Source organism: Rhyacophila brunnea, unplaced genomic scaffold (genome assembly GCF_057557595.1).
Source record: "Rhyacophila brunnea isolate RB1 unplaced genomic scaffold, BYU_Rbru_1.0 scaffold_19, whole genome shotgun sequence".
Lineage (NCBI taxonomy): Eukaryota > Metazoa > Arthropoda > Insecta > Trichoptera > Rhyacophilidae > Rhyacophila > Rhyacophila brunnea.
The window spans coordinates 31,031,458-31,158,074 of NW_028232848.1; the positions used below are offsets into that span (position 1 = coordinate 31,031,458).

A 126,617-nucleotide genomic window follows, 5' to 3' on the forward strand; every position below is an offset into this window, starting at 1 on the left:
ATAACAAAACTACTTATTCAATCAAATTTTCATGCCATTCATCAGCAAAATGATTCATATTTTTTCAAGTTTTCAATTCTTAGCTATTTAGAATAACAGAAAATTTCTTTTTATATTGTTTCATGCCCCATCTGTCATCGTGTCAATGAGCTCATTTTGAATACGCTAAAGATGTTCATCAATAATAGGGTTGAGTTTTTCCAATTCCATAACTCTACCGCACAAGCCCGTTGCGTTTTAAATGTTTTAAAATCAATAATTGAACCCAATCGGTCCAATCATCCTAAGACCGAGTCTGGCAAACTAATTGTAGAAAATAACGATTGTTGGATATTGAAATAAATGGTAATAGGTAATTGAACGAAATATACGATCGAACATTTTCATTTATAACGAACAGGTTACCTACCACATTGCATTCGAAGATACCTACTGCTAATAATATGAAGATGCTACCATCGTAATTATCACGGCCAGTATATAGTCAGCCTTGACATCAGCTGGATCCATGGCCTCGACACCCTGAAGCGGGCTTCCAGGTCAGAATCTTTGGTAGGCCCCCCTACCTATCACTAAGATTAAAGGCAGTATGGCGCTCTACTGTAACTTTTTCCAAATGGTGTTCGAGGTAAAATTAAGAGTACTTATTATATTTTTTTAGCGATTTTTAGTATTTTTTTTATACATCCACTTGAATTATTGAATATAGACACATCAAATATTGCTTCGCATAACTACATGTTTTAAAAGTATAATCAACATTAATATTTGAAGTAAATTAGCGCCGCAGGCGATTTTTTTACTATTAGTCAGCGCACAAAATGGAATATTTTACGAACCGGAGCGCTCAATATTTTATGAAAATGTTAACATAGTTATCTAATTGCTTAGTTGCATAGTCATCTATTTTTTAAAAAATAACTGTGTTACTGCACATTGGCAACAAGTTGCTGGCAACCTCATTAAATTTCGATTAAAATAATTTTTGGTCAAACAAATTTTGATAATTATCGTGAAATTTAATGAGGTTACCAGTGTGGACAAACTTTTAGATTTTTACGTTAAATGGCAAATCTAGCTCACTGTCGAATTAATATGTTCACGAGACGGAGCGATAATTTTGGTGATTTTACGAACCGGAACGGCGCTCCGGTGCGTTCCGGTCCATTTCGAGCCCTGCTATGAGTCAATTTGTGATGTGCGTTTATCTCACTTATCTGGTTGACCCACCATGCCAGGCCCCTCTTGAGTCCAGGCCCCCAGGTTAGAGCCCTTTCAACCCCCCCTTGTGGGGCCCATGGCTGGATCTCTCATGTGACTTAACAGTAAATGTGAGAAGAATCTATGTGAATCTTAATACATTGGACGCTAAAGACGCGCCCAGCGCGTAACGATTAACGTGGTCATTCGATATAATTAGCATGCTATTTAAATGTGGTAATTAAAAAGTAATTATCTAGTCAGCAGTCAATGTGGCTAGGAGTATGCGGACTGCAACATGGTCAGAATAGATGTAAACAATGTGTTTGTTTATTTGGACCATTGTGTCATTTAAGAGCACTATTCCACCTCTTCATAAGAATAGAGCACAGAACAGATTAATAAGATAGAAAAGCAAAAGCCGGTCGCCAGAAACTAACACTTAGAAGCCAGTTTTGGCTAATGACGTAATGATGGTCAGGCTATATGTGACATAGGTAATAACTATTAAAATTAATATATTATTAATTTATCGGCCAAGGTGCTGTTTGATGCTTGAAAATGATACTAAAAATTATCTTAAATAATTTATGGAATCTGTAGGAAAGACGTATATTTATATTGTAATATTTAATATCTTGTCTTTTCTCATCTTAGAAATTATTATTTCATGACCACATAAAATATAAGACATGCCATAAAAGAATTTTATTGTAAACGTCGTTGTTTTAAAATTGATAATAAAGCCATATTTGGTATATCAGATATCCATAATTATAGCACTTTTTCAAATTATTATTTTGCCAACATGAGCATTAAGTATATTTAAAATTTTTATCTAATTTAGCATTTTAATATGGTAAAATATTATATTCAGTAAATTTTACAATGGAGTTTGTAATTGACTCATAATTTTAGAGAAATCGCAACATTATTTGATGTAGGCGGCTCTCGTGTTACAGTGCGTAAAGCGCTGGCCTTCCACCCGAGTGTTGTGGGTTCGATCCCGGTGAGGACACAATATTTATGTATTTTTCTCAAAGCCTGGGTGTTTGTGATTGTTCAAAATTACTAACTACCTTGTACGAAAAAGCAAGGACATTATTTTGATGTTACATATTTGCCATGATATAATATTATTATATACCTACTTTTTGTCAGTTTATTATATGTATTATTTTCTTTAGATCCATACTTTCCCATTCAAAAAATGCCCATATTTCTCAACACTCAAGAATTCTACCTTCAGACAGCCACACCCAGAAGATAACTGACTTACCTTACCTTATTGTTGTGTCCCCTGCGGATGAATAAAATAGTGGGTATAACATTTTCGGAAAATTATTAAGCACTCGTAAAATTTTTCATTTCAAACGCAGTTTGGTCTCAATTGGAATGTATGGTTCCGACGAACGTGTGGTTCCAAGATGGTGGACAGATGCCATACATCATTCAAACATTGCCAATTTGCAATGAAAGGCCCTATAGTACCATTACTTTATCTACATTATAGATGGGGTCTGTTTAAAATTCTATTGTGTGTCACATAAGCTGATATCAGCAGGGCTGTTCCAAATAGTTAATTCCGTTATTGCTCCAAAATAACACAGATATCACTCGGAGCAATTTTATAAACAAAGCGGTTATCTACAATAATTATTGTTAGCACAGTTCACACCTTACTTGATTCCAAATGTATTTGACGGCTCGTGGTTAACGCGGTGCTGTCATTGGCAGTAATGTTAGAAAATAGTATGCCAGAGATAATTAACTACCTGAATACTACATGAATTTGTAATTAAATGATATGTCAAAATAGCCCTGATTGATTAGGCAGGTCGAATGTGATTATTGTTACAAATGCTATTGTTGAATGTACTTACATGACTTTCTCTTGCTCCGTGCTCCTCTGACAGGTGTTGTTTCTTGTTAAAACTATCAAACCTCACATCAATGGTATATTTATAACTACATATTTAATTGTATTTACGTTTATACAATTTTATTTGGTGGTAGATAACCACAACGTATTACCGTCATTTATGTGCTTTCTGATATTAATACATTGTGTCAGAAGCTAATTGAATCGTTTCTGAAAGCTATTCTTAAAGATAATTATATGGGTGGTTTTAATGTATTATTTTATGTGTTAATGTTTGATAGATAACATATTATGATATATCAATTATTGTCTTAATAAAAGTGAATCTATTTATAAATACTGCGCGCCTTCTATATTATATTGACATCTACGTCATGGCGTTGTATGTGATTACTAAACTGTAATACGCCACTTTAAACCTTTTTGCATGCAATACCCCGCAACGGTTTTAGTTCCAGAAACGACTGCGGTAACATATATGTCTCGTTATAGAAGCCACAGTCTAGTTTGTTTTTAGTATTGTATATTTTTATGCACAGTGAGTTCTGGACTTACGACCACCCTGACTTGCAACCATTCGGACTTTCAGACAGACGAAAATATCATAAAAAATTTGGACTCTGACACCGATAGATCTTCGAAGGTACACCACTTCATTCAGCAAGCACTTGCCTATTATAATGAGATTCGATTTATGACATAGGTGGTGGAACGGAACCTCGTCGTAAGTCGAGAACTCACTGTACAAATATTTTCTATTACTTACTTTTTCCCGACGCACGTAGGTTCACACAGTTAATGATTTAAGACTATTCGTACGAGCTCTACCTACATACAATAAATGGGTCGCAAAAAAAACGACTCAAATGGAATAGTACAAAACTTAAAGCGATTAGAATTTAAATTCAAATTCCATCAAGTACCCTCGATCGATAGTATTAATATTATTATTTTTAAAATGAATAATCCCGTGAAATATGTATCTTGGTTATGTAAACAAAGCAATAGACTTCAAACCAGAACACATGCAATCATTTTGTTCTTAAGACTGCTAATAGAAGAAAATAATGAACTTGTTACCAGAATAACCACACATACAATCGTTCGATTCGAAAATTGAACAGCCAAGGAGGGTAAACTACGTAGGTTCTTTTTTGCAATGCAGAACAAAATTAATGATATTTATTCAGTTTATTGCAATCATATGTACTACTTTTATTTGATGTATGAAGTTTATTTTGTTATTTTGTTTAGTTTATCAATAGTGTTTTCATATTTTCATTTGTTCTGTTTTTTTGTAAAATTGTCATACATAAAATAGGCAGGACTTAATGAATTTAAAAAAACTAACCAACACCACATCTGTCAAATAAGTAGGTATTACTGAAAAAGTGTGCACCATTTTTGTCAGATCGCCCATAGCATCCCTATACCATTATGGTTTGGTTAGGGAGGATTTGAATGAATTTTAAAAACTTACCAGCACCATCTGCAATTTGTATACTTAGTTCAATGAAAACAAATATGGTTGACTGACAAAGTTTAGTATGCACTATTTATATTGAATCTTAACAGCCTACCACACCCCTCGCTGCTGCGGAATAATGGAGTCTCCCAGGATAAGAAGTGCATGAAATAGAAGAGAAAATAAACAAAAAAAACACATTCTTTATTTCATGGTAAATTATTTCGCAAAATATAAATATTTCATTTTGTGTATAATTAAAAATATCAGTAAAACTTCATGAGACAATATGGGTACAGAAATCATTTACGTTAAGGCATAATTCTTGGCTTGTCATTGACAGGATCAGGTTGAATCGGTGGCACAATAGTCGGGTGATTAAACAAATACAATATCATATGTTTAATACTGCCGAACGTATTAGCCCGGGTACCGACACACATATTAAATTGAGCTAATTCTAAATTTTTATCACAGTCAACCGGATGAAAGACATGCACCAGTCCGGTGTCCACAGACCTAAATATCGACACGTTGGACTGTACAAACTTATCGTAGAGATGCACATCTTCCAGCCCCCAGCCTTTGATATCCGTATTAAAACCTCCGACTATCACAAAATCACTTTTGTAAACGCTGGCGATACCGAAACCGAACTGTCTAAAATAACCGCGATCGTCAGAGAGCATCTCAGGCTTTGTATAGTATTTGTCCCCATTGTCACTTTGCGCTTTCATATGTACATGATCCCCTATAACATCACCACTGTCTGACTCTCCCCTGTTCACTAATTTATTTCTAATTTTAATTACGTTGTATTCTTCTCCATTCACTACTCCCGGATCGTATTCGCTAAAAACTATAGGAAAATACGCTTGACGATGTCTAACGGTATTCAATCTTATTCTTTGTAGAGATTCAGCATTGAATAAAATATCTACGTCTATTAAAAATAATAATTCATCTTGATTACAAACTCCTACACCTTTTTCTAGAGCTAACGCTCTCGAAAATTGCGAGTCTGTAATTTTAATAGGCACAATTTTTGTATATGAATATTTCTTACTAAATAAATTTATTAAATTAAGTGTTTTATTAAAATCACTAGGGTTATTAATGTCATTGTATAATGTTATAATAAGCGACGTTCGCTTGTCACTTATTAAACAAATCTCTTCGTAATTCTTCATGAATCTCACAAATATATCAAATCTACCCGATAAAGGCAGTATAAAATTAATGATTTGAACTAATGAACCCGAGTCTGGTTTTTCTGATGCAGATTTGAAAACAGACGGTAACTTTTCACTGATTTTCAGCATTCCCGTTTCGAACGCTTGTCTGATCGGTACGTTGAGCTTCTTGAAGTTGATGAATTGACTGCTCTGCGTGCTGGCTCCCGATTCTCCGCCCGGGTAAAGATTGTCGGTGTCGTAATCTACTTGTTCGCTGTTTTCGTTTTTCGTTGCCGATTTCAAGGAATGGGAATCTCCAAGGGTGACTTCGTGGATCTCGAGACCTGAAGATGATAATGATATAATATAATATAATTCAATTCATTTTATTTATGAATAAAGCTTCAATTCAAGACATTCAACACCGAAAAATTATCACTATCCCACACTTGTTTTGATATGTGCCACGTGATCAGATTATTTAATAGTTACATGATAAGTGCAGACACGTCAAGATAGGTAAAACTATGTAGTTTTTTTTTTTGCAAAACAAAACAAAATGGGTAAATACATTATATTATGCAACACCTTTCTCTCAAATACATCGAGCACAGACTCCTCGACCTTGGTGAGAGTCCAACACTCCGACCTGAAGGTCAGTATTGGTTGGATTAAATTCTTGTATTTATCCACATCAAAAATTTTGTACGACAGGAGAGATACCAAACTTTAGCTGATTTTGTCGACCAAAGTAGCACTTCTGTTGGTTACCAGGGAACCGAGGTACACAAAGCTATGAAAGCGCTCGTTGCAGTACCTTGAGAATGGCCTCTGCAATGAGCGTTTTCGAAACATCAAGGAAAGAAGGAAGAAATACACATGGTGAAAAACCAGAAATCTACAAATACGATAATAAACAATCGTGAAAATCTTAAACATTATAAAATGATGTATGATTTAATGGCATAATTTTAGATATTTTATAGATAGACGAATATTTTTTGAACATTATCTATTATGGCTTGGTTAACTTAGGGTTTAATTGAATTGACCCTATCTGCAATTTGTAGTCTTAGTTCAAAGAAAACAAAATACGTACATATGACTGACAATATTAATTTAGTGTACACCATTTATGTCGGATCTTAACAGCCTATCTCCACCCTTCGCCACTGATGTTATCCATCCGTGTTTTCAATTCAACAATGATATGGACTTTCATCCTGCCTCTCTTATGCGCTTATAATACTGACTTTTCGAAGAGTTACGGTGAGACAGAGCTATCAATATAATATACTCAAATATTTGACTTGACCTTGAAAACTTTGTTTCCATTATATTATTTACTAATAACAATAATTATTATTTAGAACTTTAAAATTAATTATAAAAAAACCTTTACCCGTAAAACTTTGTTGTAGGTAAGCATGTCTCCGTACCGGGACTGTCATCTTTCTCCCTCTATATTTCTTATAGACAAGTAAAATATCGAGAATATAATCAGCACCGTGGATGGGGTCTAATCTCTGGTAACCATATAGAATCTCTCGAAATTCAATCACCCTGCCTCGCTGTTTGGAGAATGCATTGATGTTCTCCATTAACTGGAATTAAAATATATTAAAAATTAAATTCAGCCCTTCAATATTCAGTCAACAGAACTAAGATAAGTAATCCAAGGCCAAATACACAGATGTCGTCGTTATGCTAGCATAATTTTTTCGTTATCCATGTCTGCTCCATGTAGTGCTCGGCCGTAGTGGTTTGGCGGGCGTGGTGCGGCAGCGTCTTGCGAAACTTACACGTATAACCGTGTGTATTATGTCCCAAAAAAGACACTGTCTACGAACATTTCACACACGGTTATACGTTTGAGTTTCGCAAGACGCCGCCGCGCCCCCCAAACCACTACGGCTGAGCACTTAGGTAGAGCATATAAACATCATCCGGCGTCTCCAAGAATCCTTGTTGCTCCCCAGTTTTATCTGCTGGATATAGAATCCAATTGGATTGAAAAAAGACAGACCAAGTTGAGACTTTTGCGGCATACATAGCATGTGACCAAGCCAGGATCAAAGGCGCTTCATCACTTATGAGGCTGCATGGTCCATCTTCTTATTTGCTCATTACTTTTATGTCCCACACCTGACATCCAGTAAGCATCTGTTTTCAAAGCTCAACATACGGTTGTTCTGAACCTCTGTAAGGTGCCATGACTTGCTAATGTAAAGAAGCACTGTCTGAATGCAAGCATTGAATTGTTGAACGTTGGTTTAACGTAATCTAACGACCACGATGGCCGAGCGGCTTAAATGTCAGCTTATAGTGTCTTGAGTCCTAGGTTCGAATCCTGGGTTTCAAACACATATTGTTTATCAATTTGTGTTTGAATCAGAGTATGGACCTAATATGTTGAGCAAGTGGCTCACATCCATTTATCGTAAAAACAAAAATCTGTAAATACAAACCTCCACTCTGTGGAGGCCCATATGATCTTATTAGAATCGGAAATGGTTAAAAAAAAAAAACCTTACTAAAATGTTGTTATTATAACTCGATCGGTAAAGTCAATGTCTAAATAATAAATCACATTTTACGATCCAAATTGGAATTGCTGTCATTTTTTAAATTCATATTGATACCAGATGGAAATCTCCCACAGGAGACTACCTCAAAGGGCGGACCGAACCATCATATTTCCCAAAATACCACAGCCTACGTCCACTCTTCGCGGTGATCGCAACCCTCGGCCGAGCGGAACCCGTCTCCTTGAAATTCAAATTCGTCAAACTCCCGCCAAAACAGACGCGGTCTATCAAAAACGGCCGCTCGCGCCGCCACTAGTCAATCGGTCGGTAAAACAGAGAGGTTCCCGACCGACGGATGAACATGACGCCGCCTGTCAGTTGAACGCGCGCAAAAATCTCTCTCTTACATCAACCGCCGAACCAACAGCATCGACCGCAAAATCTCTTCTCGCCTTCGCTCGCCTCGGACGCGAAGCCATGCCAGCATTCCGGACAGCCCGCCAAAAAGACCACATCTGACATCGGCAGATCGCCACGCCGCAAGCACTGACTCGCCTCTCTCTTACATCAACCGCCGAACCAACAGCATCGACCGCAAAATCTCTTCTCGCCTTCGCTCGCCTCGGACGCGAAGCCAAGCCAGCATTCCGGACAGCCCGCCAAAAAGACCACATCTGACATCGGCAGATCGCCACGCCGCAAGCACTGACTCGCCTCGGATGTCAAGCAATCAATCAGCAGCCCAGCCGCGACACCACGTTGCAGCCCGCCAATTACCAACCGACCGCCAACGACGACAATAACCTGTATCGTATCTGTAACGACTACCCTGCAATATGATGAAATAAACCAGCCTTGACCAAATACCCCGTGCGTTTCTGTCCCCCATCCCCGCTTTGACCTTGACGTTATCACGGCCTGCCATCTCCGCTTAGAGCTCGCAGAAGGCCGGTGATAATATCTTACATTACCAACCAAATATACATACACAGTGACAAATGTATGAAAACTACATCATTATAAATTGAATAATTACAAACAGGCAGTTAATAATATATATAAACTTTAGATAATAATGAATTAAATCCTCTAATCAGTGGTTCAATTGAATTAATGCACACATTGCAGATACAGTGACCCTAGTATCTTATCCAGTGACATTACATACAGCAAGCGTCAGAGACATGAATTTTTGTTATTACTTTTTGTTTATTTCTGAATAACTACGCCCAATTATTTATACCAATGGTCTTTTGTGTTTGCGACGATAATACACAGTCAATAAACTTTCATTTTGTCACAAACAAAATACTAAAATGCGACAATCACTAAATGCCTGATTTTGGCTATCTAAAGTTAGGAACACATGAGGCCACTTTAATACATGAATATAGACTTCGGTCTTGGGGTTTCTTGGGGTACACGTTATTTGAATTTTTGGCACTACAATCCTTAGCGGATTTTGGCCTTCTTCAAAAACTTCCTTTATTTTCTGAAACTCTCCATTTGCTTTGACCGAGCATTTTTAAATCTCCCGTGGCGCGGTCCACCCATCTCAATTTCAGCCGTTTAGGTCTTGTCTTGCGATCGGGGCTTGCATACATAGCTCGCCTCGCCAGTTTATCCTCCGGCATTCTATGCACGTGGTCGAACCAGCGCAGTCTCTGCAATTTCATATGTCACATGATCTTTTCGCCCCCATAAAGTTCCAAATGCCACTTTCTTGAACAGCCCCAAAGATTCTTCTCAAAGATATTCATATTTCTCTCATCCTGTTTGCTGAGTGCTCAGCATTCTGATCCATATGTTAATACCGGACGCAGGAGAGTTTTGTATAACTTTGTTTTATTTTTCCTTGAGAGTGCTTCGGTCTTTAGAAGCTTTTGGAGACCAAAATAGCACCTGTTGGCGAGGGTGATCCTGCATTTTATTTCGTTGCTCGTATTATTAGTGTTTGTGACAAGGGATATTTATTTAAAACTAGGTAACTGAATAGTAAAGAACACTATAAATAGAAAAAATGTGATGACAGCTAAACAAAACAGTGACTGACATGACAATATAAGTGTTCCATTTTTTAAATTATGATTTTGTTTATTTTTAAATTAACATAAAATTGTAAAACTATGACAGATGAAAGCACATAATAAAATGAATAAGTAATTAATTAGTTAATATAAACTTTCAGTAATATGATGGTTACTTTATCTGTGTTTTAATATTGTAAATGCAAGCACCACAGATAAAGTATTCCCAATGCAATTTTAAATTATCAATATTATTCAAAAAAAAAACAAATGCTTGCGATCTATTCATTCCTTTTTACTTGGCCTACTAATCAGTGTCAATTGGTGTCAATCACCCGTTATCATTCTTCAACTTGAACAAACGTATTATATTTGGCTGAAGATACTGAAGAGGCCCGTAAACGAGCATCAAAAATTGCAGATTGCCGGTACAATTGCCAAAAAAATGTTGTAACTATTGCCCAGTTGTTGGGCAATGTATGACCCGTCAACAGTGTCGGGCAAGTGAGGCTGATGTATTTTGTGTGCACACGTGACAACAACGGCCGGCAATGAAGTTTCTGCACCATATCTCGTCCTAAATAATCACATAAACAAATCTAAAATAAAATAAGGATTTGGATTGGGTCCTACTTAAACAAACGTGAAACAATAAGTAATATAAACCAGAAATTAGTTAAGTATTGATAATTATTTATTTAAAAACTTTACCAACTCTTCAATTGCTCACATTGTTCCAGATCCAGACGTTTGTACAGCTTTGATAATTGGCTTTTCATATTTTGATCGTTATATAGTTTGGCTTCCACGTTCCATAGTTCAAGACGTAAATAAACCTCGTTAATAAGCTTCAATACCCTGTGGTTTGTTCATTTATTCATTGTACGTAGTGTGAATTGACGATTAGTAATAACACCATAATAATATTAATAACGACACAGCGAATAATTATAACAATGTATTGTCGAATCGGCTGTCACTACTTTTTATTGTTGCTAGGGGTGAGGTCAAACAGAGATGCATACATGGAGCAGAGCGAGAATAACATAGATTTATCTAGCAATTATTGCCGTATTTTCGATTGCGTTCAATATTACATATATAGACCAACTATGTTGCCAGAGAGCATGGGCAATAGATGTAAAGTTTCGGCAACGTAAACTACTATTGTCATGTTTTGGGGAACTATTAACGGCGACACCTCTGCTTTGAAAACAGTGGCTGAGATCGAACGTCGCTTGATTGATAAAAAGGGTGAGTGCTTCAACTGAGACAGCGATTAGAATATAAATCCAAAGAGGTAAAGCAGTCACTGTTTTGGGTACTCTCGAGGTATCCAGAGAACTGAAAGAGATACTTTATGTACTAGGGGAAAAGTTTAATAAATAATAGTTTATATAATATATAAGTATACTATATTAATTTTACATCTTTTCTCAATGTTATTTTGTTTTACTCATTTATTGTTATCATTGTTTATCTATATATTAATTACCCATGTAATTCTCTATGCAATCTAGAGATGGGAAAACTGGTCGATTTTGCAGACTAAATATACTTACTACCAGTATACAAAAATACTTAGTATATAAACTTGTTCCAAAATACTTACTAGTATTTGGAATACTATACAGATCGTTTGGCGTGCGTATGCGACAAAAGTTTCATACTCAACTGAAACTAAAACCAACTCCATTTTATTAGTATTTTAAAATATGTATCGGCTCAGGGAACTCAGACTGTGTATCGGCTTCAATATAATCGCTAAAAATACGCTGAGCTCCGCTTGTCGAAAAGTCCCATTTATTATAAAATTTTAAATTTATGAGTTGTTTTTCTGTTAGGTTACAATATTATTATTAACAAAAATGCATAACAGTGATTTTTTTAAATTTTAAACATGTTTTGAGCGGTATATAACAAGCCTAAGCCTGTGCGTCATCTCACCACTGTGCTGCGACACAAAATTTATGACCTATTATTATTCATACATTAGAACCAGCGCTCGAAATGGAAAAGTTTACGAACCGGAGCGCTCGACAAATTTTCTGAAGATATTTACATAGTCATCAAATCGCATGTGTATTTTATAAAAATAAATGTGTCAGATTTTCTATTCTATGGCCTATCTATCTCAGACGGTCAACATATTTTTTCCACGAGACGGAGCGATAATTTTACAGACTTCACGAGCCGGAACGGCGCTCCGGTGCGTTCCGTTCCATTTCGAGCCCTGATTAGAACGCAATAGACTTATAAATTAAAATATACCTATATGCAAGTGCTATTTTGTTCGTGCGCATTTAATGTCAATAGTATTGAAAGTCTACCAACTGGCAAGTGCACAGAACAGCGACTCGCGATGATATCATCACAAGTTTTTTGGAATAAGTTTATTGGGCCACAAATACTTGGGTGGGTAGTTTCATCCGAAACTTGAGTACACAAACTGGTGACAGTATTTCCAACTCACCTCTAATGCAATCTATGATTTAAATAAACATCACCATTTGAAATCTAATATGAAATCAGGTGATTAATTATTATTGAGTTATTAACATCATTGAAACTTTTCAAGTAATACAGTAAGAAGATTTCCAAAAAATATTTAATTTCCATTCGACACATTATACAATACAGATAAAAAAAATGTTGTACACCTTGAGACTGACTTTACTTAATTTGTTTGATTTGAATATGTTTACTCGGATAATTTACATGCATTTCTTTGGTATCTACACAGTAAATAACATGTAAAAATGTAAATTTGTTTCTTATATTATAGTCACTGAAGAATTGCTATTACCAGTGACGTCTATAGACAAATTGCTGTTCTTAGGCAGACTCAGAATGCTGCCCCCTATCATTTTTAGTCTCAAATTGTATGCAAATTCGTTGGGTACCTACTGACACCTCCAAAATGTGTCTTCCCTAATTCCTATAGAATCGTAAAGACCCCGTAGCCATTATCAGGCCGGGCCAACTCATAAAAAATATGAACACCGTTGATTACGAAAGAAACATAGCTATTTTTGACACTGACACGTCATATGATGCGGACTCTGCTGATCGGCTTAGTTAGTATTTTTTTTCATTGGGTAGCTCTATGCATTTGTAATTAATCAAACAAGTAGGCTTAATCGCTAGTCAGCGAACTTCTGTATAAATAGTGACTAGTCGCGAGCCTAATACTATAAGGTTCTAAGAGTTTGTCCTTGAGAAAACAAACACAACAATGAAGTACTATTCTTAGCTGCCTCATTGTTACTTTTGTTTCGCCAAGGACAAACACTTAGAACCTTGTAGTTCTCCACTCGCGTAGTGTCTAATAACAAATGGGTTTCACGTGCATATTGGTCCGCACAGTTAGGGATACTGGAAACAAAACACTGAAAAACTGACAGCTATCAAACAATTACATTTAGCATAAATAATATAAATAATTAATTACCGATTATAATTTATGCAATTACCATCTGACAGCTGTCAAATAATTATGTTTTGTTAACTAAAATAGTAAATACAGTTTCGGACAAAGCTATACTGTACTGATTACTGGTTATCTAGCAAACTAACCAAAAGAAAAGAATAATTTGCAATAATTGACAGTAGCCATTAAATAATCTAAAGTTTATAATATTACTTAGCTATTAATAATATATAATTTCCAGTTTTTATGTTAGTTACGGTTTTGGTATCTGTCATTCCGTTTTAATCATTATATAGTTAGATTTACATGATGTCGACATTCTATGGCAGTGCTCGCAACCGACATGTGACAGAGACAATGTGCCGCTGTGCATTGCTTCCAAAAAAATGCAAATAATTTTGTATATTATACAATAATTATTACTTAATAGTCAAAGTTGCGTAAATGGCTGATATATTTAAACACGACATGCAAAAGTAATTTGATCGTTACTTTCATACAATCATACAATACGGAGCAATACGACTGGATTCGAAATCCTTTTGCAATCAATGCTGAAAATTCTAAAAAAGCGATTTCCCTACAAACTCGAAAGGGATTTGTTGAATTGAGGAACAACGGGGTGCTAAAACTGAACTTTGTTGATGTTTCATTGGATGTTTTCTGGATTTCGGTTAACAAAGAATATCCAGTTGTTCGACAAGGCTATCGCAGTTCAGCTCCTATTTTCTATGACGTATCTATGTGAGCAAAGTTTTTCAACTCAAGTTATAATTAAAAATGATAAGCGGTCGTGCTTGAAGGATCTTGACAAGGGTTGCTCTTTAAAATATCAAGCCAAATATAAAACTTTAATGTTCATTGAAATTTGGGGAAAAATGTGTGCCGTGGGTGAGAAAATGTTGCGGAGCACTTTTCTACGGCATCGAGGCCTAAAACTTTTCATAAACAAAAGATCTACGAATTGTGAATTGATAAATTTGTATAGATAAATTCACTTCTACATCGTAATACTAATCCCGTAATACCGGCATATAAAATTGAATCCGGGATTAACTCCAAAAATTCGCAACAACCTTCCCAACCCTCATGTCGAAGTCAAAGGACCCAGATGCATCACCAAGGGCTCGGTCAGGCGGCATGACGACTGTCACGATGGGAAGAAACGCAGAAGCGCGGTCGGTGCGGTGTCGGGAGAGGGTGGCTCGAGACCGAGAGGATGTGAAACGAATTAGCATATGAAATCAATTCTAAAACAACACCCTTGCAGTTGGAGGCATGAACCTCTCACGGTCCTCCTCAAGAACCGTGAAAAACAAAACTAAAATCACATACGTAAATTCATACAAACCTATATTTCAGATAAAAATACAGATAAAGGGGATGCGAGACTAGCCCAGGTGCCCTGAAACCGAGGAATATCAAAAGTCAAGTAACTCTTAATAAAATGCTGTATTTACCTCTCGTATAATGTCATCTAGTGCTTCCTTCATGGAAAACTCCATACGGCGCTTCGGGTTTGAATTATCGGGGGAAAACACCGCTTTCGATATGAAGTCCCACGAAAGAACATTTTTTAACTTGTTCGGATGATATCTGTTGAGATTTGGAGCTACTCCTGTAACAATTACAACAAAACATTAATTTATTATGACTTCATAACCAGTATATAATATTTTATAGTTGAAGGTCTAGGAATAAAACAGTATAAACCAACATAAACTTAGTTTTGAGAGAAATCAGGTATTGCTCATAAATGAATCAAAACTCATCAAATTTGATTCGGTACGGTATGATATTTATTGGTCACCTGTATATTGCGTCAATGACATTGAGCTACTTTACGAGCTGCTTGTTGGCGAATTTACAATCTGCCTGTAAAGTCGCCCAGTGTCATCATCGAACAAGCAGATTGTAAACAATTTACCGAGAAAAGTTGAAAGCCGGTCAACTTTACACGCTACACGCCGGTGTGTGGGCCTACTGCGTCTGCGCAGTAGAGCGTGGTAGCGACCTACCGGTAAAAAACGAACTACGTTCTGTCAAAATAGTCGCTAGCTTGTTGGCTTCTCAGCGAATGGAAAGTTTTGTGTGTCATCATCACAATCGCAGTGGCTGAATCGCCCGCTTTTAAATTCGCCAACAAACAGCTCGTAAAGTAGCTCAATGTAAATGACGCATATCTAGAATTATCTGGTATTTCACCTACCAGCAATATTAATTTGTGGTTGACACTATTTTACCAGAAGCGTTTTATTTAAATGTTTTTGGATAAGAACAAGTCATAGTCCGCTAACATCCTTATCTACTGAATGTCAAATAAGTTTTTTTACAGATAACTTAGAGCCGACTCTGATAGATGGCATGCTTAATTGCATGGTGTTACCTTTCAATAATTTTATAATAAGTATTTTTTGTGCAAATGAAATTTTATTTAAAAACTTGCAGTTCTCTGCAGTTGACAAAGTGTGCTGACAAAATAGTTATAATTTTTATTCACAGATACCACTGTTAATTTATAATACTATTAAACATTGCTACATTAGAAAAGTAATATATATAATATTAAAGAGTTGCCATCATGTATTTATTTAAGGGTTAAGTAAAAAAAGTAAAAGACTACCCGCCAGCTGCGCTGAATAACACTGCAGCTCTGTCCGTAGAAAAAGGAATGCACATATGTGTCAGTACACTTACACGGCAGGCGTATTTATAAAAATATGCATTCATGTAATATTTTATTTTTTTATTAAAGTAAAATATGTAATATGTAATAACACTACAACAGGACATGAGGTTCAATGACTGTAGTGTAGTGAAACAGTAACAGAAGTGAAACGATCACATAAACACCCGGGCTTTAAGAAAACCACATAAATAATAATATATTGTAACCTCATTGGGAAGCGAGCCCGGAGCCCCCAGGAGAGAGCCCAGTGCCTTACGCACTGGACCATGACACATACGTTATTGAATATGTTAAAATAAATTAATTTTAAATTTTTATTGAATTTTGAATATTTATTTCAAATGTAAAATGCGGGAAATATAAAATATAAACTAGGAATTAATGTACTAAAATAAAATGGGACTGCAGAAACTAGAAAATGTGAATTCTGGGTATGTAAAATCGTATATGTTTTTCAGAATGTCGAAGAACTGAAATTTATCCTGGTACCAGGTAAAACAGAAGAGCCAGGCAGAATTGTACCATTCTTCAACTGAATTAAAGTAAGGGCTTGAACAATGGATCCGCACACAAAGGAAAAGAGGCAATATGCAAACGGGTCGCAGTCAAAGCCTCGGTAAAATTTAAAAGAAGAAACTTGCCTAGTATATTTGTGTCACCAAGGTAACCCGAATGTCCTTGTAAATTTGGAAATAGTGGTACACCCTCGGCTACGTTGAACATTGCAAGTTCGTTTGCTTCCATCTTCATTTCTTTAGCAGCTATCAGAATGTCGCGATGGAGAGCAATGATGGTTTCCTTTAACTCCTGGATTCTTAAATTCTGGAAAATAAAAAAATATACAATTAGCCGGCTCGCACATCTAAACTCTCACATCTACAACATGGAACATCAAATGGAGCTCCGCACATTGGTGGAATGCGAAATTTTAGTTTGAAAAATACATGTGGTGTCGCTAGAAACAAATTGTACGCGACTCGCACTGTAAGTCGTTCGCCGTCAGTCACCGTCAGTGTTGCAGTTGCGCCTGTGCAAACCGCTACGAGTCGGCCATTTTAATCAAAACGTCACTTTTCGCCGTATCTCCTACAAATGATAGATGAGTGCACCAATAGTAACTTTGTCCAAGAGATCGAAATACAATATTATAAATGCATATGATTATATAAGGAGTTACCACTTTAGAAAATTTCTGCGCTCAATACATAATAATCGCTGATGCCCTGCATTTTTTGTCGGCTATTGTTGGCCTGCTTCATTCAGTTGTATTAGAAAGCCGATTTCTTGCCCCTCTTTTTATTTAATACCTCTATGGTTTAAACACACTACTATTCACATTAAGGGGGAGTGTAATGCTACCATGGGCAGCTCATAACAGAAATTGTAAAATGCAATTTAATACCATTTATTGATAATTTACATATTAAAGTACTTCAATAATCAATATGTATCTTAAAATCTAAACTTTATTTGTAATTCTTCGTACTGACGCTTCACATCTTCTTACTGACGCTACAACCATATGTGTGTTTTGGCCATGGTACCCCACACCCTGAAGCGGGCCTCCTGGCCAGGATCTTTGGTAGGCCCCCCCACCTATCACTAAGATTAAAGGCAGTATGCGGCTCTATAGTAACTTTTTCCAAATGGTGTTCGAGGTAATATTAAGAATATTTAGTATATTTTTTTAACAATTTTTAGTATTGTTTAATACATCCACTTGAATAATTATTGAATTATTGAATATCGACACACATCAAAAATTGCATTGCATAACTATTAAAACCATAATCAACTTCAACACTTGAAGTAAATTAGTGCCGCAGGTGACTTTTTTACTATTAGGATCAATTTGTGATCTTTGTTTGCATCACTTATCACAATTATCTTTGTAGAGGCCATGGTTTTGGTCTACTCCAGTTTCTACCTCCATCTAGGTCTGTCCAGAGCCGTTTCCTTCCAGTTTAGGACGACCAAAGTCTTCAAATAACACTATCCGTCCATCTTGTACGAGGTCGACCAGGCCTATAATCTCTGTCCACAAGTAGTGCAGTATTCGTCAGAGCCCCACGATGGCCATGCGGCTTAATAAGCGTCGGCCTATAGCGTCGTGGGTCCCAGGTTCGAATCCCGGGTCTGACAAGTACACGTATTGTTTTTCAATATGTGTATGACCTATGTACCTAATAGGTTGAGCAAGTGGCTGACATCCATTTCTCGTAAAAACAAAATATGTTAACACAAACGTCCACCCTATGGAGGCATATATGATTCTATTAGGATCGGACATGGTCGGAAAAATCGTCAGAAATGCGAATATTTGCAAACTTTCTAAGGCGACGGTCTAAATTTATATTTCTGACAGCTTTACCTTCAAATATGCGTGTATTCTGTACATGTGATGGTGGTCTTTGACTGGATGCATGGTGATGGCTTGGTGGACTTCTCTCTTCTTCAGATTTCCTGTATAGGCGAGGCTCCCGCTTGAATTGTGATACAAAATCGACTGCATCTGTGGGACAAAGAAACGAAAGAATTATTAAAAAATATCAAACATAAAATGATGTCAATGGTTACTTGACATGGTTGGGAAATAAGATGTTGTGTATTAAAGTTAAACATTTTAAATGACTTATTCTTATACATACATACTTAATTTGAAACACCTACTAGAAAGTCTGAAAAAATACGACGCTGGGTGGGACTTGAATCCGCATACATTAGATTTTGGCCAATGTGCTTTACCAATTGAGCCACTCAATGTCCAACATAATTACGATGAAATTAACGTGTGAAGTAAATTTACGGGTAAGCATATCAAATTGCGTTAAAGGGGAGAGGCACGCCAGCAGAGAACCTAGCGGAAAAATACGAAGCTTGCAATTTGAGTTTTTTTTTTGATAATTTACAATTTCAACTGTACTAATTAATAAATATGTATCTGAAAACATTAAAAAGCTTTTTTATTTATTTTTTAATTTAAAGATAAACTGGCAATTGTAAAAAAATGTAATAAAATGTGAATTCGTTGCAGGGTCAAATCTTATTATTACATTATATTTTATGGCCATATTTATTATTAAAATTTAGTTTATTAAGTGTTAGATTTTTTGTCGTTTAGATTTTTGACTAATTCATCGTTTTAATATTTTTTTATATTTATTTTAAAAAACATCGATTTTTATAAAAAAATAAATGTGTATAACTTGAAATCCTTATTATTTATATTAAATCGGGCTTCAATATTGGGACCATGCCTAAAATAAAATTTGATATAAATAAAATGGATTTCAAGTTATACACATTTATATTTTTTTTAAATAGTTTATGGCTTATTCTTAGTTTTTAAGGTGAAGTATAATAGGCACTAGATAGACGGAATTATGACACCTGCAATAAAATACAATTATTAACCTAATAAAAAATAATAAAAATGTTTCAAGTATTTATACACACGAGTATATAAAGTAATAGGAAAGATGAGTAATATCTTTTAATTCAAAGATAAATTTTTAAAATCTGGGCATGCTCCGCATCAAAAGTATCTATGAACCGCACGCCACTGGTTGATAGGTACAGAAAACATGGATAACATAATTTATTCTGAGAAAATCAATTTATTATAAATTGATTGAAAGTATTTACAAAATAATCATCAATGATGAACTGGATTGTATACACTATACCTATTTTAGTAACCTATTTAAATATTAATTCATATAATCAATAAACCTGTTATCTGAATTGCTAACATTAATAATAACATAACCATGAAGTACACATAGATAAATGTTAAAATTAAAATAAGTCACATTCCTGAATATAATATATATATTTTTTAAATTTATACTTTGATGCTAATAGTAATAAATTAATATTATTACCTTATTTCATGTTCAATATCAATAGTTTATTACCATCATTCGTAATATCCCAGGAGTTTTAATCTATGATTGCCATGAATGTATGGACAACTATGTATTTCATCAATAATTATTATAATGTCTCTCTAACAAAGACGTTCAATGTTTAAAATATGCATGCAATTACATACTACTTACAAATAGCTAATAAGATTGTAAATATTTTCAAGAAATCCTGATACAATTTTACCTGCAATCTATCAATGTTTAGAGTATTAATTCAGTGGTGATCAAAGTGTGCGTCGCCGACTGTTTTAAAGCGGTAATAATTTCATTCATCGTAATTCAATGCGCTGATAATAGTAATTTTTAAACTAGTCTTTAAACATTGTGCACGGAGTCGAATGAGTACGACTTCGATCTACTGATTGACACCTTATAAAAAAGAAAAAAATGCTGTTGAATATTATTCTGAACGAAAACATTAAATTTGGCAGCTTAGGACAAGCTGAAAAAAGGTCTTTAAATCTGATTTATCCTGAAACGACAAAGTTTCAAGCTCGAGCCCACCCCGGAAACGAAAAAAATATTAGGGTGAATGGAATATTACTTCTTCATCGTCAGGACCTGTTGACTGAGGTTTGTGACATGGATAAATTGGTCTTCGAGCAGTTTTAGTAGCATATTAAGTAAGTATACGATATAAATATTTACCTATATGTGCTTTCAACTACCAAAATTTATTAAAAGTAAGGAGTCGTATTTTCATTCGTTTACTCATTAAATTAACTTTATATACCAAAACCATCGCCCTGTGGTGAGGGGTGGACATGGCCCCCACATCTTGAAGCGGGCCCCCAGGCCAGGATATTTGTTGCCCCCCCTACCTATCGATAAGGTTACAAGCAGTCTGACGCTCTACAGTGTTGTTTTCCAAATGGTGTTCTAGGTCAAATAAAATTCAGTGTATTTTAGCGATTTTTTAACATATCGAATTATAGAGCTGTCGAGTATCACTCAACGTGTCACAACAACCATATATTTTAAAATGGCAATAATCCCGAAGCAAGATAGCGCCGCAGGCGACTTTCTTTACTATTAGAACAAATTTAAGATGTGTGTTTATCTCATTTATCTGGTCGACCCATCACGCCAGCCCCCCCCCCTGACCCCGGGCCCCTAGGCTAGAGCCCTGTCAGCCCCCCCCCCCCCTTGTGGGGGCCATGGAGGTGGAGATAGACTGTTAATATCCGACATAATATATAGTACACAGTAAACTTTGTCAGTCATACTTATTTGTTTTCAATGAACTAAGAATACAATTTGCGGATAGTGCTGCTGGTTAGTTTTTAAAATTCAATTAAACCCTGCCTAAACGAAACTATAATAGTTTAGTTATACTATGGGCGATCTGACAAAAATAGTGCACACTTTTTCAGTCAGACTTATTCGTTTTAGTTGAATTAAAAATACATCTGTGTGATGGTTAGTTTTTTTAAATTCATTAAGCCCTGCCTAGCCAGACCATAACCTATTAAACATATTCTATTATCTATAAAATATCTAAAAGTATGTATTATATTAGGCGGAGTTTAATTGAATTTTAAAAACTAATAAACACTATCTACATTCAACACATTGTAGCTTAGTTCAATGAAAATAAATACGTTTGACTCACAAAGTTTTGTGTGCACTCTTTATGTCGGATCCACCCTTCGCCACTGATGTGTAGAGAATGTTTGTTAGTTTTTAAAATTAAATTAAAACCGGCCTAATCCAAACCATAGTAGATAATAGTCAAAAACGTATAGAATGTTGCAATAATATTATGTAGATGTCCACTGTTACACTCCCAAATGGTCCCTATTTGGGGATGTCTCTGTGAATCTGCAGACCCAAATCAGTACCAAGCGGACAAATAGTAAGGGTTGATTACGAAAATAAATAATAATAAGCCGGCAACGTTGTACATGTTTGGCGCCAAAATTTAATATTGGCAACGCCGCATTGGTACCGCGCGACAGAACGCTGCAGACAGTCAAAGAGTAAACATTATATTAACTCGCGCTACGCATAAATGAAATTATAAAAATGTAACCATTAGTAGATATTAACGCAAATAAAACTCGTCGTTTCTGACCACAATTCCGGTGTGTTATTTGTTCATCTCCAAGTCCGGAATCCAGACGAAAAATCATAAAAAAATAAAAGTGACAGCATCTGTTCACTTTCGCAAATGGCGGGAGATGACACTACCCGCAGTTATAGTTGCATGTCAGATGTTCTACGCTAGACACAACAAGTGGAGTATTTGGGTTTGAATAATATATCCGGAAAAGTGTGAGTCTTCGCGGTTGAAGCAACGATAAGCTATACGTAGTAGACAGGATAAATGCAGAAGTCAGTGGCACCTGCTAGATTTTGTTAACCCTGCCGCCTCCCATCAATATTTTTTCGAAATATGGACCCCTCCCCAAACCATGTTTATGTATGCACACCTGCATGAGGCCAAATGCACTCATTTTTCATGCTCTTGCAATTACAGTGATCAATCATATTTGATTAGATACATATCTTATTTTATGTTCAGATACGAAGTATTTTGAAAAATACTCTCCATAAAACACTATTCAAATTTTATATATTATTGTTACTTACGTAACTAATAATACAGATTTGTATTTTACTACAATTACTTGAAATTATCGGCTTTAGGCTATTGTAGTACCTATGTATTTTTTTACCTATTATGTATATCTTCCAAAGGTTAACACCACATAATAAAAAGAGTACAGAATGACTCCACAGTCGACAGTGTGTATTTTATTTATGAAACTTGTGAAAACACAGACCAGACTAGTAAAAAAGAAATACGAAAGCCAGTCGTCATAGAAGAAGCCAGTTTTGGTCCTGAATGTCCTCAAATAATACTGATATTAAATTCACATTTCGTTTATGTGACAAACATAATATGATGTAAATATTGAAATAAAATATTCTTTATCATGTGTTTAAGTTAATCACATCCCATATGTATCCACACTCTAGAATCATACCTTCTTAAAATGGAGTGCCGGACGAAATCCCGAATGCTGAAATCCCGAATGGCCGAAATCCCGAAGGCCGGAATCCCGAAGGCCGAAATCCCGAAAAATAAAAAAATACAAACGGTAATAATTGCGCAATCTTGAATTGCGCAATTTTTACCAGAGAGACAAAAACCATTTTTTGTAAAACATATGGGGTTTTGTCTCTCCTGCAAAAAATGCGCAATCTTAACACTTATCTTGAATTGCGCAATTATTTATGTTTGTATTTTTTTTATTTGTCGGGATTTCGGCCTTCGGGATTCCGGCCTTCGGGATTTCGACCCAAACCCCTTAAAATGACACATAAGGTGCACTGTGTGAAACCAACTTTAAATGTGGTAAAGCCAAGGCCCACTATAGTCAGGTCGTGACACGAAACTACAAACTTTGATGGTAGTGCTAGTTATTTTTCATACTTTAAATTCAATATGGTAAACCGTTTGTAGCAAATGATGATTGCAGCGCATTCAAATATATGGTACCTACCTAATAATTTGAACGAAATAGAAACGCGTCGGCTTATAATGTTGTGGGTCCCAGGTTCGAATCCTGCGTCTGGCAAGTACATATTGTTTGTCAAATTGTATTTGGAGTCAGAGTATGGACCTTATAGGTTGAGCAAGTGTCTAACATCCATTTCTCGTAAAAACAACAATCTGTTAATACAAAACTTTCACACTGTGGAAGCCCATATGATCGCACTTGGTCAAAAGAACACAGAATAGTGGTTAAATTCCGTAGTAGCAAACAGTATAGCGGCAGTATTTTTCTATAATTGAGCGGCAGCCAAGAATAAAATACGTATTTCCGTCATAAGTAAGTTGCATTGCTAAATGGTAGGGAATTTCAAAAATAATCAACATGCACGTGCAAGGAACGATGCCACGTGCAATACAAAAATATGCCCCCAACATAGATATTGTGAGAATATTATAATGCTTATTTAGGAAAATGAGGATATAGAAATACCTACAAATTCATTGTAATTAGTAATGTACCTACTTGTAATTATAAAAGATACAAGACAATCTGAAGAAATTAATGAAACATTTGGGAAAAGTATTAACTATTAAAGCGGCATGACGAAAAGATACCCATAGATGGCGCTGCCCATTGACTGGACGCTGCAAGCACTATGTAGACGGATTAGGATTTAACTCTATGTTGACTCCGTAATCTATATCTCTCACAGATCTCTCGCATATTTCTCACAGTCTTACAGCCAGTTAGCTTACTCTGACTTTGACCCTCTTGATCATACAGGTCATTGTAGGATTGGTATATTTTTATTTTATAATCAATGATATTTGACACATTTGTTTAGTTTGATTAGTTGCAAAAAATACCACCGGAGCGCGATCATCTATTTTGACCATAGATAATAGATGTACATTTTGACCAATGTATGAGCATTTGATACATTTAGTTTAGTTGCAAAAAATACCACCGTAGCGCTACTATCTAATTTGTCCAATACATGAACTAGGCAGAAAAATTACTGCCGAATTCACGCACTCTTCAGATATTTTGTCTAATTCATGAATAAAGCGACAGGCTTGACTATTACATGAATTAGCTAAAATTTTGCCCATTTCATGTAATAGTTAATTTCGCACATTCGGTGTAACATATATAATAAACTATCGCACACAGGGAACATACTCGTAAAATGAATGGGAACTGGCTTACTCTACCCTCTACCGGGCGTGGCATAATATTATGTGTAATATTATAATGTATTAAAGTTTGTCACGTTAACGAAACGCATATTAAATATTTGAGTACAGTCGGCGCGCTATGGTCTTGGTCTTAAAGTAATAAAACAAACCCTGCTTAACCTAGGTCCACGCTGACTGACTTTTTCATATCTATCTTATTAATCTATTCTGTGCGCGCGCACTTCAATATTTTAGAAAAATTATCGAGCGCTCCGGTTCATAAAATTATCTATTTCGAGCGCTGAATATCGTAAATCAAGATTCTGACATATATAAAATAATATGTAACCATCGTCATTATTTATGTATTTATTCCGTGAACTATCGAGGCATTACTGTTTTTTGATCAATGCGCGATAATCCATGCAATGTTTCCCAATCTATTTCATGTCGCGGTACTCTTTTCAAATATAAAATTTTCACAGCACACTGAATAATACCCATCAATTTTTTCAGCTCCGGTTTGTGAAACCTTCAGAGACCAACGCTCCGTCCGATTGCGTTCCGTTTCGTAAATGCAGAAATAATAAAATGCCGAAGGTAATGAAATTACACGCGTTATTCGGACAGTGGTTTTGGGTAGCCTCCAGGGAAGATAAAGCAGAAGAAGAAAGTCGGCACGCTGGAGCAATCAAGTAAAGGAGCTGGTGATTGGGGACAGCATTCACTCCGTCCTTAGAGAAGTGGAAAGTCTTGGTCGCTCAAAAGATGAAAAAATCCAAGGTGGTCAGGTCTTAAGCCACGAGGGAACGACCAAGAAGAAGATTCGGACAGGAGTTTTTCTAAATTAAAAAAAATTCTCCAAGGGTGCCTTCCGCTAACCAAAAAAGGTTTAAAATCATTGACCTAAGTAAAATATACGTAGTACTCTTACATTGTTCAATTATTTTAAAGCCTCATAATAAATAATTGATGAAGATTATTTCTCTGCTTATGCTTATTACCGGAGGCATCTTGTAGCTGAATAGCCTATGAAAGTGGCTACATAGGGAAATCGGTTCAGATAGAAGAATAATAATATACCTACTTACAATTAATAGTCAATTAACATTTGAAATAATGTTTACAAAAATCTTCGTTAAACTAATAAATTTACCTATGAGTGCAGTTAAATAGGCCAAGGTAAGCTAAAACATTCTAACTAAATTCGTGAGGTATTTCTGTATCATAAAATTAGATCGATCGTTTAAAAATAACAATAGATGATGACTTGGTTTTTTTAACAGAATATCTTTTTAAAAGTTGTCAAGTTGCTCATCACACTCAGTTTTGACAGCACCAGCTAACTTTAGCTAAAGGAATTACGTACCTAAATACTTACAATATTATGTGTATATTGGAAGAAAAATATTATTAACTAAAACAATTTCTATATAATTTTACATTTTTTTAAATAAGCCTGAAATGCACACAGGCTGGTCAGTTCCAGTTTTAAAAACATTAAGGGGGGAAATGCTCAGCGTACGTCAAAATGAAGCTTTTATGCTATTTTCAAAGCATGATCCCGGACATTCCTTAAACGTTGTAGATAATCTATTTACATAATTTTGAAGCCTTATTATCCTTTATATTTATTTTAAACATTTGATGACTGCATATAGTATTTTTATTACATAAAATAGTATTTTTTTAAACCTCTCGCTCTATGTTTTAGAATATAGTCATATTTCAGTACGTTCATGTGAAGTGGTGTTAAGATTTTTTATATTTATTAATTTTTAAAAGCATTTATAAAACCATTAGTAAAATTTACTTTATTATACATTATTAGACATTATTATAGTGAAATATTTACAATAAAAAAATATATTGATAATCTCTGTGATCCCAAATTTGACAAGAATTAGGCATTTTATTATTCAAAAAAGGGGCAATATTTACACATTTAAAGATTCTTTTAAAGATACTGGTTATAAGCTATGTCTTTGACCATTCAAATGTTATAAACATTCTACGAATAATGTTTGCTTTATAATAATTATTGGCGGAAGTGGAATATATCAAAACCCGAAGCAATTTGGCCAAACATAGTTATCGCCCTCCCAATTGGCATTGCCAGTGGCAGGTTGGTTCTGCACCTTGGGAAAATAAACAACCGATGCTCTCCATTTCTAAGATAGTTATCAGGGACACACACACAGAATTACGAAATGAAAAATAGTTATCAATGAAATGATACGTGCATATTATATTATATTGTGGCATGGCCTTACAATAATGGGAAATATTTTTCAAAGCAAATAAAAGACTTATTGAAAAGTTTCGAAAATATTCTGACCATTTGGATGACTTCATTAACGATTAAAAAATAGGTTAGCAAGTAGGTGCTCGTAAGCATCAAGTCGTATCTATCAAATATCTCATAATAACGACAGCATTAATTTCAGATATTATTTGATACCAATCAATAACAAAATAATGTTCTTATTGAATCAACGAACACGAACTATGGGTCATTTTTCAATATCAATGCTATACGGCCATAATATCTTCCCGGTATAATATATTATCATGATAACTGAATTAATATATTATCATGATAACTGATTACTGATCTGTGCTACGGATAAATGTGATGGGAACAATTTACATGAAACCATGTGCATGTCAGTTTAGGAGCGTATCCGGAAACTTGTACGTATGCCGTTTCTCACTTCATCGTGAAATGTTGTATCGGACATATATGGCCGTATATTAAAGCACCCACATATTAAAGTACCCACAGTATATTAAAGACACCCACGGTGGCCGCGCGGCTTAAGCGTTGGACTATCACGCCGTGGGTCCCAGGTTCGAATCCTGGGTCTGGCAAGTACACATATTGTTTTTCAATTTGTGTGTGAGTCAGGGTATGGACCTAATAGGTTGAGCAAGTGGCTGACATCCATTTCCCGTAAAAAACAAAATCTGTTAATACAAACCTCTACTCTGTGGAGGCCCATATGATCCTATTAGGATCGGACATGGTCGTTAATACTTTGGACGCGGAAGACGCACACGGTGCGTAATGACCAGGCGGCCGATCGATGTAATTAACGTGCATTTTAAAGGGGGCAATTAAAATCTCATTATCTCTTCAGCAGCGAAAGCGTTATTAAAAACAAATTAATTAATATTAAAGACCGTCCAACTTTTTAGGATCGTATAGTCCTGACATGAAATTCATGTCTAAATAAAACACGGTTCTTGACGGTTTACAGTTTACAGGAAGCCAGCAGCATATAAATTTTGAAAATAGCTGATATACTGGATTATTTGTTATGTTATCTTGGGTTATGTTTTCATTCTTGAATTCATGCATTCTACCAAAATCAGTTATGAAAGTTATATTATATTATATTATAAAGTTATTAATTAATGTTCATATTCTCATCACGGTCATCTCTTTCCGATAATAAAACTCATGGCGAACTGTGCCACGGTGAATTGTTTTACGTACAATTTACATGTAACCGTTTAGGAGGCCCTTTCATGCAGCATCCGTTGACTTGGATTTAGTTTGGCATTTATTTTACATTTCGTGATCCGTTAAAAAAGAGGTTCTGTAACTCTGATGTAGCCATGTAGGTTTATCATTAATTATTACAAATGACCAATAATAACTACAACATTATTTTATAATATGCAGACAACGCATTAATTATGATTGAAAAACTGGATTATGTTTCAATATAATATATGTAATATTAGATGAATTATGTAAATAGTACACACAATTATGATGAAATATTATAAATATTGAAATAATCATATATTATATTCTACGCATGTGTCAATGCAAGTAAAATAAAATGACGCATATAAAAACACGTGCATTTTTCCTGTATGCGTGTGGGTTTCTTGCGCATTTTAAAAAAACATAAATAAATGTCCATATTTTTTTTTCAAGCATAGACAATTTATTATTCTGTAATTATTGTAGTTTTTTTTTTTTAATTCAATATCACATTACAAACTGATGACAGTCTAAATAATAATTGATACCTGATTCACGGAGTCAGTATAACATAACAGTGGCGCACCCAGGATTTAATATTGGGGGGGCCCAAGGAGGAGAATGTAAATTAGTCCCATAGGATCTTTTTCTTCTTCACAGCCTAATTTCTCGTTTATCAGCCTTTTGTCTGTTGCACTCGTTGTACCTACACCATAGTCCCCACATCCTGAAACGGGCCCTCAGGCTAGGATATTTGGCGGGCCCCCTACCTACCGCCAAGATTAAAGGCAGTGTGAAACACTACATTAACGTTTTTCAAATTGTGTTTTAGTTCAAATTAAGGGTACTCATACAGTGAATTATTGCCGATTTTTAATAGATCCACTTTGATAATGGAGCTGTCGAGTATCGACACATAATAATCAAAAAATATATTGCACAATTATATAATTGAAAATGTTCATGGCCATGAAGTATTTTTTTGCTATTAAAGCTAATTTATGATGTGTGTTTATCTCACTTATATGGTCAACCCGACACGCCGGGCCCCCCACAGCCCGGGCCCCCAGGCTAGAGCCCTGTCAGCCCTCCCCAGCCATGACCTACACCACTCCGGAATTCGGGTGGACACCGAGAATTTTTTGACAGTTCCATTAGGGATTGGGTTTCTAAAAAAAACCTGACATTAGTGTTTCGAAATTTTTGTGTTAGAAATTAAAATCTAAGAAATTTTTCTAAAAAGGGTGCTGGAGAATTATTACAAATCATTTTTTTGCCGTGTTTTTATTTGTCTAAGCCCCAAGGTATAGTTTATTGGCTTTCAATTTCAATGTTTAAAATCATTCTGATAATTTTGGGGGGTGCCAGGGCCCCTTGCCCCCCCCCCCCTGGGTGCGCCACTGTAACATAATGACGGTTCTTGTATATTTAGTGGAAGCTAGCGGCAAAAAAAATATGAAAATAGCTAATATAGGTACTGGATTATTCGTAGGTTATCATTCTTGAATTCATAAATTTGTCCGAAATCGGATATGAAAGTTGTCTCTCTTTCCTTCTGGGTTCCAGTAAACAGATTTGTACTGTACCAAAATGATTTATATCTTTTATAACCAATGTCAATGTTTATAACATATTTAAACGTCAAAAGCAAAGACGTCAACGTTGTGTAAAACTAACTTATTATGAACTAAAATGTATAGTTTTCTCACTCACTGAAGGCCTACCAACTCATACACGGTTGATAGGTGTGTAGTAGATGATAGAGAAAAAATCGCTATGATGGGCCGGGAGATGGGATAGGGGATGACGCGAGAATATATTGTATAGATGGCAATTTAGTAGTTAGACCACGTAACAGATTAATATGTAAATAGAATTCCGATATGCTATAGCCCAAATACACAACATTTTTTACGGAGGGTTTTGAATGTGTGAGTGTCCTACGAAAAGGAACTACTCAATATAGACGTGCAATAGTGTTTGTTGCAATCTTCAAATACACCAATATTGAATGAGCGTCAGTGCATAAGCCGAGAGTAGCTGTCAGAACGAATGACAAGCGTATTCTTGACATGTGTTTAAGTTAATCCTATATTCTTCCACACTCGAGATCGGTTGCCTCTTACTCCACGCCCGTTAGATATTTCAGTTCCTATTATTTCTGAGTTCCCTGAGGTGGACTTAGACAATAAATAACACGGCAGCATCGCTTTTGGAGACCAAATAATATGTACACACACAGGCAGTCGCTGACTAGTACACTTGAATGTATCTCTCTGCACTGGCCGCCTATCGAATTAGTGGTCTTTGTGAGTGATTCATTCATGTCATTTAATTTAAGGATAAATACAAAAAAAAAACAATAATTAGTACCTACCCTAAAAATATCTATATAAAATACATATACTATATCGGTATTACATATCTTCTATTATTTTTGTTAGGTAATAATAGTAAAAAGGGCCTATTAACAAATGGCACGAGATTTTCAAAATATGGTCTTTTGTTTAGGTATATATTATTATTATATAATACACGTAACTATAGAACCTAACCTACCTACAATATTAATTTTGGTGATTTTTCTAGTTTAAAAAAAACCCAACCTTGTAGCGTTATCTGGATAGCATAAATTGATAAGGTGTATTTCTGTAAAAAGATAAGAAAACATAATATCAGTATGTAAACTTAAAAACTGTATAGGTATGCATTTTCGCATTTTTTGGCTAATAAACAAATAGAATTCAGATTTCAATACTTTTTTATTAACTTTAAACGGCTATTAACAATAATATCATTTACCAATGGCTAGAAGGACGTATAATTAGTTTTTAATGAACATCGAACAAGCTTAAACATATTATTGTTTATATTTCAAACAGTTTTGTATACATTGTTGGAGATGATACAAAGTTCGCTGGACAAGTCTCATCATTCAGTGGTAACCAAGAGATATTAAATACTGAAGGTCGTTATATTATGATACTCGTTATATTAAAAGACTATCAAGTTTAGCGGAAGTAGTAACGAAAGTCTAAGGACAGAGAGAATAACAGATACAAAAAGTAGATGCCTTCCATTCAGCTGTAGATCGAGGGATCACTGAGATGACGATGATGATTTTAATTGTATTTAATCAGCTAGAAGAAGAGTTGTGCATTTTTATGTCAAGTAAGCATGGACCGAATCCGTACTATTCATAGCGCGCGAGTCGGTTTTTAAGGTACCTAGTTCAAGCAGAGCGTTGGAGCGGAGCTCGGAGCAGGAGCATGGAGCAGTGGAGCAATGGGGTTTTACCAGGATCACTGAAAATTTGTAGTGCTCCACTGCTCCGGATGTTTTTTTTTATTATTAAATTTTCGTCCTAAAATCCAATGAAAATATTATATTTGACACTTTGCGACATTGCAATTCTTTGAAATGCAGCAACACTGCCGAGTGATAAATAACCTCACTTTTTATGACAGACGAGGCAGATAATGAAAGACGATTGTCATTTTTTTTTTTAAATAGAATTAATAATGAAAAGGACAAATAATAAAACTTATTTGAAAACTACTTTTTTTAAACATTTATATACATATTGGACCCTGGAGCGGACCTGGAGCAAGTATTAGGTCCCGGAGCGGAGCTGGAGTGGAGCAATCCAAAAAAGGGTACGCTCTAACCGTCTGAGTTCAAGCGACTACGCAGTGTAGGCCTGGCCATCCTGGTATCCTCCAGGATAGTATTCTCATAGAAAGTGAAACACTGCATTCCTCTATTTCTAATTGACAAATGTACCCAACAATTCCGTCCATTTCTTATTTTTGAAGCGTAAATATACAAAATCACTGTTTATTATTGTCTAATGTAGAATGACATTTACACGGCTTGAATATTTTGATCGCATCTGTATGCACGGTAGTGAACGCAGTTTTGTAGGCATTTTTGAAGAGATGCGTTCACAGAACAGATTAATAATTATTAATATAAATATATAAAAGCCATCGCCGTGGCTCAATATATATTTTAACAAAGCATGCCGACAGCACTCAATATAGGATGCACGTTAAATTTACGTAATAACTTTAATGCATATTATTATCATACATACGTAACTATTAAAAATAACATATCGGTGTTCTAATGTCAAAACCCCGTATCTGACATCTATGACGAAAATGACTTTTTGATTTAAGTACTAAAAACAACAAAAATACTGCCCATCGACTGCGAAATTACCATAAGTATCTGTAGTTATTTTAACAAAAATGATATAGCCATATCAGTAATTTCCCGTACCTGAACATTGACGCCCACGGTGGCCGCGCGGCTTAAGCGTTGGACGCCGTGGGTCCCAGGTTCGAATCCTGGCTCTGGCAAGTACACGTATTGTTTTTCAATTTGTGTGTGTCAGGGTATGGACCTAATATGTTGAGCAAGTGGCTGACATCCATTTCTCGTAAAAAACAAAATCTGTCAATACAAACCTCTGCTCTGTGGAGGCCCATATGATCCTATTAGGATCGGACACGGTCGAAAGAGGAAGAAAGAAGAACATTGCAGGAATAAACCTGTAATAGCCCGTATCTTGCCTCTGAGATGTCAAGCGTGTTGCATGATGTGTGCTGAATTCAGCTTCAAAATGTCACTTTCGAACTATTTAAAAGGTAAAACAGTAAAGTCTGTTAGTTAGTCTTTTTTGGTTAGGTAGGTATAAAATGTTTAGGACAATAAGTAATTTAAACTCACCGCTCAATTATATGTCGTTAGTGAGTTTTTTAAATGTCATTGTATTAGTATACCTGACAAGTATGTTTTTTTTCTCAGATCTCCACAGCCTACCTCTTTCCAAAAGTCACCCTTCGCCACTGATAATTAGATGGTATGTTATATTAAAACGTTGAGAGTTTTACAAAACTATGCTAATTATTACAAACGTACAGAAAATAAAATCCGCAGGTAGCAGGTAGCATGTAACATAATCTGATTGTAGATAATATTTTGTTTGCGATGCACCAGGATATAGACATGTGATATCTGATTTCAATAAATCAATTATACATATATATTATAATTATAATTATTATCATTTGACATTTCATTAAAACCATAATTAAATAAAATCAGATTTAATCGAATATACCATTTTTGCGACCTACATTAAATAAACTCAGAGATTATTATTTTGTAACACGTTCATGGTAGGTATCAAAGTACACATAAAATTGGAAATTTAAACACAAAAACGTCAATTTGGCCAAGGCAAGGTTAGGTATTATTATTACAATATTCAAGTTGAGATATCAAAGATATCGTATAAAAACCACAATGTCTGTCTGGTTCAGTGATTTTAATTTATTTCATTTCGCGGTTTTATAAGCGTTGATTATGTAAGTACAAAAATTATGACTTTATTGACTGAACTAGAGATGGCGGTTGGATTTATTTTGAGAATAATTTTACCATGGCGAATTAAACATAATAAAATCAGGCAGGGCAATTATTTACAACCCACTCTTTAAAAACATCAAAGTCAAGTAGGTGGATACAGCAGTGGCGAAAGGTGGAGTTAGGCTGTTGAGATTCGACATCAATAGTACAAACTAAACTTTGTCAGTAAAACTTATTTTGTTTTCATTGAACTAAGAAAATATATAGCAGATGGTAATGGTTAGTTTAAAAAAAAAAAACAATTATAAATTAATATAATAATTACAATTATTATAAACAGAGCGTTGGAGCGGAGCTCGGAGCAGGAGCACGGAGTACTGGAGCAATGAGATTTTACCCGGAGCAGGAGCGGAGCCGGAGCACCAAAAATTTGTGGTGCTCCACTGATCCGGTTATTTTTTTGTTATGAAATTTACGTCCTAAAATCTAATGAAAATAGTAAATATATTTTGACACTTTGCTACACTGGAATTATTTGAAATATGGCAACACTGCCGAATGATAAATAACCTAACTTTTTTGACAGAAGAGGCAAATAATGAGAAACGATTTGCTGTCGGATTTTGTTTAATAGAATTAATAATGAAAATGACGATTATTTTAAAACTATTTATATTTTTATTTTTTTAACATTTCTATACATATGATAGGTACTCAAAATTAAAACTTTTTATCCAGAGCGGAGCAGACACTGGAGCGGAGCCGGAGCAAGTATTAGGTCCCGGAGCGGAGCAACTCAAAAAAGGGTCCGCTCCAACGCTCTGATTATAAACAATCATAAATACAATTATATTAAATAAAAAATATTCTTTTGTCTATAAAATATCAAGATTATGCCAATAAATCATGCATAGTTTTAGATATTTTACAGATAGAAGAATATTTTTTATCTATTACGATTTGAATTCTAATGGACTTAAATTCAAATTCCAACAAGTACCTTCGGTCGATAGTATAAATAATACGATTTGGTTAGGCAGGGTTTAATCGAATTATTAAAAAACCATCTGCAATTTGTATTCTTAGTTCAATGAAAACAAATAAATATGACTGATAAAGTTTAGTGTGCATTGTTTATGTCAAATCTCCACAGCCTACCCCCACCCTTGGCCACTGGAATTCAGTTACTAATTGTAGTTGACTAATTTAGTCAAAAAGGAATTTTTAATTCCATCAAAGATGTTGGAGAGATGACCTTATTCTTACCGGCCGTTACGTACCCGGGCAATATTAATTTATTTAAGGGGGGACATGCTCAGCGTAAGTCAAAATGGAGCTTTTATGCTATTTTTAAAGCATGATCCTGGACATTCCTTAAACGTTATAGATAATCTATTTACATAATTTTAAAGCCGTATTATCCTTTATATTTATTTTAAACATTTGATGACTGCATAAAGTGTTTTTATTACATAGAATAGTATTCTTTTAAACCTCTCGCTCTAATGTTTTAGAATACAGTCATATTTCAGTACGTCCATGTGAAGTGGTGTTGAGATTTTCTATATTTATTAATTTTTAAAAGCATTTATAAAAATATTAGTAAAATTTATGTCGACATTATTATAGTGAAATATTTACAATAAAAAATTATATTGATAATCTCTGTGATCCCAAATTTGACAGGAATTAGGCATTTTATTATTCAAAAAATGGGCAAGAATTACACATTTAAAGATACTTTTAAAGATACTGATTATAAGCTATGCCTTTGACCATTCAAATGTGATAAACATTCTACGAATAATGTTTGCTTTATAATAATTATTGACCTAAGAATAAGGTAGTATTTTTTTGAAATACACCATTTCTATTGGCATTTCCCAGTGGCTAAGCTACAACATACGGCCGTAGCCATAAATTGACATACGATAAATGAAGTAGGGAGTAAGATCATGGTAACGCGCGTATATGTGGGCATAACAAATCAAAATTCAGGACGTTCACAATATGAGATTTACATTATAACAAATAATACTCTCACAAGAGAGAAGAAAAAATGAAAAAACAAACAATTTTATACTTACAGTAAAATAAAATTTCAAAAACAAAATGCACAGCACATCATTAAAAATGTCTGTCTTTAGCAGCGCGTTGACTAGTCTTGCACCCCTCGCTAATGGTGCCTGCCTGACACAGGGAAACCGTTCTGACCCAGAATAGGTCACGTACCACGTAGGTAATTGACAGGCGCATATACATTTAAAATATTTAGTACACTAGGATTGGAAACCATCCTTCGTGATAGCAGGCAAAAATGTCTCATGAGCAGAAGTGATCTACGAGATTCAAGAGGGTGAAAAGTGAACATGCCTCTTAGAAAGGCAGTCGGAAAGTAATTTATTGTTTCGACAAATTATTGAAAGGAAAATAGTTATATGTCTGAAAATAAAGACATTTAAGAAATTTCTTCTGGATACGCTCTAAAATAAGCTTGTATGAAACTTCACAAGGACTCCAGACAGTAGATCCTGAATACAATACATCTTCACAATGTGATTATACGATTATTGGTGAAAAGCTTTCATTTAGGTTTATGCAAGACTTCGTATTTTGAATAAAAATAGGAAAGTGGGATAATTCGATAATGAGGAACTCGGGACACGTTTTGGATTGTGGATCAAAGATATTATTTCGAAAAGTTACTTAGGTATTAATACTTCCGCTGACGTAGAAAATTACAAGCATTCTTGTATCAATACAAAATAACAGGAAAATAATGAAATGTTTGCTGTATCAATATGATTTTGCTGATTTTAAACAATATTTATACTATCCAAGGCTACATGTATTATACATTATTAGACGAAGTTCTTTGTTTATTTTTTGTTTCGTTCACGTGATGATTTTCTTATGGACGCTATTCGCTTTGTGGATAATATCCGCGTATCATCAATGTGTATCATCCAATGATATGATACGATGGAACAGTGTCTCATTTTACCCCGTACTATCACTGCGTATCCACCATTTTTTTCTTTTGAACCAGGGAACTGAAATACCTAATGGGTATGGAGAAGCAGGCAACTGATCTCGAGTAAGGAAGAATACGGGACAAATTTAAACATGTGTCAAGAATACGTCATACGTCGAATACTTACAACACTGCTCCCGGTTTATGCATTGACGCTCATTTAATATTGGTGTATTACACACACTATTGCACGTCTATAATGCGTGGCTCATTTTCGTAGGCCACTCACACATTCAAAACCCAGCGTCAAAATTAAATTTACTGTATTGGTACAATATAGCCTATCGGGATTCTATTTATTAATCTGTTCTGTGTTTTTAGTTAGTTACATAGGTAGTGAATAAACAGTAGCAGTGGCTAAGGGTGGAGGTAGGCTGTTAAGATTCGACATAAATAGTGCATACTAAACTTTGTCAGTTAATTTTTTTTGTTTTTATTGGACTAAGAATACAATTTGCAGATGGTTCTGGTTAGTTTTTGAAATTCAATTACCTACTACCTCCACATCTCGCCACTGGTACCTAGTAATAGTAAGCAATCACATAAACACCCAAGCTTCGATAAAATTATATAAATGTATTGAGACCTCACTCATTCTTTCTAGTAAAAGATTCCAAGTTCCAAGCACCAATTTTGAATACGTGTAGACTTAGGATTGGATGTCCAATCTCTCTTCACCCTTTAGGGTTTATAGCAAAATAATAACGGGAATGATAGCAGTTATCAAAACTCTGCAAGGAAGGGCTGACAGGGCTCTAGCCTGGGGGGGCGGGTTTAGGGGGGGGGGGGGGGGGCGTAACAGGTCGACCAATTAAGTGAGATAAACATACCACAAATTTGCTTTAATTGTAAAAAAAATCGGCCACTTAAAAAACCATGTGCGGAATTAAATTTTATTTTATAATTATTTTTAGTGTGTTTCCCGACTAATAAAAATAACTATTTATCCAATATGACGAAGGGTCGCATGTTACTTGGCTATCACGAAATGGGATGGCGATCAGTGCTTCATAATAAATGATGCAGAGAGCAATCAATTCAAGTGGATTTATTTAAAAATACCAAAAAATACACAGAATACTCATTATTTTACACGGAACCCTAGAGTTCCACGGAATACCATTGGGGTCAGATTTACACTATCTACCGTACAACATTAAACTGCCCTTAACTTTAGCGATATGTTCGAGGGCCTGCAAAATATCTTGGCCTGAGGGCCCTCTTCGGGATGTGGGGGCCATGTTCCTACCATCGAATTCGTTCCAACGGGAGATCGCATGTGGACCCTCATTCATGTACATTGTACAGTGTAAATTGCTAGGCCACACTCTGTAATTATTCTATATGTGTGATCCTTGATCGGATGGTTGCGATCATGCGACGTTCCAATACTGCCAAGTAAATAAAGAAGGTTTAAACATGTTGGAAAATAATAATTATTAATAACTGAACCGCGACCAAATGTTTTCCAGACCTGTCCAATATCATGAATGGAAAAAGTCACAAAAGACAGGAAGTATTATAGATTTTGAACCCTTTTATTCCTATTTCAAAGGTCCATTAATATAATTCTGCCATAGTATTTGCAGTTCTTCTTCAATGGTTAGATTGAAAGGATACATCACGACAATTTTTCTCTTTCTCAATTTGTCATAAATTAATATTTCGACAAGACTTAACTATCAGTCATATATAAATACCTATCAGTGGTGAAGGGTGCCTGTTGAAGGTAGGTAGGCTGTGGTAGATAACTGGGAAAAGTCCTATGACAGCCATATACCTATACAGTGCATACATAACTTGAAAACACTTCAGATATATGCCCACTAGAAAAAATCATATTTGGAAAAAACACGAACCTCGACGGGATTTGAACCAGTATAACCATTGGTGTCGCGCCAATCTGTGCATTAACGAATTATGCTACGAGACTCGTATCTAATAACGATAATTTAAACTAGTAGGTTATACATGAAATGCTTATCAAATTGCGTTATTATTAACTATCGGTTTTTGTGTATTAAATTAAGGAATATTAATTACCTTAATAACCTACCGGTTTAAATTATCGTTATTAGATAGGAGTCTCGTAGCATAATTAGTTAATGCACAGATTGGCGTGACACCAATGGTTATACGAGTTAAAATCCCGTTGAGGTTCGTATTTTTTTCAGATATGATTTTTTCTAGTGGGCATATATCTGAAGTGTTGTCAAATGATGTATGTTCAATATTTGGAATGTTACATTCTCAAAATCTTATGAATTATTAATTTGAATAAAATAAATAGTTTATATATATTTTTTTTTCATATTCCGTATTTTACTAAACAAAAAATATTATATGTTACCTTTTTAAAAGAGATATTAAAGAAAAGTAATACCCAACTGCGATTCGAACTCGGGCCAGAAAATTGTGCTATCACGGCGATAAAGACTACGAGACTGTTCGACGGGATCGGCTCGGCATATTTTTATAAAAAAAAAACATCGTTGTATGGACTCGAGGGCCCTTAGGCTTAAATACCCACAGCCTCGGTCGCGTGATAGTATGAAACTAATTTTTAGCATTGCGTGTGTGTTTATTTACAATACGTGTGTAATCGTGCGTATGTGTTGTTTGCATGAAATTTACCAAATTATTTGGAGTCTTAGTTGTATTGTGTTGGTGACGTTGGCGTAATAGTTGCACACGTATTATTGCCAATATGACGTACATGTCCGTCTATAATATAGGGTTTAAATAATCGCCTAGTTTGGAGTTTTCGTCACTGTTACCTAGAAGAATCTGATCGATCCTAAGAAGATCAAATGGGTCTCCAATGAGTGGTTGTATTGATAGATTTTTGGTTTACGATAAATGGATAGGTATTAGCCACTTGCTCAAACTATTATTTCCATACTCTGGGTCCAAACTCGCATTGAAAAACAACATGCGAATTCGCCAGTGAACCCACTACATAATAAGCCTGACGCGTGACCAACTCGGCTAGCGTGGGCGTAACAACATAGTAGAAGTAGTTAAGGCGAATTCTTTGCCTCAATTTACGATCAAATGTGACTTCAACGCCATCTAAAGGCATCTACAGGCATCTACCATGAATTTCTAAAAATGTGTTACTAAAAACTTTCGTCGATCGCAACCAGATGGCAATAAAATATAAAATAAAATATTGTGTGTCGCCACATATTAAAAATCATAAGTTTGATAAAAATGCATTTAAATTTATTAATTTACTTACCTATGTAAAAATATTTACAATTAATATTTCCCCATAAAATATTTACAATTCTAACATGTCGATTTGATTTAAAGTGTTTATGATTTTTACATTTTGTTTACCGTAGTTATTTTTACAGTGGCAATACAAGGGTATCCTGTCCAGTCAATGAACCAGATTTTTTTACGTTGTCAATACGAATTAATATAAATATTTTTCTACAGTAAAATTCATTTATAGTAGTAAATGAACATTTAAGTACAAATGTTTATAAGATTGAGTTTAATCTTGTACAATTGACAATTACATCGAATTTCTACTAGAGGTGGAATAAAAGAATGATATGAAATGAATAGCAAAACAAATGCCATTCGAATTATTATTAAACAAAATAAGGAATATACAGTTGTACTTGGTTATTACTAGGAAGGTTGGACCGGCTGAATTTGCTCGTTATAAGCGGTACTCGTTATATCAGAGAATAGGTATTTTTATTGTCGGCGAAAACAACAATTAGACACTTAACTAGTGTCATAAACGTAATCTGTCCCCGGCGGCATCCTGTCCGATCGGATTTTATTGCTTAGGGTTTAAATGTCTTTAAACGATCAACACATTACCAGTATTTTAGCTCGGTATATCCGATAAGTATCTCGTTATAACAGTGAATAAAAATGTATGGAGAAAATCATATACCAAATGTCAACGACTGTTTCCTCATTACATCCGAGATCTCGCTATGTCCGAGATTGTAATAACCGAGTTCGACTGTAGTTATAATTATGACAATGTCGATATTATATAGACATCCTAATTCATTTCGTTTCAACCATGTCCGATCCTAATGGGTTCATATGGGCCTCCACAGAGTGGACGGTTTGTATTAACTAACTAACTATATCTGAGATAAGAATAAAGTAAGACACGCAACGAATTGAATAAAAAAGAAGTTGGAGGTAAGAAAAAACGTAAATAAACATGCGAACAAATCTTGATAAGCAAACCCAAGAACAAAATAAGTGACAAATTAAAAAAAAAATTGTAAAACGTAAGAAAAAAATTTAGAATTTGAAGTAAGTGCACCACTGATTACATAATATTCTAAGAAAAAGACAGAACGTTATTTCTTTGAAAAAATCTAATGTCGATTTTAAAGAACAGTGCAAGATAAAATAAAAGATAGTTTTATTTATTTTACCTATAAATGTGTAAGTGAAATGGATTTGGAGATATAAAAAGAAACCTTATTGGCCCAGTGATTTCTAGGTAATTCCCTGAAGATCTCGAATAAATAATTAAAAATTATCAACACCTATAACATATTCCTAGGTATCATCTACTATGATTGAAAAGTAGATCTTAATTTTTTGTATTTATGATTGCTTCATAAAAAAACAATATTTACGACTTTATGATGTAGCAGATAAATGAGCAACTAAATAGTGATCCAAATATTATGAAAAGTTGAACTATCAAAGCATCACGGCATAAAATTAGTAATACCACGGTTATACACAATTTATTGTACCTACCTATTGTTATAATTTTCTTAGTTCATTTAATCGTTTTTAATTTAATTTATTTTCAAATTCACCTCTTATGCGTTCATTCACTGAATTGTTTACCCTATATTTTATGGAGAATAATAATAACTTCTATTTTCTACATACTAAATTATCAACCTCCACTTTTTGACAGGACGGCATACAGTTATATAGGCACGTAGATAATAATTTTAAGGCCGTAGACAGGAATGAACGTTTGATGGCCCAAATATAGTACAATAGTATGTATGTAATTAAAGTTAGGGTACAAGTCGGTTATCCTGGATACAGCGGCAAAGACATTTTGAAAATAGCCTATATACTGGATTATTTGTTAGGATTACCTAATCTAACTTAAACTAACCCAAACTAACAAATAATCCAGTATATCGGCTATTTTCAAAATGTGTTTGCCGCTGTATCCAGGATAAACATATAGAACAAAAGTTAGTGAAGTGGAAGTTTGTCGAGGCTGTTTTGATCGGGTTAATTTGTCTTTGAATAATATTGTGACTAGAAATTTTAACAATTCTTACTATTTTTAACATTGTATATTGTTCATAATTTTCGCGACTACCACGTGAATAGACGATTTTTTTTTTACTTATAACATTTTAAACACTTAACATAAATATGGATAAATTGTACAGTTACTAGACAAAGATTAAATTTGATGTGTGTCAGAAGTATCTTAGGCATTTTCGCTCGTATGCTTTCTTTATATTATTATGAAACTATATTTATTTTAAAATCGCTTTATAAAAGGTAGGTACGTCAAAACAGTAATAAATATCTGAAATAATTACACAACACTATTTCAGAAAGTGGAGGTTGATATATGTAGTCCATTGACATATGCTCCAATATCGCAAACAAAAATTATTATTGACAGCAGAATTAACACAGTTTTTGTCTTCGTACCTGGCGAACCTTTATTTTCAATGTATGTGTGTGTGTATGTATTTTTTAATCTATGCAAGTACTGTTTCAAAAATAGTTCGATTTATTTCCGCGTTAGCAGCATATGTCGATAAAGTCTTGTCAAATATTCATTTTATTTACAATCGATTCGTTAATATACAAAAATACAAGATTAAATTTAAATAACTAGCCTAAAAATAAATAAATAATATTTTTAATAGAAACGCTAAGCGTTTTTTGCGATAAATTATGTCTGAACCGAGATGTTTCGGTTTTAATTGCATGCTTTCTAACCTCTAAATCGATGTTTTTTAAATTTGAAAAAAAAGATATAAGGATATAATAAATTCCAATTAACGTTTAGCGTTTCCCTAGGTAATAGATTTACGTACATTTTTATCGTAATTTTGATAATAAATCTTATGTCATTCATTCTTACCACCCGATAGAAATGTACCGAATTTGACACGTATTTTTGGTATATAGAACTCCACGATACATCTTAATTTTTTATTTTATTTTTCTCATTACTTTTGAATATATATTTACCGATTAATAAACTTTTCTAGCTATTTTTCGATAACAACTTTACATAGAGACATCACCTTAAGGTGAATACGCTTCCTACTAGAGGCACCAAGCGGAAAAATGCGAAGCTTGCCATTTCAGTATTTTTTTTGTTGATATTTTATATTTTGAAATGTTTTAATTAATATATACGTACATACCTATCTAAAAACAACAAAATAAAAATGTTTATTAAAGTTATAGATAAACTTTATAAGTTAAAGGTAAATTTACAATTATTAAAAAAAATGTGTATTCGTTACAGGATTCAATCCTGGAAACTGAAATACTTAACGGGTAAGGAGAAGCAGGCAACCGATCTCGAGTAAGGAAGAATACGGGATAAATTTAAAAGAATACATCATACATCGAATACTGACAACAGCTATTGACAACAACTCATTTAATATTGGTGTATTACACACACTATTACACGTCTATAATGCGTGGTTCTTTTAAAAAATTTACTGTATTGGTATATAGCCCATTGGAATTCTATTTATTATCTGTTCCGTGATTCAATCGTATAACATGCAATACATGTATTAGGTATATAAACTATGTATTGCATGTTCAGAGAGACTGACAATATTTTTAAAATAACCATTACACATATCCGGGAATATTCGCACTACTATCAATTTTATTAGCTGATATAACGATATCAATACCTTGTTTGTATTTAAAATTCGGGGAATACTCTATTCTTTCACTGACGGCAGTTTTATGGGTAAACAGTAAACACAGTTTATATTTTAACAGATGTTTTAAATATCATCATCAGCCTGAATCTATCCACTCCTGGATGAAGGCCTTTTCAAGCTGCTTCCACTTCTCTCGGTCCTGTGCGTTGCGTTGCTACGTACTTCCGCAGAACTTTATCATTTCATCGATCCAGCGTCCTCTAGGTCTACCTTAACGTTTTGTACCTCTTGGATGACTAAATTCGTTCAACGATTGTCTCGTCTTCTAGCGCTGTGTCTAGCCCATCTCTATTTGAGGCTTTTAATGAACTCACATCGCAAACCCTTGTTTGCTTCCTTATCCAATCATTCCTCTTTTTGTCCTTTCGCGTTATGCCCAGCATGCACCTCTCCATACCGCGTTGTGCTACTCTAAGTTTCTGGATCTCTCTTTTACTTAGGGTCCATGTTTCACACGCATATGTGATTACGGGAAGCACACACTGGTTGAACACTTTGCGCTTTAGGCACAGTGGAAGGTCACTTTTGAAGACATTATTCAGGCGGCCAAAAGCACTCCAGCCTAGCTTTACTCTACGAACAATTTCATCAAATATACATCCATCTACGGACACTTGTCCCAGATAGATGTAGTTTTTCACCTGTTCGAGCTGAGTGCCATTGATGAGATCTCTTTTTGGCCCGTAAAGCAGTTGAACATGACTTTCATCTTTGTTATACTGATACTTGACATATAGGTTTATTTATATATTTTTTTAATTCTTTGTACACTATCCGATGTGGAACTTGACCACCTCATGAAGAGATTTATTAACAGGTCAGCTCAACCTATTAGCTGATAATATTTATTATCTGGATCGATACACCTGATACGTCCCGTGGGGGCAGGCAGGTTGCACAGGGGCGGCGAATAAAATTCCATAATATAGTATCAACATCTTATTTAAAAAAATGAATGAGACATAAAAAAACTCTGATAATATAAGTAATGTTGCATTGTAATATAACGGAATCCGATAACACAATTTGATTTTGATACTTTTTTTCACGACGTCGCAAACTTTGAATTGTAATATAAACCGTTTTTAATGTGCACGGTGTGCCTGTCCAAATAACCTACTATTCTAAATTCAATGTTCAACCTGAAGAAAGCCCCCCCTCGTATCCGTTACCAAAATATTCCATCCCCTTTCTCACACATTTCCCCATCGTATTCGTCCGGAGACAGAGGGCGGTTTGTTAATATGTACATACCTACATACTGTAATTAATTCTCGCTTACGAACCCGTCCAATAGGCAGTTTTGGTTACATGTAAATTGTAAGTATTACACTTTACCTTAGCACAGTTCATTGTGAACTGTCTTACCGGAAATAGATGGTCGTATAGCACTAAAATAAAAATATATACTTTGTTCGTGGAGAATTGCAGACAGTAATATTCCAATTTTATTAGATTCAAAAAGAATATTTATTTGACATCAATAACGCTGTCATTCCTATCAGATATTCGTCGGTAGGTACGACTTAATACCTACGATCACCTATCAGAATTTTATATTTACTTAGGTACTTGTATTCCGGTGGTTTTTACAACGTACTTTTTAAGTGTTTTACAGTAATATATTTCCTGTACCTACAACATCTCACGGGGAAGTGTGATACGGCATTTTCATACGTACAAAATTTCAGACACGCGTTAGGTACAATACTTATAACCTATAAATTACCTCCATAAGGCATAAAGTCTGGGTGATGGCAATGAAAGGGCGGATGATCTGGCAAAGGAAGCTGGCCATTCAGGGGTACCATATCAGTGGATACCAGAAAACCTGGACTGGAATGAGACTATAAAGAAAACGGGCCAAAGTATGTGGATAGATTTTCACCATAGGGCATCATTAGAAAAGGGGAAATGGAGTAAGTCTATTCTACCATCACCACGAGAGGTGCCCTGGTTTGTAGAGTCTCCTTTGACGAGGAATGAGCTTAACTTAATAATGAGGCTAAGAACAGGGCACACAATGGGCAAAAGATTTGATGTCCTCATGGGAAGAAGCGAATCGCAACTCTGCGATGAATGTCATGTTTTAGAAGACAATGCCCTAAATATGAACTTCACAGAGTACAGTTGCGAATTGCGGATATCTATGAGAATGTCGATGAATTGAAAGGTGTCCTGACGGTGGGTGGGAGTGAGGACCTGATCGAAGGATCCCCTTCTAGAAGAGAAGAGGCGATATGACAGCGAGTCGCAGTCAAAGCCTCGGTAAAACCACAAAAAAAGTCTGGGTGTTTCTGTGACGTATATGAGTACTGTAAATAAAGACCTCGTGGTCTGTTGTGAATCCAAAATGTCCATGTAATTATGTAGGTAATTTACCTATAAGAATTCATGGATATATTTGATACCAGAGACTGATACATCTCAAGCTTGTCGATGTCGATCGTATACCGTTGTAACACGCAATAAAACGGTTGATTTGTTCAGACAAAAACATCCAACGGGAAAATCACCCAAAAAATGACACCGATTGCGATGTTTGGCGACTGAATTGTAAGCGAAATTGACTACTTACATATTGTAATTATTCAAAAGGCAATATAAAAGATAACCAACCAAAAACAATCGAAATCTTTCAATCGTCCATGAACATAATAATATTAAATATACATATTATATTTGAATACCGATCTAATAATACATATTTGTAGAAATACAGTACGATCTGTGACGTCCAAAGGCAAAGTGTCGCTACCAGGGAACTCAGAAATAATGGGAACTGAAATATATGACGGGTAAGGCGATAGCAGGTAACCGACTCGAGTAAGGAAGAATCCGGGTTAAACTTACACACGTGTCAAAAATACGTTTTACGTCGAATACTGAAAACTGCTCTCGGTTTATGCATTTGCGCTCATTTAAAGTTGGTGTGTTACACACACTATTGCAAGTGCATAATTCGTGCTTCATTTTCGTAGGACACTCACACATTCAAACCCCTGCATCAAGATGAGGCGTATTGAATATAGCCTATCGGTATTCTATTTATTATCTGTTCTGTGGCCGCTACAGACTAAATATCTACCCTTTTTATTGCACATTTATTTTCGGCAATCTGAAATTGACAAACGCAACAAAAATCTTGAAAAAATTACATATACATGTCATCTTCTACTGTGGATTAGAGAATTTAGACTTTTAGAGGTTCCCAACCTATGGGTCGCGATCGCAAGTGGGTCGTCAAGGGTTTTCTGTGTGACCGCAGGCTGAAACAGTCAATATATAAAAGTATTTCTCTTATCCTTAAGTAAGTACGAAATGTTTTATTTTCAGAATTATCTGCTGATAATTATTGATTTAATAATTTTACAAGGTTCTAATTCCATTGGTTTATTTTAAAAATTGGTGTTACACATCCAATTCATACACATTAGAACAGTTACAATAAATTCCAACCTTCACTTTTCAGTGTTAACTTAAAATTATATGTAATTATATTATACAGAAAATATATTTTCGGTGGGTTTTATTTACCCGATTAAAAAGGAGTTTTGCGGGTCACTTGACTTCTATAAAATGGGGTCACAACTCGAAAAAGGTTGGGAATTTTAGCAGATGACAGCATCACATATCATATAGATCCACCAGTATAAGTTGTCCGCTGAATGAGGGCGCCACGTGCTAACAGTTGACATATCATTCAATACTTTTATACTGGGATGAGCTTAGTTCTAAATTCGAACACCTGACAATTATTATGATGGAACATCTATAGCAGCCCTGTCCAACTGGCGGCCCACGAGCTGCACAGCAAATTTTTCATCAAACATTGGGGAGAGAATTACCCATCATAAATTAAAATATAAAAACATTTCATTATAATACTGAATATTAAAAATACTTTTTCAAAACAAAGAAATATATTGCTTCATTTTTCCAGCTTGAAAAAAACATAAATTTGTTGATGAGTAATTAGTAAATATGAGTAATTAGTTTTATTCGTCGGGCAACATTTTGCCAAACGTCATCCCTACGAGCGTTCCCACCAAAAGTCTTGTCCAACAGTTGATAACGCACGGCTGTGTTAAAATTTATCGTGGGTTATTTTCCATCAGTGAAGTGTGATATTACAACACAATTGAATTTCATATTATTCGTTTATTTAAACATACCCTGAATATGAGTGTTACTAATAAAAGAAAGATTGAAGTTGAAAATCGAGAATTTCAAGAACGGTGGGAGATTGATTATCTATTTATTCTTAACAAAGGTAAGCCACAGTATTTAGAATGTTTAAAAACTATAGCTGTGTGCAAAGAATACAACTTAAAGCGCCATACCCAATCTATGGATGAACAAAAGTATCATTCGTGCACGGGAAACATCAGAATAAAACTTGTAGAAAGGTTGAAAAATCAACGAAACTGTGAAACTAACTATTTTAACCAAGGAACAAAATCTCAAAAAGCATCAGTATCTGCAAAGATGTAAAAGATGAATATTTTTTTTTACAAAAAATAATTAAATAACTTAATAATATTACTGTTTTTTTTATAAAAAAATAACCTTTGAATTGACATTAACTGGCTTTTCATTTACCTATCCTCTTTGCCCCCGAAATGTTTACTAAAGAAAAAATGGCCCGCGGCCTAAAAAAAGTTGGACAGCGCTGATCTATAGTACTAACGACAGTTTTTAAATAATTGATAAAATATCTCAGCAGTTGTATATTATGTAGATAAATAATGAGAGATCTACATGTTATATTATATTATTTATTTCCGTGGTGTCTGCGGTTTTAAATTTTAATGTGGTGTCGGCGAACTTTGATATTAGTTTCTATGAATTAACACAGAACATGAATCGCATGTCCGAATTAATTTAACAAATTTCCTTATTTTCAATATCATATGAGAATTAATGAATAATCCGAATGTGTGGGTAATATACCTAATAATTATTATATTGAAGTAGGATTTTAAACAGTTAATTTAAACTAGAACACATAAACTTAACTACATATTATTTTATTCAACGAATAATTCACAAGATTTAAGAATGTAACGTTATATTTATTGAACATACATATTGTATAACCAATAGAAAAAATCTTTAAATAAATAAAAAATAAAAAAATCAAACCAAATACAAAAGCCGATTGCCAATAGTACACGTTTTATAACTTTGCAGTTTTTTGCACTCTTTACTATACTGATACGCCTCTTTCCCTGATTACCTCGCGTAAAATTAGATCAAATGATATTTACTTGTATTAATATTAATGTAGTAATAAATAATTAGACAGATAATACATACTTTAAAAAAATCTAACTCAATTTGGAAAGCGCTTCAGAGAGTATTGTAAGAGCCAATAGTTAAATTTATCGCCATTAGATAATATGCCTATATGCCTATAGCATAGTGGTCGATGTGCGTGGGCTCGATTTCTGAGAGACGCAGGTTGGATTTCTGCTGTCTTTTTTTCCCCAAAAAAAGGATTTTTTCCATTGGTTTATTATTTTCTCAGAAGTGTTATTAAATTATGTATACCACATAAAGTTCAATAGTTTTGGCAGAAAAAAATATGACGTAGTGAGCGACGCCGAGTGAGAGAAAACGATGCAATAAGCATACTAACGACACATTAATTAAATTTACCTTATGTACCTAATTCGTGCGCAATAGAAGACATCGCAATCTGCGTAAATTTCAAGGTTAGGTTGTTCATAATAAATGCAAATTTATTCAAAAATTATTACTTATGTACCTAACAGTGGCGAAGACTGATTGACTTGGGATATTCCTATTATGAGGCACCTGGGCTTTGAGCCCTTATCCACTTCTGTAGTGGAGGTTTGTTTGGATTTAATATGTTTTGTACCAAGGTGCACGGTTTTTTTATGTGTGAGAGTTTAGTAGAGTTTGCCTCTTATTGGTAAAAAGTTATGATTTTGAGTTTGAGTTTTTTGTTCACTTTCGAGCCACCCTCTCGACCGACGCGCATCCCTGGTGTTTCTCATCCTTTGTTTGTTCGTTTGGCGAAGACTGGGAGATTATTTAAAACCTACCCATATTAAATAACATAGTGACATTCAAAGGATAAAAAAATACCACCAAAGAGCGGAATGCAGAAACATTTGTCATAACTAAAATTTCCTTAGCAGAAAACCCTATGCAGAAACATTGTCCTTAGTTAAGATCATTTCTATTGAAAATAATACCATATTTAAAAATTCTCGTTAGGTAAATTAGGTAAATTATTTTATAATCGTTAAACGATGACAAAAATATGACAACTGCATTTTATAAATGCAATAACTATAAATACATATTAATATTTAATTATAATACTCTTATGTTTCCGTTATAAGTCATTATACGTGATTCCACAGGCACCACAAGTTTTTTTTTAACATGGTAACACTAGCATCAAGTGTCATTCTTCATCTGGTATTTTGTATTTCTGCGGGCTGGCGTATAAAAATAAAATAATATTCTGCAAGTACATGCCAAACGAATTAACACTATCAATATCCATATTGAGATACATTGTCAAATGAATTTGAGTGTATGGACTGTGTTATAGACATGCGAATTTATTTTGACAGCAGCTGTCAGTGGTAAATGGTAATACAGAAGGGGGCGTGTTCATAACAAAAGTAGTCTATGGTTAAGGATTCCTTAACTCTATACTCAGGATTGTCTATAGTTAAGTCATCCTTTTCGGCGACTTATCCTTAGGAACGAAATCTTAGATTGTGCATTCCGCTCAAAGACCGTAATTATTGAACTTAGGATTCACATACTCGTATATTACATACACTATATTATTTATATACTGTATACACATTTATCCAATCTTAAACATAAAATTGAGCGAGGAGTTTAAATTATGTATTTTCCAAAACATACACATCAAAAATCATTAGATAAAATTTCTTTTTATTTTTAAAAACAATCTGTATTTATTAATATGCGATTAAACGCCTTAGATTTTTTTAAATCAAGTATCTAATTATTAATTATGTTGGACAAAGTGCAGTCATGACAAAAATATTATACGCAAAGTGTTAGGCTCTGCGATAGGAGCCAACCATATTTCATACAATTCGATAGACCGACTGAGGTTACGTGACATAAAGTCCATACGAAAAAATATCACAATTCCTTTAAAGACATTTATTTACGTGAAGACAGATGGCGCGCTGTGGTATAATATTTTTTTAAACCTTTGCAGATTGTTTTGTAATCTGTATAATTCATTCCTACATAATATATGACATCTGTCGGCAAATTAAATTATGTTTATAGAATATGAAATAATCAAAGTGATTATATAAATATTTCAATATGCAATTAAAAATTATTTTTTAAGAAGGTAGGCTTTAAATAATTGCCTAGTATGAAGTCTTCGCCACTGCCATATTATACTTACGTGATTTTTGTAAATACCGCAGTCCACAGTGTACGGCAGTGGCGTATTGGTAGTGTACGTGACTGGTAATCCTAAAAAGAAAGGTACGAGTCATGCTGTTTATTTTTTTAAATTTTTGTTTGTGAAATAGCCGTGGACAAAAAACATGACAACGCTGCGTTACGATAAATGCGGTGAGATGTTTTGATGTTGGTCATACCAATACCTAAACATATGTTACGTCAGCGATTTCCAGACCAGGAGGCGCGCCTCCCTGGGAAGCCGCAGAGTGCAAAAGGAGGCGCGAACAAGAAGATGAATTTTTTATTAACTACTATTGAAACGGAAAAAATGATAGAATTATTATGCGATACTTCATTGAAACAAAGATTTGAGTGAAACTCCAGTTCAATTTTGGGTGAATCGAATAATTAAAGAATATAATATTTTGTCTAGCAAAAAATGCAAGGACTGCTGCCATTCGGAACATCATATTTATGCGAAATGAGATTTTCTGCTTTAAGAGCGAAGCCACAAGGGCGCTGCGTCGCGAGGCGAGTGGAAGTGAGTACGCAACAGCGGTGCGTTCTCACTTCCGCTCGCAGTCGGAATACAGCGGTCTCGACGCAGCGCGTACGCAGCGCCCGTGTGGCTCCGCTCGCAATAAAATCCAAATATGTATCGAACCCGTTTAGTACTAGTACTCTTAGAAACGAGCTATATATGAGTAGCACTCTCCTCAATGACACCTGGATTTGATAAACTTCGTGCTAATAAACAAGCACATCCATCCAATTAATTAATAAGTGAATATTGTTACCTTGTTATTAATCTGTCAATTAAGTTTTTTGTATTAACACATTGACTGCTGACTAGAAAATTACTTTTTAATTACCACATTTAAAATGCACGTTATACATCGATCGGCCGCCTGGTCATTACGCGCCAGGTGCGTCTTCAGCGTCTTAAGTAGTAATAAGTTCATTTTTCCCCATTTTAAAAATTATTTTATGAAATAAAGGGGAGGCGTCAAGATTTGATTTTATCGTCGTTGTTTTGTAAAAAGGGCGAATTAACCAAAATGCTATTTTACAGGAGGAGGATTTTTAACTATTGACATTTATTTGTTTGTGACCTGTGGATGATTATAAATATCCAATAAGTTTATAATAAAGCTTAGAAAGAATACTGTCATTATAATAGGCATTATTATATAATATTTTAAAAGGCCTAATATGTCACATTCGCGTTTTATTCGTAATTTTAATTAATTTAATTTTAGTCGATTATCGTTTTTAAGTACTTTCCTGTGGAGATACATATTCGCCGTTTTTACACAACAAAGCTGGTGGGGTACATATTGTATTTTCATTAAACTCTCGATTTAGCCAAAATGGTTGATTCGCCCTTTTTACAAAACACCGACGTTATGTAAAGGGGGGCGTAGTAACATAAAGTTTGGAAACCACTGTTCTACGTTAATAATAATATAAATTCATGCATAAGATCTTGCTGTCGTTATCGAATTTTGATATCGGTGTTATTGCGTTATTGTGCCGGGTCGAGACTGTTTATTTATTTCGTAATATGGCTGGGATTTGGTCGAAAAAGTCTCGATTGATGTTTACTTTTGGTTACCTGAAATACTTTTTTCGTTCAGGCCAAGGTGAACCGGTTTATTGGTGCGAAGTCGCGTCCCACGTCCAGACAAACTCGCTTCGCGTTCCAGATTACCTGGATATAATTTTTATTTCTCTGTTGAAACTGTATTGGTTACAACTCGTTTGAGTACTACACTCACTTATTCTACATACTCGCTTAAAATTTTGCTTTGGATCATTGACTTATAAATATGAATACTGGGGTTCATACTTACATAAAATATTAGGATTTGGAAAAAAAGTAGCATTGAAGAATATTTGTTTAACTAATCCTAATTTTTAAAATACTGTTATTATTGATAGGCTCATTAGTTGGATCAAGACCGGTTTCGTCCGCTGCAAAGGGGCACTGTCAACTGGGTTCACCAGTTCTTCACCGGTGTATAATGTCCCTTTGAAGCGGACGAAACCGGTCCTAATTATGTTTTAAACTAAGTGAAATTAATACTTACTTCATAATAATATAGTGTTTTATTTTAATAAGCTCAATATTAATGTGGATACGTTAGCAGGGTGGGATAATGACTCTAATGTAACTTCATAATTTGTGGGGATAACTAGGTGTTTTAACGCCCGAGGCAGTAAAAAGAAATGCGCCTTCCTATAGTCTAAGTGCGCCTTATATTCCTAAAACCAATGTTGCCAACGGTTATTCACAAAAATAACGCATAGACAAAAATATTGACAGGTGGCACTGCCACCTGGTATTTATTTCCAGTAGATATAAGGTACAAAAGACCAAAATCTTGTAAACCAGCAAACTTGTATTTATAATAGCATTCAACAGTGCTCAGTTACATACTGTTAACAAATTTAGATAATGAAGAAAGGTCTTCTTAAATATTATGTAAAATATAATAATATACATTCAATTACTGATGATTCCAAATTCCATCATCAACCGGTTGCTGTCTTATATTGAAGTATAATTCGTTTACATCACGAAGACAGGTTCACACTCCGCCGACATCGTGCGCAAAGTAATAATTAGAAATTATTTTTCGTTAGAATTTTGTTACTGTATGTATAGTGTACAACATTATTATTGTACATCCTACTTAACAGAGTAGAGGTGGGCCTGCGTAAAGTAAAAGACCTATACTTGCAAACTTAGGGTCGTATGCATGAGATTCCCAAATACTTTATAGGCTATATACTGCTCATTTGTATGCATGAGTGCAATTAATGTAATCCGTTGTTTAGCGACAAATGTGTCATGGCGTCCAAATAATGGCAAACTTATAAAATTTCATTCCCCGACCATTAATTTAAAATTTTGTAATTGTAAATGTGTCTGAAAGTGTGCTAACGGTACCATATAAATTTAATAATTATTATGTACTTTAAATAATTTATCAGTTATTTTATCACATTTACTTTATAATTCTACTGTACGAAAGGATAGAGTATTGCCAGTAAACATTTCCATTTGGTGGCAATACGTACATATTATGACTAACTTCACTTCAATCACTTCTCTTATATGTCAAAACAGAATAAGAATAAATGACAGAAATGCAAATGGATTTAGATAATAATATGTAATGATCTCTGTATAACATTATCATTTATACCAATCACCGTATGACACTATTGATGTTACCAGTGTATTTGAGAGTTGTGCTTTGTTTATTACAGTTCTCTTACAATAATTAACTAGGTAGGTAGGTACCATAATATTTTTTTAAATGTAGAATGCTTCCAATTGCATAATTTAATGCCAGATACAGCAGTAGGTACCTATCTTTGCGGTCGTTTAGCGGAGGTATTATATCGTAATCTTACGTAAATCCATCTTATCTCTCCATGAGAAATACTGCATTGTGTAAGCGAAATACGAGGAATTGTATCAGTTACCTACTATCTAGATTATAATATAGACTATGGATCAAAATTATACGTATTTTGTAAACAGCACGACTAGGAACTGTTTTTAAAGTTCGCAAATGTTTTACAGAGTCTACAAAATGAACGAGGGCCTCAAGCAAACGTTTGTTGTAATGAATGCATTATTAAAATGACATTTGAAAGTGACAGAAGAATAGCCATTTTGAATGCTTACGTGTCAGATTTCTTACGTCACAAACAGTGCTATACGCTATATGGTGGAAAATCGGTTAAATATCTTATAAAGAATTTGGTAATCTCATACATACGGCCTTTCCTATATGCACATATTTCACAAATTCACTTTTCGCCCTTCTAAAAGTATTCTATTGAAAATATTAATAAACATACACCCGATAAACGCTCTTGTCTCATTGATAATGTAAAGATATATAAGATAATCTAAATTAATTTTAATTTGATAAAACTGCGGTCAGTCGAAGCTTTTTATGTGTCAGAGAAATACTAGATGAAAACCACATCCTCTGGGAATGATTCAAAATATGTACGGAAAGGGAAGAGTTTTGAGTCGGTTTGAGCAGCTGTTGGGAATATCGGACCGCCCGAGTTGATTGCAACAAATCAGCGCCATCTTTAGATTAATAATGCCTGAGCACAAGGCCTGAACAAAAACGATGCATAAGTGCGAGTGAGAAAGTATTCGGCACCCTTATAATCTCTGCGACACGCGCTAGAGAAAGATACAAGGTTTACAGATGTGTGAGATGATTTGCTATGGTGTCGCCGCCAAACCTTAGTTTGTTGCTTAACTAAGCGTCGATAAACTGCGAGCGCGTGTTGCTAAAATTGCTATTTTTGTGTTAAACATGAAGTCAGTGGTAAATATTTTTAGTTAATTAAGTAGAAAAGATGGTTCTGTGTGTTGTATTAAAATGTGGTAGCCGTACTGATAAGCAAGAAGATGGTATTACGTTTCATAGGTAAGTTGATACATGTTCGTGATAATTTATTTGTATATTATTATATATTTTAATATCAAGTGACCTAATGTTTCTTTAAAATAACTTAAATTATGGATATTTTTACCTTATGTTTGCATTAGACCGCTTAAAAATACTATATAACGTAAAAAAATATAAAATCAAATTTTAATTCTGAGCGTCTAGTGCGAGCACTTTGGGCGAACACCAGCGAAATGGTATAGTGTCTCAAACATTTGTATATGAATGCGTTCGCTCGTCCACAAAACAAACGCACGGCACGCAGTTTCATTTAGCAATGTAATGGGTGGCGTCTAGATGTATCTATAGTCTAAGCCTGAGCATATTTTTTTGCACAAGCAACGAGTGGTCCACTGTTCAGATGTCAAAATCAGATCCCAGATTGCTTGACATATTGATTCGCCCTTTCTCGTTTCAAATTGAATTATAAAAAAATCTCAAATCAAATATATTAACTATCAGTGTTATTTATAAATAATATACATTCCTGTTATTCATCAGCTGTCAAAGTCAGACTAGTCCTTCACACAAAAACCGGTGGTAATATCGATTTCCAAAAAATATGTAGCATTGATCTATGTATTACATTTGTAGAAGGTGTGTTAATGCTAGTGTACCTATTATTTATCATGTAACTCATCTATCCAAATCAAACCATTCCCTGTGTCAAGACAGCTGGAAATATCGATTTGTAATAGCATTTTAAAACTTGTATTTTTATTAGCAGTGTATCCGACAGACGCGTCAGTATGAGCACTCTATAGAAGAATGACAGGCAATGACAGGTCATCCATAGACAACAACGGGAGGGGTGGAAAAGATAGGACCAGTCGTTGTGAATGTACCGACTTTCTACTTGAGTCGGCAATGCACAAATGCGAATTGTGTTGCATTTAAAATATTGCGGTGGCCTACTGCTAATGTCGTTCGGCAGGTTTGTATTAAATTTTGTTACTTATTACAATAATTTTTAATATTACCTCTACGTGCTCCTCTCTCCCATGGGCACGTTTAACTTAAATTCAGTCAATTCAGTCAAAGCATATACGCACTGCCAGATAATTAAGGGGGGGGGGGTTAACAAAATCTAGACGATGTCATTGATTTCCGGACACATTTATAATACCCAGACACTAAGCGGCTCTCGTGGTGCAGTGCGTAATGCACTGGCCTTCCACCCGAGAGTTCTGAGTTCGATTTCCGGTGAGGACACAATATGTATGTGTTTTTCTCAAAGCCTGGGTGTTTGTGATTGTTAAAAATTACTAACAACCACTTTGTACGAAAAAGCAAGGGCATGGTTATTATGTTATTAATAATCCAAAAAAAAATACCCAGACACTCCACACTTTGACTCTAGCGATGAATAGCTGGCCTGTAGCTATAACTTGGTGTTTTGTTTTCTTCCTAGGGGGGGGGGCGCACTTGAGGACCTCCCACCCCTCTTCGTGTGCGCGCCTGAGGGTCTTCTCTAATACTGACAATGACACTCATTTTATGCGCATGAGTTTACCTACGTCTGTTTTAAATATTTTGCTTTTTTTAATAGGTATGTGAAATATGTTATTATCCAAATTTTACGTGGCCTGTAGCTACATTAAAATTTGGTTGTCCAAATGTGTTCTGATTAGAATATGTAATTTGCAAAAACGATAACTGACCGAAGCCACCAGCCCGATTCGCAAATAACAGAAAAGCATTCAAGCCGAATACAAATTTTAACGATCAGCTCTTTACCGAAATGGTAATTTGTAAGAATTAAAAAAAATAAGTAGCGTTTATTTGAGATACTACTTTTAGGGTGTATTCGTACAAATTACCGATTGTGACCTGTTCTAAAAAAACTACACATTTGGACATTTTTTTGATGTCCCCTAATGCACGTGGGAATAACATAAGCTTTAAAAAATATGTTGCATGAGTTTCTAATCACACCCGCCCCGTCAAATCCAAGCTAGAGTAAATGACATGGCGGTAAATGATGGTAAGTACAGATGTCGTCTATCTAGCTAGATTCTAGATTATAGTCCGTTGTAATAGATAGATCGTAAATCGTTTACTACTAACTGCATACTTTTAATTTTTCTTTATGCAACACTTACCAATATAAAACTTAATAGGGAAGTTACTCGAAGACAATAATTTAAAAGTTAAATATCCTAAATAGGTTTGCCCTATGTCATACGTCAATTGAATTTTTACTGCATGTAGTAAAAATGTTTTATTAAAAGACTGAATATTCAATCAGGGAAGTAGGGAGAGCAGTTAGTTGTAATAGGCATAAGATTATTATCATGTCTTCTTCTCTTTTATTTTTTTGCCATATCCGCCCCTTAACTGGAGCATATGGACACCACGCAGCGTCTCCAAGAATCCCTGCCGCTCGCCAGTCTTCTTGCCGGCAAGCCAGGTTGAAGTTCTCTTCTGGCATCCGCAGCACGTGGCCGAGCCAGGTCCAACGTCGCCTCTTCACTTTCAGCGTGATGAGAGGCTGCTTGGTGCGTTCTCTTATCTCCTCGTTGCTCCTAAAGTCATACCACCGCACACCCAGTATTCGTCGCAAACATCTGTTTTCGGAGCTCAGTATACGGTTGCTCTGAGCCTTCGTAAGGTGCCATGACTCGCTACCGTAAAGCAGCACCGTCAGAATGCAAGCGTCGTATTATCATGTATGGTACTACAACCCTTGGCGGGTCATGGAATCTATGAAAAACTTCCTCCATCTTGGACCATCCTGCACCGACATTCCCTAGTTGCCCTGGCTATAATATAATTCTTGTAGCGATTTTTAAAAAACGTTTACGTCTACTTCTTCGTAGGTTGATTACTACGGGTAAGTCCATAGGTTGACGAAAATGTTTGGACGCGATGGTTTTCCGAGGTGAGAAGTTCGAATTTAGCATGAATGTAGCCAGTCAGATGCACGCACAGAAAATTTAAGAAAGAGAGCATATTTATCGGAATGCCTCAACACTTTTTTAACGTATACCGTGGCGTAACTAACGAGAATAGCCTATTATGTTAAATTCCCAATACTCCGGTTGTAAATGACGTGTACCGACTAGTATACCTACAAGAGAGAGAGCTGCTACTAATAAATCCATTACCACAGTCCTAGAACACGTTATAAGCCATTTCTTTTCAACACTCCGTCACAATTTATCGATTTCCGAGTAGGTACGTCATCAGACACAGAAAAAATAAACACTGTCTGCATCAGTAACTCTCAAAGTGAGTTACGTAAATTATACCTATTACTTTTCACTGTATCACAGTTTTCTGTGACCTGTCATACCGGAAATAGATGGCCGTATAATATTGAGATCAAAAAAAAATACACGTTGTTCGTGGAGCATTGCAGACATTTTAGATTCAATAATAACTAATTTGATAGGTAAGACTTGATAGCACCTATTTTTGCTAACCAATTTTTGAATCATTCGGAATTCTATATAAATATATACGATATGATTGCATTAATTTTAATTTACTTTCCTACCTAATGTCTTTTCTCTTTCTTTTTCTCTTTTCTTTCCTGTATTACGGTGGTTTTATTAGGTACGTGTTTTTATTTAGACATTAATTAGATCTCAATACTATACCACCACCTACTTCCAATACCTATATCAGCTCACTTTGAACTGTGATATGGCCAACTGCATACGTAAACAATCAGGACACTAATTTATTCACGCTGGAGTATCTTGGTCTGAAATAGGCATAGGAAAACATTTACATTTAGGTACCTAAATTGTACGTAAAACATTTTACCGTAGCACAGTTCGCCGTGAGGTTTCTATCGGAAAGAGATGATCGTATACTATACGGTCTCCAATTTTATTTAGATTCAATATGAACATTAATTAATTTTCATAGTTGATTTTGATAAAATTCATGAATTCAAGAATGAAAACCTAACCGAACCTAACCTATACTAACAAATAATCCAGTATGTCGGCTATTTTTTTTTGCTGCTGGCTTCCTGTTAAGTGTAAACCGACAAGAGCCGTGTTTTATTTTGACATGAATACGAATGACCCATAAAGGTTGGACGGTCTTTAATATACAGCCATATATTTCCGATATAACATTTCACGGTGAAGTGTAATACGGCGAACTGCATACGTACAACTTTCCGGACACGTAAAAAACATGATAATCATAGTAATGTTTTTAAGTGATCGGAAGCACGTGCTGCTTGTATAGGAACAAACATAGCGTTTTAAAAAAGATGTTTGGTTCATGTCTATTTCTTTTATTTTGTTAACTGTCAATTCATGGTGGAACTGCATTGTATTGTTGTTTAATTTAATAAAACGCATTTTTTTGTAGTACTTATTCCACTTTTAATCAATAAATTAGGATCGGTTTCGTCCGCCTCAGAGGGACATTTTCAACTGAATACATTTTTTTTAAAAAACAATATTTATCTCAAACAAAATCTAAAGCGATAGAAATAATATAACAATAGGTACATAAATTATCCGTCCAATAATAATATCTTCCCAATAACATGTCTATTTAGTCACTAATTTTCCACTAAATTTTAGTAGATGCCAGAGGCAAATACATTTTGAAAATAGTCGATATTATACAGGATTATTTGTCAGGTTAGGTTAGGTTACCATTCATGACTGTTCATTCATTCATGGCTGTTCCCGCCTGGCTTCACCAGACTTGTACCAGATGTTTTATTTCCAAATTAATTTTCTATTTGTCATTTATGAGGGTGAGGCTTTGTGATGACTGATGATGTAAAAGTTTGGGAAACTCTCCACACGATGTTTGGATATTTTTCTTTCTCCGTAATTCTTGGATCATTGTTTACTTTTGCAGTAAGCCACAACATCTGGATTATTAAGTCAAGCGTAAGTTGTTAAGTAGACTAGTGTGTGAAAAGAATGTTTCAAGGAAAGAACATAATCTAGGTACCTACTTAAAATTAGATATTTTTTCAGTACGCCGTCGTAACATTATTATTACTGTGCAGATGTCATCAACCACATCGCATGGGGGGTCTGCACCTTAGACTATAGATACATCTAGACGCCACCCGTTGCATTGCTAAATGAAGCCGCTTGCCTTGCGTTTGGTTTGTGAGCGAGCAAACGCATTCGTCTAGAAATGTTCGAGACCATAGACCATTTCGCTAGTGCTCGCCCAAAGTGCTCGCACTAGACGCTCAGAATTAAAATATAATTTTCTATTTTTTTACGTTATATAGTATTTTTAAGCGGTCAAAATGCAACCATTAGATAAAGATATCTATAATTTAAGTTATTTCAAAAAAACACTAGGTCACTGATATTAAAATATATAATAAAATACAAATAAATTATCACGAACATGTATCAACTTACCTATGAAACGTTATACCATCTTCTTGCTTATCAGTACGGCTACCACATTTTAAGACAACACACAGAACCATCTTTTCTACTTAATTAACTAAAAATATTTACCACTGACTTTATGTTTAACACAAAAATATCAATTTTAGCAACACGAGCTCGCAAGTTATCGACGCTGTGTGAAGCGTTTTGCCCCGATTTGATGGCGATATTTTTGGAAACTAGCTTACACAAAATGTAGACCTTTTATCTTACTCTAGCGCGTGTCAAAGAGATCGTAAGGGTGCCGAATACTTTCTCACTCGCACTCATGCATCGTTTTTGTTCAGGCCTTGGTCTGCACATTTTTAATTAGGTATTGGTATTAACATGGCACCGGGGGTGTAATGTTGGTGCAGCATTTTAAAAAGTCTGAGGTGCCACTTTCGGTTCTTGTCTGTTTTGTGGAGACCAGCGGTAAACGAATTTTGAAAATAACAATAATATACTTACATGATTATTTGTTAGGTTAGATTAGGTTCATGAATTTTGCCAATTTTGAGAAAATTGCCGTTGTTTTCGCCTGGATTCCGGTAAACAGACTTTCCCCCCAATTTCTTCTATAAAAGACAGCAAAACGGTACCAAACCTATTATAAGATGAAAAATAATATGAATTTAATAAAAAAAATATCAATACTAATAATAAACTCGAAATGTCTGTATGTCTACGTTTGTTCGCTTGAAACTCAAAAACTAATTTTCGATATCTAAAAAGAAACTTCTCGAAAATAACGCAAATTACAACAATATGATGCGAGGGCGGGTTGAGAAGCGCGCGCCTAGATATCGAACATTGAATGATACGAATCGGTCTATAATTGTTTACTGTATATTATGTGTCTACTTTTTATTTAGGTACTTCACGCGGATCGTAGTGGGCGATCGCAAGACACTATAAAATATAAAAGATAAACACATAAACAGGAAAATAGTACCTACTTACAAAGACAGGTGTTATAGTAAATGGCATAAGAAACAAAAGTGTCTATGCATGGGCAATATCACCGAATCAGCGAGGAAGAGCGGGGTCAACGGTTGAAGAGAAGAGGCGCGGTAAAGCAATAGGTGGAATAAGACGCGGTACTCAATCGCGATGGCTTGCTGTGGACTTTCTAAACTAACGGCACAGGAAAATCAGTCTGCAGCATACTCGATACCATCGAAGGTGTTAGTGGTTGTATCAAGGTTATACTGCACGGAGGGTAATACTTTGCGAATACCGGCTGTTATAACTGAATCACGCCCTCTCTCCCCCTATATTTACTCCTCGATTGACAAATTTTCAGCAAGAAGCGGCACAACCTGAACTTTTTATTGCATATGGCAGACGTGGACATCCGAGACCTTACGAGGACCATGGTAAATGAGCCCGGAAGAGATGCGCTTTTGTATTGATGTAATAAAAAGAATTAAATAAAAGAACAGTGATTGGAGTTATATAAGTTATATTCATCAGAATAACCACCGCATTGCGCTATAAAGAATTTCCCAGGGTTATTGCAATTTGGTTTCATATGGCCTGGCCGAATTCAAATTAGCATTTAATGAGGCGTTGATACGGCTTTTTCCTCATCCGGTACAAATTTCCTTTGACTTAGCATTAAGTAGAGTAATTTACGTGCCAAAGTCATGAAATAAACCTCGATATGAAATTCGAGGTATCTATATAAAGGCATTTAGGAAAAAAGACTCTCTCTCCCACACACACATTGCTACGGTACTACAAGAGTGATCTCGTGTATCGTGGCATTGAATGTGACGCGACCTCGCGTTTGTCCTATGCACCAAGGCATTATAGCGTGTAGGTACAAAGTTCCCCAATACAGTAATAAGTTAAGCATTAATTCACAAAAATACATTTATTAGACGGACGACAGTCAGCTAACTGTAAAACAAGGTTATGGAATATTAGGTCAATTTTCCACTATTTTACTTAGAGGTCAATTCAACCAAATCGAAGTTTCGTTTCTGACCAACCGTCCAGTACTGCGGTCCTATCAACAGCGTTAATAATTGTACCAAACGATGACAGTTTATATATGCATCATAAATTTAATATACTACATTACTTAAGTGATGTATATGGGCCAATCTTGGAGAACGATATTATTTGTTTCAAAACCAATCGCTTGATACAGTTTTATTAAACTGAAGTTTAATTTGTACAATTTTGTATTTGTATTTAAACTGATTGGTAGATAGCTGTAGATACCCATCAAAATAATATTATCGTAAATTCATGTTTTGCCCTGTTACATAATCATAAATTCAAGTAACATAATCAGGCGTGCACACAAGGATGGTTTTCGGGTCCGGACCCCCCTAAAACGGAAAGAATATAAATTATTTAGGTAAATGGGATATTACTTATTTTTATTGTTCGTAAAGATCTCAAGACTGAGGATCGTAACCCGAATGATTTGGTTGTCGAACAGCCTATGAACGGGTTGGCTTCACTCCTCTCACTATTCATTTACGATACACAAGACCCGTGGTATTCATAAATTTGTGCAACTAGGTATTTGAGATATCCAGTGTTTGTTTTACTATTCCAATGCGGCATATCTAAAAGAAGCGCGTATGACACAAACGGACACCTACATACTTACGGTTTTGACCGTACGGCAAAAAATCGAATGGCGACATTCTTTAAGTGGCGTGAAGAAGAGCTTGGCCCTTTTTACATTACACGGCGACGGTTAAAAACCGAAACGGCGCCGTATAGCAGCTGTCCATTCCACTGTATTCACGGCGCCCGGACGCCCACCGATGACTCAGTGGTACACGTGACCTAATGCACGATTTCACATTAGACGGTTTTAAATCGTACAAATAGCACAACACTCAACCATAAACCGAGCTTGTGACGGGAAAAAAACCGTGCATAAAAGGTATGGTGTGAAAAGAGCGTAAACTTATTGCCGGTTCGGATTTTTACCGTTCGATTTTTTCCGTACGGTTAAAACCGTATAGTGTGAAATAAGGGTAACGATCGTAATGACAATGACCATATTTATAATTATCACGCGCTTTATACAGTACCTACCTGTGGCCGAGTTGATAAAGCGGCCGCCTATGACGCCGTGGTAAAGGTAAGATAGATCGCGAGAGTCGAGACTAATCAATTAAAAGTGCATAGCAAAATACTAAAAACTAGACAACATTATAAACTAGTAACCGTAATCATAATGACTGTATTACCAAGTTCTTTTCGGTTACTTATCACCCACTTCCCTGTAGCAGACACATTTATGTGGCATCCCTAATCTAACTGAAGGTTCTATTTTCATACTCACCTTTTCACAACGATTCTAAAAAGTGGTTCTGATCTTTGGTCCAACCAATAGTGCATAATATTATACTACAGTAAAAACATGCGTCCTCGTCCTGGTCATCTTTTTCTATATCTTATCTTATATGTTTAACTGAAATGTTGCATATTAATCTGTCATTTCGCACGATGTGGCCAAAAGATTCGATGATGTCATTTCTAAATAAGAAAAGTAAAAATCTTAATTGATTATAATTGAAACCATTATATGGATACGACGAAAAGAAATTTAATCACATTTTATAGTGAGTAATTAGTATGTTAAAAAACTAAATTAATATGCTCGTTCTCACTCACTCTCTCGAAGTGTTTCCCAACATGGCGTACGCCCCACCGGGGGCAATGTGCAAATCATTAATATTTGTTATATTTTTTTTGTTAAAAACGCATTTTCGAAAATATCTCTTTTATATTCAAACCTGACTTTTTATTAATTAAATAAAAATTCATATACCTACCTATAAATAATACATAAATAAATTCACTTCTATTCAGTAAGATAAAAGAGAATAATTAATAATTATAAGGTAGGAATAGAAAGGCAAAGATTCGCGGAAATACTTCTAAACAACCTGTACGAATTCATTGGTTTAATTAAATAAATACCGTTTCTAAGTACTTAAGAGCATACTTCAGTGAAACGGCAAATAATTTTCAACTAGAGGTGCGTCGAAATTTTGGACTCGCTGGCAATCGGAGAGCGAAAGTCGAGCTGTGAACACGTAAATTTGTTTCGTCATGGCGACGGGGGTATTAATTCTTAAATCGTGTAAAGATGACTAAAAAAAGTTACCATTTACTTGAAAAAGAAAACATGTCAATGAATATATTATTATTGTTACTAATAGAACAATAAACAGAACATTGAATGGACGCATGTTTAATTTTTATGACAAATTATATTTCGTTCGGCACGCGTCATTTACACAATCCGCGCATCGCCTAGTCACGATCTTTTTAGACCGTGCCCCAGCTGAGGTATAGCCTTAAGTATGTATTATTCTTGAATAGTCACACGATGAAGGAGAGAGAAGATCCTATCTCATTCTAATTATAAGTTGTATACTTAAGTTGTTTGTCTTTGTAGTCTTGATAATAGTGTTACAACCGAAATAGTTACCGACCAAAAAAACTACTTTTAGAATTTAATATAACTTATACTATCATTCTGTATTCAAATTCAATTGAATTATTAATCTAATATGTAACGATGTAATTATTGATTTAAATCGTATCTTTCGGTCCTGAAGCTTGTGCACGCCTGAAAGGAAGAATTCTGAAGTCAAATGGCGATAGGGAAAAGGTTTTATTTTATTTTGTTAGCTGAGCCAGTATAGCAGACAGCCGCGTCTCACTGGAATAATTGTTTTTCATGGGAAACGAGACGAGTAACACACACCACCCAGGATAGTGGTGCAGGCCCCAGACAGCAGTAATTAAATCCATCTGTCAGTGGGTCCCGTCAATCATGAACTGTCAAAGTGTGTTTTGCATAAATATCATAGTTGTTACTATTAATAATTATTAAACGTTAAGTATCTATATTATGAGTATCGAGTATTTACACTAAAAATGTTTTTTTTTTAAATATCCGCAGGCATGTGAAGCAACTCGCCACAAAGTTAACTTTATCATTAAAATTAATCAGACGATTGGTTAAAGTATCAAGAACGAAGAGTCACGCAAGGCAAACCAACTGCCAATTACTGAAATCAGATACAAGACCACGTGCAAGATAATATTAACACATATGATCCAAAATTTGCCAAGATTGCTATAGGTTGTTATCCGATAGGTTATTAATTATTAGGGAAAAGTGATAAGATTTGGAAACTACTGTCGAACAACATCTTCTTGGCAACGTGTTAAAACTGTGAGCTCCTCCCATTTTTAACCGCACTTCCATTATAAACGAACGAGCTCCTCCCATTTAGTCGAAGACAGCGCCTTCCGGCTTGTGCCTAAATCTTCTTGTTGGACAGGAGATATAAATTTAGAACCTTCGCGCCTTGTATTGCAAGAAAACTGGCGTCGCAGGTGAAAGTTTCCCTATACACTCGTAGTGTATGTAGGTGCAGTCGTGGGTATACATATCCGCCGTACATGACGCTTAAAACGTGTCCAAAAGAAGAAAAAAGTGTTCGCTCTACTATCCCGATACAGTGCCGCATGGGACTGATGTAACAACCATGCACCGTGGTGCTTGAATAAAGAAGTTAGAGAAAAAAGAAAAAGGCTGGTCTGGGTCAGCTAGTTACAGTGACATTAGGTGTCCTCTGTATCCGAATACTGAATATTAAGATAAGAGGGTATAAACCCGATTAACCTACTATCAACACGACGTTGTAAATTTCTCAAATGCAGTGGCCAATTGGGTTCGTGTGTCGACGGACCTGGCAAACAGCTCCATCCGCTCAGAATTCATAAGCGGGCAATCCCAGATAACGTGTTCAACGTCTTGGTGGTCATGCCTGCATGTGGAATCCGGTCCACAAACCCGTGGAGTTTCGCGCCAAAATGGCCACGGCCGCTAAGGAACTGGCTAGTCCAGTGTGTGGGTCGAAGTCTCTTCTTCTGATGTACATACTGTCAAAAGTAATAGGCAATATTCACAGTTGAATACCGTTGAGTAGAAAGGTGCTATGTGCCAAAACTCAAAAGTGTGGGAAATTAAGAAAAACATTTATTCATTTTTTTTTCAGTAAACTTACAATGCAGCTCCGATATTACACTTAATATGTTACAATACTTAAAAAAGCAATATAATAATAGATATGAAAAAAAATAATGAAAAATTAAATTTTAAATGTTATACAATACTGGGCACTGCCATTTGCTGATCGATCATAAAATGTTTTCTATACTTCTGGAGCCATAGTCCTTTTGAAATTTAACGCATGACCTTTTGGCACCCATTCCACCTAAAATATGTTTTTTTTGTATTTTTGGTACTTTGCATCTTTCTACTCAACGGTATTCAGTTGTCTTTTAATTTTCAGCCGCTATGCAGTGGATTGCCTGCCTAGGGGTTGAAATTCTGGGATACCGCTCAATCAGTCCATAAATCCCATGGTAGAAAATATTTAAATCCTGAAAGGATAGGATTAGTTTTCATATAATTATATATTTAGATGACTATGTATGCACAAAACACGGACATTTGTATCAAATCATTTTTAATGTTTTTATTTTGTTCACGCACAGGTGTATCTTGATCTGCTAGGTATAAAAAGTTGGCTTTACCCACAAAGAATATTCGTCTAATTTTAATTCAACTTAAAACGCTGAAAATAAAATTTCAAACCGTTTGAGAATCTATGCCTCTAAACATCTCGTTTATCTCTAACCAATATATATTTCTTTACAAAAAATACATTTTACTTAACGCATTAATAAAAATATATACGGAAATACCTACAAGCCGCGTTATTATTTTTTTAATGAAAAAACAGTTCACCATTTGGTTTGTCAGACATCTTGACTGGAAGAGTATCTACTTAATAGGGTGTTCATCCAAAATTTTCGAATGCGATTTTACGCCAGATATATAATACGCCCGTATAATTGCGTTCATCCAAATTTAGTACATAAGCATCTCGCCGAACCCGAACACCTAATGCCTCTCTACCATAAGTTTAGCGAAACCGATTGCTAAATTCGGCAGAGTCCATTTTTGACAGATCGCAACTGACAGCCCGCGTTTGTTGATAATTGTCATAGGTTCTTGTTTTCTTCCGTATTTCATTATGATTCAGTGTATTATTTTGATTATTGTCTAATGGTACTATCTATTTTACAATTGATTCTATAATTGGTGCTTCACGCAGATTCATGAAATCAAATAAATACAAGTAATATAATATTTTGAACAACTCAATTCACATGATTATGCTGGAATCGATTTATGCATAATAATTATATGGTAGGTAGGTATACTATCACGATAACCATTTACTTTCATTTGTTTATATTGTAATGATTATTTATTCAATAAAGCCCATATTCCATTGGCAGATTGCGTCTAGCCCGATCGTCTGCCACGACTGTCAAACTCTATTCTCTATGGTTTTCAAGGATCGTGAGCGATCGGGTCGAAAGTGGAAAATTTTCTATTATCCGTCGTGCGATCCTTTCATTATCAAGCGAAGATTGCCGAAAGCGTACGAAAATAGCCGAATATGCGCCTGAGTCATGCAAACGGTCGTTCATTTCATTCTACTGGTCGATTTCAACTGAACAACTACAAGATGGCGAAAACTTAAAAAATATATATGGAGTATCACCGAGGACACAGTCCTCGTCGAATAAATACACGCCAAAGATATAGTGTGGAACGTAAAAAAATCCGCCATATTCAATGGCGATCACGCTGTTCTTCAGTTAGCCAACTTTTGACCAAGTGTTTTCGTTTACGGCGAGTCCTGACCGCCTGAGCCAGTTGAAATATAGCCATACTTGCTACAATAAATTAGTCTTTGGATTATTCGATTTCGATATTCGAATTACTCAATTGGTTTGGAGATTCAAGCTCGCCCAGTTATTCATGATGTAAATTAACAATAAGTATACAAACTTTCTATAAATGTCAAACGGCCGCATAAATTTTAACAGATCTGATGCTCGCTAGGTTTGACAGCTGACAGCTCAGTTCTGTTGACGTAAAATTGCGCGGGAATGCGTTCAGTGTAGCCACCAATCTAAGAAATATCTAGTTTTCACTCAACCTATATTTTTAATAATAGCAACACTAGTATTATTTTAACCAATCAAATCAAGGACCAACGAGATTGAATCGTTGTGTGTAATTGCAAATAGCTAGCGACAACGGTTGGCGTCGATCGTTGGATCGGGTTGGGTCTGTGCGTCTGCCAATGGAATATGGCCTTAACGTTTATTCGGCATTCGGATTATCCGGCCATAATGTAGTATTAATCGAAAAATAAAAGAAATAATATGAAAGTAAATGTAATAGCGAGTTCAAAATATATGGACCACTAGGGATATCTAGCGGCAAAATGTGAGAAATTGTCATTTATTTGACAGTTAAGTGCCCATAGACATCAAAAACTGACCATAGAGAAAAAATATTTTTCTGTTTTAATATAAGGAATACTTGTTTCAAATAGGCGCGCATGTACAAACACCGTTATTTGCATAGAGCATAATGGAACACGGCGGCGCCCGTATATACAAATCCGAAGCTAAGTGGGTGAACACTCGACAAGTTTTATTACGGCAATAAACGGTTTCGGCGTAAGGTGAGACCGTCATAAACCATTCGGTTCGGCTTATTTCCATGGAAACCCTATAAGTATGTGTTTATCTATCTATAATAATATAGGAACGAGGGTGCTAAAAGTCAGTTAAAATATTCTCTCAGAGATATAGTAAGTAGTAAGGCAAGTTCTACAGCTGGTGTCGATAAGCAACGGTTATGCTGCGATTACAATAAATGATCAACTCACGTACTGTCACATGACAAATTTTGTCTATGGTTTCGTCATTCTGCAGAATATCTTGAACATCACTATCTTTATAAATTCAATGATGGAGATTGCCAACTTTAAGGTATTAATATTTTGAATTATTATTCATTATTCAAGCTGATTTCAATTAATTTTAACAGTTTCTACGTGCACGTACGTTAAAATTACTTGCGATATTGCATTCATAGAAAGTATTTTGAACAGAATCCAACCGACAGATAATAGACGTAAACATCAGACATAAATAATAATTTAATAGAAAATCCAAATAAAAAAACGACTAAAAACAAAGAACACGCGATTTTGACGTGAGTCGAAAATGTGTAGGGTTGCAGAAAATAGAAAAAAAACGTTCACTAACTAGTACGGTGTACGATGTAGCGCGATACGCGTGAGGTGACGCCATTATTATTCTGGCGATTTCAGCAGATTTTGCTAATTGACAATGTTCGTTTTTTAAAGGTTCAAAATGTTCTATGGATGGGACCATCAGTCTGATCATTTTAAATACCAAAAAACGAAATCACACACTCTTTCCCGTAGCGGCAGCTTACTGTGACAGCACATGACAGCACGCGGCGTGATGCTAATGTATTTGAGGCATTTATTAGAATCGAAGTCGCTTGTCGAACCTCAACCAACTGACCAGCGACGTCTGAAGGCAAAGTGCCATTACCTATTGATATCTGACATCTGTATCGTATCGGAAGAAAAGTATCGGTCGAAAAGTGATAATATCCGTTAGGGATTTATATCTGAAAAAAAAATCGCAAAATCAATATCGATATCGAATTGATACGCTTTTGATGTCCCTAAACATGAACCATTCGGCGTGTTCCCTGATGTAACTGTAACTTGCATTTATTGAAACCCTTTGATAATTTTCAACGCGACAGGCCGACATATTCATAATAATGACCATTGCCATTAATATACAGACTTTCGCGGAATTGTCTGTTTTAAATTAACGAAGTGAGACTTGTTTGGGGCGGATGTTGTATGTTTATGTATCTAAATTTCTGTAGTCTGAATAATATTAATTTTATTTAACGACCAATAGATGGCTTCCGGAAATGCGATACACCCAACGAAAATGCATAAACATTTTATTCAATACCCATTGCTTGTTTATGAGTAGGTAAGTATCCCAAACTTTTATTAAAATAAAACGTTCACACTATCGATATCTATTATAGTTGACCACGTAATGTTTCCGACTTATACACGGTGTAAATGAGAACTCTGCCATTCTTGACAGTATTTATTTATTTATTTAGAAAAAGAGTATTACGGCATTACAGCGATTGGCCAATGCGCCATAATACATAATAAATACAAAATTATAAAAATATCCTAATTACAAATAACAACTAATATAACAAGAAAGTAGAAAAGACAGCATGTGTATGTGTAAATATTAAAGAAACATGATAATACTTATATACAATTATAAATTTAACCTATTTACCACGTCCACAAAAATCAACCGTTATGGTGCCATCAAACAAGTTAATTGCACGATACACAGCATCATGAAACATAACATCTCGTCAGCTGAATGCAGAACTATTCTAACTCACATTGAAATATTTTGCAGAAGAGTTTTTTGAAACAGCCTACTTCAGTTATTTATAATTTCTATGGACAAGTGTATGCAACCATTTTTTTCATCAATCATTTTACTAAAATATGATAAATCCATTTATCCATAAAGATAATAAATAATTTCAGTAAGTTGTTTCAAAAAACTCTCTCCTCAAAAATTTCAAATGTAAGTTAAAATAGTTCTGCATTCAGCTGACGATCTGTCCTGCGACGAGGTATCTTGAAGACAGTAGAGCTACGAGTATTGACATGTGTGTCCCTGAAAACTGTCTTAGAAATCGGGATCATCAGTTGTTTTTTTCTCCCAATGGCAGAATTAACATGCCATTGGTTATGTCAATTTGGAGGGCAATAACTCTGTTCAACCAACTGAGCCGTGACTTACCGTAAATAGTAGGTACTATTACCAACCATGAACGAGCTCGCCATCAGAGACACGGTTTTTCCCACAGAACAGATAATAAATATAATACCGATAGGATATATTCAATACGCCGCATCTTGATGCAGGGTTTTGAATGTGTGAGTGTCCTACGAAAATGAAGCACGCATTATGCACGTGAAATACACCAACATTAAATGAGCGTACATGCATAAACCGAGAGCAGTTTTCAGTATTCGACGTAAAACGTATTCTTGACAGGTGTGTAAGTTTGACCCGGATTCTTCCTTACTCGAGTCGGTTACCTGCTATCGCCTTACCCGTTTTGTATTTCAGTTCCCATTATTTCTGAGTTCCCTGGTTTTTCCCGACAGATACATCCACAAGTACGTATGGACGTCTCCTGGTGGATGCACTTGGACGCAGAATTACCACTTCTTGTACAGCTTCAAGCATTGAAAGGAATTTCTCGACGTATGCGCTTACGGACGCGTTGATATCCATAGCGACCACGCTATCATATGCCATAATCAAAAAATTCCAAGAAGCAATAGCGAATGCTAATAAAATTTGCATTTAGGGATACGAAGCAAATGAATATCAACATGCTTTCTTAGAACAGAAAAAACCATTTGAAAATAAGACCTCTTACAGAATATTGAAAATAGTTATGTAGAATTAACATTCGAATAATTTACTTTGAAGTCGATTTACTTAACTTGGTTGCTGATGTACGTGGATCAATATTTTACTTGCATACTTGGAATAAAATAATAAATTTATTACAGGAAATTGATTGGATAGGCAGTTAAACAAACGGCACATTTATGTTCCGCCATTTCGTGTCTTGGCACAAGGAATATTTTGCATTTACAGGATGTATTTCTAACATTACAATAATAATAATCAACAAGCATCCGTTAAAACGATAAATTTTCTCAAAGACATAATAATATGTGAGAAATAATAATTCAGACATAAAACTTAGCCTGCTTAAGGGGGGACATGCTCGTCGAAGGTGAAAATTGAGTTTTTATTGTATTTTCAAACCATGATCCTGGACACTCCTTAAACGTTGTAGATATTCTATTTATATAATTTTGAAGCCTTATTATCCTTTATAGTTATTTTAAACATTTGATGACTGCATAAAGTATTTTTGTTACATAAAATAGTATTCTTTTAAACCTCTCGCTCTAATGTTTTAGAATATAGTCATATTTCGGTACATAACTGTGCAGTGGTGTTAAAATTTTTTACATTTATTAATTTTTAGATGCATTTATAAAACCATTAGTATAATTTATTACGAGATAATTTTTGTAAAATATTCACGATAAAAAAATATATTGATAATCTCTGTGATCCCAAATTTGACAAGAATTAGGCATTTTATTATTCAAAAAATCGGCAAGATTAACACATTTGAAGATGATTCTAAAGATATTTATTATAAGCTATGTCTTTGACCATTTAAGTGTGATAAAGATCTTATGAATAATGATTGCTTTATAATAATTATTGACCTAAGAATAAGGTAGTGTTTTTTTGAAATACGCCATTTTTTTTATCATTCCCCAGTGGTTAAGCTACAACATACGGCCGTAGCCATAAATTGACAAACTATAATTAAAGTAGGGAGTAAAATTATGTTAACGCGCGTGTTTGAACATGTACCTAACCGAATTTTTTTTTATTTTTTTTTTAAACGGTACATGTTCAAACACGCACGTCAATATCATTTTACTCCCTATTTCAATTATAGTTTGTCAATTTATGGTTACGGCCGTATGTTGTAGCTTAAACACTGGGGAATGACAAAGGAAATGGCGTATTTCAAAAAAACACTACCTTATTCTTAGGTCAATAATTATTATAAAGCTATCATTATTCGTAAAATATTTATTACATTTAAATGGTGAAAGACATAGCTTATAATAAGTATCTTTAGAATCATCTTCAAATGTGTTAATCTTGCCGATTTTTTTAATAATAAAATGCCTAATTCTTGTCAAATTTGGGATCACAGAGATTATCAATATAATTTTTTATCGTGAATATTTTACAAAAATTATCTCGTAATAAATTATGCTAATGGTTTCATAAATGCGTTTAAAAATTAATAAACGTAAAAAATTATAACACCACTGCACAGTTATGTACCGAAATATGACTATAATCTAAAACATTAGAGCGAGAGGTTTAAAAGAATACTATTTTATGTAACAAAAATACTTTATGCAGTCATCAAATGTTTAAAATAACTATAAAGGATAATAAGGCTTCAAAATTATATAAATAGATTATCTACAACGTTTAAGGAGTCTCCAGGATCATGGTTTGAAAATACAATAAAAACTCAATTTTGACCTTCGACGAGCATGTCCCCCCTTAACAGTAATTGAAGAATTTGACATTTACTTGTTTTAAGTTCAACATAATCGGTATGTAGGTATTTATTTGCTATGCACGTATCGTAGACGAGTGGCGAAGGGTAGAGGTATGCTGTGGACTTGTGGAGATCCGACATAAATAGTGCAAACTAAACTTTAAAACTAAAACTAATACGTATTTGTTCTCATTGAACTAAGAATACAATTATTTGCAGATGATTACTGAATAGTTTTTCAAATTCAATTAAACCCTGCGTAAACCAAGCCATAACAGATAAGTAACGATAGCCGCGCGGCTTAAGCGTCGGACTATAGCGTCGTGGGTCCCAGGTTCGAATCCTGGATTTGGCAAGAACACATATTGTTTTTAAATTTGTGTATGAGTCAGAGTATGGACCTAATAGGTTGAGCAAGTGGCTGACATCCATTTCTCGTAAAAACAAAATATGTATGTTAATAAAAACCTCCACACTGTGGAGGCCCATATGATCTTATTGGGATCGATCTATTATGCTTCGGTTTAGACAAGCCTCAATGAATTAAAAAAAAAACTAACCAACACCATCTGCAATAATATGTATTAGTAATACAAAAAAAACAATTAACTATTATTTGACAAAGTTTAGTGTGCACTATTTATGTCGGATCTTAACAGTCTACCTCCACCCCTCGCCACTGACATATACTTACTTACACAGAATAAGGGATTGCAATCCCGGAAAGAATTTAAAATCCTCTGATTGGTATAAATATTCGATCCCGATATTTCGTGATTGGTAAAAACACGTTAAACTGCTGAGCATGACTCCAGTTACAAAATAACCTTTAAATAAAACAAGGGGAACATAATTACAGAACTTTTTACAGAAAGACAGAACTGAATAGCTGAAATTAGCTATTTTTGTCTTAATTGGGAAAACGCACATGAATACATCTGAAAAAACATAGAACCATTCAAGATTGGCAGCACGTGTTAATGAGTTTGTCATTAGTGAAAGAAATAGGATTTTCAAAAATATGATGAATTGAGTGAATCGTTAACAAAAAATCTTCATAAAAGTCAGTTAAAATAACCTTCACACTGTTTAAATATTATCAACACTAATCTAATCAGATGAAGTTTATAATTAGTGATTTTCAAAACGCTTTTTATGTAAAACAGTATTCTTTTCCAATTCAAGCAATAAATAGTGGAAAAATAAATGTAACTTTGCAATTTTTACTACACTGATACGCCTGTTTGCCTGATTACCTCGCATAATGTTAGATCAAATGTATGTATTAATATATACTATATTAATACATACATACATAAGTAGATAATATATGTAACTAAATATTTTTAGAATATAATTATATCATTTTTCTCCTAGAGCCGGAGTGCAAAGTTATGAAGTGGCAACTCTACAATAGCCTAAGTACTTACTAATATAGTATATTTATTTATTTTCCCTAGTTAGCCACTGTTGGATGGGTGTGTGACACCCACGATATCCGAGCGGTAACATAATGTCGTGGGTCCCGAGTTCAAATCCCGGGTCTGGAAAAAAAAATCGATGTGTATTTAGACCCAGCGTATGGACATAATATGATGACGAAGTGGCTAACAATCATTGCTCGTAAAAACAAAAACTGTTGATTACATTCTCTACTCTGTGCATTTTCATATGACTATTAGGATCGAGCATGGCGATGTAATGTAATGTAAATATATGTGTATGGATCAGTGAAATTAAAAATAATTAAAATGTATTTATAGTGTATAATATCATTATTTTTCAACACGTGCACCCACTGCGGCCCTTCGGTCAAATAGGTTATGCACCACTGGTATAGATAGATATCTTTGATACACTTAGTATGAATATGTCCTGTAGCATTTTATTCAGGAGACTGAATTTAACAAATATCTCAGGTGAAAAGGTATAGGTACAAACAAAAACAGGACGAACCTAACTAGCTATCGAAATCGAGCTACTATAATAAATTATGGAATTAGACGGACGGCAGACGATGTGGGCAGCGGTTGACAACCTTTTTTTAAAGAGCGTATTTACACAAAATACCACTGTCAATATAACTTCATTATTTTGTATGTTAAAATATTACGTTTTGTTAATTCGGAATTATTCAATTTCATATCGTAGGATGTAGGTATGATTTGTGTGTCCCATTTACTAAGACGTATGAAGGTACATTAAAGGACAAATTTTGATATTTGAAGGGTGCCAAACTATAACGTTTCAAGTGCCAAAAAATCAATTAATTGTTCAGGAGAGACTTAAAACTGTTTAAATAAATAAATAATGCATAAATTCATTCTTGCAAGATTTATTATTGAACTTTCATTCTTCTGTAAGGTATTATAATCATTCAATGAGCAATCAATTAATCGTAGATAATAGAAAAATAAATTTAAAAAAAACAAGACGAACAAAACGTTTTAAGTGCCAACGCGTGTGCAAGTCATAACGTTGTATGTACCACTTTACTTGCACAACAGTAATTTTGTCCACTATCTTTAGAATAGATTTCATTAAAAAACACAAATGTTCCAAATATCGACGGAAACGACTAGATCTATTATTAATAAGCTTAACATAATATTATAGATGTCGCTGTTAATTTAAAGCATATACATATAATAACCAAACATTATACATAACCTGGCCTTGGATATATTAACTGCTTGTCAAGGTATTCTATGAATGGTATTCACCATTGCATATACATAGTTCATCTTATGAAGGTATCTTCTGTAAACCATAATACGACACAAATTAAACTAATACTAAAACGTACCAATTTGAAATATATTACAGCATGGACCTAATATACCTCTAAGCTGTCCGCCGACATAACTACTATCTGTTGTGTTTTCCCTTTTTAAATACAATTTTAATAAAAAAAATCTTATTCATTATTCTCAATATTAATTTTTAAAAAATCCTTGCTAGTCCACAGAAAATCATTTCGGAGGCCTACATTATTGATCACTTATCTAGTGGCTTCACGGCAGTGAAATCAAAAATTGTTTTCTAATCTAACAATTGCGAGCTTATCTAAAAAGATTTGAATTGAGGGATGATGACTGTTGTCCATGTGACGGCAACACATCTCAAACTGTGTGGCATGTCATCAACGACTGCCCTATACTCTATACTAGAATGGGAGCGATGGACTCTCAGGACTCGGTGTAGACAGCATAATCATGAAATTGACATCCAAAAGCCTCACAAAATACTAAGCAATAGAACAATACAAGAACACTACACAAAATATTTAATCCTGGCCATAAAGAAAATTAAAGATATAAATGGAGGAACCTAATTAGCCCCACATCAATGCAACTAATCCACCCAACCACCTTGTACGAAAAAGCAAAGGCATAGTTATTAATATTAAAAAAAAATTGCTTTCTAACTTCATGTAGAGTGTATGTTTCATAACTTTCCGTCTCTATGATGAAAACGATGTAATGTATTCTAAAAATATTTTTTTAATTGATGTTATCTATTTGTTCATTTATTAGTTACTTACTACATAATATATTAATACAAGTGAATATCATTTGATCTAATTTTATGCGAGGTAATCAGGCAAAGAGGCATTTCAGTGTAGTAAAAAGTGCAAAAGTTTTAAAACGTATACCTACCTACTCTACATACATACATATTTCACATATTATCTGTTTTTATTAGATCATTGAAAATGTAATGTGTATCAATCCTATTTTATTCGGGGACATTCATAAATTATTAAGGGGGGACATGCTCGTCGAAGGTCAAAAATGAGTTTTTATTGTATTTTCAAACCATGATCCTGGACACTCCTTAAACGTTGTAGATAATCTATTTATATAATTTTGAAGCCTTATTATCCTTTATAGTTATTTTAATCATTTGATGACTGCATAAAGTATTTTTGTTACATAAAATAGTATTCTTTTAAACCTCTCGCTCTAATGTTTTATAATATAGTCATATTTCGGTACATAACTGTGCAGTGGTGCTAAGATTTTTTACATTTATTAATTTTTAAACACATTTATAAAACTATTAGCATAATTTATTACGAGATAATTTTTGTAAAATATTCATGATACAAAATTATATTGATAATCTCTGTGATCCCAAATTTGACAAGAATTAGGCATTTTATTATTCAAAAAATCGGCAAGATTAACACATTTGAAGATGATTTTAAAGATACGTATTATAAGCTATGTCTTTGACCATTCAAGTGTGATAAACATCTTATGAATAATGATTGCTTTATAATAATTATTGACCTAAGAATAAGGTAGTGTTTTTTTGAAATACGCCATTTCTTTTGTCATTCCCTAGTGATTAAGCTACAACATACGGCCGTAGCCATAAATTGACTAACTATAATTAAAGTAGGGAGTAAAATTATGTTAACGCGCGTGTTTGAACATGTACCTAACCGAATTTTTTTAAATTTTTTTTTAAACGGTACATGTTCAAACACGCGCGTCAATATCATTTTACTCCTTACTTCAATTATAGTTTGTCAATTTATGGCTACGGCCGTATGTTGTAGTTTAACCACTGGGGAATGACAAAAGAAATGGCGTATTTCAAAAAAACACTACCTTATTCTTAGGTCAATAATTATTATAAAGCAATCATTATTCATAAGATGTTTATTACACTTGAATGGTCAAAGACATAGATTATATTAAATATCTTTAGAATCATCTTCAAACATGTAAATCTTGCCGATTTTTTGAATAATAATATGCCTAATTCTTGTCAAATTTGGGATCACAGAGATTATCAATATAATTTTTTATCGTGAATATTTTACAAAAATTATCTCATAATAAATTATGCTAATGGTTTTATAAATGCGTTTAAAAATTAATAAATGTAAAAAATCTTAACACCACTGCACAGTTATGTACCGAAATATGACTATATTCTAAAACATTAGAGCGACAGGTTTAAAAGAATACTATTTTATGTAACAAAAATACTTTATGCAGTCATGAAATGTTTAAAATAACTATAAAGGATAATAAGGCTTAAAAATTATATAAATAGATTATCTACAACGTTTAAGGAGTGTCCAGGATCATGGTTTGAAAATACAATAAAAACTCAATTTTGACCTTCGACGAGCATGTCCCCCCTTAAGACGTTTTTATTAGCTCGTTTTCTTGTTTGTCCAGTACAAATCTTGCAATCAATTTTTAACTAACTTCCCGACTAGCTAGACATTTGAAACTTTTAGAGTATATCAGAACACGATGACTATGCATTCTTTTAATACTTTTAGCCACATTTAAGCAGAATTGAATTCGTTTTCAGTTAATTCTGTTTTGTATGGAAAGTTAGTTCGAAAAAAATCCGCAAGGTGGCGCTTCGATCGAATTCAATGCTTGCACTTTTGCGTAACGGCGTTTGACGATTTTGGAAAAAGAATTGACTCGCTTTCTTGTTTGTTTGTTTTTTACTTCATATCAAGTACCTACAAGTTTTAAAAATCTCATATACTTATGTTATTTAATTAATTAATGTTTGAAAATTACTTATAATTGCTCTCTTTATTACGCATTTGATCATTTTCTTTCAAGTTGATGGGATAATTCATCAAAAAAAAATAAAAAAGTATTTATTAATACTTACATAGAATTGTCAAGTTTATATTATGATACAACAGAATTTAAAAACATGGTGTATAAAAAGTTCTTTTTATCTTGTAATTATTTTTCTTTTAGGTTCTGTTCAATTTCCGTGCAGTTTTTTTTTTATCAAATAACGGATTAGCGTAATTTTTAAAGCATTGTAAAAATCGTTTAGCGAACAAAGACTGCCTTTTAATGCGGATTTCACAAAATATTATTACAATGCATAATATTGCTATTTTACACGAATTCATGAACAGTTCTGTGGCGATTTAATACACAACAATTATTTGTCGATTTGATGGGTCAATGCCGTCGTTTCTTCAAAATGAAACATAATATCAGTTAACATTACGGTTAAGTACTTACGCATATGATACTATTTTATATTTAATAGTTGAACTACAATATTACTCTGACCTTATAAAATGGATGGTCACATGTAAACTGTACGTTTTACATTTAACCGTAGCGCAGTTCACCGTGAGTTGTCTTACCGGAAAGAAATGGTCGTATACCTACACAGATTAATAAAATATATGATTCAGATATGCTATACCCCAATATACTGCATTTTGAAGCGGGGTTTGAATGTGTGAGTGTCTTACGAAAATGAAACATACTATACGTGCAATAGTGTGCGTTGCAACCTTCAAATACACCAATATTAAATCAGCGTCACTGCATAAATCGAGAGCAGTTGTCAGGACGAAGGACAAGCTTAGAATGACGTATTCTTGACACGTTGTTAAGTTTATTCCATATTCATCCACACTCGAGATCGGTTGCCTGTTACTCCACATCCGTTAGGTATTATGCCAGCGCTCCATTGGCAAGCCTTAAGTCCGTGGACAATAAATCGTCCGATTTGTCTATGCTCTGCTACTGATCAACGAACGAATAAAAAAGTCGAACTGTAAAAAGTTGCGATTATCGTAATGTCTTCCGATAATCCTATAATTTTGTGTTATTTATATGTAGACGTGCATTAAATAATATAGCAGTGAAAACAACACAAGTTTTAGGTTTTCTTTTGTGAATTTCATAAATACAAATAAAAAATTAATTTATAAATCTCTCATTTTCTAATGTGTAAATTAACATCACACATTAACATCATAACAATTTGTCATCCACGGTGGCTGAAGCGTTGGATTATAACGCCGTGGGTCCCAGGTTCGAATCCTGGGTCTGGCAAGTACACATATTGTTTTTCAATTTGTGTCTGTCAGGGCATGGACCTAATAGGTTGAGCAAGTGGCTGACATCCATTTCTGGTAATAAAACAAAACTGTTAATACAAACCTCTACTCTGTGGAGGCCCATATGATCCTATTAGGATCGGACATGGTCGAAAGAAAAAAGAAATTAACAAAAATAATCAATGAAAATTTAGAAAACAATTACAAATTTTTGTCGGTCCGAATAATCGCGTATTAATGTCAAATCGAATACGCATAGTGATCGACGGACGAAGTCTGGCAACATGTTTGAAATCGGTCGTATAGCTGGAGATATTATATAAGTACACGTTGTTCGTGGAGCGTTGCAACAGTAATGTTCTAATTTTATTAAATCCAATAAGAATATTACATTGATATTGATTGGTATCAAATCATTATAATCTGTCAATATTATAAGATATTTGATAGGTACGACTTGATACTTACGAGTAGCTACCAGGGTTATATATGTTACGCCGAATGTGCGAAATTGAATATTACATGAAATGGGCAAAATTTTGCCTAAATCATGAAAAATGCAAGCCCGTTGCCTTATTCATGATTTAGACAAAATATCTGGAGAGTGCGTGAAATCGGCAGTAATTTTTCTGCCTACTTCATGTCTTGGACAAATTAGATAGTAGCGCTACGGTGGTATTTTTTGCAACTAAACTAAATGTATCAAATGCTCATCCATTGGTCAAAATGTACATTTATATTATCTATGGTCAAAATAGATGATCGCGCTCCGTGGTGTTTTTTGCAACTAAACAAATGTGTCAAATGTCATTGATTTGAATGACGTTCATATCCATTTACTATGCGCAAAAAAAATCTAGAACTATAACATGATAACGGAAGAATTTTATTGAAAAGTATTTTCGCGATTTGATTCGTGCTTGGGTATCAATTGTGCAATGGTCGATTGAATGTTTGTGATAGTTTGTTGACACTTGATAGCTAACCTCAAAATGGACATTCAGTTGAATAATTTAATTCAGAATTACAAAACCTAACCTAACCTAACCTAATAATAATAATATTATATTATGTCCAATTATAACTAATGAAACCATCCGTATTAAATTTACTTTTTCTTCTGTCATGTTGACAGTTCAAGAATTCCATACCGTGGCGAATTCATGTACTCAGCAGAAAAATTACCTAATTCATGAATAAGGCAACAGGCTTGACTATTACATGAATTAGCCAAAATTTTGCTCATTTCATGTAATAGTCAATTTCGCACATTCGGTGTAACATATATATATGGCCAAGCGGTTTGAGCGTCGGCTTATAATGTCGTGGGTACCAGGTTCGAATAATGGGCCTGGCAAATACACACATTATTTTTCAATTTGAGTTTGGAGTCAGATTATGGACATAATAGGTTGAGCAAGACGTGGCTAACATCCATTTCTCGTGAAAACAAAATCTGTTAATACAACCTCTACTCTGTGGAGGTGCATATGTTTATCTAAGGCAGCGATTTCCAAACTGGGAGGCGCGGAGTGTTGCAAAGGGAGGCGCGAAAAGTTTAACACAATTAATATTGCCACAGGTTTGCAGTTTGCAAATGCATAGTTTATAAAACGGCCGTTAGTTATAAACTACTAATATAATAAAATAATATAAAATATATAAAAACAGTCCTATAAAAGGTTGTTTGCAAACCTGTCTGAAAATATGGAGTCTAATTTTATAATACCTCACTGCTATACGCGCACTGACTATCTCGTGAAAAAATGAAATAAAAGGGTCAAATCATCATGTTGAAATTTGAGGCAAATTTGTTTAGGAACGATAATTTTGTAAAAATATTTCTTAAAAGGACCACTAATGCATTCACTGATTTTTTCATCAGACAAAGTGAAAGTGTTTCCACTAGTAGGGCGTAGTAACATAAAGTTTGGAAACCACTGATCTAAGGATTGAACGCGGTGAAGTGGTAATAGTATATTACACTAAAGTATTTCTAATTTACTTATTCAATTATTTTATTCTGTCGTTAGTTTTAGTGAAAGTCTTTTATTTTAAACATGATTTTAATCAAAATACTATACCTTTTTCCGATACAAAAGATTACAGTGAACTGTGACACGGCCAATTTCCCTGGCACGGATTTTTCATTTATTGGTTTCATTGTGCAGATACAAAGGGGAAAGGTACTGAAATATTTAGATCGCGTTGTAATTTTTTGGTGGAAAGTTAACTACTGGTTTCGTTCAAAATACATAATGATATTCTTCTTCGGCCTCACTAAATTTTCGGCCAACTTCATATTACGTACAAAATTCCGTACACGAAGGATGAAAACACATTATAGATAATGTTGTGTTCCTGGATATTCCTTGATTGCTATATGCATATTATATGCAAGTTATAAAACATACACTCTACGGTACTCTACAGTACGGAAAATAAGTTGTGAAAAGTTAGACATGTTTAAGGTCAGTGCCTATCGGTCGATATTTTTTTGGTTTCTGTAGCATCTGCCAATTGTTTATGTTGACTGGAACGCGTTGCATTGTTCAATCCCGCGACGATGCAGGTAGGGAGGTTTTATAGCGTTCACAGAATAGAAGCTCAGTTTATTCAATTTTAAATCCCCTTTATAAATATTTATGGTTGTCCTAGAACCGTTTGTATTCAATCACTTTTTATAAGAGACCATTGAAATCGAAACCGGGCATTCATATTATGTACATGTGTGAGAATGTGCGAGGGACAAAGCTTCGTCGGAATTGGATAAAGAAATTGATACATCCAAAGGATAAAATAAACCTAAATGGTTGGGTCCATCTCTTTAGATTCATCATACTCAAAGATTAGCGAAGGTTGGAGGTAGAATGTTAAGATCCGCCATAAATAGTGCAGATTAAACTTTGTTAGTCATACGTATTTGTTTTTATTGAACCAACCCATAATATAATTAACTATTTCTTTTATTCAACGAATAATTCACAAGATTGAAGAATGTACCATTCTGATTATTGAACATCCTGGGTTTACGCCCCGTCCGTCGCATTTACCTCTATGCTACGCAGTGACATACTAATTGCGACAAATTTTAGCTATATGACTTTTTAATACCTACGGAGATGCAGGGTTCGATCCCTGCCGGGATGGCTTACTTTTTTCAAAAAGATTTTTTCTATTGGTTATAATATATTTTCTCAGAAAGTGTTTTTCAAAATTATGTATGTTCAAACCATAATAGCTTTGGTATATTTTGGGCAATACGACAAAATTATGCACACTTATTTATTTTGTTTTCGTTGGATTAAGAATAAATATTACACATATTGTTGGTTCATTTTTTTTTAAATTCATTAAGCCCTGTCTAACCAAGCTATAATAGATAAAAATATTATTCTTTCTATAAAATTTCCAAAGTTATGTGTAATATAATTGCAAATTTTAGATATTGTATAGACGGATGAGTATTTCTTGACTAAGGGCTTGCGCAGACAGAGAGCGGTCGGAGTTCTGCGTTCAACCGACCGTTGACCGCTAGCGTTCAGGGACAGCAGACAGGTGGCGGTCAACAATAAGCGTTCCATTTGTTTACAAACGTTGTACTGACACAAGCGCTGCATAATGCGAGACTGCGAGTGGAAGTGAGAAAGCACCGCTGTTGCGTACTCACTCCCCCGTGTGGTTTCGCTCTATGTTGTGTGACTGCTCAAATTCCTATGACGGGACTGGACGGGAGGTACGGCGTTCTTTGTAATTCCGGGAATAGAACTCTAGAACGCTAGCGTTCCAATTGACCGGCGCGGTCTGACCGCCGGCTGTGTACCCATACAGTATGAAGTCCATACAGTACAAAGAACGCAGAACTCCGAACGCGGAACGAAGACCGCCTGACCGCTCTCTGTCTGCGCAAGCCCTTATTGTGGCTTAGTTTCGCAGGGTTTAATTAAACTAACCAACACCGTCTGGAAATTGTAGTCCTATGTCAATGAAAACAAATACGAATGACTGACAATGTTAAGTGTACGCTATTTATGGCGGATCTTAACAGCCTACCTCCACCCTTCGCCACTGCTCAAAGAGATTATATATTAAGTATACTGTTTTTTTTAATATTATTCAATGAATATAATACAAAAGATATAAGAATTTAGCATTCGTTACCAATACACCAATCGTGGAAACAATGACCTCTCCAAAGCAACCCGCCCCGTACCACACTCGGTCTTAATCGAGCGTATAACGAGACCCTACGTTTTTATGTGAGGCGTCAGCATTTTTATACGCCTGGTAATGTCTCAAGAGCAGATACCCAAGACTGAGGTCGCCACGCTCTCAAGTGAGCTTTGACTGAGTGTACTGATTGACATAATTAATTAAAAAGTGCCATGGGAGAGAAAAGCACGGAGAGTTAACATAAAATAAATGAATTTAAGGGCCCACATGCTCAGCGTAGGTCGAAATGGAGCTTATATGGTATTTTCAGAGCATAACCCTGGACATTCCTTAAACGTTGTAGATAATCTATTTATATAATTTTGAAGCCTTATTATCCTTTATATTTATTTTAAACATTTGATGACTGCATAGTATTTTTATTATATAAAATGGTATTCTTTTAAACCTCTCGCGCTAATGTTTTAGAATATAATCATATTTCAGTACATCCATGTGCAGTGGTGTTAAGATTTTTTAGGTTTATTAATTTTAAACGTATTTACAAAACCATTACTAAAATTAATGTAAACATTAGATAGAGACATGTTTGCGATAAAAAATATATATTTTATAATCTTTGTGATCCCAAATTTGACGAGAATTAGGCATTTTATTGTTCAAAAATGGGCACAATTAACATATTTGAAGATAATTCTAAAGACACTGATTATAAGCTATGTCTTTGACCATTCAAATGTGATAAACATCCTACGAATAATGATTGCTTTATAATAATTATTGACCTAAAAATAAGGTAGTATTTTTTTAAAATACGCCATTTCTATTTACGCATTTACCAGTGGTTAAGCTACAACATACGGCCGTAGCCATAAATTGAGAAACGATAAATGAAGTAGGGAGTAAGATCATGGTAACGCGCGTGTTTGAACATGTACCGTTTAAAAAAAAATCGGTTAGGTTTCGGTAACGTTTTTTAGTCATCTTTACACGATTTAAGAATTAATTCCCCCGACGCGATCATATGACAAATTGACGTGTTCACAGCTCGACTATCGCTCTCCGATTGGCAGCGAGTCCGAAATTTCGTTGCACCTATAGTTGAAAATTATTTTCCGTTTCACTGAGGTATGCTCTTAAAGAAACCTCGATAGTAAATGCGAGGTATCCATAAAGGCATCCAGAAAAAAATATTATGTAGTAATAAATAAATAAATGGAGATTTTTAGAATTTATTACTTACATCCATGGCTTTTTTGCAATGTAACGCGGTGGAACGGCGTTCCGGCACCTTTTATCACGGTATTTTTAATGTTTCAAAAGCAATTAGATGAAACATTGTTCGCGATTACATAGTAGGTACAAGTTAATTTTCCTGAATCATCCCATATGAAAAGACTTTGAAAATTATCGCGTTTGATATGTGTTTGATATATTTGATCGGTGGTGGCTCAGTGGAAGAAGACATTCGGCCATAGACTCTAACTATTAGAAAAAGAATCGAGACGATTTGTCAGATGAAAATTGGACTGACAGTGCTTTAGCCTGGGAGATCAACCAGATAATTGAAATAACGCACATCACAAATATGCTCTAATCGTAAAAAAAAAAAAATTGCATTTTTTGGTTAATGTTTGTTGATACACTGAATACTCGCTTCAGGATGTGGGTACCATGGAAATCACGATATACTTTTATTCAAATATATGACATTTTTACAATAGGTAAATTGTTTGGCAAAAAGTGAGTTCCGGCACCTCTTTTTTTTCAAAAAAAAGCCCTGCTTACATCATTGTCATCTTACAGCCGGAGTGCAACTCGACTAGGTAGAATACGAATATTGTAGATTAAAATCATGTCAAACATAATATTATTTAATATTTGATATAATCAATATTATTTAATATTGAGATTAAAATCATTATCGGTTAACCTAAACCAGTAGGTACCAGATGCAGATTACAATGTATCTAATAGTAAGCACCTACTAGTATTTACACTAGACACGTCATGGCTTAGAAATACGATAAGACATTGAAGGTAATATCATATTTACTCCGGTAGATTACGATAATATGGATAATACGTAGGTAGCTAATGGTGGCAAAGACTTTCAATTTGGGAATTGATCACAAATTTTCAAGGGATTCATCGTTTTATTGATAGTAATTAATAATATTTTATGAAATTGGGTTATCACTTCGTATTCACCACATAAAGATATTGTTTATTTATACTACATGTCATGTTTTTGTCGGTTACATGTAAATTATAAGTAAAACATTTCACCGTGGCACAGTTCGCCGTGAGATTTCTTAACGGAAAGATATGACCGTATACTATACGGTCTCCAATTTTATTAGATTCAATATGAACATTAATTCAATTTTCATAGCTGATTATGGCAAAATTCATTAATTCTAGAATGAAAACCTAACCTAACAAATAATCCAGTCTATCGGCTATTTTCAAAATTTGCTTGCTGCTGGCTTCCTGTAAAGTGTAAACTGACCAGAACCGTGTTTTATTTAGACATGAATTTTATGTCTACACGACCCAAAGAGGTTGGGCGGTCTTTAATATACGGCCATATATTTCCGGTACAACATTTCACGGTGAAGTGTGTTACGGCGAACTGCATACATACAAGTTTCCGGACACGGTCTTTGTCACATGGTGAGCTTTTTCAGGTGGGTCTATTCTATACACAAGGCGGCTATCGTACTTCAATACATAAATATGATAAACTACCGTCGATAGCCACCGTGTGTATAGAATAGACCCACAGAGCGAAATACGTGTTAAATTAAACTTTGTCAGTCAAACGTATTATTTTGTTTTTATTGTACTAAGACTACAATGTGTAGACTGTCGAGTGTAGTAGATAGTGTTTGTTAGTTTTTAAAAATACAATTAAACCCTGCCTATCCCAAGCCATAGTAGATAAGAGTAAAAAAAATATTCGTTAATCTATAAAATATCTAAAATTATGCCATTAAACCATACATCATTTTAGATATTTTATAGGTATAAGAATATTTTTTATCGATTATGGTTTGGCTAGGCAGATCTCAATGAATCTTAAAAACTAACCAGCACTATCTGCAAATTGTATTCCTAGTTCAATGAAAACAAATAAGTACATATTATGACAGACAAAGTTTAGTGTGCAATATTTATGTCGAATCTTAACAGCCTACCTCCACCCTATGCCGCTGTATTATACATAAACATAATAATATTATATTATGTGGTGATTTTTTTCTTATCGCACGTTTGATTATAAGAAGATCATAATTATGGACCTCCACAAAGTCCAAAGAGTGGAGGTCGTATCAACAGATTTTAGTATTTACGAGAAATTGATGTTAACCACTTGTTTAATCTGTTCACACACTGAAAAACTATATGTGAATTTTGCCAGATCCGGAAGTCGAACCCAGGCCCCTCGACATTATAAGCCGACGCAGTAACCGTTCGGCCATAGTAGACGTCAAATACATTTGGTCTCGTAAAAACAATGTGTATAAAATTTATTATGAAATCGTAGTTTCTAGATTTCTTTAAATTTGTGAAAATCTAGCATTTTTTTTCTGCCAACTACCTTATCTGGCAATACTGCTCAAGAGTACCGATTGATAATCTCCCAGGGACGCCGCATTAACTACCTATGGTCTACACTATTATACGACTATGCTTATAGTCAGTCTACTCCAGTGGTCTCCAACCTTTATGTTACTACGCCTCCCTTTAAAAAAAATCTAATCTTGGCGCCTCCCCCCCCTTTATTTCATTAAATAATACAGACACTTTTTTAACACACAAGTTTTTACTACTTACTTATATCAAATTCATTTTTTAATTAATTTTTTTTTCATGCGACGAATGAGCTTGTTTATTACCACAATCAATTTTAAAAGAAGTCAACCAAATTCATCATCGTTCATTGACAAAAATTAATGGATTCTATCATGAGCTCCACATAGTGAATAGGGCCCACAGGCCAGGATCTTTCACCCATATATTAAAAATATTTAATAGCCCTGAAACAAAGCAGCGCCGCCGGCGACTTTTTTTACTATTAATAAAATTATATGAAAAATGCATTAGCAAACTAACCAAGAACTCAGGAAATAGATTTTTGTTTGCTTCAATATATCTGGCGTAGAAATCATTTAAAAGTGGAGACATGTATTATTGTTATATTATATTAAAGAAATCACGTCAAAAACAATTTAAAAAAAAAATATCACACCCTGCCTACACGCTTCAGTTGACACTTTAGCTACGAGTGACATTTAAATTTGAGGTTATTGTTTTCATGCAACCAGCGGTCGTTTTGTGCATTACCGAAACAGAGCGTTTGCAAAAGCGCCATTTTTAAATTTCTCCGCTCCAAATATTTTTTTAATAGGATTTAAATATATGTATTATATATTAAAATAAACATTCATGCACTGAATTTTCACTGTTACGTTAAGATATGAACTTTTATTTATTTGTAGATATTATGGTATAAAAAATAATTTATTCAAAAATTTTGGCGCCTCCCCTGGCAATAGATCGCGCCTCCCAGGTTGGAAACCGCTGGTCTACTCTACTCTAATGTATTGCATGAATGAATTTAATCGCCTTGACCAATTTCATTCATTCATACAAGCTCACTCGGATTGCCGACCTTCTTACAATTTAACTACATATTTTAATATCCTGCTATTGTATTATTTCTAATATAAACGATTTTATTCAAAGAACACCATGTGTCCTTTACCCATTTGAGTGCAATCTTTTCGTCTATACTACATGCCATATTACTATGAGTAGATACATATTAAACTACAATATTAACAAGAGAACACGTCAGGGGTAAATTTAACAAGAGAACACGTCAGGGGTAAATTTAACAAGAGAACACGTCAGGGGTAAATTTAAACCTGTGTTCAAATACGCTTCGGAAATCTGAACATTAACACTGCGAAATAAAATACGTCTAAATACAATTAAGGTAATACTATCGACCGAAGGTACTTGATGGAATTTGAATTTAAATTCTAATGGATTTAAGTTTTGTGCTATTCCATTTGAGTCGTTTTTTACGACCCGGGTGTCGCCTTTCGGCATCTTCAGGCACTTATGTGCACTCACCAACAGATAAATACACAATGACTACAAATATAATTACAAGTATAATAAATTAATACAATAAACTAGATAAAAACTTATCATCTGCCTATTATATGGGACATTTTCAACTTCAAAAATGTCCCTCTGAGGCGGACGAAACCGGTCCAAATTATTTATTAAAGTGGAATAAGTACTACAAAAAAATGCATTTTTATTAAATCAAACAACAATACAATGCAGTTCCACCATGAATTGGCAGTAAAAAAGTGAAACACAATAAAAGAAAATAGTTGAAGTGTTTGTAAAAAACTCCTATCACTAATAACGTAATAACAACAACACAATCAATAGGTGTATACATCGTTAAACACTAATAATAGATCATTAAAAATATTAATCAACAAATACTACATTCAAGAGGTTTAAAATCGTCAATACTGGGAAACAATGGCAACGTATTGGGAATTTAATGGAGTTAACTAATGAGATATACGTATCAATAATTATTATAGAAAAATCTGTTGCAATCATTATGGTTGCAACCCCTAGCTATAACCGTATAGCGTATAGTGTAAACGGCCCGTTTCAGACGGGACACCGGTGTCGCGCTCTTATATAATAAGGAGGCTGTTGTATTCGAATAAAAGGACCTTTGTATTATGTTTATGAACGCCCCGAGCTAATGAGTCAAAGCGTGTCCGGTACACTTTTCCGTCGGCCGCTACATTCTCAAGCCGCCGATACACATGTTTTTATGACCGCAGCCAGTTTTATGTTCTAATTAATATCGCGAAATTATGCGTTGACTCATTAGCTCTGGGCGTTCATAAAATGTAAAACATAAAATATTGAAGTTATTAAGTATTTATTTTTAAATAGGTACGTTAATAGTAAATTTTAAAATATTTTTATTAAGAAGTAGGCTTTAGTTTAAACAATCGCCTAGAATGGAGTATTTGCCTCATAGGTAGAAACAATAATAAAATTGAGGTTCTGCTGTGCGTAATACGCAAAGAAAACGGATTCATAACATCGGATAATAACATATCTCTTTAGAATTATTGCTCTGAGGCTAATTAGAATAACTAATAAGTAATTAATAATAGTAACGTCTTATAAAATTTTAGCAGTTTTTGTAAGAACGTGACTTTTTGTCTCTTTATGAGATAACGCTAAGTAAATGCATCTGTCGCAAAAATATTTTTTTAAATGCGTGGTATTTGCTAAAAACAAAAAATATTTAATCGCATTTTGAGATAATAATAACACAGACGTTCTCAAAAGAAGATTACACTAAGAGACGAGTACGCATATACATAACTGACTGTTTTACGATATATTATAATATAGATTGACTAAGATTTGAATCAACCAAATTCGATTGTGAGGTCACGCGCACACGATAGCCAGTTGTGAACGCAATGAATCGCAAGTCGCAACGACTCGCAGTGGAGCATCACAGAACAGATTTATAAATAGAATTCCGATATACTATTCCCCAATACACAATACACTACATTTTGATGGAGGGTTTTGAATGTGTGAGTGTCCTACGAAAATGAACTACACATTATAGACGTGCAATAGTGTGTGTTGCATCCTTCAAATACACCAATATTGAATGAGCATCAGTGCATAACACGAGAGCTATTGTCAGAACGAATGACAAGCGTATTCTTTACATGTGTTTAAGTTTATACCATATTCTTCCACACTCGTCATCGGTTGCCTATTTCTCCACACCCGTTAAGTATTTATGTTCCCATTACTTCTGAGTTCCCTGTGGAGCATTGATAGAATAATACATTAAGATAATAGGCGGGGCAAGAGCGCTTATCTGTCGCGACGTGTCGCTGTGAGCATTCTCAACTCCAGGGAACCCATAAATACTTTGAACTGAAATACCTAACGGGTAAGGAGGCAGGTAACCGATCTCGAATAAGGAATAATCCGGGATAAACTTAAACACGTGTCAAGAATACGTCATACGCCGAATACTGACAACTGCTCTCGGTTTATGCATTGACACTAATTTAATATTGGTTTATTGCACACACTATTGCACGTTCATAATGCGTGTTTCATTTTCGTAGGACACTCACACATTCAAAACTCTGCATCAAAATGTAGCGTATTGAATATAGTCTATCGGAATTATGTTTATTATAATATGTTCTGTGGGCGTATCAGTGTAGTTACAGTGTTACCCAAAGTGTGGTACGCGTACCCCCTGGGGTACGGGAAAAGTTTGGTGGGGGTACGCGCTGCATCGGATTTTGGCTGCGCCTGGTGCAACAAGCATTAATATGACATCAGTACAACATCCATGCTAGAAGGTTTTCACATGCGGAAGAAGAGCAATTGTCGGAATTAGCTTCAGACGGTTTCTTGAAAAATAGATATAAGGAGTGTACTTTAACATCATACTGGATGCAAATGCAACATGTGTATCCAGTTTTGACAGAGAACGTTCTGAAATAGGTACATCTTGCCTTTTCCAACTTCATATCTACGTGAAGTTGCTTTTTCAGCATTTGTAGACATTAAATCGAAAAAAAGGAACAGGTTTTGGATGTGGAACCGCATCTCAAATTAAAATTAACAACCAGGGAATCAAATTACGATGATCTGTCTCAACATAAACAATTTCATCCTTCTCGTTGATTAATGAATGTTATTAATTTATAATATGACTTTTATTTATTTTATTTTGCATTTATTATTATTTTGTTTATGTACCTACTAAAAAAGGAAAAAATAAATATATATTGATTGTTATTAAAGTATAATAATATGCAATTTTTTTTTTGACGAGGGGTACTAAGTGTTACGAAAATTATAAAAGGGGTGCGCAGATGTCGAAAGTTTGGAAAACACTGAGTCTGTAGTAAATATAATGTTCGGAAGTATATTATAGACAGTATGGGAAATACAGTACGCAGCGTGTAATTACCTGCCTTACCTGCGTGCACATAGTCATGCATCATGCATCAGTCATAGGTGAAAACTAATGCATCATCATCATTATAGAAATCGCCTTCTTCTCACACCGAAAAAAGAAAATGATGAAAATTCATTTCATATAAATCTTAAATGTGTCTTTATTTTCCTCCAGTCCAGTCGTTTTCCTTGCACACAGGGTGACTTGGTTGGTAAAGCGGCCATCTCTGGACAACCATTCCTTCCAAAAAATGAAGTCCATAAAACCTCCACGCTAACATGCTCCGCTTAGGAGCGAATATATAAATTAATTTTATTAATCTTAGAATCAAGTATCTGCATAGTATGTTGCCCTGATACTTTATCATATTTTATGAATTTTGGTGTCATTCATTTGTGGTGATCTTATGCTAACGCAGCTAAAGAACTTCAAAAAGGTAACAAGAAAACACATCAATAAAAAATGACATTTATGACCACGGATAATAAGAAATGTTGTGTGTGGTTTAATATTTAACTACTGCAGCTACATAATAATATATGTTGTATTGTAAATCGAATTTCATATATTTATATTGACAAGTGAACCAACTTGTTTCTGAGATTTCAAAACGTTTGTGGTTTGAGAGAACGCATAATTTGTATGCTTAGCACCAAAACTTTTTTGTGCATTACTCGTAATCAGGGAACTCAGAAATAATGGGAACTGAAATACACAACGGGTAAGGCGATAGCAGGTAACCGACTCGAGTAAGGATGAACCGGGTTAAACTTACACACGTGTCTAGAATACGTTTAACGTCGCCTACTTAAAACTGCTCTCGGTTTATGCATTTACGCTCCTTTAATGTTGGTGTATTACACACACTATTGCACGTGCATAATGCGTGCTTCATTTTCGTAGGACACTCACACATTCAAAAGCCTGCTTCACCATGCGGAATATTGAATATAGCCTATTGGTATTCTATTTATTATCTGTTCTGTGCTCGTAATGTAATATTAATAAATATATTATATTATATATAACTAGACTCGATCGCAAATTCGATAACAGACTTGTGCTTTGCTGGCGAATTCTCGGTCTACCAGAGGGATCTAGCGGAAAAATACGACGCCAGAAGGGAAGGGCGGTTGTGACGATGGACCGGTGAAGATGGAGCAACCTTGTACTCGTCCTTTACTCAGATTCTGAAGGGCGTAGAAGTTGTAGTATTATTTTAACTTCTCGTATTTATATTATTTTTAAGTAAATTTTTACGTTTACATATTTCCTCAGTATAAAGTCTTCGCGACTGACAATTGAAAATCGTCTCGACTAGGATATGGTCATACATCAAAATCGAGCGCATTGTTCCAAACTATTATCCGTGAGCATGGGCGATAATATACCGGTACAGTGACATCACGTGGCTAGCCAAAACGAATGAAAAAAAAGGTTATGCGACATTTTGGTAGTATACCTGCGCCCTATGACGTGTGAAATTTGTTGCTCGCGACATAAATGTCGCATTCGAGCTGTGTGCGGTACATTATGTTACATGTGTTTTGTGAATACCAACAAAATCACATCGACATATTCGACGTGTTGCAGACGGACGAGAGAGATGTGGGACACGGCTTAGTTTTGTGATGGAAATTTCTCAACTCGAAAATTTTGTATAAACTTGATTCTCAACCAGTTTCCTCATTTTCTCATTTCTTAGTTTCCAACTTATTGTTTTCTAACTAGTAAATTTTCGCCGATTCTTAGAGCTAAAAAATCGATTTTGAGTCTGCGGATCGATTTTTTTGAAGACAAAAAATTTTCAGCTTTCATTTTGAACGAAATTTTTGGAATTCGTGGACGATTTTTTTTTTTCGAAGGAAATTCGCAAAAATTCAATTTTAAAAGTATCCAGAGTAAAATTATCGAATCTTAAGAATCGACAATAGGTTAGAAATTATAAGCTCTACGTGAGTCTGCTAGTCGTTGAAACTGTTAAAATAAGTTGGTAACCAAACATAATTATTGACGTGATATTCTTAGCCGATAACATATATTATAATATCACTGCTGACATTAAATCAACAATAGTATGCAGGTAGGTATCACTTATTTGCGATTTGTCACGTAAGGAAGTACTACTTCAAGATAAGGTAATCCAGGCTATCGAATTTGGTGAGATCCTTCACAGGGCTTCGAACCGTTATTTTTTTTTCGTTACGGTTCAAGTAAAAAAATATATATCGGTTCGGTTCCGGTTTTCGGTTCAGCTCTGAGTTATTAATTTTTAAATGTTTTTATTTGTATTAAAATTAATTCTCTACCATAATTTAGAACATTGTATGGTACTTGTATAACGTGACGTGACCATTTATTTTGTATGTGTATTCAAGAAAACGCATATTTCTTCATAGTTTTTTTTATTTACTAATGAAAATAACAGGAATGAAGACGTGAAAAAAAATTATTTATGTGGTCTTATATTTTTTTAACAAATTATAAAAAATAATTTTTATCGCAAATATGTCACTATATAATGTTAACATTAATTTTACTAATGTTTTTGTAAATGCGTTTAAAAATTAATAAACCTAAAAAATCTTAACACCACTGCACATGGACGTACTGAAATATTGCTATATTCTAAAACATTAGAGCGAGAGATTTAAAAGAATACTATTTTATGTAATAAAAATACTTTATGCAGTCATCAAATGTTTAAAATAAATATAAAGGATAATTATTAGGCTTCAAAATTATATAAATAGATTATCTACAACGTTTAAGGAATGTCCAGGGTGATTCTCTGAAAATACCATAAAAGCTCCATTTTGACCTACGATGAGCATGTGGGCCCTTAAACGTGTACCAAACCGGAAAAAAACCGATTTTTTTTTTCAGTTTCGGTTTTCGTTCCGACAAAAATAAGTTTCCAACCTAAACCAGTTTTCGGTTCAGTTCCGGTTCGAAGCCCTGATCGATCAGAGCCAAGGTGGTCAAAGGTAGACTAGCATATCGTATGCTGACGGATTAACATACATTATCAGCTACACAGTGTCAATAAAAAGTATACATGTACGTTATTGATAGTAATATAGATGCATATCGATCGTAAACTGTCAATACAATCTCTTATATTTTTGTAATTTTATTACAAAATATTCTTGTCGTCAAAATGAGATTCGTGACAGGTGATTTTTATTCTTCGTCGGGTCTTCATGACGAGGATCCTAGCCAGTCAGTCTTCACTACGGCTTGGTTCTATCCATCTCGGCATTTAGCGGCTTGCGGGTTCTCTATCCTTCTCCTTCATTCACTGCCCTTTACAATGTACCGCCTTTAAGCAACGCATGATTTGCCTACCCCCACAGGACGTCACTGGTATTAATCCGAGTGAAATTAGTATAGCAAGAAAGGGAGGTGGGTATATAAGTAGATATATTATATTTATAAAAAAATAGATTCTAATAATGAACAAATTCAGAAACATACATAATATTAGAAATCATAGATAAAAAAGAGTTTTGATTTGAAATCACAATTTTCACTTTCCGGGTGAGTGTTCTAATCTTTAAGCTATCGGTACGTCTATGATTTATGTGAACTATTTATAAATAATAACTATATTTCGTCGACCCCTTGAAAAACCATTGTAAGTCTGAAAATAGCGTTTTAGGTTTTATTCGCTTTTTATATTACCATATTTTTTGTGCATGTCTAGTGAAAATTTCAGGTCTCTAGCATAAAAATTGACAAAGTTAGGTTTTCGACGATTGTGCAATATATCAACATATTGCGTCGACTAAATTTGTGTTCACAGAAATTTCCTAAAAATATTGTCATATCTAAATAAGCAACGTGTCGTGCGCTCTTTCTTTCGAATAAGAAGCTCATAATACTTGCTATTACGCTCTTTCACGGATATCTGAATAGACACCATGGTTTATATTGATGTATCACATAAGACTCGTAATTTGTTTTGGTATATCTTCGAAAAAGATTGATATTTTCAGAATGTATACGCATTATTATTTAAAAACTGGTCAGTAATATTATATCCGAATGTGAAAATATTATATTACTTAATATGAAATAAATTCCTCGTAGAAAACAAATTAATTTGCATTAAAATTTGTGAAACTAGGTATATTATTTCATCACCTATTTCTATTCACTGTGGTAAAGGCCTCCTCACGCTTTCTCCACTCTTTTTGGTTAATTATTTTTCACGGGCACGTGATTTCATCGAACTTAAATATCTTGTCAATATAGCATATTATTATAATTCTAATTATCTTACGTTCCTCTGAAACTACTGGATTATTGCATTCATTCAGCGGTCGTTTCATCTGCGATATATTATGTCCGGCCCATCTCAATTTAAGGGTTGGACATACCTAAATACGCCGCAGACTCTTGATTGCTCATTTATTCATTCGATCCTTTTTCTGTATTTGTGTGTGTTCGTCAACATATACGTCATTATTGTGACAGATTGTAAGAATCTTAATTTTTCGGGTTTTCTGTTAATTAACAAGACATAAAAATTTGAATGCTTACATTGGAGACTGAAAACACACGTTGCCTAAACACCCTGCTATTTAAACTCAACAAAAGGTTCAGTTCAAACCATAGACTATGTTCAAAGGTTTTATGCACTCTGACGATAATTTTGATACGTATTATACCACCATGTATCCTAGTAGGAAAACATAATATACACTAATAAAATAAATTGCTCTTGAAATTATTACAAATTCCTACAAAAATAGTCGGTAATGTTATTTCTAAATTTGACAATTTTTATTATTTAATAGAAAACAAATACCAAGTAAAGATACTTAATTTTATTATTTATGTAATGGAATACATAGTAATTTCGGACTGATATTTATGACACAAACAAGTTAAATAGGTAATCCTTTTTATGACACTTCGAAATAGTGAGTTTTTACAAAAGACCGATAAAATTTCGTGGGAATATTACCTTTTTATAATAATATTATGACTTCGGCTAAGATAAAAATAAATTCAAACATTAAATTATTGAATATAGGCCTAAGTACAGCACATGTACATAATATTTTTGCAAATATGACAATGTAGCCAGTATTGTTATTGTATTATCACTTTAAATATGTCTCGTAGACAAAATCATTAAATTTACTCACTTCTAAGTATCTTGGGAAAATAATTTTATACGGCGGGATGGCCTAAAAGGATTAGGCGGGCTTTCACAGAGACGCATTTATTGGCCGCAATAAAACATTAACAAAAATATACAAAATGCAGTCAAAGAAGCATTTATTGGTTTCTACATAAATACTGAAGAATTTCTTTTAATTTTAAATTTTTGGTATTGGTGCCTTATATTATACCTATATAATATTATAATAGAAATTTGAAAGGGATGAAACAAATAAAACGTCGTGTAGATGGTGAAATGTACACAGAATAATTTCTTTGTTTAACTTTCCCATTGATTAGCGACTGAGAATTTTTATCATTACTTACAAATAAGTATTAAGTACCTACCTATGTAATCTTTGTGTTTATGACTAGTGACCTAATTGGTATTAATTTATATGATTTTATGATCAACGGTTTATAATTATCGTTATTTCCTTTAAAATTTAATTAGTACTTATACCATGTCTGATCGCGCAAAACATATTATATTGCATTTAGCATCGGGTGGACTTCAATATAAATTATCAATTAATTTTGAAAAATCTAGTAGTGGTGAGAGTGGTAAGAACATACATTTACATACTTTTTACTTATTGATTATGATTGTTTTATTATTATGAAAGTTATTAGCTATTTAATCCTAGTAAAATTGGACAGAGTTTACATTTTGTATAATTACCTAAATAAAAAAGAATTAGATATGAATAAAAATTGATATTAAACCCTGTTTCTTTGAAAGTTTATAATGAAACGCTTAGATAATGATATCCACTATTTAAAGAAAATATTATTTGATAACCAATTAGCTTATGTTGATATTACGTTGATTAATTTATAAATTTAATGCATAACGCAATGATTGCTGGTTTGCGCCAACCCTCTAAAATAATTTAATTTTGTGCATTTCTTCATTGTAATTCATACTTATCTGTATTTTTATATACCTAACTACTTTACTATTTAAATGAGATATTTTATGAATATCTACCAAATCATGGTACGTATCTAATATGCTTATGTATTGATTTACAGATTATACTTGTATATTGTATGAAGCAAGTGGCGTAATCTGCAATGTGAAAAACATGGTAAATGAAGTCATAGGTAAGCATAATATGATATAACCACTATAACAACGTAAGACTATTAAAATATTATTCGATTCTTGGTGAAGAGACTGTGTGTGTATTAACCACGTATTAAAATATAATACAATTTATGTAATATTATTTGACATAATTTCACAACAAACAGGACCGTTTTTTTATGCTTCAATAGAAGATTTTATTTTTTTAAAGATTTTGTGTTGGTCTATAAGTTTTATAACATATTACACTTTACACACATAACATATATGTGTGTAAGTGTCTAACTTAATTATATAATATTTATTCGTTTTTTATATCTAAAGTTAATTTTGTATGTTTTAGTGGTATATTATATTTTGTTAATAATTTATCCATACAACACATTTCTTAGATATTGGAGTCATGAAAGGATGATAAAAAATACTGTATAAAAAAAATGAGGCGGCATTTTGGCGCTGCCTAGGGGCGGCATTTTGTCTAGGGACGTCACTGCTTGTATCAGTTAAGTTGAAACACGAAAATTGCAAGTTGCTACACACTCGTTTTCATAACTAACATCACACGAATAAACCAATATATTGTTATGATTATTTCGAAAGATATATAATGTTTTGGTCAATATAAAGTATTTTGTTATACATATATAATATATTGTCTTAATATTCGTTTATTTAACCAATTTGCAGAGGTTTGCTAAGAAAATACCAAAAGTTTGCGTCGAAATATGGAATAAATAAAAACGATAATCGTCTGGAAACTATACCTCAGTGGCGAAGGGTGGAGGTAGGCTTTTAAGATCCGCCATAAATAGTGCACATTAAAGTTTGTCGGTCAGACGTATTTGTTTTAATTGAAATAAGACTATAATATTTACAGCTCGTGTTGGTTAGTTTTGAAAACTCAATTAAACCATGCGAAAACCAAGCAAATAATAGATAATAGTCAAAAATACTCGTCTATCTATAAAATATGTAAAATTATGCAATTAAATCATACATAACTTTGGATATTTTATAGATGGAATAATATTTTTTTATCTATTATAGTTTGGTTAGGCAGGGCTTAATAAATTTAGAAAAATTAACCAACAATATGTGTAATATGTATTCTTAATCTAGCGAAAACAAATAAGTATGAATGAAAAGGTGTGCACAATTTTTTCGTATTCTCCAAAATATACCAAAGCCTACCCCACCCTTCGCTACTGCTATACCTACCATATCGTAATACTATTTAACTATTGATAGGCTATTGTGTTTTTTTGATTTACTTTGAATTAAACGATAGCCAAACATAAATTATTGCATATGACAGGACTATTTACAATTAAATATTACTCCGTGATAAGTCTGCCCAATCGTGTGTCATATAATCAGCCATGAGACATGACGTTGATTCCCTTGGAAAATAAATCGACCCAATGAATAAATATCCCAGCACGGAAATATTATACAATAAACACAATACAAATCTTAAACGACTAAAAATCATGTTTAAGAAATTACAAAACCGTGTATTTTCACACCGCGTACGTTTGCATCGACAGATAACCTCGTGACTAATGTATATTCAGGCCCAGTGGTGAAGTGGTACTAGGCGATTATTTAAAGCCTACCTTCTTAGAGAAAAGTATTTTTAATTGCCAATTAACGTATTTTAAATAATAACTACATTATTTTATATCCCACAAAAATTATATAATTTGCTAACGACATATATATGTAGGTATGTAATATAAATTGATTGCCAGTTTACCATGTAGCTATTACACCAATGACACCAACATAATCCACAAAGGCTTAAACTAATTTGGTGCATTTCACGCAAACAACACATACATACGATTACACGCGTGTTGTAAAACCACACAGAATCTCAAAATTAGTTGCATACTATCACGTAACCTGAGGATGTAGGTATTTAAGCCTAATTAATGGGTCCTCCGGTCCATGCAGACTTAATTATTATTATTACTTACAAGTTTGTGGCATTTTTATTTGGTTCAGAATATTTATTCAAAAGTATTAGTAGGTAGGTCGACAAATCGTTTTCTGTGCGTAACAGGAAACACAAAATTAATGGGAACTGAAATACCTAACGGGTGTGGAGTAACAGGCAACCGATGTCGAGTGTGGAAGAATATGGGATAAACTTTAACACGTGTTAAGAATACGTCATTCTAAACTTGTCCTTCTTTCTGACAACTGCTCTCGGTTTATCCATTGACGATCATTCAATATTGGTGTAGTTGAAGGATGCAACATACACTATTGCACGTAATGTGTGGTTCATTTTCGTAGGACACTCACACATCCATAACCCTGCTTCAAAATGTAGTGTATTGTGGGGTATAGCCTCAGAGTAATGATATATAGAGAGCGCCTATTTTTCGGCAAAATTAAGCCGTTTGATTGCGTATAACGCACTGTAGAACCTCGAATTTATTATTATCAACTTAACTATGAAACGTTATACCACTGTGTTGCTTCTCAGTACGGCGACCAAATTTAAACACAACATAGGTAACAATTATGTTTTACTAAAATAGCTAACTAAAAATAATGACCACTAACTTGATATTTAACACAAACACAATGAATTTCAGCAACACGTTCTCGCAGTTTTTAAATGAATGTAATCAGTCTAATCCATTTTTACTGGCGATGTCTTGAAAAAATATTTAATTCAGCCGTAGAAATTCTATCTTACTCTGACACATCACGATCCCGATCCGCACGGGAGATAGAAGCGTGCCGAATGCTTACTGACTCGCACATATGGTTCGTTTTGTTCAGGCCTTGGGTATAGCCTATCTGAATTCTATTTATTAATCTGTTCAGTGATGCGTATATAGACATCATAATTTGCATGTATATAATATGTGGGGGATCATCGCTGTGGGAGCCATGGATGGTATGGTTGAAGAAGTCGTCAGAAGGAGAAATGAGAGGTCGAGATTTGGTGGTTGCTCCGATGGATGGAGGAGCGAGTTTTATTTGCAGCGTAAACAGTCGGTACAAGAGTATGTTACATTAGTTATGTTATAATACTTATGATACTATTCCGAGGTCCGATCTCGGTAGAATGAGATGTTGTGCGGAGCGATTCCGAGACTGAGATACTAATAGACCGGGAACTTATATTCGAGTGACATGTCCGATGAATTATGATCCGCTATTTATTGACGTACTCGCAATCAAAATAATATCTTGAAAAGAATATTTAGGAAATAATTGATATAATTGAGTCAACTATAGACGTGAGTTGGAAATACTGTCACCAGTTTGTGTACTCAAGTTTAGGATGAAACTACCCACACTCAGTATGTGAGGCCCAATAAACTTATTCCAAAAAACTTGTGATGATATCATCGCGAGTCGCTGTTCTGTGCACTCGCTAGTTGGTAGACTTTCAACACTATTGACATTAAATGCGCGCGAACGAAATAGCACTTGAATATAGGTATATTTTAATTTATTAGTCTATTGCGTTCGAATGTTTGAATAATAGGTCATAAATTTTGTGTCGCAGCACAGTGGTGAGATGACGCACAGGCTTAGGCTTGTTATACGACCGCTCAAAACATGTTTAAAATTTAAAAAAAATCACTGTTATTCATTTTTGTTAATAAGAATATTGTAACATAACAGAAAAACTACTCATAAATTTAAAATTGTTTAAATTTTGTCATAAATTTAAATGTGTTTAAAATTTTATAATAAATGGGACTTTTCGACAAGCGGGGCTCAGCGTATTTCTATTGAAGCCGATTCAGTCTGATTTCCCTGAGCCGATACGTATTTCAAATACTAATATGGAGTTGGTTTTAGTTTCAGTTGAGTATGAAACTTTTGTCGCATACACACGCCAAACGCTCTATAAATAGTATTCCAAATACTAGTAAGTATTTTGGAACAAGTTTCTATACTAAGTATTTTTTATACTGGTAGTAAGTATACTTAGTCTTAAAAATCGACCAGTTTTCCCAACTCTAGTCAGCTACTAGTTTGCGTCATCGGATATCGTTGACAATGTGGAAAAATGGATATCGCGGAAATAATCTACAGTAAGCTATTTACTGAGTTTACAATAATTGGACACTCCGGGAAATGGGTATTTAATATCGCCGATCAATATCGACACGGATTGAGTAGTTTATCACCATACATAAACAGGATTATACTTTCGTGTAAATCCCGTGTTTAATTGAAACTCGTGTCCACACAAGTATCAGGTCAAGGACGTGAGAGATAGACGTCTGACAACAACGACTGAGTTTGGTTGACGTATCACGTTTGACCCCATCCTGATTTTTCGGGGGTCAATTGAAATAAATCAATCCGAGTAGGTACTTATCAAAGTCGACTGGCTAAGCGTAGAAAGGTCCAATAAGTGGGGAATGTTGAATAGCATAATGACCACCTACTTGCAATGGCAGTACAAGAATAATGCTCGAGTGCTTTTTGTCCACACCGTTCAACGGATTTACTAGATCAGTGTGTCTCAAACTTTTTCTTTATCGGACCCACTTTGAACTCTGAACACGGCACACATTCTCAACTATTGTGTTTAATAAAACTCATTATTTAATGTCGCCGTCGTCATCGTCAGCTGGGGTCGATCCTCTGCTCGATGACCCCCCCCCCCCAGGATTGTCTGTAAACTAAAATTATTCAAAAATGAAACACTCAAATCTGTATTTAAAAAAATCTGCTCTCACCAATTTCCAAAAGTGAGTTGAGTTCCAATAGATTTACTAAATTAAAAATTTGTCAAATCGAATATATCCTAACGTTATGGTAAGTATTTCTTGAGCATACGTAATTTGAAAACATCTCATGTATATAATACACACACTTAAAAAAATCCGATTTGCAATTTGATAAGCATTTCATCTAAGAACTACTCGTCAAACTTATCGTAATTAAGTAGGATGCCTGTAGCTTCATTGGCAAAGCACACTGGCGCACATCAAGCTGGGTGATGCAGAGTGTTTTTGAATTTTTTAACAGAATTTTAAATTAACATTTGTTTACAATCCGTATTCGGATGACGAGGACAAATCCATGCACGCAGTCTGGTCGAAGCGTCGTCTCTCAAGGAGAGACGTAAATTATTGTTGATATACTTAAGCAGCCACACACGCCAGGCCTTACTTAACAATAGCTAGACCAGCCGACGGACTCCGACCGTCATTGACTGGTCGCATAAGATAATAGACTTCTTCCTACGGAATATTAGATGGATCGCTGGCTTTTGCGCCGAGTCTATCGTCAACTCAATTTAAATAAGTACAATTTTCTCCGGGAGACCAGATTATGGTTTTCACTTTACCCTTCACATGGCAAGATTTGATGCACCAATTCGGACTTGGACATTTATCTAAGCAGCTTCTTCTTAAGACTATCTTAATGGTGTTACAACCGAAATAGCTATCGACAAACCTTTTTTAAAAACCTGTAGAATTTAATATTAATTATATTTTCATTTCTTGTAAAATGGAATTCTACCAAGTAAATGCTAACTCAATTAATAACAGCTTCTTCTTCTTGTGTCCCAGCTATCTTTTGGGCATCTGCTGGGGTGACGGCCAACAGGTCTTCAGTGCATCAAGACCATGGCCCCCACAAGGGGGGGCTGCCAGGGCTCTAGCCTAGGGGCTCGGGCTCCGGGGGGGGGCGGCGTGGCGGGTCAATCACATATTTAAGATAAACACACATCACAAATTTGCTCTAATAGTAGCTAAAAAAAGTTTAGTGATATACTAGATGCTTTTTGATTGCTTTGTGTTGATACTTGACAACTACATAATTCAAGTAGATGTATTAAAACTACAAAAATCCCGAAAAATAAGCCACTGAAGTTAAAGTCCCTCCACCAAACCCGCCCCGTACCACCCTCGGTCTTAATCGAGAGCATTACGGGACCCATCAATTGGTGATGTGAAGCATCTAAGAATTGGCCTGGGAGTGTCCTGGGAGAAGATGTCCAAGACTTAGATTGCTACGCTCAAAGTGAGCTCTGACTGAGTTTACTCTAATGCAAAGTGCCAGGGAGAGAAAAAGCACATGGAAATTACTAAAAAGAAAATGAAGCTACTTGTTTATTCAATTAAAGAACGAAGCTAGTCATACAGGCAGCAAAATTTATGTGAAGAGATCTTCACGCCCGTAGTAAGACGCCGCAAATAAACCGAAGGCCCTTACTTTGACCTCTAACACAATTTTGAAAACGCTTCTGTTGTGCGTCACACATTAAACTTAGCGATAGGTAGGGGGGCCCGCCAAAGATCCTGGCCGGGGGGGCCGTTTTAGTATGTGGGGGCCATGATCAAGACGTATAGGATCCTAATTGTTTTTTGAATTTGTTCAACCTCAGAGACTGGCCGCGCACTAGGCTGCCAGGCTGCCTAGTAGATTGAGGAAGTGGCTAACATCCATTTCTCGTAAAAACAGAAATCACTGTGAAGGGCCATAATAATGATCATATTAGGATCGGACATGGTCAGTATATGACATGGCCATGGGTTGTTTACACGAGCTTAGTGCCTATAATTTGTAATCACTACTCGTTCTAATAACACAACTTGTAAACAACCCGAATTAGTAATAACTAATAAGCATTAGTGTTATGATTAGTAGTAAACCCGTGTAAACAAGGCCTTACAGTGAGTTACAAGTGGTTCGGTATGTGCTAGTAAGGGTTACATGTAAATTGTACGTAAAACGTTTCACCGTGGCACAGTTCGTCGTGAGCTTTCTATCGGAAAGAGATGACCGTATACTATTGTATTAGATTCAATATGAACATTAATTCAATGTTCATAGCTGATTTTGGATCATGAATTCAAGAATAAAAACCTAACCTAACGAATAATCCAGTACCTATAACGGCTATTTTCAAAATTTGTTTGCTGCCGGCTTTCTGTAAAGTTTAAATCTACAAGAACCGTGTTTTATTTAGACATGAATTTTATGTCAGTACTATACGACCAAAAGAGGTTGGAGAGTCTTTAATATACGGTCATATATTTCCGATCAACATTACATGGTGAATTGTGATACGGCGAACTGCAAACCTACGTATAACCTATTCTAGTAAGTTGGTGAGGAAGTTGAGGTCTATGAAAAAAAGGTGCAATCGATATGGCCGAAAATCAATTGCATTCAGAGCGACATTGTATATTGACAGATAAACATATAAAATTGGGTAAATTGACACTATGGTCTATGAGTATGATCATGGACGTTGAATGGGTTACTGAAGATTGGTTCGAATTGCTCTATTCCAAACGGCCATTCGGTTTACAAACCGGAGGTGGGATAATTCAAAACGAGGCAAACTGTATGCGGCATAAAAGATCCAATCCCAGCTGTCGGTTTAAAATTGGCAGTAGTAACTCAAACGATAAAGTTCTATTTGAATGCCATTCTTGGATTTGCATCGAACGGAACTCTAAATGACAGTAAGGTTAACATTATTTCAAGAAGTCAATTAATTAATTTAAAATAATGGTTAAGAGACAATCTTACCAATAAAATTAAACTAACCAGAATTAAATTTGAAATCTGACACAAAAAAGGCGTGGAATTATGAAAAATCAGTTATCATGTAGGGTTATGGTGGTTATTAATACATTAGTGGCGAAGGGTGGAGGTAGGCAGTTAAGATCTGGTAAAACAATTGAAGGTTTGAATTTAATGCACCCGTCAATTACATGCGTAGTCGAAGCCATGACCTTTTGGATGAAAGCTCAGTTCAGGAAAAGTCAAGCTCACCAGGCACCAGTAGCGAGGGCTGTGCGGCTGGTCCATGCACTCCCTAGAGATGTAGACATTTTTGGCGATGCAATATGTACCTATGTATTTCGTTTTTAAAATTCTATGTTATTGTTTAATTTGTATTTTTCTTAAATTATTGTTTTATTTTTATTTCTTTTGCTATAAAATTATTTTTTGGTTTGTTTTTTTCTCTCTTAAGTTGATTTACCTGTACTTTTTATTCTAAATATCACGTTGAGAACGTCTTAAATTAATAATTTGTTATGTGCTCAATGTATATTTTTTAAATAAATAAATAGTGCACACTAAACATTTTCAGTCATGCGCATTTATTTTCATTGAATTTTGAATTTGAATTGAAATTTCATTAAATTTCAGATAGTATTGTTTTTTTTTTTTTTAGAATAAATACTAATAACCATGTCCTTGCTTTTTCGTACAAGGTGGTTGTTAGTAATTTTGAACAATCACAAACACCCAGGCTTTGAGAAAAACACATAAATGTTGTGTCCTGATCGGGGGAATCGAACCGAGAACTCTCGGGCGGAAGGCAAGCGCCTTACGCACTGTACCACGTATACAATATTGAATAGGCATTCAAGTTAGCGTATGGTAGCAGTTTGAATTAGCAAATATGACCAACAATTAAAATGACTGACGAGTAACTGATGTGATTACCAATTTAAGTTCAATACAATGGCAATGGTGTACATTGGACTTCACGGAATGCAGTTAAACTGTACATTACTTGCTGCAGTCGTAAAAATCACCTTATACGTATGATAACAAAACGGGTCTGAACCTGGGATTAACGTGCAATCCACAACAGCTAAGGAAAAGTTTACCCAAGTATACATTATATAATAATATACCTACAGAGGCATCTGGATTCTCAATGAAGTTGCCACCTTGGATTGCAGTGTCAAGCATTTTATTAATTTTAATGCCGTTTATCAACATGAAGGAACATTACGAAATACAGATAGTTTAAGATGTTGACAGCATGACATGATACATTATAAGTAATACAGATAACAATTTGACCACACATAACGTTTACAATTTAAACCCCCAATCTATGTTTGCGCATAATTGGTTCAAGATCTTTAAATTTTCAGTTCATTTGTTCGTAGAATGAGGAAGATTCCTACAATTTCGAGAATATCGTAATCCATCATTAAGGTTTGAATACATTATCATCACATCACGTGTGCTATCACAGTAAGCTGCCGCTACGGGGAAAAAATATGTAATGTCGTTTTGCTTGGTATTTAAAATGTTATCAGACTGATGCTACCATCCCGTAGCACATTTTGAACCTTTAAACGAACATTGTCAAAATCTGCCGAATTTACCAGAACAATAATGAGGCCACCTCACGCGTATCACGCTACATCGCTAGCAGCATGACTTAATGAACATTTTTTTTATTATGTTCTGCATGTCTACACATTTTCGACTCACGTCAAAACACGTAGGTACTCTTTTCTATTAAATTATTATCTATGTCTGATGTTTAAGTCTATTATCTATCTACTGGTTGGGTTCTGTTTAAAATATAATCTATGGATGCAATATCGCAAGTAATTTAACGTACGCACTCGTAGTGATCATTCAAAACATTCTGCGGAATGACAAAACCATAGACTAAATTTGCCGCCGTGCCGTGATTTGCCACGTGACGTGATCATAATGTAATCGCAGCTTTACTCGATTGTAAAATAGTACAGACCTACAAACTTATCTGTAGAATGGCCAAAAATGGAACTACGAACTACCATAGGACACCATTTTGAAAATGTCATTCGAATGTCAGATTTTGTCCAGTTATGAGTCTTGATTGGGTAGTTTTCGACAGTGGCTCCCCATCCCATTCTTCAGATAAGTTTGTGGGTACCTATCGATGAATTCTAAATTCAAATCGATATTTCGACACCAGTGTCTTCAGACAAGTTTGTTATTCTGTTACCATGGTTATCGATTATTGAAGAAATACAAAATTAGGTAGGTAGATAGGGTACATGAAAAAATTAAAAGTTCCATGAAGTAATTCAATTGCATTGTTTCTTCTTCGGTAAACTATAACGTATGGGAAACTTCAAATTTCAAATGTTCACGTTTCATGAATAAAATCACACATTGATCTCATATTTTTGCATTGATCTAATAGCTAACTAAATATTGGCCAAAAGATAACAATTTCAGAGACAGTGGGACAAAATGCAAAATACGCCACCGTCTGGCAATCGTTATGCCCACAGAAGAGATAATAAGTAAAATACCGATAGGCTATATTCAATACGCCGCATCTTGATGCAGGGTTTTGAATGCGTGAGTGTCCTACGAAAATGAAGCACGCATTAAGCACGTGCAATAGTGTGTGTAACAGCGGCGAAGGGTGACTTTTGGAAACTGGTAGGCTGTGGAGATCAAAGAAAAAGAGCACACTTCAGTGGCGCACCCAGGGGGGGGGGGCAAGGGGCCTTGTCCCCCCCAAAAACATTGAAATTGAAAGCCAATAGATTAGACAAATAAAAACACGGCAAAAAAATGATTTGTAATAATTCTCCAGCACCGTTTTTAGAAAATTTTCTTAGATTTTAATTTCTAACACAAAAATTTCGAAACACTAATGTCAGGTTTTTTTAGAAACCCAATACCTAAGGGAACTGTCAAAAAATTCTCGATGTCCACCTGAATTCCGGAGTGGCGTAGGTCATGGCTGGGGAGGGCTGACAGGGCTCTAGCATGGGGGCCCGGGCTGTGGGGGCCCAGCGTGTCGGGTTGACCAGATAAGTGAGATAAACACACATCATAAATTAGCTTTAATAGTAAAAAAGTCGCCTGCGACGCTATTACACTTCATGGCCATGAACATTTTCAATTACTTATATAATTGTGCGATATATTTTTTGATTATTATGTGTCGATACTCGACAGCACCATTATTAAAGTAGATGTATTAAAAATCGCCAATAATTCACTGTATAAGTACCCTTAATTTGAACTAAAATACAATTTAAAAAACGTTAATGTAGTGTTTCACACAGCATTTAATCTTAGCGGTAGGTAGGGGGGCCGCCAAATATCCTAGCCTGAGGGCCCGTATCAGGATGTGGGGACCATGGTATAGGTACACCGAATGCAATAGACAAAAGACCGATAAACGAGAAATTAAGCTGTGAAGAAGGAAAAGAGTCTATGGGATTAATTTACATTCTCTTCCTTGGGCCCCCCCCAATATTAAATCCTGGGTGCGCCACTGGCACACTTGTCAGGTTTACTAACGAAAAATAAGACGATAATACGATATTACTACTGATGAATAGATACACACTAACTAAATCGATGAAATTTCAATAGCTCACTGACAATATAGAATTGAGCAATGAATATAAATTATGTATTTCCCTATACCTACACGTAACATACGCCTAAAATATATCACCGATAAATAAAGCAGTATCAACAGCTCAAAATGACAAACAACTAAATAAAAAAAGTAATATATATATGTAAGTCTATGACTGAGTTAACCGAATAATAACGAGATAAAATTATTAATTATTCTTAAAAATATTCTATGTTTATATGACGTAATTGAACCCATATATTTTTTTTATTCTCGCATTATTAATTATTATTTGAATAAAGCGGCAGTCCTCGACACTAAATATATCCGGAGATAGGATTTGCCTTATAAGCTTTTAGATTCTGAACAAAACCAGACTACCCCGATGCCCTTGAAAGGCAGTTCACAGAATAAGCTCGCCAAAATCATCTCGAGTGAATCGATTGTTCAATACTTCTAGTAGCGCTGCTTTGTCACTATTTTTTATTCATTCTAAATTATTCTGACGCTAGACGGCTCTCATTTATATTTTTATAGAAGATATATTCAACTGGTTCTCGAACATTTTACAACGTTTTTATTAGCTCGTATTCTTGTTTGTCCGGTGGTTGTTTGTCCAGTACAAATCTTGCAATCGATTTTTAACTAACTTCCCGACTAGCTAGACATTTGAAACTTTTAGAATATATCAGAACACGATGCCAATGCATTCTTTTAATACTTTTAGCCTTCTTCAAGCAGAATTGAATTCATTTTCAGTTAATTCTGTTTTGTATGGAAAGTAATTTCAGAAAAATGCGGAAAAAGTAAAAGACTGTGTGGTCCTAGTCCTAACTAAATTATTAATATATACGTGCGGTACTATGGAAATCAAAATGACATTTCAGTATTCTATATTTGTTTGTTTGTTTGTTTTTCATTTACTTCATATCAAGTACAAGTTTGAGCATATTGAGCATAATAATTCAACAGAAAATTTAAAAACGTTGTATGTAAAAAGTTCTTTTTATCTTGTAATTTTTTTTTATGTATATAATTAAATTTAAATATTTTCCATCTATTTTTCTTAGAAGGTAGGCTTCAAATAATCACCTACTATGGAGCCATCGCCACTGGTGTGTAATACACCAACATTAAATGAGCGTAAATCCATAAGCCGAGAGCAGTTTTCAGTATTCGACGTAAAACGACTCTTGACACGTGTGTAAGTTTAACCCGGATTTTTCCTTACTCGAGTCGGTTACCTGCTATCGCCTTACCCGTTATGTATTTCAGTTCCCATTATTTCTTAGTTCCCTGGTTATGCCCATGAAATACGTAGTAACGACATTTTTTTAGACAGCTATATTATCCATCACAATAATTTTCATCATGGACACACATACCAATTGGCAAATAATTCTTAGAATATTTACTTACTACATGTAAATTACTATTTAATAATAACCGTCAAAGGTTATCGCGTTCGTAACTATGACGTATTCTTACACACTACCAGCATATAGCAACAATTAAATAAAATTACTTAGTAGGTTAGTGAGTAAAATTAGTACCTATTATCATAAATCGTATTAAATACATAGAGCGGAATGCAGAACATTTGTCATAACTAAAATTTCCTTAGCAGAAAACACCATGCAGAAACATTGTCCTTAGTTAAGATCACTTCTATTGAAAATAATACCATATTTAAAAATTCTCTTTCCAATAGTTTAGGTAAATTATTTTATAATTGTTAAACGATGACAAAAATATAACAACTGCATTTTATAAATGCAATAACTATAAATACATATTAATATTTAATTATAATACTCTTATGTTTCCGTTATAAGTCATTATACGTGATAGGCACCGCAAGATATTTTTTTAACATGGTAACACTAGCGTCAAGTGTCATTCTTCACCTGGCATTTTGTATTTCTGCGGGCTGGCGTATAAAAGTAAAATAATATTCTGCAAGTACATGCCAAACGAATTAACACTATCAATATCCATTTTGAGATACATTGTTAAATGAATTTGAGTGTATGGACTGTTTTATAGACATGCGAATTTATTTTGACAGCAGCTGTCAGTGGTAAATGGTAATACAGAAGGGGGCGTGTTCATAACAAAAGTAGCCTATGGTTAAGGATTCCTTAACTCTATACTCAGGATTGTCTATAGTTAAGTCATGCTTTTCGGCGACTTATCCTTAGGATCGAAATCTTAGATTGTGCATTCCGCTCATAATGTCAATTAAAAATATTATAGATTAATGAGTACATTTATATATTTTTATCGAGTCCAATGTATACGTATGAAGTTCGCCGTATCACAGTTCACTGTTGTATCGGAAACCGATAGCTGTGTATCATTGAGATCAAATTCATGTCTAAATAAGACAACAAGAATACTATGCGTAGGGAACAGTAGTGAAGGATGGTGATAGGTTGTTAAGATCCACCATAAATCATACGTATTTGTTTTTATTGAACTAAGACTACAATTTACAGATGGTGTTGGTAAATCAATTAAACCCTGCCTAAACCAAACCATAATAGTTTTGGTATATTTTGGGCGATACGACAAAATTGTGCACACTTTTTCATTCATCCTTTTTTATTTGTTTTCGTTGGATTAAGAATAGGTACATATTACACATATTATTCTTGGTTATTTTTTTTAATTCATTAAGACCTGTCTTAACCAAACTATAATAGATAAAATATATTATTCTTTATTTCTTATACAAGACAGTAAGTTTTGCCGTACTGGCTTCTTTAATTTCTTTTATTTTGTTAACTGTCAATAATTCATGGTGGAACTGCGGTGTATTGTTGTTTTTATTTAATAAAACGCAATGTTTATGTAGTACTTATTCCACTTTTATAAAGAGATTAGGACCGGTTTCGTCCGCCTCAGAGGGACATTTTCAACTTCAACAACAAGAGTTGAAAATGTCCCTCTGAGGCGGACGAAACCGGTCCTAATCTCTTTATAAAAATGGAATATGTACTACATAAAAATTGCGTTTTATTAAATAAAAACAACAATACAATGCAGTTCCACCATGAATTGACAGTTAACAAAATAAAAGAAATATATTATTCTATCTATAAAATATCCAAAGTTATGTATGATTTAATTGTATAAATTTAGATATTTTATAGATAGGCGAATATTTTTGACTATTATCTATTACTTATGACTTGGGTTTCGCAGGGTTTAATTGAATATTAAAAACTAACCAACACCATCTGTAAACTGTAGTGCTGTATCTACAAACAAATACGTATGACTGACAAAGTTTAGTGTGCACTATTTATGGCGGATCTTAACAGCCTACCTCCACCCTTCGCCACTGCTATGAGTTAGTAGGCGGGGTAAATTTAGAAGTCAGTGCCACCTGCTATGTTTATCTCAACCTGCCCGCTTCCTCCGCTGCCTTATAATTTAATAAAAAATATCATGAATATTTTTCAACGTGGCCCCCATCACTTTTTTCTGTGTGCGCGCCTGCGTTTCGCTCAGTGAACGAATTGTCATACAATCAGTAAGTGCATTCGTATAATGCAATGTATAAGTAGGCAAACGATTATTTACCTAGCTCGATAGCATTATGGATACAAAGTTCAGCATAGTGCAAATGTAATAAAATTGAATGATCAAGCAATCAAGGTACAATGATTGAACTAAAACTTTCAAACCATTTATGGTTCTTAATTCCCCGATCAAAGATTATGACCATTAAGGCAGTACCTCTATCTACCAGAGGCACCTAGCGGAAAAATACGAAGCTTGCAATTTGAGACATTTTTTTGATAATTTACAATTTTTACACAGTGCAGTGCGTAACAGACATATAAATCAACACAAATATATAATGTAATTTCCCATTGTATATATATTTTCAGCCGGGGTCGATCCACTGCTGGATGAAGGCCTCCCCCAGCTCCCTCCACTCTTCTCGGTTTCTTGTTTTTCTCTGCCACGTACTTCCACCAAACCTGACAAGTCCGTCAATCCAGCGGGTTTTGGGGCGCCCCTGTGGCCGCTTAGTGCCCCTCGGGTACCACTGAATGACTGCATTCGTCCAGCGACCGTCCGTTCGACGTGCGATGTGTCCGGCCCACCGCCATTTTATCAATTTGGTGACCTCTACCACATCTCTCACTCTTGTTTGCTTTCTTATCAATTTTTTTCTTCTGCGGTCCTTACGCGTTATGGCCAACATGCACCTTTCCATGCCACGTTGCGCAACTCTCAATTTTTTGATCTCTCGTGTGTTGAGAGTCCATGTTTCGCAAGCATACGTTAGCACTGGTAGCACACATTGGCTGAACATTTCCGATTGTATATTAGTTTAGAATGCATGATGTCTCTGCAGAGTTTTAGACTATGAAAATAGTTCTTGGTAACAAAAAGGTTGGACACCAATGTTTTATATAGTACCGCTGATACGTAATTTGAAATCACCTACGTATGTACTATTTTTTGTGTAAATTTTCTACGTTTTCAAACTGAATAAAGAAACAAACCTCTCCTGGCCATTTTCAGGATCCATTAGTCATTGCCATTACTCATTAGTCATGAGTATAGAAAATTTGTGAAGGAACATAATATCGTCACTGTTCTGGCAGAAGACACTAATTCGAAAAAATGATATATTGAGTTAGTTATACCAAAATGTTCCTTATTTCAAACTTTACCGTCTGGAAACCTTCTTAATAAATAAACTTCTTTATTTTAAAGTCATCCTTTTTACGATTACTTAATAAACTCACATGATAGACCATTTCAAACATTTTAACAACTTCAAAGTCAAATTACTCAAAACAAGTATTCTCCAGTTAGTGTGTTCTGCCAGAACAGAGACGATATTATGTATCAGTAATCAGCATCATCGTCAGCTGGTGATGCGTTGCATTCTGAATAGTGTCGTATAACAATTGAAACATTACATACCTTCTACGTCTACTTATCAGCTTCACTAAAAACACATTTCCTCATGACAATAATTCGATGATAACTCATGATGACATATTCATTAAAAATTCCGAAATGTCCAAACCGATGGTTACGAAAAATAAGTTAAAACAGTGGTAAGCACAGAATTGACTGAATTAGCAGAAAGTCAATTATTGGTCGTGAACAGTGAATGCATTCCCATGTATTTTAGTCCCAAATTGTATGCAAGATTATTAGGTGCATATCTACCGGTGGCGAAGGGTGAAGGTAGGCTGTTAAGATCAGCCATACACAGTACACACTAAACTTTGTCAGTCATACGTATTTGTTTTCGTTGAAATAAGACTACATTAATTTACAGACGGTGTTAAGTAGTTAGTTTTTAAAATTAAATTAAACCCTGCGAAACCCAAGTCATAATAGATAATAGTTCAAAAATACTCATCTATCTATAAAATATCTAAATTTATGCAATTAAATCATACCTACATAACTTTGGATATTTATAGATGGAATAATATGTTTTATCTATTATAGTTTGGTCTAGGCAGGGCTTAATGAATTTAAAAAAACGAACCAACAATATGTGTAATATGTATGTTATTCTTAATCCAACGAAAACAAATAAGTATGAATGTAGAAGCGTGCACAATTTTGTCGTATCACCCAAAGTATACCAAAACTTTTATGGTTTGGTTTAGGCAGGGTTTAATTGATTAACCAATACCATCTGTAAATAACTGTAGTCTTGGTTCAATAAAAACAAAAACGTATGACTAACAAAGTTTAATGTGCGCTATTTATGGCGGATTTTAACAGCCTACCTCCACCCTTCGCTACTGATGGTTATACATAGTACATGATCAAATAAGTAGGTTAATAAATACATAATCTTACCTCGTAGCTCCATGTGCAGGGAACTCCGGCAAATTTCTGCACACACCGGCCCAGTTCAACGTCCTCGTGTGTAGTGTACAGGTTCTTCAGACACTCCTTGATGTGTGGAGCAATCCTCTTCAACGTTTCCCTGCTCATGATCACCCCAGGTCCTCCCATACAAAAATTCTCATCATACTCCAAAGACAGTGAACCGAATTCTTCACTATTGCCTCGCCCGGCCTGCCCGATAAACTGAGCTCTGCGACTGTCCACGGATCTCAATAATGTTTCAAGTTTATCAGCTTTGATGAAAACGTCATCGTCTGCTCTCAAAAACCACTCAAACTTGTCTATGAAGTTGTCGTGCATGTACAGAAGCATCATGAACGACTTCTTTTGTGGTGGGTAACTATCATCTACCCCTTTAAGAGCTACCAATGGAAGAACATTGCTGCGTGAATAACTAGAAGAAAAGAATGCTAAACTTCCTGGTAATTCCTTGCCCCATGTTCTATAAACTGCAGTGGCTCTGTTCTTAAGATATTTATCAGCAGTCATTACTCCAACAAATAGAAGACTTTTTTTAGAATTATGGATTGTTTGTTGTTCATCAACGAAACGAATTATTTTGAAAGGATCTGTCTCAGCAGATTCACTCGCTTTTGCTTCCAGCCTCCGGTTACCAGACATGCATTTTAATGGTTTGGAGTCAATTGGTAAACTCTGAAGGTATATCCTTAGAATATGTGCAAGGATTATTCCCAATAATACACCGGCTAAGATATGAAAACCTCTTTTTCTTCTGGCCATCTTATAATTTCCGTTGATTCCTGGGTTATGCGCGTTGTTATTGATCAGTGTTATGTATTGAATTTTATCGTTTCTCGTGTAGTTGTCGCTGAATATTCTGCTGGTGTATTTCTTGACGCAGCTGACCATATTGCCGGCGGTCAAATTTTTACTTCTTCCAACGACCGAGATGACTTTGACCTTCTCCCCGATCGGAAGATGTTCATCAATCTGAATTGATAACAGCGACTCATATTGGATTCGATAGAACACCAAAATCAGCTTGAAACCTTTACTATTAAAATCTCACGGAATGTAGACATTACAAATTACATTCCTAACCTAACCCACACGAAATTTATTTGAAGTTCGCATTAAAGAAACAAGATTAATTAAGTTTGAGATCGGTTACCAAAAAATATAGCGTTGCCAATATACATAATTTAATATTTAACGTAACTCAAAACGCATTAATATTCTATCATGAAATATAACAGTTAACACCTGACGTTTAAACTTGAAATAATTATTCAAAAAAAGTTAAGAGCCCACCGGTAAATAACATGTGATTTGATTTATTTTGGTATTGTGGCGTAAGATTTTTTTCATTACACAATATTAGTACCTACGCATCTTGAAAAACAACATAGCAAGATTCTTTAAAAAAAACTTGTGACGTTTTATATCAATTGTCCTAAATTAAACACACAACACAACTTATTAGGTGGGTAAATAAATAAACAAAACGTCACGGAATCACGTCTTCTTGGCAATGATTGTTTGAAAGCTTTGTATCGCTAATAAAACTGGCACACTTTTGGGAAGCCGTAGAAGTTAGAAAGAACGAACAAATTAATACAGTATCACACGTAATATAGACTTCTTTCATTTAATGTTTGACACAAATCTTAAATAAGAAATAACACGCGTCAATCTGACATTTCGTAAAGAAATAGATGTTTCACTGTCTTCACTCCGACAACTGCTAAGATAGACTAACTTTTTTTCTTGCGAAGTTCTAAATTCATCCTGCGTTGGGAGAATTATTACCAATTTAAACGTACTGACAGTAGAATATTTTAATAGCTTGCTTGTGTTACTACTGGATACACGCTACACAAGCGAGATAGCTATATGTCTCACACCACGCTCTAAGCGGTTGTCTGCGGCGAGGAAGCAATTACCCCGTTACACAAAAATAATAATGTCGAGTATTGTAATGAAAGATTATCAAAAATAAGATGTCAAGCACGATTGATTTGTTAACATTATTTAATTTAAGTAAACCATGTTCCTCACCACCATTGTCATTTCATCCAGCAGTTCCATAATAATTATTGCAGTTCGCATCAATTTACCCTGGATCCAGGGGCGGCTCTACCTTAAGGGTTCACAGGGACCATCCCCACATCGTTATCATATGGACAATGCGTAAAAATCGTCCGATATTTTTATCATTGGCATAATATACCTACTTAATTTAATGATTAATTGACTTATTTAATTTATTTTATCTATCTAAACCCGTCACAATTTTAGAGAGATATTTATTATTATCATACAAATAAATAAAGCAATAATTGTAAATTTTGTAATAACACAATAATGATTACGCGGTATTAAAATAACTTATTAAGGGGGATCATATATGCCAACAGAGAACCTAGCGGAAAAATACGAAGCTTGCAATTTGAGATTTTTATTGATAATTTACAATTTCAACTGTATTAATTAATAAATATGTATCTGAAAACATTAAAAAGATATTTTTTAAGTCAAAGATAATCTTACAATTGTTAAAAAAAATGTGGATTTGTCACATATTTGGTACATACGTTACGTTATTATTACATTATTTTTTATCGTTATATTTATTATTAAAATTTAGTTTATTGAGTTTTCAATTTTTCACTGTATGGATTTTTGACTAATTCATAGTTTTAATATATTTTTTTTTAATTTTAAAAAATATCGATTTTTATAAAAATACAAATGTGTATAAATTGAAATCCTTTTTATTTATATGAAATCTTTTTTAGGTATGGTCCCAATATTTAAGCTCGATTTGATATAAATAAAAAGGATTTCAAGTTATACACATTTATAATATTATAAAATCGATGTTTTTTTTTTTAATATTAAAATTATGAATTACTTAGTCAAAAATCTGTACGAGAAAAAATAGATAACTTAAGGGGGGACATGCTCAGCGTAGGTCAAAATGGAGCTTTTATTCTATTTTCAAAGCATGGTCCTAGACATTCCTTAAACGTTGTAGATAATCTATTTATATAATTTTGAAGCCTTATTATCCTTTATATTTAGTTTAAGCATTTGATGACTGCATAAAGTATTTTTATTATATAAAATAGTATTCTTTTAAACCTCTCGCTCTGATGTTTTAGAATATAGTCATATTTCAGTACATGCATGTGCAGTGGTGTTAAGATTTTTTACATTTATTAATTTTTAAACGCATTTATAAAACCATTAGTATAATTTATGTCGACATTATTATAGTGAAATATTTACGATAAAAAATTATATTGATAATCTCTGTGATCCCAAATTTGACAAAAATTAGTCATTTTATTATTCAAAAAATGGGCAAGATTAACACATTTGAAGAAAATTCTAAAGATACTAATTATAAGCTATGTCTTTGACCATTCAAGTGTGATAAACATCCTACGAATAATGCTTGCTTTATAGTAATTATTGACCAAAGAATAAGGTAGTGTTTTTTTTAATACGCCATTTCTTTTGGCAATTCCCAGTGGTTAAGCTACAACATACGGCCTTAGCCATAAATTGACAAACTATAATTGAAGTAGGGAATAAAATGATGTTAAAGCGCGTATTTGAACATGTACCATTTAAAAAAAAAATCGTTTAGGTACGTACCTTAGGTGCGTACCTAACTAAAAAAACTTGTTGAATTGCACTAAAGAATAGAATAATATACTATTATCTCATATTGTTTTCGGAAAACGGAAGAGAGCAATAAATATAAAGGTGCTTTCGACGGCGGGTCGACATGTACGAACTATTAAAAATCAGTGGTAGTCAGCAAGTAAAATCATTATTAAAGAAAGACATTTTTTTTTAAATATTTTATATGGGATTCTTCTTCTTCTTCGATGACGCTACAGCTCAAGTCGAGCCCTGGCCTCCTCCACCGCTGTCCTCCAGCCGGAACGGTCCTCCGCACGTCTTTTCCAGTTCCTGATTTTTAGTATCTGGTTGGCATCTTTTGTAAAATTATCACCCCATCATGTGCGTGGCTTTCCCACTGGCCTTTTCCCTCCTGGGTTTCCTTCGAGGATCTTCTTCGATATCCGTGACTCAGGCATGCGCTGGACATAGCCTGCCCAGTTAAGCCTCTGGAGTTTTATGAAGTTGGAGAGTTTTGAATCTTGGTATAAGCGGTATAGTTCCGTGTTGTACCTAATTCTCCACTCCCCACCATCATTCATGGGTCCGTATATCCGCCTAAGGATCTTTCTCTCAAAGCAATCCACCATTTCAGCTGCTTTCACATTTAGCGTCCATGACTCGCACCCGTATGCAACGACTGTGCGTATGACGGTTTTATAGAGCCGCGTGAGATTCTACCAATTCATATTCCTCAATTTCATCACATTCTGAACCGGAATGCCATACTTATTAAAATATTCTGATGAGGCTCGAGAATTTACAAGACATCTCGCCATCAGGATTCCACGAGAAGCAACGGTATAATTGTATTCGAGGATTCCACGAACCGGAACAGTATTCTCGAGGACTTCACGAACCAGAACGGTGCTCCGGTGCGTTCTACTCCATTCCGAGCGCTGTACCTACCTAAGTAAACTTGGCCACAACTGAAATGATGGTACGGAGGTGACGAAGATAGAAAACGTATGTAGGGAAAGGATACGTTAATTTTCTAACTGTATTAATACAAAATAAAAATATGTTTTTACGAATGGTTGGTTCGTCAACATTAGTTTCACTTAACTTAACTTTTCAGTCTTGTCAAGTCAAATCAATCTCTTTGAGTCTTATTGAGAAAGTATGTGAATATTAAACAATTTATCATTATTCGCTATTGACTCTGAAGTCCCTTGAGATGTTGACCGTATTTTTGCCTTGTGTTCTTCTGTGCGGGCCCCTTTTTACCCCCTTTTCTTCTCGATTATTTATCTCTCTGGTTGCTCATCTTGTTAGCAGGCTGGCAGGACTGACGCTTTTATCGGAAGGACCCTTTGTCTCTGCTCTTTCAATAGTTGATTGTTTTTCCTTTGTTACAGACACCTTTCGGAGGCAGAGATACACGAGGAGGATATCAGACCAGGTTAAGGGTGGCTTGCTGAGAGGCCCGCGCCCATCCAACCAAGGTTTTCCCAGAGATAACCGAGGTGGTGCGAGGATCACTTACCTTAGAGGCCTAGACTCACTCACCACGTTCACAGGGGGACACCTACAGCATTTCCAGGAAATCTGGCAGGCCAAGGGTGCACCACCACCATTATTAAAAATAATAACGGGAACCCGTATTCTGTTTATAAAGAAACCCCCTCTAATAATGCCTTCCGTACAATTCCAGAAGGATTTCCAAATGCGACAATCGCCGGAGATCACTTCACAAATCGCGGAACTGAAGAAATCGGGAGTATTGTAATCGGCAGAACCATCTCCTAGCTTCCTCTCAACCCTGTTCCTAGTAAGGAAGCAAGACGGCAGTCAACGACCCGTCTTCAACCTAAAATGCCTAAACGGTTTCCTACAACCAAGGTCGTTCAAACTGTTCCACCATTTCAAGGTCCCAACATTCCTGCAAAGGGAAGACTGGTTAGTAAAAATTGACCTAAGCCAAGCGTACCTACATGTACCTATAGCTATACAACATCGCCGATTTCTTCGGCTAGTTTACCAAGGAGAACTCCTTTAATTCACATGCCTCCCGTTCGGACTGTTGGCAGCACCAAGACTGTTTGCCTTATTAACAAACTGGGTGGCTGAACACCTCCGGGGAAAAAGTATGAGAATCGTCACTTACTTAGACGACTTTCTGTTCGAAAATCAGTCCAGAGAGATTCTTCTGTCGTAACTGACTTATATGATAGATTTCATGCAGGCACTAGGCTGGATAATAAACAAGAAAAAATCTTGTCTGATTCCAAGCTAACAGCGGGAGTTCTTGGGTATCACGTGGGATACTCACAACAATCGGAAATATCTATCAACAGAGAAGTGCACATCACTTCGTCACCACCTGCAATTTCAGATCCAAAAAGGCAGTTGGTCACTCAGGCAGGCCCAACGCCTCCTCGGGCGGCTCAACTTTGCAACCTTCGTCACTCCACAGGGGAGGTTGCATTGCCGACGTCTACAACGTAGGAGCGCTCAATTATCAAGGAGCCACCCTCACCAAACAACATCGATTTCACCACAAGCTCGAGAGGACATCATGTGGTGGATTCGAGGGGTGGGACCCCTCAGGAAAGATTCTCAGGGCAACCTACAATCACTTCCTCACCACAGACGCAGCCGATTCAGGGTGGGGAGCGCAGTTAGACGAGTACCACTTATCAAGTACATGGACACAAAGCCAATCCACGGGGCACTCCAACCGAAAAGAGCTGTATGCAGTACTCTCAGCCATACAACTCCGGGAGCAAACGCTCAGGGGATCAGAATTACTCCTGCAAACCGACAGCAAAATAGTGGTGGCCTACATCAACAACGAAGGGGGCACATAGTCCGCAGCCCTACTAAGTCTTTGCCGACAGATTCTGGAAATCCCCTGCCAGGCCAGTATATCATTGACTGCACAATACCTTCTAGGAAAATACAACTGCGTGGCAGACCATCTCTCACGCAGCAAAATTATCCCAGAATGGCACCTAGTTATGCCGGCTACAGCTCCCCTATTTCAAAGATGGGGACTCCCAGACGTAGACCTGTTCGCGTCCAACACAGCCCATGTTAATTGCGGAATGTTCCAAAAAGGGAAACTTGACATGCGTCAACTGCGTACGGAAAAATAGGCGGCTCCATCTGACGGCTCCGACGGGTCACAGTCCTCTATCGCGCGCATGCATATTGCACCGCTAACAAGAAGCCAAGTCTACTTCCGCAACTGACTTCGGAAACCAATAATGGCTATACACCTAAAAGTTGCACATGCGAATCTTGCACGGTGCGAGGTCGCCACATTCTCTTTCATCAGGTATATGGAATCTAATAACGTGGACCTGGCTTTAATCCAGGAACCGTGCACTGGCAACACGGGTCAAATTCGTTCGTCGCTTTTTTCAGGTATCATTTTTCAGAAGCCGAGCAGTCTGTATCCAGTGAAGGCAGCTATTCTTGTGCGTCGAACGTCATCTCTAATCCACTGCATTTTACTTTCCGAATTTAGTTCATACAGTTACGCTGTTGTAGAACTCGACTACTTAGGAGTATTAAACGTATTAAACGAGGGTTCTGTCCCAACGTTTGAAACGATCAGAGGAACTCGTAAGTTGGAAAGCCAAATTGATAATACTGCGTGTTCCAACGCTCTGCTCGCCAGAGTTGAAAATTGGAGAGTATGTCGTGATGCAGCGCTGGGATCCGACCACAATGCGATTGTTTTTTCATTACAGGCCGCAGATAGCTATGCTGCAAACAAAAGTTCAAATGTCAATCAACAGCGACCAGGTTTGTTTAAGACGTCCAAGGCTAACTGGATAGATTTTGGGCTTGCACTTATTTCCCAGATTCAGGAGTCACAAACATACATGAGCTCGAAGACATTGTCAAAGAATGGTCATTGGCGAACGAGTCGGCATGCGAGAGCACGATGGAGCGCTCTTCGGGCGAAGGATTCCAAAGAAAAAGTAATCCATGGTGGAGTCCGAAACTGGATACACTTAAGACGGCTTTTAGAGTAGCAAAGACAAAATTTCGGAATTCAGGCGTGGTTCGACGGCCGTACACTCAACAGATTTTTGAAGCCGCAAAGAATAAGTATGAAACTGCGATTGAGGAAGCGAAATTAGAAAGCTGGAAGAGCCATTGCTCGGCTCAGGGAAAAGAGAATTTATGATCTAGTCTTCAGAGAATGCTCAAAAGTAAGGCGTTCAAACCGTCTGAAACTCTGACAATCAACGGTCGCATGACCTCTTCCGCTCTCGAATCTGCAGAGGCTCTTTTTGCGTATTTTTTTCCAGACGACAATATTGCAAACGAAACTGAGCAACAGACTTTGATCCGAAATGCCGCCTCGATTCCTTCAAAGGAAGATGACGACGAGAACTTCACTCTCGAGGAGGTCGAAAGAACAATGAGGCTGTTCAATCCAGCTAAAGCTCCGGGACACGACAGCTTCACGGCGGATATCTGTCTCAATTCATTCTTAACTGTTCCTAGCATAGTTGTCGCTCTTTATAATGCTTGTTTGCGAATTGGTCATTTTACAAAAATCTGGAAGGTAGCTAGAGTGGTGGTTATTCCCAAACCGGGAAAGGACGACTACGCTAAGTCTCGTCATATCGGCCCATCGGATTGCTGCCGTGTTCGGCAAAGTACTCGAAAAATTATTTATTAATCGAGTTTCCTGGAAACTTCAGACTAAACACCTGCTCAGCGAATACCGGTACGATTTCACCCCTCAAAAGAGTACTGAAGACGCGCTTCATGCAGCAATTGATAGAATCAGGGGGGCTTACCGCGATGGTCAGCTTGTAGTGGCGGTATCTCTTGATATCAAAGGCGCATTTGACAACGCATGGTGGCCGTATCTTCTTCAACAGTTGAAATCTAAAAATTGTCCCGCTAACATTTTCAGGCTCATCAAAAACTATCTATCTGACCGAGAAGTTTTCGTTGAATATGCTGGAGCATCTGCTACCAAAGAGACATCAAAGGGATACATACAAGGTTCGTCTTGCGGCCCTGTCCTGTGGAATATTGTGAATATGTTCTCGACGATCTTCTCTCTATGCCGTTTCCTGAAGGCGTACACGCACAGGCCTTTGCTCATGATGTATTGCTAATTGTGGAAACCAAAGAACTTGGTTCTCTAGAAACCATTACTAACAGCGTGTTGGAGAGCGTCGAGGCCTGGGGAAGGAAGGTCAAACTGTCTTTCTCCGCGGAGAAAACGAAGGCCTTATTCTTTACTAGGAGGCGCGTCTCCCGCCTTCGCTGGTGATGAATGGGCAACCTCTATCTTTTTCTAGGGATTTTAAACTTATAGGGGTAGTAATCGATGACAAACTAAATTGGTCGAAGCACGCGGATAGCATCTGCAAAAGAGCAGCGGTGACTTCACTCAAACTAGCAAGAATGCCCAAACCCACATGGGGTGTATCTGAAGCTCTTAGAATTCTCTACACTTGTGCTATTGAGCCTATGATCACGTATGTGGCCAGCATATGGTATGAAGCTGCCAAACGGAAAAACATAGCAAAAAAACTCAATACGGTTCAGCGTGCACTAGCGATCCTGCGATACGAATATGCAGAGCTTGCCGCACGGCTTAACTAAATTCAACGCAAGCTCTAGGAGGACTTATGCCTCTAGATTTACGTTTAAAACAAATCGCTCTCACTTACAGAGCTAAGAAGGGCGAGGAGGGCCTCGCAGGTATTCTGCAAGACGATAGGCTTTACGAAAAACCGGTGGACTATAGAAGGCTGCCACACCCGGTTAGACTATTTTCTGAAGTAGTTTCGTATCCTGCAACGTTGGAAAGCAACGAATGCAATAACATGTCGATTTTCACGGATGGGAGCAAAATTGATGGCCGAACTGGTGCAGGGTTTGTGGCATACATTAATGGCGGTGAGATAGCGGCTCGTAAGTACCGCCTTGCTAGCTATTGTACGGTAATGCAGGCCGAACTCTATGCCATTCAATGCGCTCTGGAGTGGGCAGGCCCAGATCCAATACAACGAAAGCTCACCGAAAACCATAGTATTTGTATTTATTCGGACTCCAAAAGCTCAATCCAAGCAATTGGAGATCCCTTGTCTACTAATCCGATTGTCGTTTCTATTCACAGCGAGTCCGCAATACTGAGACGGCGCCACCCCGAGGTGCACTTCAAGTGGATAAGGGGACACACCGGGATAGAAGGAAATGAAAGAGCCGACA

At 35.0% G+C, this 126,617-nt stretch overlaps 1 protein-coding gene across 1 annotated transcript; it reads right to left on the bottom strand.

Moving 5' to 3' along the window:
• Window positions 1–4,730: 4,730 nt before the first annotated feature.
• Window positions 4,731–118,488, bottom strand: Chsy (Chondroitin sulfate synthase). Its single transcript, XM_085945874.1, has 6 exons — window positions 116,721–118,488; window positions 18,768–18,908; window positions 17,038–17,218; window positions 15,168–15,325; window positions 7,125–7,326; window positions 4,731–6,066 (listed from the first exon to the last, which is right to left on the bottom strand). Exons 1-6 carry the CDS (start codon window positions 117,639–117,641, stop codon window positions 4,859–4,861), a joined length of 2,811 nt encoding a protein of 936 aa, XP_085802000.1. The 5' UTR covers window positions 117,642–118,488; the 3' UTR covers window positions 4,731–4,858.
• Between the last annotated feature and the right edge of the window lie 8,129 nt (window positions 118,489–126,617).

Coding starts and splice junctions, on each gene's coding strand:
- Chsy (XM_085945874.1), bottom strand. CDS start 117,641: ATGGTCAGCTGCGTCAAGAAATACACCAGCAGAATATTCAGCGACAAC. Junction 17,219..18,767: donor GAATACACGCATATTTGAAG/GTAAAGCTGTCA, acceptor TTTATTTTCCAG/AATTTAAGAATCCAGGAGTT. Junction 6,067..7,124: donor CCTACAACAAAGTTTTACGG/GTAAAGGTTTTT, acceptor TATCATCTTCAG/GTCTCGAGATCCACGAAGTC.